The sequence below is a fragment of the Vidua macroura genome, chromosome 2 (genome assembly GCF_024509145.1).
Source record: "Vidua macroura isolate BioBank_ID:100142 chromosome 2, ASM2450914v1, whole genome shotgun sequence".
In the NCBI taxonomy this organism is placed as follows: Eukaryota; Metazoa; Chordata; class Aves; order Passeriformes; family Viduidae; genus Vidua; species Vidua macroura.
The window spans coordinates 5,069,400-5,187,284 of NC_071572.1; the positions used below are offsets into that span (position 1 = coordinate 5,069,400).

A 117,885-nucleotide genomic window follows, 5' to 3' on the forward strand; every position below is an offset into this window, starting at 1 on the left:
CCAAACCACAGATGCACTGGGGAAAAACTGATTGGAAAGGAAAACAACTTCTGGTTACAGAAATTCTGATCCAAATGTGCCCGAGGTGCCTCCTAGGAAAAGGCAAATGATAGCTGGGGTGCCTTATGAAAGAAGGGAGACTCAAATCCCAGTTTCAGTTCTGCCTGATGGGGAGCGGGAGCTTCCCTTGTGAAAATCTTCATCAGAGCCCTGGCTGTCGCTGGACACACTGCAGGGGGGGTTTGTCTCTGTGTGTAGGAAGGGTTTATAGGGTGGGAAGAAGGTAAAGAAGTAGCAGGGACAGCAGTGTTGTGTTCATAATTTGCTTTGAGACTCCTTTTGCCTCTTAAGTTCTACAAACCCACTCCGTGCACCAAGACTTAATCCTAGTGTTTTGCTAGTAAGGAAAATTCCAGAAGGGATTCTGCCATTCCTTTAAGGAGATTTTTGCATGTGCTTCTGGCATAACATCCTTAGAATAACAGTGGGAATCCTCCACATGTGCTGTGCCAATGCTCTGCTGCCTCAGACTCTGGCTGAACTCGTGTTTAGGCTCGGGTTCTTTGGTTGCTGCTGGAAGGTTTCTGCAGCAACTGATGCCTGGGGTGGTTTGTGCTGCTCAGGATTAGGCAGGTGCAAGATGGTGTAAATTAAATCAGAGGGTGTTTAGAGCTGTTGGATGCCAATGGATTTCGTACAGAATTAATTTGGGGAAGACTGATCACAATTCCATCAAATGACATGGCCCAGGATTGGCAATGGTGGCCTTCTCTGGTCTGAACTAAATTTATGGCCTGTGTATTATGTAAATGTTAGATTAGATTGTGTCATGGTTTGTCCCAACCTCTGACAGGATGTTCTGATTGCTGACCTACGCCTTTCTCACCTTGGAGCGAGGCTGGCTGGGTTTTGTTTTGCTCTCTGCTGAGCCAGCCAGGGGCTGGTGGGGACATGTCCTGCCCTGCTGTCACAGCCTGCAGGGCCTGGTGGGGACATGTCCTGCCCTGCTGTCACAGCCTGCAGGGCCTGGTGGGGACATGTCCTGCCCTGCTGTCACAGCCTGCAGGGACTACAGACACTCCTGGGGGTTGTGTCTGCTGCTCTGGGGACCTTGAACTGCATTTGCTGCCATGCTGAGTTAAAAATGTGGCTGTCATCCTTATGGCTGGGAGAGGGAAGAGGAGGGTTTAACTGCTCAGTGACCTTAAGTGCTGGGTTATGTCTCACTGCCCAAGAGGTTAATAAACTGGGTTGTTATAAAGTGTTAGTTGTTTCCTCCTTTGTCTCCCTTCTTTTGGTTATTTTCCAGTTTGGAATAAGGAGATAATTAGTTGATGCTTGGGGTGGTTGTTTGTTTGTTTGTTTGTTTGTTTGTTTTTTCCTCTGCAATTCCTTTATCTACCAGTTCCCCTTTGGCTGCAGTGAAACACTGACTGCTCTGTAAACTGGGAATACAAGAGCCAAACTTTCTTCAGCATATTTCAGGATCCTGTTCAACTCCTGCATCAGGAGATCAGCTACAAAAATGTGTGCCAAGTCTCTTGATGCTGTACTTAATGTTGAGGATTTTAAGGATGTTTTCTTCACCTCATGATGATACTGGAGTAGGATTTCTCTCCCTCCTTCTCTTACAAAGCAGCTGACAAATACCCACATTTCCACAATATTCCCTTTGGTCCAGTTGTTTGTTTCAGCAGAGGACACTAAACCAACTTCACAAGTGCTGCCATGTAGGAATGAACTTTGGAATGCTGTTACAAGGCTGGGGTTATTCTCAGTTTATCTGGTACCTAAACCCTGAACAGGTGGTCTGAATTTCATGGGTTATTCAAAACCAGCAGCTGCTTCCAGCCTTGGGGCCAGAACTGGAAGCAGCCGCCTGAGTTCGTATGTTGAAACAAAGTCATCAATAATGTCTCAGTTCTCCCCTTCTCCTCCCTGTGATGTGGAGGGTGGTTGGTGTGGGCAGCCCCTCACAGCTGAATGACACAGGCAAAACCTTTGGAAGGGGTGAGTTCCCTCTGAATCTTCCACCAACCACGCTGCTGTTATTTCTGCTGCCAGGACAGAGTATTATATTTGAGTCTGAGTCACCCGATTTCACCACAGGCCACACGAGGCTTCAGCTTAGTAAGTACAGCAGGTTCTGAATTTTATTCTTAAATTGCTCAAATCATCTGATTAGAAGCAGCTGAATGTTGTGTCCTTCTGTGGCAGAATCTGCAGGTTTAGTTTTATACCAAGAGGTGACAATGGGATTCAATTTAGTCATTGCTGTTAAAAGTCTTTATAAATCTTGCTCCCCCTCTCCCTCTAGCTGCAGCTTTTCAGTTACTTGAAAGAAAGACAGTGTGGTAAAAAAGAACAAAAGAGGTAAAAAAAAAAATCTCAAAAGCATACCCTTTCTTCCAAATTCTGCACACTTGCTTGGCACCAAGGGAGATCCACTCTCACAGCTGGTTTGTGTGTCTGCCTGTAAATCTGCGCAGTTGCTGAAAGCAGAGAAAAATAGAAACCTTTGGGTTTCCTTGCTCTGATTTTCACAGTGGCAGTTCTCAAAATAGATGTCCCCAGCCCAAGAAGGCAGAGCCAGGGTGACTGACAAATCTGGGGTGCAGGCAGAGAAGCCCAAGGATGTTTGGTTTAGGACAGATACCTGTGTTACAGCTAAATTAGATAGATTAAATTCCTATACCAATCTCTGTCAGGCATAGCATGAAGCTCTAAACTTACCCCAGGTGTCAGGAAATAATCTTCTGAGGAGGGTGAAATCCATCAGCAGCAAAGCACCTAGAAATGGAGCTGGAATGGATGAAATCCCGTGAACATCTGAAGCAGAACTAACACATTCATTTCTCAGAACAATTTTCACTGTCATTTGAGATGAGACCTCCTGGTAGCAAGGTTGCAGATGATGTAAGCCTTACAGTAACAGGGAAAACAAAGCTCCCCTGTTTGCCTGCTTGAAATCCTCTAATGAAATAATGCATCTGTCAAAGCAGCATCTAAATGTCATTCCTCTGTGTCATCAAAAGGGAAATGTTATTCCAAAATGCAGACTGGTTCCCATACACAGGGTTTTTTCAGGCTCCCCAGACCCATAAAAGCAGTCAAAAGGTATGATTAGCAGCTCTGGTACATTCACCTCATGCATCTCTGTAAACATCAGGAGCTGCCTTCTGCATTGTTTTTGCTGTCTCTGTTTTTCAAGCACAATTGGAATTGTCCACTTAAATGGGTTCTGCTTGGAACAGCAGCAAAAAACATCCCCATGAAAAACTGCCTTGCTGGTCTTATTTTTGAGGGGAAAAAAAAAAAAAAAAGGATGTAGTGCTGGGTGCCTTCCATGCAAGTTTAGTATTCTGTGGCGTAAGTCTGTTTTCAAGCAAGTTTTCCCAAGCAATTACTTTGTGAATTACAGTTTGATTCACCCAGAGTCAAATCCTGGGTTGTTTTGGAGCAGCCTTTGCTGGGCTCTGCCTGTGCAGATATCTGAGCTGCCTTGCAGCAGCTCCTGCTTGTGCTGGCGGCTGGACTGGGATGCTAAGGGTGAGATGCTTTCAGAAAATGGTCCTGACTGATGGGTTTTTTGTCTCGGCAGGATTTGATCGAGTTGAAACCTCCTCAGCTTTGGAGGGAGAGGCAGAGCTGGTTTCTGAAGCCAGTAGGCTCCCAAGGGATCATAAAGTGGATGCACCCAGGGAGCAGCAGAGGCAGCACTGGGGAGAAACTGGATCCCAAAGACATGAGGAGAGTGTGGGGCTCCTCTTGGGTAGCGCTGGGATATCTTGATCTCGTTGGAGGTTTGTGTATCCTTGCAGAGGACTCGGTAGGAATTCCTAAAATTAATATTCAGCAATGCTAATGGCGATGTTTGTTGCAAGGCGATCGTGTAACACGCTGGCAATATTTAATTAATGGAGCCACCACCAGGCTCAGTGTGTGTGTGTCTGTTTGAGGGGGAAGGAAGCCTGTTCATGGTGCAGGTTATGCCTTCAAGCTTTGCAGAGACTCTCCCAGCCATGGCTGTGCTCACAGACCAGCACACAACCCAGGCACTCCACTGAACAGCAGCTCCTCTTCTCCAAACACAACCCCAGCCTCAGCCACTCACCCTGGGAATGTGCTGTGCTCGGGTGGGGGGAGGGAAGAGCAGTGTGGAGAAATAAAACAGACCAAAAGCAGCATTTTAGTAAGAGAAACAAAGTGGTGTGTTGCCTTTGGCTTTCTCCCTAGCGCCAGCATCAGGCACACACTCCAAAGGAAGCAGGGCTTGGGTTCCTCTGCAGGAATCCTTCTTGGCTGCTGAGTGATTGATTCTGGCTCTGAGGCTTTGCTGCTGCCCCAGGGCACAATTCCTTGGGCAGAGGGAGGCAGAGAGCTGGTGGTTCTGCTGGCACAAGGGCTGGATGGCAAACTGAAGGGAGATTGCACCCCTTGGATGAAGTGGGGCAGGGGAAGAGCGTGGAGCCCCTTCCTCCCTGGCAGGTGAAGACAGCCAGGCAGAGAGTGGGGAGCAGAGCACTGCCCAGAGGAGATGATGGTGATGATGAAACAGCAGCAGTGGAAAACAAATGAGCAAAAGTGCAGGGAAAAGGTGTGGGGTTGGAGAAAAGAGCTGGGCACAATGCTGTGCCCCTTTTAGTGGAGGGCTCCTGGGTTTTCACTTTATTTCTGTGTGTTTATTTCTGTACGTCCTTGATCTCAGTTCCTTGATCTCAGTTTCTTGTTCCTGATCTCAGTTTCTTGTCTGAAAATCTCCTTCCTGCCTACTGGAATCTTCTAGGCAGGGGCTAAGGTCCAAGCAGAGGAAAGCCTTCACATCCAGTGTCCAGGTTGTGGGAAAGCAGCTGAAGGTGAAAGGATAGGATTTAGGGGAAAAGAAAATTAATTTGTGTGAATCCAGTCAAATCCATTCAAAGATGAAGGAAAAGGAGAAAGAAGATGATGAAGGACCAGGAAGGAGTCATGGCTTCAGCTGTGTTGTGACTGGAGAGGGTCCAGCCTCTAACAAAGCCCCTCTGAAAGAAGCTTCTCACTAAAAGGTTTGCCTGGGGCCACCTCTAAGAAAAGGAGGGTGCCTGAGGGAAGGGGAGGCATGGGCTGAAACCCAGCACTGGGTGAAAATCTGGGCTGTGTCCAGTTAAATGGAGGCTGGAGAAAGCGGAGCGAAAAGTAATCCAAAAATAAAATAGAATTCAAGTTCTGTATGAGGCACTCCTTCCCCCCAGAAGCTACTTCCCTTTCATTTTCTGCATTACTTCAGCGCTGCCCTCTCTCCTGACCACACCATTAATCCATGATGTTTACTGTTTCCTCAGGAAATTGGATTGTCTTATTGCATGAAAATCTCAGTTCAATTTCCCTCAGCGAGAGTTTCTGGCTCTCAAAATTCTAGAGGGAATTTTATGTACCTGACATGGATGAACAGTCAGGTTCAGTGAAGAGAAGACAACCAAAAAGAAGAGCCACAAGCGTGTTATTTGAAGGCAGACTAGTAATGATTTGTCATCCAAACTTTTGAGTTCCTTTGGTCATGACCTGTGATTTTTGGAGATGGTAGGAATGCTCTGGAGAGTTCTGTGGCTCCCAGGAAAAGCGACACTCAAGTACTCGTAATTTTGAGAACTTAGTTAAAAACATCCCCATTTCATGTTGGCTTCAAATGTTCTGGCAGAGCAGATCAGACAGTTTCAGTGCTACTGGAGGCTTTTGTCATCTTTTTCACATGGATTCTGTGACGGTTTTTTGGCCTCCCTCCCTGAAAGCTGAGAGACTCTTTCATCTCTTCTATTGAGAAAATGTTCTTCTGCCCGTTAATGGAAACAGCCCTGCACAAACAGAACGAAAATGAGAAAATGCCTACCTCACAGAAAAAAATGTCACATGTCTGAGAGATTATCTAGCTATTTATGAAGACTGGTCTATTGAAAATGTTAACATGGAAAGTCTAATTCTTAATGTACTGCAAAGAATTGTGCAAAGTCTGCTTGACCCTCCAGGAATTCCACATGACTGGCTCTGAAGTGATGCAGCTGAGGGACAATCTCCCACCCACTGAAAAGCAGTGAAACCCTTTGCAGACATTCCTGCTGCTGTGCTGATGTTGTTGGAGGGGGTGATCAGCAGACAAGGAGGCTCCCAGGGATGAGTCAGGCATGCAGCAATGATCACCTCGTGCTCTGCCCATGCCAGGTCTCTGGCCCAGACACCCCCTGTCCCCACCTCTGTGAACAGATTGCATCAGGCTGGCACCAGGATCAGCACCCCTCAGCCTTTGGGTTAATCTTTGGGTTGCCAAGACTTTAGGATGTCTGAGATCTGCTTGTCAGGGAGATGGAGGAGCTGATTTACAGTGAGTCACTGCACAGCTCCGAGCTGCTCACATGGCAGCCTCCCAAAACAGGCATCTGAAGTAACTTCACTCTCCTGCACCACATAAAATGCCAGGCAGCTTTCTTCAAGTCGAGCCATCTATCCCTTCCCTCCAGTCTGGGCTGCAGCCCCTGCTCAGACTTTGCTGCCAAGAGCTTGAGCCAACCTTGCCCAGTGGAAGAAATTGATTTTTCCACTTCTTGGCCATCATCCTTCTAAATGATCTACTGGGTGACTCCAGGCACACTTAATTTCATTTATATTTTTCTCATCAGCTCTTGAAAGTTCCACTTGGGTCTCTCAATTTCTTCCACAACCTTATGAAAACACAGCTCTGAGAGCTGGGCTTTCCCAGCAGCTCTGCTCCAGGGATGCAGCAGGGTCATTAGCAGCCAGCTGGGGCCCCTGTGTGTGTGTGTGTGTGTGCTTTGCCCTGCGAGCTCCACGTCCTGCAGAGCTGCCTGGGACAGGATTCTTGGCTCTCTCCTACTTTAAATGAAAGACTAGGTACAGACAGCTGGATTGAGGAGATGGCAGTGGGAAACAGAGGTAGGAAATGGAAAGCAGAGAGGGAAGGGAGGCTGAAAACCAAGCAGAGAGGTTGCAATGGAAAGGAGGGCAGCCAGGGCTCTCTGCAGGCACAGCATGGCACGGGGCATGGAAGTTCCTGGGGTCCTGTGGCTCCTGGAGGTGATGGAAAGTGGAATCAGGATGGAGGGTGGGCTGTGCCAAGGACCTGGTGCCTCTGCTGTAGTGAAAGGAAATGCTTGTGGAGAGTGAGCTCCTTCCACACCCAGCAGGGAAAGGCAGTGGGTCTGCACCACTGGGAGACCTTCAGGAAAGCAGCCTGGCACCTACCAGGTATCGCAAGTGTTGTAGAAAACAGATCATTGAAAAAACTGCTAACATAGAGCAGGAGAAAAGGGGTTTTTTTCCCTCAATAGACAAAAGAGAAAAGCCAAGAAATGCCAGATGTTGTGTTGGACAAGTGCTTTATAAAATGGAAGGATTGCCCATGGCTTGAGTCTGCTCTTCTCCAAGCCAGCACTGCACACACAGATATTTGTGAGGGATGGCTGTTCTCACTTCCACAAGATTTGACTCTGTTAAGTGTCTCTGAGTGTTGAGACACAGCAGGAATTACTGGTAGGCACCAGGATTTTCCCTACAGCTGTAAAGAGAATGAAGGCAGTATTATCACCGGGGTGGCCAACGCTGCTGGATTGAAGAGCAAAGCTGGTTCCCGGGTGAGTAATCCCACATCTCCCGCCCACAGAGCTCTGCTGCTGCACCCCAGTGCCCCAGACCAGCCACGTCAGATGTCACAGCTCCCTTCCAGCCCACGTTCCTGGGGGTTTGCCATGGAAACCAGGATGACGGCGAGTGTGGCTGTACTGCGTGGACTGGGGATGGGGCTGGGGTGAGCAACAGGACCCAAAAACGGGGCTGGAGCCAGGAGTGAGGTGGAGAGCTGTGCTGCTGACTGGGGAGAGGCCAAACACCACTTTCAGGATGTTCAGGGCCTGTGTGGACAAATCCTATAAAGGTCCCAATACTAATAATCAGTCATTCTCTAATTAACGTTCAATATGATCACTTCCAGGACTGGGCCTGTGGAAATCTGGCAGAGTGTAAAAGAAATGTGCAAAGAAGTGAGGTAAAATCTCCATGTGCAGCATGCCATGTTCTTTCCGTGGGTTTATGGAGAGGAGTGAGAGCTGGGCTGCAAAGGTCAGTGGTGCTCTGCATGGAGGAGCTCCCACTGCCACAGCCATCATTTGGCTGTTAACAGCATAAATCAGAAAGTTAATTCCTGCAGAAAGCCTGCATGACTTCAGGTCTGTGGGGAAAAAAAAAACACTGAGAAGCAAAAATGGCAAAACACCAAAGAGGGTGAAAAGAGAGAGAGAAGAGGGAGTGAAGTAGGGAGAAGAGGAGCTGTGGGAGCAATCTGGAATCTTGGCAGGTTGGAGCATGGAGAGGTAAAGCAGCAGATCAGGGCCCTGTGGGGGCATGGAGACAGACAGACACACACAAGGGACCTGCAGCAGAAGGGATTAACGGGCAAAGAAAGCACTTGAAGGCTTAGATATGGAACTGGTAAGGAAAAAAGCTGATTTCACAGAAATACTATTATCTGTTTTTAATTCTAGGCAAACCTTTTTCAAAGTACAAAATCTTTCACTGGAAGTTTTACATTTTCTGGCTCTTTTCCCCCCATTTCAATCCCTCGGAAGATCCCTGCTGTGCAGTCCCCAGGTCTGGATGTGCACACAGTGGGTTGCAAGGGGCACTGAATTTCTCGACTGCAGCAAGAAAACCAGGTTTGAGAGAGGCTGGGGGTTGTGTCAGCACAGCGACCTCTGGGCTAGAGAAAGACACAGATGGGAGGAGACAGGAATTGTGCCACCCCACCCCAGGCCTGCATGGAGAGTGACTTGAGCAGCCCCTTTTCATCCTTAAAGCTTCTCCCTCGCCCTCTGAGCAGGGTTTGCAGCAGGGGGAGATCTCAGCCCGTGCAAAGCCAGCCTGGCCGAGCTGTGCCTCGACAGCAGCGAGTCCCAGGGCAATATGGGATCTGAACATCTCTGGTTACTCCTTGGAAGCCCTAATAAAGCTGCCTCTGCACCCCCCACACAGAACTGACGCCAGGGCTGGAGACAGAAGTGCCTTTTTCACTCCTTGGGAGCACCCCTGGGGTAAGTGACACCTGGCTGGGGCACTGCCACATCCCTGGGCCCAAGGCTTGACCCTGCAGCTCTCCGAAAGGCACATTCCAGGGTTGGAGTGTACAGAGGGAAGAGTGATGGCCTCAGTAAACAACCATGGGGAGGCAAAGCAGAGCTGTGCAACACTTGATGTGGTCAGGGGCACAAGAGCCTGGTACTGCCCTGAGCTGGGCAAAACATTCCTCTAAGGCAAATGATGGAAAATCATTCTCTGGCACTGTACTGCTTGGATTTGAAGGATTTGATGAGCTAGGATAATGCTTCCCAATAATTTTTGCCCCACATTGCCCAGTGTGTACTGAAATGAGGAGACTCTGGAAGGTTAAACCAACTCAAGGCAGTGATCTGCTGGAGCTGCACACTCTCTTTGATGAATGTTATCTGTCCTCTCCTTTCAGGCATGGGCTTGAACTGAGCCTTCTTCGATCACATCAGGCTTTTGTTGTAATTTCTGAGTGCTCAGCTTTTCAAGATTCACTTCTACATGAAGTTCTTGAAAAGAGCAATAGTCAGCAGTTTTACAGCAAAGCAGTGTTTCCAACAAGTATTAATGTAATTAGGGAGAGGGGGATGTGTGCTGGAGCTTAACAAACACAATTTTAAATACACAGGGAGAGTAGATAGGACAAGGACAGTGGAGAGGCAGGACTAGGATCATCACCTGGATTTCAGAGCTTGTCCTTTTGCTGGCTGGAGAAGCTGGTCACTTTTTTTTTTTTTTTAAATATTGAAAAGTAGATTCTCACCAGTATGAGACTCTGATCATTAGACATCTCAGTGAGGTGTGATCAAATCCTGAAATGCACCAGTGATGTTGTCTGACCACTCCTGGAGTGGGCGATCACAGTGGGAGAGCTCAGTATCTTCCTCTACAATCCCAAATGTCCCATGTGCATCCCCCAGAGAGAGTGTTCTTGTTGTCTCTTTCCAAATGGCTGCATTTTTGTCATCGTGGCTATCTTCCTCAGGAACCTGCTGGGTCAATCAAGTCACTCAGCAAAACAGGATTAAGGCAGTGCTTAGCAGAGCAGGGTATGGAATGGTGGGTCACAGAGGTCCTGACTGGTGTACAGAAGCAGTGGGGCTGGTGTGGAAGGGCTGTTGAAGTGGAAGAAGCTGTAGCTCAGAAATAGCCATGGGGATCACCTGTGGAGTAATCTGAGGGATAGGCTCTGGGATAGTTTATGGGATAGTTTGTGGGACAGACTGCAATACAGCCTAGAGGATAGTGGAGTGGGCAGTGGGGTATGGGACAGGCTGTGGCACAGCTGAGGGGACAGCCCACAGGATAAAAGGATAACAGGACAGCCCTCAGGATACCCCTGCAGTGGCCAGGGCTCTCTCCTGAGAGACTCCCAGTGCCTGCTCCAAGCTGGCACAGGAAGGATGTGAAGCAAAGGCTTGCACTTCCCAAAAGAACCAACTGCCTTGCTGAGAGCTTTAGAAGCATCACTGGCTTCAGCCTGGAAGGTCGGCCCAGCTCTGACTCCCAGGTAGCTCTGGGACCCACTCAGCCCTCCGGCCCTACAAATCCCCTTTGCAGAGCAGCAGAGCCCTGTCTGCATTTCCAGGGGCAGCAAACCACAGCCAAGGACAAGCCACAGCCAAGGACAAGCCACAGCCAAGCCCCTTGGCCTCTGCTGAGGTCACTTTTGTCTCGCTCTGGCTGCAGAGAGGGGCTTGGGGTGGGCAGGGTGAGCAGCACCGACCGCGCTGCCCCAAGCCCTGCTCTCCCAGCCCGCACAGCACAAAAGAGGCCAGGAAAAGCTTTTGCAGCCCCTCCATCAAAAGCCCCAGAAAGCCCAGAGAGCTCATGCTGGCAGGACGGGCAGTGTGCTGGCAGGACGGGCAGTGTGCTGGCAGGACGGGCAGTGTGCTGGCTGTGCAGCCTCTCTGCTGCCTCCGAACTCGGTGCCCGCCGTGCCCGCGGCCGCTCCGGCTCCGCCCGCGGGCACCGCAGCGCGGCTCAGCCCGGGCACGGCAGATGGCATTCGGCATCTGCTCCGGGAACACCGCCGGGGCTGCGCTCCCTCCTGCCTTCCTCATGAGAGATGCCTTTGCCAGGAGACTTCACGTTCCCCTAAATAATAAATGCCTTCACTCCGGGGGTGGCACGGATGGCGGTGGGCGAGAGCACGGGGTTTGTGCTTTCTTTGTGCTGCTGGAGCTTACGGGGGGGGGGGGGGGGGGGAAGCTTCTGCTTTTTCCTTCTGTCCTTGTAAAGATAACGGGAGGGATGTGGAAATGGAGCTGCTGAGTTTGGATTGAGACGGTCCAAGCCCTGGCTGGCAGTGGGTGTCTGAAAGGACACTTCCAGCACAGGGCACTTCCAGACGGGAGCCTGTCACTGCAAGCAGCTCGCCAGGAGAGGCACCAACTAATAATTACGGTCCTATTTCAGCGTAAAATCAAATTATATCTCTCATCACCCTGACGGAGGGGGTTTTTCCTCCTCCGCAGCCCCTCCCGGGGGATAAATGCCACCTGATCTTGTGCATAACAGGAGCTGGTCAGTCCCAGGGTCAGAGCCCGAATGCGGATGCCCAGCAACTCTCAGCCTTAAAGCCACGAGGGGTTGTTGCTATGGGAATGGAGAGGGGGCTTGCAGGCAGCATCTGGAGCCCGTGTCTTTCCCTGTCCAAAGCAGCTGGATTCGGAGGGAAGCAAAACTAAAAGGAGGTGGCAGAGAGAGACAGAGGCACAGCAAAATGCATGCATGTTAGAGGAGGGACCTTCCCAGAATGAGAGTACAGTGGGATACAGAAGAGCGGGGACACCAAACTGTCAGGCAGCGGTGGCTCGGCTGGGTAGCATAAACCTGATTTTCTGCTCTGATTGACACTGGAAACAAGTCCGGTGAGAGCCCAGCTGTAGCAAGATGGGATCTGCCTCCTCCACTTACCGGCCCAAATGTATTTATTTGGACATTGATGGAAGAATTCAAAAGGTACTTTTGCTGTTTTTCACCAAGTGGCGTCTCCGGACGCGGCGGCGGCTGCGGGCGGTGTTTGCTGCACGGCCGATCCCAGGCGCGCACCCAGCGGGTTCCGAATCCCTTTTCGAGGGGAAGGGGGGGGGATGCTGCGTGCCTTCTGCTTTGTACACGGATGTTTATTTAAAGGGGAAGGGGAGGCTGGCACAGGGGAGGGCTGGGCGCTGCCAACACTAAGTCGCTGCCAGCTCTCCCTGCCGGCGTGGGGATCCTCGGTTTCGCAGCCGCCCTGGCTTCCGCTCCCGGAGCAGCGTCGCGCCGTGTTTACAAAGTTTAGCTTGGGGCGAGGTTTCCCCCCTCCAGGCACTGGGAGCAGGGAATACAGCGTGCCGAGCTCCTTGGAGACTGCCTGCCCGAGGGTTCTGCCCGCGGGCATCTCGCTCCGGCCGAGCCGAAGGTCAGGCAGGTGCCCGGCTCTTTGTGCGATGCCTGCGGGGGCTGCGGGGTCCCCGCCGCCTCTGCCAAAGTTGCTGGGAAATGCCGATAATTAAAACTTTCCCTGCTGCTCGCCTGCCTTGTTTGGTTAAGCACGGTTCACAGCGCAGGGAGAGCTGCGGGAGAAATGTGTCCTGGCTAAAAGGGAGAGCTCGCACGCTGTCGAGCTGACAGCCCACTGCTTTTAAACAGAAACCATGCCGGCGCCTTTCTGCAAGCTTTTTTTTTCCCCCTTCTCTTTGTCAGCAGTTCTTTGGCCGCAAACCAAGTGCCTTTTCTGTAACAGAGAGCTGCTGAGAGGCTCCAGAGCAAGCAAACTCTGATTTGCAAAATTCAGATCACTCTCGTCTTCCAGCTCTAAATTTTCGGTTCACCCAGTCTCGCCTTTTGTTTTTAATTTTGTAAAGAAACAGCCACGAAAAATGCCCTGTCCCTTCCTTTCCCTCTACTGTGTGAGTGAATGGAGAACTGGTACTCACAGTCCCATCCCACCACGCCTCCAGCCCCCTCCACCACCGCCCTGGAGACCCACGACGACCGCTCAAAGTCGCGTCCTCAGGAACGAGACCTTGGAGAATCCAGATCTGTGCCGGGTTCCCCAGAGAAAGCTGCTCCTCTTGATCCCTCTTAGACGTAGCTCGGTCGTAATGATGGTCCCTCTGCTGCCGTGAGATTCTCCCTGCCGGCTCTGCTGAGCTGAGGGCTCTGATTCTCTTTTCCCAGGGTTTAATAAACTGGTTGCCTGGTGGCCCCCCAAAGGATGGATGGAATGGAGCCTCCTGGTACCTGTACAGTTCAGTACAAAAAAATGTTTTGGCATTTTGAAAGGGTGGTGAGTGTTTCCATAGATGTCGGTAATGCACAGTGGTTGTCATCTATGTTGGATTAAAAAAAAAAAAAATACAGCATTTCTCCAGCCAGCCTCTGGAGAGTACTTTTAACACTAAAGGCACAGGAGAGGCACAGTCACATGAGCAAGCAAATGCAAACTCGGGCAGCAGCGTTAAGGGGGTTTAATCTCGGTGAATGTTAACCGTTTCTTTTGTCAGATGTAAAATCCCGCCCGTGTAATGTTTGCAAGGATTCCTGATGTAAAAATGCCGTGTAAATGGGGTTCACCCAGCGGTAAGCAGGGCACAGCTCAGATTCTCCTGCCTTCTCAGTAACATCATTAGAAAGAAGCAGAAGGGAGGGGGGGAAGCAGCAGCCCTTAATCTTCCAAGGAATGCAGCAGTGGAGGCTTCTAAAGGGAACTCATTAAGTCAATGCTAAGCTTCTTGTCAACCAATAACGAGGAACGAGCTTCATTATGACAGCACTTGTTGAGTTTGAAAGGGCTCAGCTCCAGCCGGCCCTGCTGGGCATCGTGAGCATCCTACCCCAGCACCGCTTGTGGTTGCACTTGTTCAGAGGCAATTCTTGTGCTTCCATGGCCTCATCCTGAATTTCCACCGGTGCTGCCGTAGGGTGTGCTGTTGACTTTGGGAGAAGCGGTTTTACCTCGGCGCCGGGCTAAAGGAAGGGACGAGGCCGGCCCAGGGAGCCGCACGCCGCCTCCCCCGGGACCCTGCGCCCTGCAAAGTGCTCTGCAGCAGGAGAGTGGAATTAAACTAAGTAGGTTTGTGTGTTGGCAGGTCCAGAGGGGCACAGCAGAGAGGGCAGAGGGACCTGGTGGTTACGAAAGAAGAGTTGGCTGGCTCTGAAATCCTTCCCAGGAGTTATTAAAAAAAATGAGGCACCATCAGCCCGCTTGAAAGCAGGACCACGCCGGTGCCAGCACGTCCCAGAGGAAGGGCTGAGTCCGTATCTGGCTCTCACAGTATCTTCTGGACAAAATGTCCAGAATGTCCAGCCAACAGCTGGATAACTGTGTGGAGTGGTGGATGAGCAACTGGCTCACAGGCACAAAGGCTGGTAGTGAAGGGGGTGACATCAGGCTGGTGTCTGGTCACTGGTGGGGTTCTGGAGGGCTCCTGTGCTTTTCAGCACCCTCATCAGCAACCTGGGCACAAGACTCTAATGAATACTAAATAAGTTTGGTGATCACACTAAATTGGGAGGAGCTGTTGGCTCCCTCAAGGCCAGGGAGGCCCTGCAGAGAGACCTTGACAAATTTGAGGGCTGAGCAATCACCAGCTGTGTGAAGTTCAACAAGGGAAAATGAAGGATTCTGCACCTGGGATGGGGTAACCCTGGCTGTGTGCAAAGACTGGAGAGTGAGATGCTGAAGACCAGCACCCAGGAATGGAACCTGGGAGTCCTGGTTGATAGAAATTTGAATATGAATCAGCAGTGCCTTGGCAGCCAGGAGGGACATCCCAGTCCTGGGGCCATCAGGCCCAGCATCACCAGCCTGGCAAGGGAAGGGATTGTCCTGCTCTGCTCTGGGCTGGGGCAGCCCCACCTCGAGTGCTGGGGACAGTTTTGGGCACCACAATGGAAAAAAATAATTAAACTATTAGAGAGTGTCCCAAGGAGGGCCATGAGGCTGGTCAAGGCCTTGAGGGAAAGCTGTATGAGGAGCAGCTGAGGCCACCTGGTCTATTCAGACTGGAGAAGAGGGGACTGAGGCAAACTGACCTTCCAGAGGCACAGCCAGCCACAGAATTGTCTTCACCAAAGATGACCACAGCGTTGGGCTCTTCTCCAGTGGGCAGAATTAATTGGCTGAACACCTCTCCAAGCTGGGCCAGCTTTAGGAGGGACCTGAGGTGGCCCAGCCCGGCAGAGTCCATCAGTGGGACCCCAGGCTGGCAGAGGTATGGTCATGCAGGGGCTGTGGGATGGGGAAGATCAAAGGCTGTGGGATTACAGCCGTGCTCCAGATCCAGGGCTCTGCACAAACCAGCTTCAAGGAGGTCACTTGTTCTTGGAGCTGAGGGAAAAATTAAATTCCAGTGTAACCCTCTTCCTATCCAGCACCCATGTCAAGGAACGCACACCTGGGGGAAACAAGTGCTGCTCGGTTTATTTATTTCTAAAGGATCTTCTCAGCCAGCAGTCCAGCACCCACTTGATTGGACACAGCCCTCCCTCTGCACTTCTCAGGAGCACCTGGGGCTGAGCACACAGGGAATCACCTCCGTGTGCCAGCCCTGCCACAGCTTGCTCTGCTGCCAGGCACAGGAGAAGACAGCAGGGCAAGGGGAAGCCCTGGCTGTGCTTCAGGTAGGAGGAGGTGATCTCGACAAACCATGGACTGGGATTTCTCCTGGCTCCTGGAGTGCCACTAGATGGGGTCAAGCACCCAAACCCCCAACATGAGTGGAGAAGTGCCAAATTTAAGCTAGATCTGGAGTCTTATTTTCCTTCACACTGTTATTAACCCTTTGGCTGCATTTTGAAGAAAAATTCCTATTGAATCTGCTTTTCATTAAAAACCCACCAGGAAAAAAAAAAACACCAAAAAAAACGTTCCCCAGCTCATGCCCAATCATTTTTTTTCCATGGAGAAACTACTGGGAACATTTTCTTTTGACCTTTGAAATTTAAATGGTAGCAGAGCAGAACCAGCCAGTGGCCTGATTCCCAGCAGGATGGCTTCATGGCTCTGCTTTTCAAATGTCACAGGGTAGTGGCTTTGCTTGCAGAGTTTTAAGGAATTCATCTGAGAAAAATGCTTGTTTCAAGAGGATTTCTGTTTCCAGTATCTTAATCGACATCATATTTGTAACATGTATGGAAAATCAGAGGGCTACAGAGCCTGAAGTAACTGGAAAAAAAGAAGAGGACTGTTGTCTTTGTCAAGGAATCTATGAAATCACTCAATGGTATTTTCCTCAGAAAACAAGTAAAGAATTTTGGAGCCATTTTGCTGGTTTATTGAGTCATTCTGGATGTTTACCAGAAAATTTGCCTCTTTTCTTCTTTTTTTTTTTTTCCCTCAAAGAAGTGCATTGAGTTCAAGTTTTCTGGGTGTCTACTGACCTGACTTGTGTTGCAGGACACTGAGCCATCCACAGCCATTGTTCCTCTTGGCCCAAGGTCCCCAAACAGCAGGACGAGGCTCAGACTGAGCTTTGGTGCCGTGGTTGTTCCATTGAAACATCAGCGCGCAGGAATCGCTTCTGTCACGTGAGCTCTTCTTTTCAATTACAGCAGCAGCATCTGTGGTATAAATGCCCAGATTCCAGCAAAGCCAACAGATTTTTCCAAGGCTCACCAGGCTATTTTTTAACCTGCAAAACTGGATTCAGATGAAAAACAAAACACAGCAGAAAAAATAATGGCGTGATGATTCCTTCGAGGCAATGAAGTATTTTTGCATCCCCATGACTCTTTCAACACAGCATGGCAAGCTCACGGACCCCATGCTGTGTCTGTTTGGACTGAGGATTTAGGGGGACACCCTTCCAGCTGCCAAACACCAAAGGAGTGCACAGGATGGGTGTTCATGGCAGTCAGGACATGGGCACCCCTGGGGGCTGCTCTGTGCCACATCCTGCTTTAGCACGGTGAGGCATAGGAATGTTTTTGAGGGATCAAGGCCATTTTCTTAATGCTGGCAGAGCTCTGTGGGTGTGGGAGGGAAAAGGTGGAACAGCTTGAGTCTGGCCAGGTCTTGGCTAAGCTTGGCTTTCTCTCTTTAGCTGGCCCTGGTGAATTCGAGGTGGCTGCTTGTTCTTGTTGTAAAGCAGCACGAAATGAGCAGCGGGTTCCTTGAACTCTGTCACATTGCGGCACATAAACATTTTAAGGAGTAGAAATGGCTTAAACCCATGCTTTTAAAAACATGAAAGATAATGTCACACATGGACCTCTCTCTCCCCTACTCCCCCTTCTCCTTCCTCCCCAGTGGGGGCTCCTCAGAACATTTAGGGGACCAAACCAGAATCCCAGCACAGCTCTGTAATTCCAGCACAGCTCCAGAATTCTTCCACATCCAACATCCAGCAAGGCTTGTTTTCTGCTGTTTACCTTTGTGAAGTCACACTCAATATATTGTATTCATTACAGTTTACGTTCACACTAGTCCAGACAAAGTGTAAGTTTAACACTCTCAGTCTAACACTTTTCTCATAGGTAACTCTGATGTTACCTATGGGTTCAGACCAGCCAAATATAGCTTATTCTCCTCATATACAACTATTCTGGTTCCTCACAAACAAGACAAAAATCATTCTGTTTCTAGAACTGATGCCTTAAGTTTTAACTTTCATATTTTCCAGGTTCTGTACTGCATTAGTGTATAACTCTGAACTTCATATAAAGTGTTAACAAGTTATCCTCACAGTTTAGTCAGACAAAACAATCCTTTTCCAGCCCAGAACCAGGGACACTGTTACAGCTTCAGGCCCAAAAAGTGCAAACAACAGCAAATTGAGGAGAGCAATCTGGGAGGATGGGACCTCATAAGCTGAAGCTGTAATTGGACAATTAACCCCAATATGGAAATGGACCAAAACTCATTGAAGTGTGAAAAGGTGTGACCCAGGAGCCCATCTTGGGTGTAGCTTTGGCCAGGCTCTTGTACTGCCCAAGGTGTATCCTTTGAAGGCCTTTTTAATAAATCCCTACTTTATTCCTTTAACATTGTCCAGCCTCTGTTCTAGGCAGTCTCTCAAGGCATCAGAGCCTTCCTCATGAATTTGCTTATATAAATTCAGGTCAGCCGTTTGCTGGTCTCTCCTCAAACCTGCTTTTCCTCACTCCATTAATTAACATTTTCCTTCTAACAGTCCTCTATTACCAAGCCAGTTCTAATGTCAGATTTTAGTTGTGTGAGCAGCTTGGAAACAACCAGCTTCACTCACAACTACTGAGAACATTTGGTGCTAAAGCATCCCTATTATCCAGTTTACAAAACATTTAAAGCCTCATGCATTTGTGTGCTGCAGGGTTAATTGCACTTAGTACTCCATTAGCAGCAAATGTGTGCCCTTCTTGCGTTAAGAAAAGCCAGAATATCGACATTTGTGTTGTTTGTTAAAGGTTGAAATACTTTTATGAAATGTTTTTATTTCTGCTACAGAAGATAGGAAACTTTCAGCCTCACAATCAGCCTTGCTGGTTCCTGGTTGTGTTCTGCCATTAATAATTAGTACTGACAGATGAAATATTTGCAATATGTCCCTTCGTATAGACAGTAGGCTGCACAAGTCTCTCTTGAATGTCATCTCCCTTTTTCTATGAGCCCTAATTGTCGCTATTGGACATGAAATGAGTACACAGAAGTTTGGTGAGTTCAAGAGGGAAAAAGAGCCAATTTTATTTCTGACCTCTCAATATATAGAATTCCAAAATTGACAGTGGATTGGAGGATGAAACTGCCACCTCTCCAACCACACTGGTCAAACCAACAGTCCATCAACTCTCTCCTCCCACAAAGAAGAATGCAAAACAATATTTACATGAACATGCATGAGAAATATGTAGATGTTATGAGAAGGCTAAAGAAGTTTTATGAGAACTTTAAAACTTTCAGAAGAACTATAAAAGAAAACTTAACACTTCTGAAAATCAGGGCAACATCCAATGACTCTAAAAATTACTGAGATCCTACTTTGCTCGTAGTGGAAGAGCCAACCTCTGTCATGCTGCCTGGGCTCACACACCTATGGGTGCGTCGTGGACGTTTTTCTTTCCTAAAAAGAGGAAAATCTCTTTTCCCACAGCTCTCTTTTCAGGGATGTTACAGGGGTGGGAATTGTGACTTACCACATGCCTCAGGATCCTGGCACGTCAGCTCTGTCTGGCAGCTCCTGTTTCTTCATTTAGGGCAACGTATAGGGAAACTAATGGGATTCACCCCAGTTAACCACAGGCATCCCAACGGGAGTGCTGGCTGCTCCTGGAGAGTCAGGCAGGTTCCCCTGTAGTCACTGGGGAGGGAGGTGGCATCTCCAGGGGATGATTCATCCCAGCCTAAAGGGGGTTTTGGAGACATGTGGGCTGATTTGGAGATTGTCCTCCTTATCTGCTGGCAGCTGAGGGCACCTGGCAGAGAGGCACTCGAGAGATGCTGAGCCTGTGGATGGTTAAAATTACATCAGGCAAACCCCACACGTACATTTCATGTTGAAATGAACATTCTTAAGCCACGTCCCTGCCCAAAACTGTGTGAATCAGCTGGACTACAGAGCTGTGGCTTTTGGGATAAAATATCTGCCACACTTCTCATCCTCTATCAGAGTCAGTGTTTGAAGAGCTCGGGGGAGTTTTCATTTTTCCTCAGACCCTCAGCTGAGGGCTCTCGTGTTTTCTCCCCCACACATGGACATGCACACATGCTCTGCTTTTCTGTTCTTCTCTTAGAGAAGCTCCCACTGTATCAAACAGATGGCAAATCTGGCAGGCTATTTTTAATGCTCCTAACATTCAAAGCTCAGATAAATGAATGGTTTTCTGAATATCAACTGTTAATTAGTGCCAGAAATAAAAGAGGAGACAGAGAGTTTGGGTATAGTTGGGCTGATGCTATGTTTGTATCTGAGTTTAAAGAATGAGAAAGATGGAATGTTTTTAAATATGGGATTTTAGGTAAAGCTTATTTTGGATATTGGGGACTTGACAGAGAGGACATTTATGGATATTTTTTGAGGAAGACCTATTTGCTTATGGGTCAAGAAATATGAATTACTTCCAGTGATTCCTACAGAGGGATACCTAAAATTTCTGGATCGTTCTTCATTTTGTTATGGACGACAAACACCTCTGGAAAGACAGGGAAAATCACAATGAAAAATTTCACATGAACCTTCTGCCTTAATAGTTCAGAAATCCTCCATGGAAGCTGCTCTTACAGAAGCAGCAGCAATTTTCACAGTCCATGCAAGATACATAACTGAGTTTTACTATAATCTTTTCTGACATAGTATCCTCCATTCTCATTAGTGAAAGATTGTAATTTAGATTGTTTAAAGCCTGCAATTTTAGCCCTCACTCTGAACATTGCTCACTGAGCTGAATGAAAGGCATGAGCAAGTGCTAAAGTATTGAAGACAGCAGGTTGAAACCAGAAGAAAAGAAGTGGAACTGGAAACTTGAGGGTACACTGGCTTCAAAAAATATTTTTACATTATTATTTAGTAATTTTACTAGGGTAAAATAAAAATAATCAAACAGAAGTTAAATTCTTGGAAGAATACCCAATTACAGACAGCAGATCAGAACAGGATAATGTTCTGGACATAGTTTGCTGTTTACAGAGAGGATTAGCTCTCCTGAGGATCAAATATAGAACAGAAATTGGATTTGTAAGCTGTGTTTTTACCTATCCTATCTGAAAGCAAAATATAATGTGATTAGCTGTGAACTGGTAGGCTGCAGAGTCTGTGCACAATGGTCCTTTAGTAAAATCCCTATCACAGTCCTTAATCTGAACTCCTCACCAAGTGGGAAAGCCAGCCCAGAGCACCAGGGCTCTTAATCCCTGCTTTTCCCAAGGGGGGGTTTGAATCCTTGTCCTAGACCAGAGGTGGATACTGTGGATTAAGAGACAATAGCTCCTTATTTCAGAAGAAAATGTTTTTAAAAAAACCAGCAGAACTCTTTCCAGGAAAGAAACCAGTCCCACAGAATTGAGGGCCAGGCCAGGAACCAGGCAACCCCATCAAACCACTGCTGTCCTACTTTGCAGTCCCTGCATGCCTCATCAAAATGTTATTTCCACTCCAAAAAGCCTCAGTTATTATTCATTCTGCTTTTCCCCCAGTTGCATCACGTTGCTTTCCAAGGCACACAGGATGTTGCCCACTTAAATTGCATGGCTGCTCCTTTGTCTTGATGGAAACTCCTTGGCACAAACAAGTTAAGCATTCAGAGAAGGCTGCTTTTCCTGTCATTTTTTTTTTTCCTACATGTGGTAGAATCATAGAATTGGGTTGGAAGGGACCCTTAAGGGTCTAGTTCAACCCTCTGCAATGAGCAGGGACATTTTCAGATTGATCAGGTTCCTCAGAGACCCATCCAACCTGGCCTTGAATGTTCCCAGGGATATCCACCATCTCAGAGGTTTTGATAACAACACCAAAGACAGAAATACAAAATCATGTTAACTCTCAGGGGAGGAAAAAAAACCTATTTGCAGATGCTGTATGACTTTTCAGGAATACAGCCTTTTCCTCCTGGCACAAATCCAAGGGAAATGCAGTTAACAGGGTTTATATGTGGCTGATTTTTTTCTTGGCAATTAGTCATCAATCTGCAAGCTGAAGCAGAGGCCTGTGTTTCCCTTCCCCACGTGGTTTGTCACTGCTGTGACTGCTCAGACATGATTTTGCTTCTGCCTTTGCTTTCAGAAGCTGAGTGTCTTGGGTGTTGACTGGTCTTTCATGCCACCAGGCAGTATCAGAGTCCCTGTCTCCTCTTTTTCTTCATCCCTGGAGGTTAATCCCTAGATTTTTTTGGGCTGACTTGCATGACTATGCACTTTTTAAATGTGTACTATGAGGAAACCTTGAATTTCATTACAGGAAACCCTATTCATGCATGATCTTAGCCCACTACCAGAGCTGGAGGAACTGCAGTGGTCTCCCAACTTTGGCCTCTGTTAAGCAAGATCTCAGTCTTCTCCTAAGCAAGGATATCTTCCCATTAATGCAGGGAATGAGGTGCTGTGAGATACATCTCAGCAGTGGCTTGTCACCCACAGGGACCTAAGCAAGATGTGGATCAGAAACAACTGAGACAGGTCTGAAGGGAGACAAAATTTGTGGATGACACCCCCAGACAATGCCAGAAATGTATGGTCATGGAGACTCAGGCTGAGCACCAAAGGTTTTGGGACACATGCCCAAGCAGGGACATCTCCACAGGCTGGGTGAGATGGAGATGTTCTGTCCTGCAGCCAGTGCCAGGGCTGCCTGTCCTCAAAGCTGCAGGTCACAGGACAACCCACGTGCCCCACATGGGTGCCACCAAAGTGTGGCCACCAGCCAAGTGTCCCCACATCACCTTCCTGCTGCTGATGTCCCCCCAGGGATAATGGACTCCAGGCACACAGGATTCCTATTGTGTGCTGGAGCCATCAATAGTACCCAGTGCTGTCCTCCCATCCTCTAAACCACATTCCACTTGTGTTCCATCTGTGCACAACTGGCATCGACTTTGCTGGGAGCACAGACCTGTGGGCAATGACAGGAACAACTGCACAACTTGCTACAGAGCATCTGAGGCTGGCTGCTGTGCTTTAGAGCAGAAGGGAGATGCTCAGAAAAGCTCAGCAGGCTGCAAAAGAAGGAAATTTTAATAGCATGTGCTTTTTGATTAAAAAAAAAAAAAAAAACCAACCAGCTGAGGACAAGCATCCTGAGATGAGTACGAAACTGCAGTGGGTGATTCACAAATCCAGTTTTAGCAAACCTAAGTAAAAATGCCAAGTATGGGAAACTGAAAGGCATGTATGGAGATAGCTCATGATCATCTAGTATCACAGCCTTTGTTTCGCTTCCCACTCTTTCACTACTGCATGGAGTAAAAGGAAACATTAAAATTCATCCTGAGTGTGGTGAAAGCTCCTGCTGAGTTCTGTGAGTCAGGCCAACTTTCTTACCTTTAATGTTCCCTAATATTTTTTTTATCTTGTCCTCTCTTGTCTGTCCTGGTCAATAATAATTGATTTCCAGAATAAGAAACCTCAATACGTGAAATAGCACTCCTGGCACATCACAAGCCTTTGGCCTCTGTTCAGCCACAATTAACATCATCTGCCCAGTTACTGCATGTACCAATTGTACTCCAATATTCTTCCAGCCAATTTTAGCAGCTATCAGTCTGTCAGGATGCTGGGTTCTGCTGGGAGCAGGATTTCAGCCCTATCTGAGCTCCACTGGCTATGTTTTATTGCTTTGATTGCTTCTGTGCTTTAATAGCCAAGGGTCAATCTTGACTTTCAAAACACACCCATTTCCCCAGCATCAGTTACTCCCTCAGCAATCAAGTGCCTGCAGGTTTTGTGAAGATCCCGCCTGGAGTGATTTCATCAGGGGCAGAACAGAGGGAAGATGGGTGTGAGTGTAGCTGTGGGTGACACCCACCTCTTGAAGTGACCACCATCGTCCTCCTCTCTGCCACAAAACCCCTGGTGCTTTGCTCAGGAGTAAGAAGGCTCCTCACCCCCAGTGAAAACTTAAAGCTGGAGCTTTACTGAAGTGTCTGTGCACCACCAGGGCAAAGCAGGCCTTGCTGTGCTGTCCAGACTGTCCTGGTACTCCACTCTGGCATCCCTGAGCTCTGAGCAGGCACCAGCAGCAGAGCACACCCTGGGATCTCCCATGGCTTCCCCATTTCCAGTGGCAGAGCTCTGGCTGGCACCGTGTGACACCTCCAGGTGAGGGACTTCCCCTGCAGTCTGAAAGGCACCTTGGAGGTGAAGAGGAGCCATGTCACACCAGTGCTGTGACAATTTAGGGATTAAAGCACTTGAAAGTCGAGGCTGACAAAGTGAAGCTGCAGGCTTAATTACCTCCTGGCACCTACACCTTTCAGAGGAGTCCTTAATTAGATGATGACTTGTTTTTCAAGTGGTCCTCACCTCACTGAACACACAGGGCCTGCTCCATCTGGGGAGGGTGGCTGCAGCCTCCCTGTCCTCCCAGCTGTCATCCCAGGTGACACATTCCTTCTTTCCTGGGTCCCCGGCCTCCAGGCTGATCTGTGGCCCCTCATGCCAGCGATGGGTGTCAACACAAACCTTGCCTGAGAACGTGGGGTGGTTGTGGGGGGTGGAAAATCACATTTCCAACACGCGCAAGGAGAGCAGAACTTTGATCTTGATGTCCCTGTTCATCTGCGAAATGCAAGTTTCTTGTTCCTCCTGAGTTTTGCCATTAGGTCAATCCCCACAAGTGCCTTTGAGCTGCTGCATCCTGAGCCCAGAGGCTCTGTGGCTCTTTCCTGTGGGACATGAGAGGAGAGGGCTGCAGTGCTGGGCAGGGAAGCTGCCCCTCCCCACACGACTGCTTCCCCCCCTGCCAGCCCCTGCAGCCATCCCATCAACACCAGCAGCCTCTGCTCAAACCATCCCCAGTGGACAAACCATCCCCAGTGGACAAACCATCCCCACTGGACAAACCACCCCCAGTGCTTGTTGCTGTTCCTGGCTTTAAGGAGAGGCTGGCTGCAATGAGGCACTTAATTTTTATGGCAGGTTCAAAGCCTCCACCATAGTCACTCAGAGGAGCTCAGAGTTGCTCTGAGGAAAGGGGCACAACACTGGCAGAAGCATTCAAACCCCATCCTTCATTCTCATGTCTACACTTTCTTTTTATTCCACCCACATTTGCTTTTTTTCACTGGCAGCAGAGATCCTTTTCAATGGCTGTTTTCCCCAATAAGTCCACTAGGAACAAGATTTTGATTTAGAACACTGGAAGATTCAATAGTGCAACCCAACAGAGGAGATGTGGGTTTGGATTGGAAGCAACCTCAGGGACCTGAGTCACAAGGACAGACATCCTATAAATACATATTTATTGAAATGGGACACTCCTCATGCAGAGTGCTGCTGTTGAATTCTTGAGTGTTTTTCTTTCAGAGGCAGTGTGCTGTCTCTGAATCCAACAAGACATCAAATTAGGACTCCTGGGTTCTGTTTCTGGCCTGCCACTCACCCATGATAAGATACAGGGCAAGTAATTTAACATAAACAAGCTTCAGATTTCAGAGTTTAAGTATTGCACAGGGGCATAGCGAGACTGATGGGAAGTGCTACAATGGTATTATTAAAGTGTTTTCTGACTGCAGAAGAAGCTGAGAGGACCATGACCTACAAGTTCTGATGGACACGGGAGTCTTGGGGAAAACTGGCATGGGATTGTGCCAAGATGTGCCACAAATTGTGCCACAGGAGTAGTGGGAATAGAAAATGGGATCAGGGGATGTGCTGCTCAGTCTTCCCTGCACTGGGGTTGCCTGCTGTGTGTGGAAGGGTGGGAGAGTGAAGAGGTGTCTGGGGAGATAGGAAAGTAACAGTGGCAAATTTTGCAATTCCAGGTCTGGCTTCGGACCTAACAACAGGAACATCTGTCAGTCAGTAGGAATTTTGGCACAAGCTCTGCTCACTTTCAACCTAGTATAAGCTGGTGTGGTCCAAAAAGCAGTGCCCTTTTATACCATCCCATGACCTGCTCAAATCTGGGCAGCTTTCTTCCTAAATCCAGTCTCTTTTACTCTTTAATTTACAGTTGTTATCATGCCACAGCAACACTGCATTTTGAGGAACCCCCTGCTCTCAGTTCACACATGTTATTGCTCCACTGCTGAACAGCACTTAGGTCTCCAGAGCTGGCTTCCTTTATCAATGAAGACACAGGTATTACACAGGAGAAGAGAAATATTCCAGCTCACAAATCAAATCAGATAACTGAAATCACAGACTGTGCCTTAAAATTAGCCCAGTGCATGCCTGAACAGGATTCATATCTCTCTGGGAACTAACCATCTTTTCTCCTTTTCTTCATTTCTTTTCCCTCTGCTGCTGTTTCCTTTGGAAGGTGATCTTCAGTAAATACTGCAATTCCAAAGATATTATGGACCTTTTCTGCATTGCAACAGGTTTACCGAGGTAGGTCTGTAATTTTTGACATTCATTTCACTTTTGTTTCTTTCCTTTGGGAACAATTCAAAGACAGGCCCCAAATGATTTATTTAGCTGCTATTCAGGCTTGTCTCTCGTTCCAGTCTGCTGGAAGAAGAAACTGGGGCAATCAAGAGCTGGAAAATGTGGAGGCAGGGAACTGAGCCACCTCAGTGTTGGCTGCACATGAGGGACAGAGTGGAATAGAATAGAACAGAGAAGAAATAATCTAAAATAAAAGCAAGTGAAGAAGCCCAGCCCTGAGTATACACAGGTTGGGCACACCTACCACTTATATCTCAGTACTACATTTTTGCCCATATCGAGTGAAATGCAGGCACATGTTTAGAACCTGTTTTTTAGGGAAAAAAAATGAGGGCAACAAGAAGCATTCCCACCAGGTAATAAGCTTTCTCTTTAGGTGTTTTAAAATCTAATCCCCGGTATGGGATAGTCAAACACAAAGCACCCCAGCTGAACAATTTTATAGAGCATAAATGTCTCCAAATCCATTGCCCAGGCCATGTATTTCCTAATTTATGTTGTCTCACAAAGTCCCTGTATCCCTCCTGCTGTAATTTTCCATTTGGGGAAAATCCAAATAGGATTTGTTCCCTTCAACCTCAAGAGCAGTATCCAGCTGAAACCTCAGTGTTGAGAGGGGTCCAAGGTCATGGGAGGGTGTGTGGGAGAACATCCATCCATCCATCCATCTATCATCCATCCATCCATCCATCCATCCATCCATCCATCCATCCATCATCCATCATCCATCCATCCATCCATCCATCCATCCATCCATCCTCCATCCATCCATCATCCATCATCCATCCATCCATCCATCCATCCATCCATCCATCCATCATCCATCATCCATCCATCCATGCATGCATCTATCCATCCATCCATCCATCCATCATCCATCCATCCATCCATCCATCCTCCATCCATCCATCCATCCATCCAGCCATCCAGCCATCATCCATCCATCCATCCATCCATCCATCCATCATCCATCCATCCATCCATCCATCCATCCATCTATCATCCATCCATCATCCATCCATCCATCATCCATCCATCATCCATCCATCATCCATCATCCATCCATCATCCATCATCCATCATTCATCCATCCATCCATCCATCCATGCATCATCCATCCATCATCCATCCATCCATCCATCATCCATCCATCCATCCATCCATCCATCCATCATCCATCCATCCATCCTCCATCCATCCATCATCCATCCATCCATCCATCCATCATCCATCATCCATCCATCATCCATCATCCATCATTCATCCATCCATCCATCCATCCATGCATCATCCATCCATCATCCATCCATCCATCATCCATCCATCCATCCTCCATCCATCCATCATCCATCCATCCATCCATCCATCCATCCATCCATCCATCCATCATCCATCCATCCATCCATCCTCCATCCATCCATCATCCATCCATCCATCCATCCATCCATCCATCCATCCATCATCCATCCGTCCATCCATCCATCCATCCTCCATCCATCCATCATCCATCATCCATCCATCATCCATCATCCATCCATCCATCCATCCATCCATCCATCCATCCATCCATCCATCCATCCATCATCCATCCATCCATCCATCCATCCATCCATCCATCCATCCACCTCTGCAACACCTCCAGGCAGTGGAGCAGGGGGAGGGAAGCCCCTAAATCATCTCTAGAACCCTAAATCACCTCTGGAAGGGGGAATCTGCTGTCTCCATAAGGACCTCATGCAGCACAGGCTGCATGCAATAAGGCAAAGTCTTTATCTCTGGACACACAACTTTACAATACAGGAAAAGTGCAGGAGAAAAATAAGCCAGTCTTTTAATCATGGTTTTATTGCATGACTCCAGCTCTGGGGATTGAAAGATAAAATTGAATTTGCATAAGCTGCTGGACAGAATTAATGCCCTTTGCTGTTTGCTCTATTTCTTCCCATTTGACATTAGAGAGGTTAATAACTCTCATTTTCCTATGATGTCAAAGACTTCCACTCCATCACCCAGGAAACTTTGTTCAGCAGTTTTAATCATTCACAGTCAGGGTGTTCACTGCATATTTGGCATTTTATTTTCATCAGAAGATTTTCAAAGGAAAATTGCATTTCAACCAGGATCCTGGAGCCAAAGTAAACCTTCAAGGTTTACATCTGAGTCTATGAGATCACCTTTAGCACAGTAATTAAAAAAGAAAAATACCCCATATTCAGAAAGATATTTGTTTTGTTTGTTTTGGTAAATGAGTAACTAAATAATTTCAAGACATTCATAGCACCAAAAGTCATTTGTATGGTATGAGTCAATACATAGCTGCTGAGTCAATGTATCACAAAATACACAAATTTTTAAACACAATTTATTATTCAGTGAGTGAAGAGAATAAAGGAATTAGCAAGGAGCAAGGTCTGCTCTGAGATCAAAAATTATCACACTTCACATTTTACATGGGTCAAGCATCAAGCCTACCCTGCCCTGGGCTTTGACTCTTTCTGCTCTGAGGTACCAGAGGTGCCAGGCCAGGAGCAAGGAGAAAAGATGCATCTGCAGGAGGGAAGAGGGCTCTGCATCACATGCAGCTGCTCAGAATTCCAGCTGGCATTTCTAGGTCAAATAACCCTCTTTGGAACTTGCTTTTCAGGAACACAACCATCTCCCTTTTGACAGCAGACAACTGCATGGTGTCCATTGATCCCACGATGCCTGCAAACACAGAGAGGTGAGCCCTGCTGCCACCTGCTCCTCCAGAACAGGCTCAGGCCCAAGGGCAAGGGAGGTGGTTGCCTGCAGAAGCCTTTTGTGTGCAGTGGGAGGTGAGCAGAGGGAGGGGGATGGCAGGGAGAAATGTGTGCTGGCCTGTAACACGAGTGCTGGTTTGGAAGATTTTTACTTGTTAAAGCAGGAGTAATTGTCTGAGAGGAAAACAAATACTGCTTTTAGGTGTTTAATGTACAACATCTGTTCCCATCTCTCCCTGTTTGCTGTCAAAGCTCTGTTGTTCCCCCATTCCTGATTGCTCTGCTAGGGCACAACCAGCAGATTACTTGAAAAGCCTGTGATGAGTTTAGGTCTCTTCATTGCTGGCTTTGGCCCATATTTCATTATGACATTTCAGTGCCATTGCTCTTATTGATACTGTGTGGTGCAATCCCAGCAGCTCCTGCACAGGACAGTGCACAAACACAGAGCAAAAAGAGGTTGTGGCTGCCCCATCCCTGGAAGTGTTCAAGGCCAGGGCTCTGTGCAGCCTGGGATGGTGGAAGGTGTCCCTTCCTATAGCAAGGGGCTGGAACTGGATGATTTTTAAAGTCCCTTCCAACCCAAACCATTCTACGGTTCTATGATTCTGCTTCTAAATCAGAAAATCTAATCATTCTGTTTCTAAATTCTCTGTTAATCAGAGGGTTGTGTGTTCAGAAAAAGTGCCCATTGCTTACTCACAGGTTTTAAGGAATCTTAGAATATCTTCAGATACTTCTTTGTACCTCTCAGGGAGTACAGATGTGAAATGCAAACTGCATTTTGAGTGTTGCTAACATCAACCCTCTGTGGCTCTTCCAGGTCTCCATACAAAGTGATACCAGTTATGACTGAGCAGCTCTCAGGTAAAATGACCTTTTTGAACTGAATCTACTAAAACTGAATTAAGTAAAGCTGAATTTGCAAACATTTGCATGTAGAAATTATGTGGCCATGACACAAAAACCCAAAGTTGTCGGTGTCATGGTTGTAGCTGCAGCAGAATAAGAAGTGTTTGATGACAGTGTTCTGCAGGAAAGCTTAAAAAATGTGCCTGAATTTCCATGAATTTGAGGATCGGGCGAATGTCCAAGTCCAGGGGACTTTCCCTGTGCCTGGCTCTGGTCTGACTCAGCACTCCTGATGCCCTGGGGAAAGCCTTGCATGGAGCAGTGAGGTTTCTTCAGGCAAGACAAATGACAGCCTGTCCTGCAGTGTTTTGTTAACCTGCCCATTCCTCTGCTGGAAAGCTGAGCACAACATTTGAGCCTCATGTTATTTCCAAATGGCTGAGGAGAGAACATCATTTCTGTTGTGGGCATGGTAGCTCTAAGTGTGATAAATATTTAAATTCACCTGACAAGATTAAAGAGGGCCTGGGTGAAAGAACACATCTGGAGCACATTCCCCAGCCACAGGCAGGGCTGGAGTGCCACTCCTCCCACTTCTCTTTGCTGTCAGTATCATGCCCTCAGACACTGGAGCAGAACATTGGCTTGGGGCAATTCCTGTGAGCATCTGGCTCATGGTTTCTCTCATCTGTGCAGCTGCAGAGTCTCCTGCCACTCATATCAGGGCAGCCTGAACACCCTGGAGCCACAGGGAGAGGCTGGCAGGGCTGCAGCAGGAGAGGAGACATCAGCTGGGGACACTCCTTGGAGCAGTCAAATGGGAAGATAGGAGAGACAAAGGGCAAGAGGTTATGATTGTCCTGGAAACACAGAGTGCACATGCAGAACAGGTGTGAGACAGAAAGCCTGGGGCTGGAAAAAGTGGTGTGCAGGAGCAGGTGAGTTTGTTGGGATAGGAGAGATGATGTTTTGGTGGTCCCACCCTCGTCTTCTGGCTTGGGGTCCTGAATGATGGATGGAAACAGAGTGTCTGACAGCACTGTGTCTTCTAGAAGGGGAAGCACAGGGAACTGAGGCTGTTCTCTGAGGCATCTGCCTTGGCAGAAACATCTGGAAAGGAGGATGTGGGGAACACAGAAAGGCAACAGCAGGGACATTGTGCATGCAGGGAGCAAAGGTGAACAAAGAGCAAAGAGAACACAGAGGGTAGGGAACAGGGAAGAACCCACCCACAGTGAGATTTGTAACAAGCCATAAGCAAATCCCATGTCAGTGATTGCCAGAAGGAGGTAGTCACAGCCAAGGGACACATGTGACTGCAAAGGGGAAGAAGCTGTCTTGCCAAACTATTTCCTTATTGTGGCAAACCCTGCTGCAGCAGCATCACTCTCCTGGTCTGGGGTTACTGTTTGCATTATCACACCAGAAAAGGTGGGGTGGGGCATGTGGCTCTGTGTCCCAGCTGCTGTGAGTAACCAGTCTCCAACTGCCCCATGACAGAGCAATGGGGCCAGCATGGCTCCAGCAGGGAATGCCACTGAGTTATACCAGCTGGGAAGCAGATTGAGGGGCTTTCTAGAAAATATACCCCTTTTTGAATGTATTTTTTTTATTCCCCTAACATGAAGCTAACAGTATATTTTTATAGGACCATGGATGACTTTTCACACTCTCCCAAGGCCCTCATTTTTCATCCCCAGCTGACAGCACATGGCTCTGCTTTGTGCAGAGCACAGCTCACTGTGTCAGCAAGATCTCTCTTCACTCCCTGCATTTCATAAAACAAGGATTTCCAAAGATCTGAGCTGAAAAGGGCAAGAAAAATTTGGGCCATAGATTGTCAAAACATAAGACAGAGTCTGCTATGGAAAGAGGAAGAAAGTTGAGCGGAGTGTGATGGAACTAATGTTCCTTGGTATCTTTTTCTCTTTCACATGGCTTGTCATTAATCTTAAGCATTCCTGACATTTTGCTGACAGTAGGAAGAATAAACAGAGTGAGAAATTGTTCCTTTTCATTAAAAGAAAAGAAAAAAAAAAAAAAACAAAACAGCTCTGTTCTATTCTTCACTTCTCACACAACTCTGCCTGCATCATTCTGCTTCCCAAAGCAGCTCATCCAAATAGGTGCCAAAAAGGAGGTCACCCCAATTTTCCCAGTGGTGGGAGGTAATGCACCTCTTTCAGCAGCCTCCCAGGCAGCTGCAGGAGAATGACACAGGGAACAGAGGCTGTAAAAGGTGGGACTGGGAAATATAATCCTTAGGGAGGAAAAACATAAGCAGTGGCTTCTATCCAGCAGAGGAGATATCCACTGGAGTCCTGCTGAGAAACAGTTCTTCATTTCCTGGCCATAGTCAGAGGACAGGGTTGTAAATAAATAAAAATTATTATTCCAGAGAGTGTTGGATGCAGCAGCCATCGATGTGTCAGAGGTCAGCTGACTGCAAGTGTTAGGATTAGGGTGAGGGTCAGGGTGAGGGTCAGGATCAGGGTCAGGGTTAGGGGAGGCCTGAGCTGGCTGGCTCTGAGCCTGTGAAGCTGCTGGATCACATCCTGTCCCTCCTCCTATGGCCCTGGACCAGAAGATTCGTGGCTATCCTTGCAGAGCATCAAAACCCCTGTGGCAAACTCTTTTGTCTGTGTTATTTTAATTTCCAAGCCCATTGAGTGAGCATCCTCGCCCTCCCACCAGCAGAAGGGCTCTGGTCTGTGTCCTCCTGGTGAAACTGGCTCACAGCTCACAAATTGGTGGCTGTGTTGTTGCTCTAATTAGTAGGGTTCAGGCACTTATCGATTTGACAGGGGTGACAATTAAATGAGCAAAGCCTATTAGCAGCACCCTCTTGAGGGATAAAATTGAAGTCTGTTGCGTTTCTGACAGTGCAGGGAAAGGAGCTGTTGTGGAGGTCAGAAGTGAGCCTGACCCACTGTGGTCCTGACAGGCCAGGGACTTTCCTACTGCTCCAAAGTTAGGGCAGCAAAGCCCAGCAGTGGCTGCACTAGAGATCTGCAGGGATGATTTTCCCCCTGGATGATTCAATACCCCAGTGTGGTTTGGCATTGGTAAAACAACAGAAGCTTGTCACTGTGTCTGAATCTTCTTATTCTGGCATCTCTCTCTTCTCCTTTCAGAGTCTTGTTCATGCTTTCAGCTCAGGCAAGACTGAGGAGGCAGAGACTGGGAGAGAAAAATCCTCCTCCCACTGCTGCTCCTTACGTGCATCCCACATGGATGCGTGCACTGGGATGTGGCCAACTCCTTCGGGATTGCTCACCTGATGGGGAATTTGCATGCCACAGCCTAAATTAACCTGAGCTGTGAATTACATGAATCTCCATATGACAGATTCATGCGTGTGGGCTTGGGCTTTAAATTCACCCCTTCCCGAGGCTTTTGTGGGTTTTTTTTAATTACTCTGACTGCCCTGATCCAAGCAAACCACACAAAGTGAAATGCAGACAGAAGCCTGAGCCAGAGGCAGAAGCATTTGTGAGGAACAGGGCAGGGATTCACCAGCCTGATGCTGGCAAGGAAAGGGAGATGCCCGTGCCCTCCCAGCCTTGCTTGGCCAAAGCAGAAAAGCCAGGGTGAAGCCAAGCCACCCCCCCAACCCCACAGACTCCCTGCCCACAGCCTGTTGAGGCTGGCAGGGTGGCAAAGGGAGCCACGAGAGTGGGAGGATGGAGGTGGCTCCCTGGCAGTGATCCCAGAGGGTGAGAGGGTACAGGAAGAGGTACAGCTGAGCAGGGTGGTGCGAGGCAGAGGGTGCCTGCCAGTGGGTGATAAACCATCTGTGCCAGGGCAGCTCACCTGAGCTGCTCAGCGTGCACCAGGTGCCAGTCTGGCAGGGAAGGTGTGCTCTCCCTGCCAGCCTCCCACCCGGCCGCGGCGGGAGTCACAGGAAAAAATGCTGCTGCCGTGTTCCCCCTGCACCTGCTTTCTTCCCAGAACATGCTGGAGACGAGGCAGAGCAGCTCCTTTCTCCACGGTGTGCTGGCCAAGCTCCCTGCTGAGCTTGGCAGAGGCCATAGGGCAAAGAGCAGGAGTGCCTGTGCCCGCAGCGAGCTGGGGAATGAGCCTTGGGGAGCCTGGGGAAGCCTGAGCTGGCCTGTCCCTGCCCAGCATTAACCATTGCAGCATCTTCTGGGGGGTTCTAATTGTCATTTGTCAAGCTGCAACACACTCAGAGTGTTGTGCAAAGCCCTGGCTTGCTGAACACCTGCATTTGTAAATGTTGCACATTTGCAGTGCCGGTCGGAGGTGAGGGGAGAAGAAAGGGGTTTTTTGGGGATGCTGCAACAGGACCCTCAGCATAGCACCCAGAACTGCTGCCAGTGCTGCTTGCAGCAGGGTTTCCTTTTCAGAGAGGGAATCACAGCAAATCAAAGGAAGCAATCCAAGGGAAAAGGTGTCTGTGTGCACCTGGGGCTTCAGCCCTGCCCAGAGGTGTAAAAAAAAAAGAAGGCAGAGGGTAATGAAGGGAGCAAAAGCACACTTAACCCTCCTGTTTTACAAAGGAGAGGACAAACAAGACTAAATTATGTCGGAGCAATGTCTCATTTTCTTGAGAAACCAGGGTTACCAGAGGTCTTCCCCTCGGAAAGGAACAGGGCAGAGAAATGGATCTTTGTCTCTTTAAGATGAGGCGAACTGCCACTCTTAGTCATATATCTTTACTGCACCCTAGGGTTATAAAAACATACATCTTCATTTGGAAAGTCTTTTATTACATCCATAAACATCAGATTGCAGCTGACTGTTCCCTGGATGGGAATTTCTTAGTACTCCGAGTGAGTTTTGACAGGGGGAGGGAGTGAAAGTAAGATTGTTGGGTTTCTATTTTTTTTTTTTTTTTTTTTTTTTACTGGAGCAGTGTTTATAGGGAACTTGTCAGTCTCTGGCACGCTCCAGCCACTGTCAGAGGGCTGAGCAGCATCGAAGGGAGAGGACACGGGTTTCTCTGCTTTCTCTGCTTATTTTCCCTGTTGGACTCTGTGCCATCCCAGGTGCTGCCCACGGTAAGTTTTCCTCCTCTCTTAAATAGGGCACAGCGTTTGCTTTGTTTCAGTGCTTGGGTTTTGTGAGAAAAAGCAATCTCTGTTTTCTCTGCTAGCCACTCTGCTGGGGGGAAAAAAAGGGAAAAAAAAAAAAGAGGGAATTAGATCTGAGACTTTCAGAGTGCTTGCCCCAGTTTTGAGACACAGGGGGTAACAGGCAAATTGTTTTGGCCAGTGATGTGAATGCTCTTGACAAGTATTGCCGAGGTCTCTAATACCCGAGGAATTGCAAATCCTTTCAACAGGTACAAGAGCTATTATTTAGAAATAATTGGTAAATGCTGGGCTGTATTTCTGTCTGATGTGTTCTGCCTGGGTGATTGCACTTGTGAGGCATCGTGTTCCCTCGGGGAAGGACAAGAAGTGTCTGCAGAAATGCCATGGGGTGTTTCTGTGTGGGGTATAAATAGGTGTTCTGCAATCTGCAGTGTGTTTATGAGTGCACTCAGTGCTTCCTTTCCTTGAGCAAATCCCCAGTGCAGGAATCACTGCAGCACTTCGGGGCAGTTTGCATTAGCTGCTGGTGGAAAGAGGGAACAATCCCCAAACAGCATCTCAGGGCTCAGCAAAGGGGATTTGTGCTTCCCCTCTCTGTGTGGACATGCTAAAAGATGGGAAAGCATTGCTGTCATACTTCTTCCTGCCTAAAGTGTGCTGTCCCTTGAAATCCAGGGTCCTGCTTTGAGGGATTGTTTGCTTTTCCTTGTGTTGGGAATTGCAATCCTGTGATTATCTTGGGAAGAGGCTGGGGCTTCATCAGGCTGAGTTTCCTGAGCCAGCAGAAGATCCTGAGAGCCCACGAGGGCTCCCAGTGTGGCCACTGCTGCAGGAACTGAGGGAACAATGGGATCTTGACAGGATCCCTGTGGCAGCTCCGTCCAAGCTGTGTTCTCAAGGGAAAAGGGGCTGGGAAACTTGTACCCTGCTGTGTCCATCCCACAAACCAGGAAGGGCAGACCTCGTTCTGCAGGGACAGCACTTTGTCATCTCGTGTTTGCCTGGAGTTTACGCAAGGCAGCACAATCCTTAGGCATTTGCACCAGAAAAAAAAAAAAAAATGGTCTCCAGGATAAAACTGCCAGGCAAGCTGGGTTTTATTTTGTGTTCATGAGCTGTGGTGTTGTCCATGGGCACTGTGTCACAGTGTAGAGGTGCTGACTGTGAGCAGGGACTTTCAAAAGCCAGTTGGGATTCTGGGTGTGCCACCCAAGGTCTGGGAAAGATCTCCTCTGCAGAAAGTGCTGCCTTCAAACAAGCCACCTCTCAGAGACCCAGCCTCCCAAAAAGAAAACTTCTGAGAAACCCTGGCTGTAATCTGCAGGAAGAGGAAGGCAGGTGAGACAAGGAGTCATTCCCAAACCCTGTCACTCTTCAAAGGACCTAAACTATTTTTTGGCCTCACCATCAGAGCTGGAAGCCTGGGGACGCCACTTTGCAGAAGGGCTGAGGGTGTCTTCTTTCTTTTTTTTTTTTTTTTTTCTATCATGTCTTCCTTCTATTTTTTTTTTTTTTCAGAGAAAGAAGAATTGTTCCAGAATTTACTGGGACAGATTGCTGAGCAGTTCTCGAGGTAAGAAACTGAACATCATTATTAATTTAAAATGCTATTTCTTTTATCAGCCTGAAGTGAAATTTTCACAGGAGGCAGAGGGGCATTTAAGACATCTTTCAAATCCCACTCTGCCTGCCAAATTTAGGTCTGGGACACATTATTTCCTGCTGACAGCAATACAGTAGCTCAAACCAAAAGCAATTTCAGTGATTAACTTTGATCTAAAAAGGAGATCAAGTAGTAAATGCTCCTTCCCTCTTAGGAAGCAAAAGAAATGCTTCTTTGTTGAGCAGTCAAATCGTCAGATTTGTTTCATTTTCCCCTTTATCACCCAAAAATGTCTCTCCTCAGAGAGGATTTCTCAACATCTGTGTAGCTGCTTATTTAATCCCAGCTGGTTTCAATAAGACAGATCAGTCCCACCACGGCCCAGCAAATCACCAGTGCAACTCGACAGGAGGGGAGGAGGTTTCAGAGTGTGCAGACACCAAGACGCTGCTCTTGGACAATTATGAATTATCAATTTAACAATTATCAATTTAACTTTGCTGCCCTGGGGGATACAGTAGCAAGTCACTGCTGAGAGAGGGGGAGGTGAAGTGTTGTAGAGCCGCAGGACATTCCCAGGGCCATAAAAAAAAAAAAAAATCTCCTGTTAATTTTTCTGAAAATTAAACCTGGGTGTATTTTCTGCCCCAATGTTAGCATTTCCATGGAAAATTTTCTTTTCCTTATGACAAACCTGGGCTGGACAGATCAATCATAGAGACACAAATATGGACAGAAGTTCTTAGCACCTAGGGTAGGGAGAGCATTAAATGTATAACATTAATACATGAGGGTTTTCTTTCCAGGGTTTTTAAAATCAATGAACTGAAAACGGAAGTAGCTAATCACTTGGCAATGCTGGAGAAAAAGGTTGAATGTGAGTGTCCCTTTATTCCTATCACAGTGGGAACGGGTGCCTTGTGACCTGTGACCTGTCCTGCTCCTCCACTTTCTCTAATCCCTTGTAATTTGGCCAACTTTGAGCCCCAGAGGCCACAGGTCAGCCCTTGGTGAGGCGTGGGGATGGTGGGAGCCTGTGGTGGCACTGGTGTGGGGACCAGGGTGGGCTGGCTGGTGCTGCCAGCATCCAGAGCTCCTCCTGTCCTCCCTTTGAGGGGCTGCTGAGCCCTCCACTGAGCTGTGGGGCTGGGGCCATGTCCTGCTGTTCCCATGCCTCTGTGGGAGAGGGTCTCCACCACCCACCTCTCCATCTGCACCTCCCAGCCCCTGGCCAGCCTTCCTGTGTCCCCCATGGCCCAGGTGTCTGTCACCCCCCTGCACCCAGCAGTGCATCCTTCTGCACTCCCTGACCCTCTAACACTGGGGAACCTGATCCCACCCTCACTGGGGCATTTGGTCTGTAATTCCAGGGGGTAACACCCTCCTTCTGCTGTCAGTGCCATCCCCCACAGAATCCCAGAATCACTGGGGTGGAAGAGACCTCCAAGATCATTGAGTCCAACCCAGCCCCAACACCTCAACTCAACCCTGGCACCCAGTGCCACATCCAGGCTTTTTTAAACACATCCAGGGATGGTGACTGCACCACCTCCCCGGGCAGCCATTCCAGAACTTTATCACTCTTTCTGTGAGGAACTTTTTCCTGATATCCAACCTGTATTTCCCTTGGTGCAGCTTGAGACTGTGACTTCTGGTTCTGTCAGTGCTGCCTGGAGAAAGAGCCCAAGCCTAGCTAGCCACAGGCACCTCTCAGGAGTTGTGGAGAGTGCTGAGGTCACCCCTGAGTCTCCTTTTCTCCAGGCTGAGCACCCCCAGCTCCCTCAGTTGTTTTTTGCACAGTAACACGACCACATTGTTACAGTGCAACAGCCAAATTCAATTCACCCGGTCAATGAGCTCCTTTTCTGGGTTTTTTTGGGTGGTTTTGTTTCCCCTTGTGCAGTTTCTGAGTTGTTTCAGTACATTAGGCAGAACACAGGTCCCAGAGAGGCAGGGAAGGGGTATGAATGAGGTGCTGCCACATCCTTGAGGATGCTCAGCGTTGAAGTCAGGAGCAGGGAGAGCCCTTCCCAGCACTACAGCTGCACAAAGAACTTTCCCACTAGGGCTGGCTGGGAAAAAAAAAAAAAAAAAGAGTCTCTGGTTCCTGAAACATCCCCTGACCAGAAGCTACCTTGACCCTGCAGCTGCTCAGGGAGACTGATCCCTTTGTCAGCTCTCTGCTGACAAAGAGGGGCTGGGGATTTCCCATTTCTCCATTTTCCCACGTTTCCCAATCCCATTTTCCTATTTCTCCCACTTTTCCCATTTTTCCAATCCCATTTTCCCATTTTTCCCATTTTCCCACCCAGGAATCCCGGTGGTCTCAGTGTTCCCAGTGGAACCCCCATCCCCAAGAGAAGCCACCACGCCGGTGTGCCTGATGGAGAACATCTCCCAGCCCAGTTTCCCATTCCCCTTTCTCAGTTTTTTTCCCATTTTTTCCCAATCCCATTACCAATTCCATTACCAATCCCATTCCCATGTGGAAAAATTAAGAGGAAGAAATGTCCTTATTTGAAAAGCAGCTGCAGGGAAGCCTCTCCCCAGCCTCAGCTCCTGGTGCTGAGGGGGCAACCTGCAGCTTGCCTACCCCCCAGAAAGGAGCCTAAGTATGATTTCCTCCCTGTCTGTTTGGCTGCTGCTTCTCCCAAGGCTCTGCTGGTTTATTCTTTGACCCCCCCCCAAAAAAAAAAAAAGAGAAAAGAAAAATGAGCTCAGTCACTCTGCATTTTCAGTGGAACTTCTGCCCAGCTCCACTCCTCAGGGCTAAATGCCATGGATTAGAGCAAATGAGGTAAGCTGTGGGTCTTTGTATCCCCTTGGCAGCCCAAGAAAGCAACTATCCCAGCCAGCTAGGGGCTGCTTTTGGCCTCTGGTGAGCCCCTGGGATCCCTGGCACACACTCTGCCTCTCAACACTGGCAGCTCATGGCACAGGAGGGAGATAACCAAGGCATTCATGCTTTTCCTGGCAGGAAAAGACTGAGCACCTGCCCATTCCAGGACTTTATTGCTGGTTTAGGGAAGGCAGCATGCCCAGAGCTGCTGGGCCATGCAGGAGGACTGAATTCCCTGCTCCCCAAAGGAGGGTTCTCTCCCTGAGTGGGTCCCACTGCTGGTGGAACCAGCAGCTGATGGAGCACTCTGTGGGAAGGAGCTCCCTGGGCTGCCTGTCGGCTCAAAGTCAGACTTCCAGAGTTTGCAACAGAGCCCAGTCTGCAGCATTCTGAAATAATTCCCCAGGCTGTCATGTCTTAAGAAGCAAAACCGTGGGAGAGAGGGAGTGTCCAACCTCCCTGCTTGAGCTGGGCTCCCAGAGGTTGCTCCAAGAGCCGTGTTTCACTGCTGGATTCAGCCCAAGGATTTCTTTAGACAGCACAGGGTCTTTTCAGAAGGTATTTCTTGCTGCAGAATAATGTAGTGGGCCCTTAATCAATGCACATGACATGGCCATTTATCATTTGCAAGCCAAATGTGGAAAGAATTGTGCTTTTATTTTGCCTTTTCTCCTGCCTCCTTCAGAGATCCCTTTTCCACCACTTTCACATGTGCTCTCCAGGATTTCTTCCCCAGAGGGGACATGTGTGTGGGGATAAGTGCTCATGACAGCACTACATCTGCACCTCACATGAAATGTTCTCAGCTTCCTTCCCATTCCTGCCCAGAGACTGCACCAGAGATGTGTTTTCAGGGAGCCAAATCTTTTAGCTGATTTTTAAATGCCAGCTAAAGCTTGTCACTTCCCCTTGGAAAATGAGCCCATGCAGAGCTAGCACTGGGAATGCTTTGTCCTGTGCCTTGACTTACTCTGCACAGCAGCCCTCACAAGAATAAGGAAGCTGGCAAAAAACCCTTTGCAATTTGTAAGCACTTCACATCTATCTTAAGAAAATAATTATGTAAATTCTCTGCTCCCCTAGAGAGATTTGGGATGAAAACCAAAGAGATGCAACACAAAAAAAAAAAGCTCAGGGCTGCCATTTTGCACCAGAACTCCTCTTCTCCCTGCAGTTGCCTGCCCCACTTCCCTGTCACTGATAACTCTGCTTGGCTCCCACTGCTTCAAATAGGCACTGGCCACCAATTAGGCATCTTGGCAAATGGAATTTCTCGCAGGTGAATGCACCAGTGTGGTACAGAGCAGCACAGGGCCTGCAGGTCAGCTACAGCTGACCATCAGCTGTTGAACAAAGCACCCAAAAAAGTGCAGGCAGGTATCCAGAACTAAGATATCCAATGAGCAGCACAGCAGCTTGCCTGCATCACCACATTGTGATCACCCAAAGAAATTGCCTGTAACAATGACAGACAAAAAAAATATAAATGCCTAAATGGGATTTTTAGGAGGAGGGCATCCCTGTAAGCAAACATAAACTAACCCCCTTTTCCCTTTCCTCTCCTAATATGTGGCATTCTGGGCTTAGTTCATACACATCTCTTTCCCTTTTCCCAGTTCCAGCTGCAATCTTTGTTGTTACTCTCATAAAGGTAAACAAAACTGAGCTCTCTGCTTATCTCCAGAGCTGTGCCCTTCAAGGCAGGGTTTTATCACTTGCTCTCAAGATAAGTGTGATCCAGACTGTGATTTTCTAAGAAAGTTGCTGAATACTGATTTTCCCGATGGCACGTTCCCCGATGGCACGTTCCCCGAGCCATGGCTCATCCATGCAAACAAGGAGTTCAGTAAACAAATGAGCTGTGAAATGATTGCATGTGAACGACATGGAGGTAATAAATGGTGCTGTGTCCTTGATCACACTGACAGTTCAGCGAGGGGGAAAGAAAAGGGAGAATTATTCTCACACTCTCACTGCGTTGGGCTCTCTCAGCTATGGGGAATAAAGTGCCCTGCTGCATAAAAAGGCAATCAAACTTTTTGCCTCGTGGCTCTCACAATTACATGCAGAAGGGAAATATAGGATTTTCTGTGCTGCATGTAGAAATAACCTTTGATTACAGAATTGATCGGCAAAAAGATGTGACAGGATTTCAATAGTTAAAAAAAAATACATCATTAGAGCCGAATTTTCAACATTTTTTCTCTCCCTCCTGCATTCTCACTTTGGTTTTTTCTGTATCCAGCAATGCCTCTCAGAGCTCCTTAATGCTCTGCATGAACTTCCGAATTAAAACCTTTTATCTTAATGGGAATTCTAATCCTACTGGGACGCGTTTGCATAGCCGCGCTTATCATCCCATCACGGGAGTGGGGCTTTTTCCTGCTCAGGATTTCCTCTGATTCCTGCTCTGAGCCGAGAAGTGAAGGCACCAGAAGAGCTGCCTGCTGCTGAGGAAAAGCCGAGATGTTGTAGCCGTGGAGTGAATTAAAGCGCTGGGGCTGTTATCTGCATTGGCAGCAGAGAATTCCCGTGGGTTTCCAAGATCGCGCCTGGCTTTGGCAGCAGCGGCACGTGGGAGAGCCCAGGCAGCCTGTGGGAGCTGGCTCCTCGCTGGACAACCCCACTGGCAGAGCTCGCTGAAATTTTGCATTTCGTTTTTGTGAAATGAGACCCTGCGACTTTTCGCCATGGTAACAGCCCTGTTGTTTCCCTTTGTTGACAGTGGAAGGCCTGAAAGTGGTGGAGATCGAGAAATGCAAGCGTGACATTAAAAAGATGAGGGAGGAAATGGCAGCAAGGAGCAGCAGGTAAGTTCTGCTTGGCACCTAACCACAGGAGTGTCTGGTTTCAAACCCTAATGCAACATTTCCACAGAATTATCTCCTGGGCTTAGAAGTAAAAGAGCAAGGAAACCAATAACCATCAAGGACAGTGGCTTTAATTTACCATTTGAAGATTTATAGCCATTCACCAGTTAAATTAGCTTGAGCCATGGGAATAGAGAAAAAGGTCTTGGGAGTTATTTGTCATCATACAGAATGGGAATTCTTCATCCAGATTTACTGGGAGAGAGAGAGAATGGGAAAAGAACTTCTGCACAGTGCAGCCTTTGGTTGGGAACCAGTTAGCACTCAAATCAGCTCCAGTATATTCTGGGAAATTACCAAATAAATATGTAGCAGCTCCTCTAATTATGATCTCATGCTATTATAAATCATCCATTCCAAATTCAATGAGAAACTGGGAATTTACATTCTAATGCAAGGGCTCGTTGTGATGGTGAAGTTCAGTTTTGCTGTAATTAAAACAGCAGCAGAAAAAACTGCATTTTGTACTGTGCGTGGTCTCAGCTGGAAAACACCCCCTGTGTCACTGAAGTGCCCCACTAGGACGAACAAATCCTCACTCTGAGATTGGGAATACTCCTGGGAAGGTTGCTGGAGAGGAACATACCATGCTGCTCAAAATGTGGGTGAAGGGGATTTTTCTCCACAAATGTAACTATGCTGTCTTGACAGTCTCGGGGTCAAATTGTCTGACCCTTAATCAAAACTGTTTCCTACTGAGGGTGATGGGAAATGTGCTAAAAGATTCAGGCTTTATAATCACTCGTTTTTATAAATGTTGCCATCCAGATATGTCAGGAGGCACAATGATAATTCATTCCCATGAAGTCCAAGGCCAAATTCAGCTGTCATATTAGCATAAACGCAGAATAACATTATTAACCTCAGATGTGTGCCTCAGATTTATCCCAGCAGGGTGGAATGCAGTCTGCCCTGTCACTTGGATCATTTCTTTTTGGGGTGTGTGGAGAAATCTCATTAGAAAAATCCAAGCCCATGTTGGCAGCAAATGCAAGAGCATGTGTGCTGATTTGTGCTGGGTGTGATGTGAGAAATGTGTGTGCCCATGTGTCTTTCCTTCAGCTATAGTAGGGAGCTGGCAGAGCTGAGCAGTGATGCACAGTGAGGATGATGAACAGTGATGCTCAGGTGGACAGGGAATTAGGTCCCAAAAAAGAAGTTATAGCAAGTTTGTGTTCACTCATTTGCCACCACACCACGTCAGGAAGTACGAGACTGTCCCAGCAGCCATGACTAACTCCCATCCCAGTTCCTGTCACCTTCCAATCTATATTTTGTGGTCTAAACAACAACCTGTTAACAAGACAAGCTGGAATGGGGGGTGTTCCATCTGCTCAGTGCAGGCAGCTCCAGCTGGGGTGTCACCTTCACCGAGGGCTGGTGCTGAGATGTGACAGGCTCCAACAGCCAGAGATCAGCACGGGGTGTGAGGCTGGAAAGCTGTGGTAACGATGGGAGTGGGCTCAGCTGGGCACAGACACCCACCCTGGCTTGCTCTGAGCTCACACTCACAGCTGCTCCCGCTCTGCTCAGCATCACTTTGGTGCTGTGTCCACGTGGCTCTGTCACAGCTCCTCTTGGTTACCCTGAGCTGCATCTCCCTCCTCTCAGCTGCTCAAAGGCTCCTCCAGCTTGCACAGAATTCTGCCCATGATTATCTGCACCCTGGGTGTGGGAGCCAAAGCAGCAGCTAGATGTGGATGCAAGACTGGGGAGATGATGCTCCTTGGCTGCTCCCATCAGGAGCTGATGAGGAATGAGATGATGTTCCTTATTCCCAAGCCACCACAGCCCCACAGCAGCCAGGTCATCAGCCTGTGGTGACCCCAGCCTAGGGATGCTTCACCCCAGGGTGGCTGAGCAAACCCTCTCCTGCTGGCATGAGATATGTGTGGGAACAGAGGCATCCCAGGGAAGTGGAAATGTATTTGGTGTCATTTAGACCTGTCATCCCTTGTGCAGGGTCATTTGCTAGATAATGCACTGTGGTTGCAATTAGGGATCCCATCTAAATTGAATTAATGTACATAAATATTTGTGAGTGCCTGTATTCCTTCAATAAGATCACAGTGTACACAGCTGTATGGGTGTTTACCTATTCTTGTATTTGCTGTTACATTACCAAATGAGAGAGTAGGGCTGAGTAGCCAGGTTTATAAAAGCACAGTGAATTGTACATCTCTCTGTTCAGAAGAGCAAACCAGCTCCATTTGCATCCTCCTCAAATTGCTTTTTTTTTTTTTTTTTTTTGCTTGTCTGCTTTTTGCACTCACCACTGGCAGATGCTAATAGCATCATGGTGTCATTTAAAATCATGATCATTTACAGATCCAGTTCTACATTTGTGAAGGTCTGATGCATCCTGGCTCTGGTGTGTTCCCCAGTGTGCTGAGATGAAGGCTTCAATATCGTCCTACAGCTGGGAATTAGAGATAGCTGGCTGACCCTCAGCTAACCCTGGCAGTCAGCTCCAATTAGGGCAAGGAATGCCCCAATCTCACTATTTTTATCCTACTAATACCCCACACAGTGGAGTTTTGAGGAAACAGCTTTAGAAACTATTAAGACAGCTTTTCATCAAGTGAGAATCTCCTTAAACAGGGCAGGAAAAGGCAGCTGGTTGAAGTCAGCTGACCACCATGAGCTGTAAAATTACATAACTTTCACAGGATTCAGACACTGCCACCAGAAATGACAGCAGACATCAATGTTAAGAGGAGAAAAGAGACCTGGACTAATTCCCAACAGAGAAAAGAATCACTCAAAAGAGATACAATGCAAAATATAATAATCAAAAATGCAAAAACCGAGTTAATGGAATGCTTTGCTTGGCTTCTTTTGGGAGGTTTATTTTTGCTTCCTTTGGCAGAGGGCTTGAAAACTGAGAGGATAATCCAAATGTTAGGACTCCAGGGATAAATCCCTGGAAGTGCTGAAGGCCAGATTGGATGGGGCCCTGAGCAGCCTGACCTAGTGAGCAGCACCTCTGCCCACGGCAGGGTGGGTGGAGCTGAATGATTTTTAAGGTCCCTTCCAACCCAAACCATTCCATTACTCTATAAATGCAAAATGCAAGAAGATCAGCCTCACACAAGAATTAATAAAGTCCATGTGGACAACGACCTGGGAAAAGCCCTGCAAGGCCATTGAGTCCAAGCTGTGCCTGATCCCCACCTTGTCACCCAGCCCAGAGCTCTGAGTGCCACATCCTTCCTTGGACGCCTCCAGGGATAGGGACTCCAAACCTCCCTGGACAGCCTCTTCCAATGCTTGACCACCTTTTCAGTGAAGGAATTCTCCCTGATGTCCAGCCTGTCCCTCCCCTGGCACAGTTTGAGGTCATTTGGGAGAAGAGGCCAACTCTCACCTGGCTACAACCTCATCAGGGAATTGTAGAGAGTGATGAGGTCCCTCCTGGGCCTCTGCTCAGATGGGAAAGCATCAGCTTGGCTTTTCCATATGCAGAGATAACTGGCAGTGTTAATAACCAGGCAAGTGTTAATTACCTGTAATTGCTGGCAGTGGCTCCCTTTCTCCAGGATCAGGGAGCCAAGCAGAGGTGTCTGCCAAGTCCATGCCTCTCTGCTGTTGTCCCACACGAGGGGCAGCAGCCAAGGAGGTCACACCATCAAAGTGGAAGTTCTCTTGGGCTGCAGCAAGGCTCAGTGGGTGCCCCCAGCAGTGAATCAGCACAGGTGTGCCCGTGCCCATGGCCAGCACGGTCCCTGGCAGCCCTGGAGAAGGATGCTTGCCATGGACAGCAAGCTGAAGTTACTTGGTTTAAGGAGAAGTGGTTGGGTATCCATGGATACATGCTTGAATTCAGATGCTTCTCTCTTGAAATGCAAATAGACCAAGAAAGGGCAACAGGGGTGTTGCACAAGGGGAGAAAATCCTACCGAGGATCACACTTTCAAAGGATTTTGAGCAAGACTGCATTAGAAAGGGAGAGGCTGTGGTGTGGGGTGGTTCTCTGCGGGGTGGCTACTGGGAGACCAGAGCACTTGTGGCACTTTTTGAGGCACTGTGCTTCTGTTCCCTCAATGTTAAGAGATGAATATTTCATTTCAGGACTAACTGTCCCTGCAAGTACAGCTTTTTGGATGAAAACAAGAGGCCAGCTCCCCGGCGGGATGTACCATCCTACCCAAAGGTACCACAAAATCCTTGCTCTTCCCATATTCCTGCTGCATGGCTGCCACCCTGACAAGTGCTGCTTTACAATGTGTGACTCCTTAGCCATTCATTCCCTGTTATTCTAAATCCAAGGTCTGATCCAAAACTCCTGCGAGCCAATGGAAAAAGCCATCAGTTGCCTGTGTTGACTTAAAGTTCAATTCTCAGTAGTCTTTAATACTTGAAAGCTCATTAGTGTTTGAAATGTTAATGAACATTGTGCATTCATCAACATTTAATGCTCTGTTGTCTAGTTATATTTGTTTATTCTCCACGCTCATAGCAACAATCAAAAACACCCTGTAATGCTGTGTTCTGATTGAAAGTAGTGCTGCAGCCTGTTTTCTCCTAATAGATTATTTTTTAATTTAAAAAGTAATTTATGGGGATGCTTCACCTAGGGAAACAAAGAGAAAATGCGACATTGGATTCTCTCCAAAATGATTCATTGTCCCTGTGAAAATGAGTTAGTGTATTTGCTAGAGAAAACAGTAATGCTGGAAGAAAAATGTCTCCTGGGCAAGTACAAGTACAAATCCACAGTGATGAATGAGGCTGAAACCATGAAGAGCACGGGGTCTTGAATCCCAGAACCAGCAGTCTTTGCCCACAAGAATTGTTAAAAGCTGCCTGGTTATGCCTGCCCAGTGCCCAGCTCAGACCTTGACAAAACACCAGCTCACACATCTGCAAATCGTGGTTTAACCATGAGCATCTCCTCACACACACCAAAGCTGGCTCAGCCACCCTGAATCCTCACAGTCCTGTGTGATGCAGATCTGTGCCGTGGACGTGGCTCTGTGCACATTTGTCTTCAGAGCCCAGCAGAGCAGTAAATTCTGCTGTTTGTTCTGCTCTGCCTCGCTAAAGTGACCTCCACTGAAGCAGAGACTCTGGGACTTCTATTTCTTTTAGTTAACTTTTGCCCAGGAGGCTTGTGCTCCTGACACTAACACATGATTTCACAGAACACATCAGTTCTAAGCCAGTTTTTTTTCCCTTGATAAGTATATATGTCAGATTAAACTTTGATGGACTGCTGCAATAGGATCTTGAATTAAGGATAAAGGCTACGAAGAGTTGCACTGACCCACTGCAGTATTTCTGCATTATTCCTAGACCAAAACTCATGGGAGTTTTGCAAATTTTGGACATTTGCAAAATTTTTTTATCAGTTGTCAGGTGCTGGATTTGTCCAATGTCAGTGAGGCTGAAGGAAGATGTCATTGCAACACAAAATCTGTACTGCTAATTTGCAGTTTCCTTGAAGAAAGTCACACTAAATGTTCATTGTGTGTGCAAATGCAAAACTCTTTGCCTTTTGAAGAAGAAAAAATAATCTTCTGTGTTGTTCCTCCTTGGATTAAGTATCAATTTGATGGCTCAGAAATTGTCATTCACCTGCTCAGGAGAGTAAACCCAAAGTAGAGACAGCCACGGTAAATGGGCCAATTGAAGCCACAAGGGTTTTGAGTCACAAAACTCATATTCATCTATTCTGATGAATATAATCCTGAAAAGATTAATCTATAGAGTCCTGATATCCCCATGTCTTTTAACCCTGCACATTCCTTTTCTTTTCATTTCCTATACAACCATAACTGGTGAATGAGCTTGATTTTGTTTTAGGCTTCTGAGCGTAATGATAAAAAATCACTTGAATCTTGCAGGCTGACAACCAATTTGAAACTGTGGGCACTCTTGAAAAAACACTTGAAATGAGAGCATAAATCATCTGAAAATAAACATATCATCCCCACCAGCTAATTTAGCACTGTAAGCAGAGACACTTCACACCACCCCTCCCTAACTGGCAGCTTCGAGTGCAGCTGATGCTCTGCAGGCAGCAGAACCATTGCAGCCAGGGATGGGTCTGTGTCCTGTGCCTTTGATTTTCTGTGCTGGATTTAGCCATGACCTCCTCCTTAACACCTCCACTCTCCCATTTCTCCCAAGTTCTGCCCCACAAGGTTTTGCCCCAGTGAGCAGCTGCCAGCTGGCAGGAAGGGTGAGGAGGGTTGGCTGGCCAAAGGGAGAGATCATTTGCTATCTCCTTGGGAAATGTGGCTAAATCCCTCGTGCATGGAGCCCTGGGAGCCCCAAGGACATGCCAACAGCATTCCCATGGCAGGGACACCCTTGTTTACACCTCCTGCCTTTCTGTCTGCAGTACATGCTGTCCCAGGAGACCATCGAGGCTCTGCGGAAACCAACTTTTGACGTCTGGCTTTGGGAGCCCAACGAGGTGAGGATGCCACGTTGGCTGGGTTGGCACTTTCTGAGAGCCAGTAGGGCCAGAAGAGCCCTTTGAGACAGTTTGCAGGGTTTTCCCCCTTTTCTGCAGTTTACTCTGTATTTTTTTTTATTTCCGTACCACACCAGAACTGCAGTGCTTCTTCCTAGCAGATGCCAGGTAGATTATGCTGCTTATCATATCCTGGCTCCTCTTTATTTGCTCTTTAATCTCTTCCCAGTCAAGTCCCTCAACTGGTGCACTGTCATTACTGCCACATGAGTTCTCCCATACCATTTTATCTGAACAAATCAATCCCCAGTGAAGTGTGTGCTTAAGCACATCATCAATAACTCCACTCAAATCAATAAAGCAGCAGGCAGAGGTGCAGGCATTGATTCACACCCCTTCAGCTGAGGGTTTTTGCCTGCAGCTTGTTCTGAAGAGGTTGCAAGGCTGCATTCAAAGCCAATTAGTATCTCCTTACTGCTTACTTTTCTTCCTTTTTTTACTGCTATTAGTGTTATTCATGGTTCATCTGTAGAAGGTTCTGGAAAGTCCTCTAGAAGCGTGAAGGAGAAGGATGTTAGGAGTGGATAGCTTGTAATATAATGTAAAACCAGATTTAGCAAGTACCAGCAAATCTCACTCAAGAAAAACATAATGGAGGACAGGACTAAGCCAGGGGTTTAGTACTGTTTTTTTTTTTCCCCAGGGGAAGGCTTGGGTAGTTCTGGCAGCACCCCCAGCAGCAATCACCCAAGTCACCTTCTCAGAGTGATTCTGGCTCAGCATGACAAGGAAAAACACCCCATACCCCATCCTCAGGAACAGCACATTCCCTTCAGGATATTTCCTGTGTCTGGAAGAACAACAGAAGGGCTCTCTGGTGGCTTTAGGTCCATCTCCCACTCACTGAGAGCTTCCCTTGTGTGGACAGAGGTGCTCTGCAGGCACTGCTCCCTCTCTGTACCGTGGCCATAAATGCCTGTCAGGTCTTTGCAGCAAGAGGGAATTACAGTCTGACAGGTGCACCATAACACTGCTGGATTATTGTTGTTCTGACTATTAAGAAGGAATGAGGAGAGACAAAACCCATTATCCACGGTTTCCTGTGGGCTGGGGGACAGTGCTTTAGCAGAGTAACTCGTCCAGAGGGCTAGGAAACATTATCAGGTGGCAAGAAGAAGGCAAACAGGAGGGTGTGGAGATTCAACTTGCCCTGCAAGGAGGAGTCTGCTCAGAAATGAGATTCCCCACAAGCTGTGGTGAGCTGAGCACCATATGGCTTTATCTCACCCTCTTAGCTCTGCTTTATGTTTACAGAGAATATTTCAGTTCTGTCAGTGCTTGTTTAGCAGTGAGTGTTTGCCCACGTGCTCAGAGTGGGGCAGGCAGGTCGTAAACCTCGGTCAGCTGTAAGCAAATGAATAATGTGCTCTGCTGCATCTCAGTAAACACAGCTTTGCAGCAAGCCTGGGTCCTCCTTCTCAAATGCCCTCTCACTTTTCAAGCCTTACAGCAGTCCCATATTCAAGATTTTGCTGCTGACCAAGAGGGATAAACATGAAAACCGAGATTCTCCTGTGTTCAGGGGCAGGAGTTTTGGGACTGAGAGTTGCCTCCTCACTCACCCAAAGCTCTTTTGGCAACAGCTGCCTTTCTAAGGGCAATTCAGCACTTCTGGATAAAGTTTCTTGTCTTGGAAAGTCTTTTATGGAACTGTTGCAAAACATATATTCTACGAGGACAAGGGGATTTTCAGCAAAATGCTGTCCATGTGATCTGAGCAGAATTCAGCTCATGGCATGGTCCCTCAGGTCTTGCAGGAAAGTCCCTTCCTGTTTGGATTACTCGAAGTCAGCCCTGTTGTTACTCCATGATTTATATTTGTATTTCCCTGGATAAATATAAAGTTTCATTTGATTGAATCGTTTTTTCTGCTGAGTTTCTAAGAGCCTAAATAACAGAAAACTAATTAGAAATGCCTCCAGGGCTGTATTTGTGACATTATACTCATCATGTTGAGACCCCTGGTTCGCTTTACAGCCTAAAAACTGCATTTTCTAACACAATGGCCACATTCCATCCCCTGCAGATTTGGCCTTCAGAAATGGGAATGCACGTACACATAAACTCCTGAACTCCAGGAAACCTGTTCATTTCTGACTGGTGGAAGCTGTTAAGCACCCAAACACTTGAGATTATCAATATCTTTTGTTTTCAGTTCTTTGGGATGATCAATATCTTTTGTTTTCAATTCTCTCAAGCCCAGATGATTAAATATGAGGGGTGGTGCTAAATTACCTGAATCCTCCTTGCTACTGCAGAGCAGATGTTGTCTCAAAAGAGCTGCCTGTGCTTGCAGTTCAGCTATTGGGATTCATAGTTACAGTCTCCATGAGGGGATAATCACAAAACTGCTGCAATTTTGTAGGGTTATAATGGGAAATATTTTAAACAAGAAATGTGAGGTAAGGTAGTGGAGTTAGGAGCTCATAAAGAAAGAAGGCATTGACAAATGTCTGAAATAAAGGTTTCTTCAGGGATCTCTTATTTTCTGCTGTCATTTTCTATTCAGCTAGAGCCTGATCCATTTCTGTACGGCCAGGGAAAAGCTCCCACTGGTTTCACTGAGCAATAGGACACATCCCAGCTGAACTAGAGAAATGGCAGTGCTTTTTTTGTGAGCAGGAATTGCTGTGATACACACAAATCACAATTACTGGAGAGTGCTGGTGTGATATTCAAAGCCCTGCACAAAACCTGTGAAGTCAACAGCAGCGTGTCTGCTTCAAAAAGCTTTCAGACCCTCTGTGTCTCCCCTCTTGCACTGTCTTTAATCATGCAAACTTTGAACATCTTTCTTTCATCTAAAGAGGGCTCTGCAATTATTTGATGCTTGCAAGGGGGAAATTCACTTCACAGGGTGTCCTCAAGGGATATTTACAGAGCCAGCAATAACCTGCTTGTTCCTGGCTGCAGATGCTGAGCTGTTTGGAGCACATGTACCACGACCTTGGGCTGGTAAAAGACTTCAACATCAATCCTATCACGTTGAAGAGGTGGTTGGTGAGTATTTCAAGTTACTGATGTTTGCAATTTTTCACATTCAAAAATCAATAAACAAGGCATTTAGTCATGGAACTAACATGACTGGCATGAGTAATCCCAGTGAAAGCAGTCAGTCTATACAAATTCTTAAAATTCAAGTACTTCAGAAAATTTTTGCATTCTTGTGGTCACAGATGACTCTTTTTTTTAACTGTTTTGCATTCATTTGCTGAGGTTTCTGTTACTGAAAGGAGTTCATTTCATTTCTGCTGAATGCTCTTGATACCTACTGTAAATGGAGGCAAGATAAGTGCCTTCAGATATAGCTAAAAAGTGCCAATAAGTGCAATAATCATTCAGTGTACTAAATCACAGAGAGCAGAGGAAAGAGAAAGTCAGGAAGGAAAAGGAATTGCTGAGAAAGTAACTTTCTTTGCTTCAGTCTTTGATGTGAGAATGTTGCAGAGATGCAAAATGTGAGAAAGATGAGATCATACCAAAAGTGAGACGGCTGAGGGAGAAACACTGGAATATTTAAAAAGCAATGAGTTTTCAGGTCCACGGGAGAGCAAAAGAAAGTGTTTGCTAAAAAGCTGAAGAATATATTGGCTTTCTTAGAAAAAAACCCATCATGTTCCTAGAGAGCTGTAGAACAGTAAATATTTTAACCATTGTTTAAAAAGCATCCAGGGATAGCCTGAGGAATTATAACTAGTGAAAACTTACCTCTGTGTCTCACAAATTGATTGAGACAATAATTAAAAACATCATGGTGTGAATTCATCACACAGATATTTCACAGGATTCCCATACTAAAGACTTACACCTCATTAATCTCTTCTGATTCCCTGAGGAGCTTGCAGAGAGTAGAGGGCACTGTTTCAGATGGATGTAGACTCCTAAAAAATTCACAAAATCGGGAGGTAGCTGGAAAAGACAAAGAAAAGACTGGGTCCATCACGTGTTCCAGCACAGCAATGGCAGGAGGCACATGGGGCTGTCACTGCTGGGTGTCGTGCTGCAGGAGGGACACAACGAGGCACAAGGCTGAGCAGAGCCTGGAATAAGGGATAAAATATCACCACAGAAGGCAGGAGGCTCACCTGAAATTTATTTCCAGCACTGGTGAAGCTTTTTTAGAAAAATGATATGGCTGCATTAAAGGAGATGCCAAAAATGCTCAAAATCTGGTAAATCTCTCTCTCTGAGGAAGGCAAATGAAAAGCTGGGTGATGTTGACCCTATAAAGCAGCTTAAGACAAGGGGTGGGATGAAACCCAACACAAACAAGGGTAACACAGAGTAGATAAACCAGAAGATCTCCTCCTCCTGTTTCACAGCCCAAAAACATGGGAAGCAAGGTGATATGTCAACACACACCAACAGCCCACCCACACACACTGCTGCAGGCAGCTTCCCCTAGCTCGTGTCTCCAAGCAATTTGTCACCACTAACATTTAAGACAGCCTCACTCTGAGCAACAAAAGGGGAGTTTGTGGAGTATTTTCTACAATGGGACGGCAGGGTGAGGTCTCCTATCTTCTCAAAGAAATAAATTATTTTTAAAAGCCTCAAGGGCTCTGCTCCAAAGTGGGATACTTCCCCAGGCACAGTATGGGCATCACTTTGAACTCAAGTGGGAGAGAAAAAGCCACCTCATGCTTATCCCACATCCACTGGCTACAGAAATCTTCCAGAAAGAGGAGGAAAGAGTGATTAATGCAACCCAGTCACTCCATCCCTCCTGAGTCAGGAGTCCCCTGGGATGCTCTGGGCTCCAGTGCTGGATGTGTGCATTACATCCATGCAGTTTTGTGCAGTGCCACGGGTGTCCATGTGTAGGCTGTGAGATACCACCTGTGAGCCTGGCTGGCAACCATATCATGCCATTCCTGAGTCATTTTAAAATAATGAAATGTGTTTCTAAAGTCCTTGCTGCAGAATTATCTGTGCAGCTTTTGCAATGAAACCCACAAATACTGAATAAGCACTGAAATACCACACTTCTCTTGACCTCATCTGGAGCTTTGAGGTTCCCTAGAAGTCAGGTGATGAGTTAAAGTGTTTGATCCTGATGGGGTGTGAGTACTCCTGAAGTAAATTCCTGATTTAGCTGGAGAAGGGGACGGGAATTCTGTCCATGTCATTAATTCAGGCTCAGTAACTGAAGCATGAGGGGTCTCTGGGGTCCAGGCTTTGGAGGAGGATTCAGCAGAGGGGCCCAGCAGTGCTGCTGACTCTTGGCTGCTTTGTGAGGGACAGGAAACCAGAGGAGCATTGGAATAATGACCATGGCATGTGTCAGCCCAGCTGTGCCAGCCTCCCTCTGCCAGCCTGGCTGGCACTAGCCAGGACACAGGGACAGACAGGCTTTATCCTGCCTGGGGAATGAGGGCAAGCAAGCCAGGATCTGCAGAAAGTTAATCCACACAACAATGGCTCCTGTGAGCCCAGAACAGCTCAATCTCTCCCAGGCTGACTGGAGTAGAAAACCCACCCAGGTGTGCTGCAGCCTGGTGTGCATTCACATCTTCCCTTTGCCAAGCAACACATCCCAAAGTGCTGCCTCTGAGCACTGGCAAATGAAATGACAGCCACATTTCAGCCCTCAAGGTATCAGAGCTGCAGTTTGTATTCAGCAGGAGAGGGGACCAGGGGTGGGCTCTGAGCCCTTTACAGTCCCCCATTTAGCCACTGCAAGGTTTGAAATACAAATTCAGGATGAGAGCAGAGTGTCCTCTCTTAAGGACTGAGATGCAGCTGTGCTGGGCTGTTTGCCCACTGCTGGCTGGTATGAGAGGGGATTTTCTGTGAGCTTTACCTGCTGGTGAATTCTTGGAACACACATATGTGAAAAATGCGTTCGCTCTCCTGTGAAAATTTAGAAGTTTAATAAAGGACAATAGGAGACAAGGACCACAGAACAAAGGTTGTTACAGCTGCCTCTTGGCACTCAGCCAAGAGCACACTGTTATCTTCGGGGACACCCCTTGAATACCTTTTCCCTTACATCAGCCTGTTGCATATTCATAGACCCTTATGAATAGTAAACTTTCCCCAAACCAGTTTACATGTTCCAAGAACTGTTTAGCATATCTGCTCCTTGGGTTCTCCTTTTTAGAGCATGCAGATTTCTTGGCTGTGGCTTTAGTCCATTTTTATCATAACCTTCAGTTTTGGGCCTTGCTCCACTGTCTTCAGACAGTGAGTGCTGATGGTTGGCAGATCTGTAGCAGGGTCCTCATCCTGTGTTCACTGGATGTTATCCCATCCAAGCAGGCATTTGAACACAAACATACTTATATCAGCTATTTCACTGCTATGTCTAAACTTAATTAACAACAGAAATAAAAACTATATCTTTATAACAAAGTTACTTTAACACCAGGCGTATAGAATCCATTTTAATATTTGTGAAAAGCCAATATTAGAATATGTATCTATAACACAAATCTCACCCAGGAAGGCAGAAAGTGTCCGAGGCCCTGTGCTGTCACTCTGTCCTAGCAGAGAATGATCCTGGGCCCCGCAGGACTCCTTTAAGGCTTTACAGTGCTTGGTAAACAGCTGTGCCACCTGTGACAGCTCCATTCCCTCTCTCTGCAGCTGTGCATCCACGACAATTACAGGAACAACCCCTTCCACAATTTCCGGCACTGCTTCTGCGTCACCCAGATGATGTACAGCATGATCTCGCTCTGCAGCCTCCAGGTACAGCCCCACCTCGGTGGCACCACTCCACTTCCACCCTGAAACCTGAGCCACTTCTCTTGCAAAATGGGCCACCAGCCTGCTGGCAAGTGGTGGCCTTTGAGGAGGCTGCACTCGCTCAGTCCCCAGGTGTGAGAAATGGATTTGTAGAGAGTTCTCAGAGCTTGGCAGAAGGCTCACACAGTGAGCACCTCTGTGCAAACCATCTCTGTGCAAACCTTGAGATAAGAAATGCTGACTTAGAAATGCCATGGAATAGGACAGACATTGGTGAGAGAGAAATGGAACTAGAAACAAGTTTCAAAGGATGGCCTCTGGATATTTTAGAGAAATAGAACTATGAAAGGTGCATTGCATTAAGACCCACAAAGAGTAATTTTAGATGATTGGCTTTAAGACATTTGCAGTATTGATTACAGTATTATTTAAGGTATAGCATAGTAAAGACTAATAGGCCAAGGAATACTAATAGTGTATTATAACTAAGAAATAACTGACTTCTGATTGTGATGGTGTAAATTATAACATCTGTATTGTCTCACCCTTCATATGAAACTGAAAATGGAATAAAAGTTTTTAAAATGCCTCTCAGTTACCCCATGTCTAGATCAGAAAAAAAAAACTTAATCTGACACCCGGGCACACAAGGAGAGGTGTTGCATTTCCACCTCAGCCATCCCATTCCTGACCCCCAGCACCTGCACAGCTTTCTGAGGCTGCTGGGGAGGTAACTTCACCTCCTGGATGTCCACAGTTTGTACTGGAGTGAAACATTTAGGAATGACAGCCAAACCCCTACTGAATTATGGTCAGTTCTTTGTTTGGGACACAAAATGTTCCCAGAAGCAGTTTTCTCCAAATGTGTGCTTTTACCTGTGCTTGTCCTGTAGCCTGGCATGTATTGTATGCAGGACACACATTTGACCTTTATTTTGTCCAAAACTATAGGCATCAATTAATTTCACTGTCTGGATAACCTGCACTCATATATTCATTTCATTTCTTTACAAAACTGCTTTTTTTTTTCACTTTAAAAAACCCCTTCTTTATCCATAGTCACACATATCAGTTACTGGCCTAATTCTGTTTTCTTGCCAGTAGCAGTATGAAGAAAAATTTGCTTTAATGTAAGCCCATGCTATTCAAAAGCTGTGGGAACACAACATTTAATTTTTCTTGCTCTTTTCCTAACTTCATTTAAAGCAGAATCCAGTGGCAACAGAGCCATCTTCCAGCCCTCCCTTTACCTAATCAGGGTGCTCAAATGACTTGTAAGAGACTGTACTAATGTCTCAGTGATTTTATATCATCTCTGCAGTAATAGCAAGTTTCAAGGAAATTGCCTCCTCTGAGATGCTGTTATTTAATGCAACAAAGGCAAATCTGAGTCATTTTTACTGGAAGGGAAGGCAGATTTCTCTTTCTTGACTGAAGTAAATTCATCTAAGGAAAAATGCTTCATTTTGCACAGATTTGCACTTCTCTAAAAAGTAAATATATCTATTTTCTTTATTTCTTTTAATTTACAGGGAATGGGGAAGTAGAAATCATAATGCTACATTCATGTTTTGTATTTTACAGGAGAAATTTTCCCAAATTGACATTTTGATTCTCATGACTGCAGCAGTGTGCCATGACTTGGACCATCCAGGCTATAACAATACGTGAGTCTGTCCTCCTGCTTTCTCTTCCCTTAAAATCTGTTGGGAAGGTAACACTGGTTGGCATTTTTTGGCAGATCAGGTTTTCCTTTTCTGACCTTTTCCCAAGGCCCTGCTGGTCACTCACGTGGGCCAAAGCAGAGCTCAGGTCTGGGCTGGCGTTTGCCAACCAGTCCTTGGTTCTGTAAGGAAAATGGTTTTTTTCAGATTTCTATTCAAACACTTTCCCCCCTAACTCCTGAAAAAACAAGGTGAAATACTTTACAGCTGGTAACAGAGCTATAAATTATTATAATGGAATAATTACACTAAGATTCAAAGGGGGATTTAGCTTACACTTTATTTCATAATTATAAATCATGAAGTGTACTTTACTCTGTTTATTTTCATGTGAGGAAATTATTGCTGTTGACCCACAGACACTTTTGTGTGCATGTGAAAGAGAGAGAATCTGATTTATTTGTAACCACTCATTAAATAAGGGCAGAACCCAGTTCTGACTGGGATCAGTGAGAATCTCTGCTTTTGCCATTAGTAGGGTTTGAACTAAACCCAAACAGTTCCTTCTGGCTTTGTCCTACATCATTTTAAACTAGAAATGTGGTAAAATTTAGAGAAGGAAAAAAAAACCTTTTGGGTGAATGCTCACCCACTGAGGGGAATCAACGCCTGAGATTACATTAAATATCTATTTTCTGTGAAAATCCGATTTAATACCAACAACCAAAAAAAAAGCCCCAAAGCTGCAGCTAACTGAATAAGCATTGAAAAGAAGGCAAGCAGGAGGAAGCAGCGTGGTTTGGAGCAGCTGGTGGGTGTCTGAGGAGCTTTTTCCTCACGGCTTTCCTCAGCTACCAGATCAACGCGCGGACGGAGCTGGCCGTGCGCTACAACGACATCTCCCCGCTGGAGAACCACCACTGCGCCGTGGCCTTCCAGATCATCTCCCAGCCTGAATTCAACATCTTCTCCAACGTGGACCAGGACCAGTTCAAGCAGATAAGACAGGTAGGAGTGCTGCTCCCGCACACGCCGTTCCTGAGGTTATAAACGCGCGCGGACTTCCCTGCTCCACGATGAGAGTGACTCATCCTCCCTGGAGGGCAGGGCTGAAAAAGCCCCTTGAATTGGGAGGATCCAAGAGGGATTCTTGGAAAATTTCCACAGCAGCACTCCCTGGAATGCGTTGCTGAGGAATAATGAGTACATCCTGGCTATTAAAGCCTATGACATTTTGGGGGTAGATGTTTATATTGTTGGAGGAGACAATTAGCACTGACTGGGGAAGGATTAAGCTCTCAGGGCAGAAGTTTGTGCTGTACAGGAACACTGTATTAATTTTAAGAGGGGCTTCAAAAGGGGAAAAGAATTTGCAACAGCAGAGCACTTGTACTGTTGGAAGAAGCCCTGGTACACTGGGAGTCGTCACAGTTATCTCTGAGGCACTGAACAATGTTACAAATCCCATCAGGGCTCTAAGGGCCAAAATTCAGTCTTAATTTCCACATTACACCTTCCTTACACACCGAGTGAAGAAGCAGTATAAGGGCTGGTGTGAGTTCCTGATTCTGCCAGTGTGTGGGAAAATGGCACGGGCCCAAAAGGGACTGTTCTGCATGAAAACCCACAACTTTAAATTAACCACATGTTTTCCCATCATAAACTCTGCACAGCAGGAGGATACAGAGCTCCCTGTCCACATCCAAGTGTTTCAAAGCCCTTAATCCAAAGAGGGTGGGCACAACTGGCATCCACACCATGATTTTTGTCTCAGGGCCACTAAGAGTCAGCAGCAAAACTCACAGTGCCTTCCAAGGAGAGGAAAGTGGATTTTGGCAGCCAGAGTGTGGCTTTTAACATCCTATTGTACAGTTTGCTTTTCTACAATTAGTCAATGAGAAAGGAAAAACCTCAGTGTCTCTGGAATGTCACATAAAACCATGATCCTCATGTACCACGAACTCTTTATAACCCTCTTCCCATTTCCTTGGCAGTTCCAAGTCAGGAACTTCCCCTTCCAGCATGAGCAATTCAGTGCATCTGAGGCATTTCGTGTGCAAGACAGACCCTACTTGGCTTTGCAATAGCAGACCTTGTAAGGAATGTCAAGTTAATATGTGAACATGTTTTCTTTGCTAGGGGATAATTACGTTAATACTGGCTACAGACATGGCGAGACATGCAGAAATACTGGACTCTTTCAAGGAAAAAATGGAAAATTTTGATTACACAAATGAAGAACACATGACCTGTGTAAGGAGGTTTTGTGGATTGTTATTTTTCTGTGCATGGAGTGAAAGCTTGTAGATTAACTTTTGTTTGTTGAAAAACCAAGATTCAATATATGTTATCAAAAAATAATCCCTCCTACATTTTCTGCCCCACCAAAAATAATTACAATTTGGAAGTGTTCTATATTAAATAGATTTTTCCAGCTTTAGAAATCCTGGAGTCCCATCAAGAAAATAAAAAAAAAAATTTACTCTACTAGGCCACAAATTCTTATCATCCTTTACTATGGGGCAAGAAAAATCCGTAAGAGTAAAACCTCTTGTCTCCTCTATTCCCCAGTGCAATTGTGTTTGATTTCCAGGGAAATCTTTTCCCAGCTGCAAAAAAATGTAATGGTCACTTGTGACTGAATCTCTTCATGCAGCAGATAAGTGCACATCCCACTGTGACACATCCCAGAGCTGCAGAGGGGGGAAGCAAGGCAGAGAGGGGATAAGTGATTTACACAGTGCAGCTGAGAGAGGGAAAAAGGATCCAGATCATTTAAGACCTCTGGTTAAATCCTGAAATCGTCCTTTCTGGTTGAAAGCATTGCTGGGACAGGGGTTATGGAAAGGGGGAAAAGGGCTGGCTTTAGGACTGCAGGGTTGAAGTGTGATCCTCTTTCAGCTGAAGATGGTGCTGATAAAATGCTGTGACATCTCCAATGAAGTCCGCCCGATGGAGGTAGCGGAGCCCTGGGTAGATTGCTTACTGGAGGAGTATTTTATGCAGGTAAGAGTGAGGGAGAGATGCAATTGCACAATTTCACTATTTTCTGCTATTTCCAAATCCCACAGGTGCTTCACTGTCTGACAGCCCAGGCTGGTTCTAGCTCAAACTACCAGGTTTAGTGGCAGTTACCCTGCCCATGGCAGGGGGTTGGAACTGGATGATCTTTAAGGTCCTTTCCAACCCAAACCATTCTATGATTCCATGGAAAGCTTCTTTTACAAAAAGTCAGAGAAGGATGCCAGCAAAAGAACCTGCCCAGTGAGCAAGTGGATGCAACTGATTTTCTCTTTTAATCACTAGTAAAGAATGAGATATAATTTCTGTTTGAATACCTGAAAATAATCACTCTCTGGAGAACAAATTCCTTCTCTTTCAGAGCAGCAAGGGCCATTACCAGCTTTCTAGATACTCTGAAATACTTCACCTCACAAGTCCACTGGGTTTGCAAAGGGAGTCAGCCACCCTGCAAGGCTGGAGGTGAACACTTTGATGCTGGTGCTGAGCAGAAATAACTGAACAGAATTCTCTTTATTCAGATGTTGCTCTCCACAAGGCAGAGACATTGGCCTGAGGGAAGCACATCACTATTCTGTGCTATCTACAGCCACCTCTGTGATCTGCATCTGAGGGCTGCTCACCTGCTTGGTGCATCACTCTCCCCGCAGCCTCCTAGACAGGATTAATATTTGTTATCTCTGGCTTTGTTATCTCTGGGTTGTTTCTCTGGCTGTTCCAGAGTGACCGAGAAAAATCCGAGGGGCTCCCGGTGGCGCCGTTCATGGACCGCGACAAAGTGACCAAACCGACGGCACAGATCGGATTCCTCAAGTTCGTCCTCATCCCCATGTTTGAAACAGTGACAAAGGTAAAGTCACCCAGGGGCAGAAACCAGCGAGGGGGAGAGCAGAGCTTCCCTCTGGTGTTTGCCCCATCCAGGGAAATGGGGATGTACCTTCCTGTGGTATTCACATTGAACAGAGAGACTCCTGAGAGATTTCTCCTGAGAGAAGCTGTGAGAGAGGCAGAGAAAAGAGAATCAAAACAATTCTTGTCTCATTCACTGCTCCCTGTTTGTGCCCATGTGGAATGTGTTCTGGAGATCGTTTACCCAAGGCGATTGCTTGACTGGATTCTGGTGATGGTGTTTTGGAGTCATTGACCAGTTGGATCCACAGCTGTGTTGGGACTCTCAGGAGAATCACGGGTCTGCTGGTTAGTTAGTTAGTGATATAGTATAATATAGTTTAATAAAGTAATTAATTAGCCTTCTGAAATCATTGGAGTTCAGGCATCATTCTTCCCACATTGGGGAACCCAGCACTGATACCTTCCACACCCCGTTTTCCGCATGTACAGCCAAATAATGGAGCAAGTTGAGGAATGCAAAAGGAAATGCTGATAGTCTTTGTCTTGTTTCCACCTAGCTGTTCCCAGAAGTGGAGGAGGTGATGCTCCAGCCTCTGTGGGAATCCAGGGACCACTACGAGGGGTTAAAACAGATAGATGATGCTATGAAAGAGGTAAACTCCAATTATCTCCTTGATACAGCAAACATTATAATTTAATAAGCCAAACATAATAATTAAGCAGCAGGTTAATTCTGAAACAGTGGGAATGCTTGTGGCACAACCATTATCCTGAGAAACTCATTCATTAGACCTGTCTGGAGAGAGGTGTGTGCCACAAGCAGTAAAAACATGTCCTTGCAGAGTCCTCCAGGAACCACACAAGTATGGGCATGAGACAGGAGCTGCTTGCAAGGCACAGACCCCAGGAATAACCCCCTGAAGGGAGCACACCTCCCCCTGGAGAGATCTGCCCTCCCTTGGGAAGGAGTTTGCCTGGGTTACACGGCAGCAAAACATTCTGGGGTTGGGCAGTTCAAGGCTCTGCAGCACCAGTGCATGAGTTTATTTTCTGAGAAGGAATTTCCAGTCACCTGTGTGTCATCAAGATGTGCTTGGGATTTTATGGGGAATCACTCTGTCATGCAAAGTACCCAGGAGGATTAAACACACAACCAGTGAAACCCTTTAATTGCCCATTGGGGACTTTAATGTACAGAGCATCTCTCATTTTATCAGGCTCAGGGCAGGTGGGGATTCCAGGTAACCACATTTGCTGTCTCTCAGCAGATCTGCATTGCCTCAGGAGCCTGGCAGGGCAGGGACCAGTGCCCAGGGCAGCAGTCAGAGTGCTGGTCCAGCTCCCTGCAGCCTGTGACAATGGCCCTGCACTCCTTTCTTGCACACCTCTTCCAGTGCCTCTTTTCCCTGCCAAGATCCACGACAAAACCTGCCCTAATGGCATTACAGAGTAAGGAGTTTCTGACATGAAAAAATTCATCATGTAGCCAGGGTGCTATCAGCCACTCCATCATTAAAATAAGTTGGGAAGTGCCCTGGAGCACGAGTTGTGCTGATACTGTTTGATGTGTGGGCAATGAAGGTTCCTCCACTTGATCATCCATGAGTGGAACAGTAGCTTTGCTGTAGCTCCCATCTCCTCCCAAGTGCTTTGGAGACTCCCTCAGCAGTTGAAGTACTGAGGCTTGTTGATCAAAGAGCACAGGCTCTGGGGGCACTAAATTTTAAAGGAGAACAAAGCCTTTTAGGCATTTTTCCATTTAGACAGGAGCATTTGTCAAACGAGGGCAAAAGAACTCAAATACAACTGCCAGACTTTCTGAGTTCTATTCATCTTTCCAGTTGAGCTGAGATTTTACTTCTGGTTTACAGAAGCTGTCAAAACAGCATTTTTATACAAACTGATGGAGCTTTAATTACAGTGTATTGGCACAAGAGGTCTTAAAAAAATAGGAGCTGCTTGAATTCAGAAATATTCTGAAACAAGAGGACTTAATTAATAATCTGAGAGCCTAGTACAATAGCTGATGAGAAAGACTGAGTTCTGTTTACCCAGGACGTTCATCCAGAGCTGTTTGGATGAAACAATGCCTGTGATATTCCAAGCTGCTGCCTATTATTTCCCAGGAAATGTTGCACATGCCTTGTGGAGAGCTGAGCATGGGACTCACAGCAGCACTGTGTGTGTGAGTCAGGGGGGATTAATCCTGCTCTGCTCTTCATTCCAGCTGCAGAAACAGAAGAGTGAAGGTTTGACCACCGGCAGTACCGAAAAGTGAGAGGAAACAGCCTTTGAACAAATAAACCACGAGCCTCGAGGCTACTCTGGTTTGAGAAATGCTGTATTAGCCAAGCAGAGGTGGTGGCTACGTCACAATCCAAGTGGGACCATACAGGGAGAGATGGATCCACAGCCTGCAGCCTCCTCACAGAGGTGCTGCTGCCGTCGGACACCGCGGGCTCCCCAGACTCTGGCATTCCCACCACAGCCTCCTGGCAGGATTCCCCAGGCTCCAGCATTCCCACCACAGCCTCCTGGCAGGATTCCCCAGGCTCCAGCATTCCCACCACAGCCTCCTGGCAGGATTCCCCAGGCTCCAGCATTCCCACCACAGCCTCCTGGCAGGATTCCCCAGGCTCCAGCATTCCCACCACAGCCTCCTGGCAGGATTCTCCCTGCGGATACTGCTCAGGCTGCAGCACAGCTCCAACCCTCAGCAGATCTGCCTTTTGGGTGACCCAGCTGCCTGCAGTCTGTAGAGACAAATCAGAGTTTAGCTAAGGGAGCCTTTTTCTGGGGAATGATCCCCTGGCACCAGGGGTTGTTTTAGTCAGGACACTCTCTATATGTGTACAGCAGTATGCTAATTACAGCAGAGCTCACCAGATGCTTATACACTGACCAGGGTCCAGGCATACATTTTTGTTTGCCTGGTAGGCCCTAATGACACATTTCTCCTCATTATTCTCTGAATTTTATAGTGTTCACAGTACATTCAGAAGCCCAGCATAGTGGATGCAATTTTCTTTTTTTTTTTTTTTTTTTTCTACACTAGAAGAAATCAGAAGAATCCTTAGTGAGTTTGCAGGGTCGCTTTGTGGCCTGGTACAGCTGGACACCATGGGATCCTTCAGCATGAGCAAAGAAGGGAACACAAAGCTGAAAAAACATGGTGCAAACACATTTTTATCCTTGTTGATGCAAAAAAAAACCCAACAAGAGACACCTTCAAAGATGTACAGATTTTTTTTTTTTTTTACTTTTAAACCGATCTGCTAAATAATATATTCTTCTACAGAAATGGGTGTTATTGTTTCATTTTGTGTATGTGTTCACATGAGAACAGTCCATGTTCCTAAAGACCAATGCTCCCATGATGAACAGGGGAAGGGGCTGTACAGGAGGGGAGAGGGATGGTTTTCCTTGGAGGAGAAGCCTTAGAATTATTCCTGTGGGACGTCATGGAAAGCTGCAGTTCCATGGATGGTTTTGTGATGGTTGGGAGCCAAGCTCTGCCCGGGGGTTGCAGCTGTGTGAACAGACAGTGCTGGGATTGATTCCTGTGCACCAGCTCCCCAAAGGGAAGGCTGCAATAAATCCCCCACGAGAATGAAGCCACAGCCATGCTGCTCACCTGGTTTCTCCCAGCTGGGAAAGGCTGTCCTCGCTGAGGGTTTCAGACCCTACTGTGGTGTGGCTGTTGGGAGCAGGGATTCCCTGCACCCTGGCGTGCTGGCATCTCCCACATTGGCAGTCACAGGCATGGACATGGCTCAGGTTCCCCTTGGCTCCCCAGCTCTGCAGAGCCCAGAGCTGCAGCTGGTTTGTCAGAGGGATGAGCAGGAGGGGACAGCCTTTCCCCCCATGGCCCAGGAGACACTTCAGCCTCTCTGGCAGGTCTCTGGAACCAGCCCTGAACAGCAAATCTTGCCTTCTGCTCTGGAAATTCAGATTGTTCTCCTGTTGTTTCTGCACATTAATCCTGAGTTTAACTCTCCTTTCTCCCCCAGTGCCATTTCCTGTGTTTGGTCTCTTTCATTAGAACACAAACTGTGTTATTTCAGTTACTCTCCAATCTCTCAGGGAGATCCAAATTACCCCAAAAACTCCATCCCTCATCTCTGTTCCTACCTGGAAGTTTCCAGAGACCCAGGACAGACTCACAGCTAGTTCTGTCTGCTGGTGCCTCCTCCTTTAAACAGCTTTTTGAGTGTGGTTTTGGGCTTTCTGCTGCAAACTGGAAAGGGCTCTGATCCCTGGATTTGAACAGATCCTAAGGGAAATGAAAAGATCCAAGCACAGGGTCAGCTCTGACTCACACAGACATCTTCATGAATGGATGAACTACACCCTAGTTTTGATTAACCTCAAACTTCTGATGCTTGAAGGTCAAACCTGAATTATGTGGTTTGTGCCCTTTTTCCTTCCTAAATCTTATAATCCAAAGTACGTTCCCAGGTTGTTCCTCTGTGGAATTCTTCACTACTTTTGCACAAGTAAATCGAATTTACCGTCTCCATTCAAGCGGATTTCCGTCACAAATCAGCTCCCAGGGCAGATGAGCTGTGCAGGAGCCATGAACAATTGCTTAGGCCTTGCCAGCTCCTGCACTGAGCCACTCACACCAGATGAGAAAAACTGCTGTGCAAACTTGACTGCCCCCTCCTGCCACTAAAACTTCCTAAGAGTTAGATGCTGATAGGAAGTTTCATTTCAGCTGGAAGGATTTTCTCTAACCACAAAGCCAAATCCAGCAAGTATTTATCCATGTGCTTGGCTCCCACCAGCCTAGCCATGGACCCTGGCACAAAGGAGCTTCTTGCACAGTGCAGGCTCCTTGGCTTTCTCTGACTGAAAGATTTTTGGGGATTGATGGTTTGTTTTGGCCTCCACCGTTTTTAGGAGCAATCAAAAAAAACTGTTTACTGCAGAGAGATGGACAAAAGGCATCGATGAAATCCTGCTGAATATTTTGGAGCTGCATCAGAAACATGGAAAAAGGGAATGCAACTCATTCTCAGGGCTGTAGTAGTGACTGTGGTGATGCTGTAATGTGCTGTGAGGGTTATTGAAAGAATAGGCAACACCCAGGCTGCTTTCATAGACAGATGTAAAATTAAAAAAAAAAAAAAATGCAATCACAACCAGTTGATGGTATAAATGGGAATACCATACTATTTTTTTAATCTCATTTGTCTTTGTTATATTATATTTCTATGAGACAGTCCTCCCAAGATATGTTTAACCAAAGGAAATGCATGGCATTCTCTTATAATTCTAGTTTCTTATGCTTTTCCCACAATATTGAACATTGTGATTCATATGCTAATTAAAGGATTTGAGAATCTCAGGCAATCAGCCCATTAAAATGTCACACATTTTCAAGGTGACATTTTAAAACTAGACTTAGCATGAGAATGAAGTTTTTTGAGGCAGGGAGACAGATGTCTCCAGTGTGATTTAATCTTTTCTCCCCCATTCCAATGACTAAGAGTGGGTATTGTGTCTCAGTGCTGTTTCTGTTTGCAGTAGGTGTCTTACAGAGAATTTTCTACGACCTGTTGCAGCTTTCAGCATCATGACAATGCCAGGTGCACCCCAGCCTTGCACTGCTGTCCTGGACTTGTGATCAAAGCTGAACATGAAATGGGTTATAACAATTCCACACCATTTAGCCTGGGAAATTAACAATGAGCTCTGGGATTTTACTTCCTTTTTTTTAAGCTGTGAGATCCCACAGCCCATTACTCTGTGTTTTAGTACGTTTTGATAATCAGATCAAATGAGGCTGCATGTCTTGGGAGGGAAACAGCTTTTTAAAAATGTGAGTGCCCCCACACCGGCCAATTTACAGGGGAAGTTTAGTGTCTGTTAATACAGGAGTCATGTAATGCCACAGGAGTATCTGTGCATGGAAATTGTTCATCTCAGAGCTGCCTCTGAGCAGAATAACAACAGCATCTGCCCCATGTGGGAGTTTGAGCCTGTCAGGAGAAGCCCTGTCATGCACTGTTCAATTTTCCCATTTTAAACAGCAGGTTTTTGCTGCAAACTACCCCTTCTCTTCAAAAACATCTGAAGGGCAAGTTTTCCTTCATGCCTGGTCTGTGGGATTAAGAGCACATACACTGCTTTTATTGTCCTGTCATACTGTAAAAATTTCTGTGAGGAAGCAAACAGAGTGGGCAAATCATCTGCCCCACTAACACAAAATCTCTCCAATTTGCCTGTTTCCCATCTCCTTGATTTACCTGTGGCTATAAAACAAAGGAACAAGCCTGTCATGGATGAGGAGCACTCAACCCCCAGCCCACAGGAAGAGTTGATAGGAAAGGAGCCTCATGTAGGGCCATCCAGCTGCTGCTCTGACTCCCAACTCAAAGAAATTACTGCCCAAGAGGTGGTTCTGGGGCCTCCTGAGCCACCCTTCTGTATGCACCACCCTCCTCCACACAGCACCCTTGTCAATAGGATTGTTTAGTACCAGAAACACATAGCAAATACTTTCTGAAGTGTGGTTAAAATCAAAGAGCTTGGATGCTCCTTTTCTAGGCAAGAAGGCAGAGCAGCAGGTGATCTCTCCTTTCTCTCAGCTCTCCAGGGCAGTGCCTAGGCAGAGATGTTGTTTGCACTCTGAAAAAATGGGATGCTGGAGGTCTGTGTGTGAATGCTGTGATGGCACAAAAACCCAGTAAGTCATAATAATAAACTTAATAATCTGCCACTGGCTTCAAATCCCTTCTAGAGCAAGTCAGCGAGCCAGGGCTTCCCTCTCCTTTCAAACAGGGAGACCCACATTTGTAAAGCACTTTGTGGTTTTTTGGATGCAAAAACCAACAGTTCCCATTATCAGAAAATAAAAACTTCTGGCCAAACCCACTTTTTGGATGTGCTCACAAAGGAAGGAGCTGTAACCAACAGGTCAGACATGGTGGTGTAGCAAATCTGGCCCTTGGCTAGTGAGAAGTCAAACTCACACACACAAAAAAAAGCTTTCTGGCTACTTTGGCAGGTAGTCAGGAATCACAGGTGTACTCAGGCACAAGCACACACATAAAGCAGCTATCTGTAGACATTTTTGTAACACCACTCTTGGCTCTGTTGCAAGACAAACTTAGAACCAGGAGGGTTTGGAAAGTGCAAACCGGTGTTGTCGCAGCCAACGTTTGCTATAAAGCCTCTGAGGCAAAATCTGTTTTCCAAACTGTGTGGAAGCACAGTTACAGCCTGGCTGGCAGACCCAGCAGATCCTCTGCCCTAGAGCTCCAAATTGATAGGGACTTGGAGCAACTCTGTCATTTTATTAAAAAAAAAAGCTTTTTCTCAGCCCACTGATGGTGTTCAGAGCTCAGGACAGCTGGGACACGCTCCAGGCTGGAAAATGGCATGAGAAAATCAACACAAAAATACATAAATCCTCCTCAAATTTGTGTGCCCAAGCCATGCCTTCTGGAATGCCCTGCTAGCAGCTGCCCTGGGTAAGCCCTGGAAGCCAATTTGTCTCTCAGCGCTGCTGAGACCACTTCAGGGCTGGCCAAAATTACAGCTTGTTATTCAGGGCATTGACAAAACACAGCTTAAACACCAACAGGCTTGGGGCACTAATCACCTCGCTAGGAAGGTGGAAAGATTTCCCTTTTGATGAGCAAATTCCCCACCAAAAAACCCCAAGAGCCCAAAAACCAGTACAAACTTGAAAGCTCGAAATTTCATTTTCTTTACTGAGCAAGCCCCAGCTAAATGAAATGAGCATTCAGAGCAGTGCTTATGTGTTTGAGTTATTATTTCCCTTAAAAAAAAAAATTCATTTCAGGCAGAGTTATATTAAAAAACAAACCCCTACCATGCCTGTTAGAAGTGTTTTCCACCACTTTTCCTTGCCAGGCTTTGGAACAGCCATGGAAACTCATGGTTGTGGTTGGGATCCCTGCTGCCCTTGGGCCCTGTGGAGAGTGGTGGGCAGCAAAGACATGGATGAGGCACAGGGAGCTGTGCAGGCAGCAGGTTAAGCACCCACCAAACCCTGCTCACAGTGGGAATTTGGTGCTTCCCCGGTGGCAGCTGCCCTCCCACCACTCCCCAGTGCTGCCTGGGGCAACTGGAACCACCGGTGCCTCCAGGACTGGCTGCAGGGAGGTGATTTCTTATGGTGGGGAAGAGCTGAAGAAATTTGTTCCTAAAGTTTATGGAGTCACAAGTCTAAAAAAAAATATGTTCCTAAATGTTCTGGGGTCACAGGTCTAAAACACCGTGTCCTCCTGACAGTTCACCGGGGCAGCGTGTGTGTCATAAAGGACGATTTCATTTCTTCATTTCTTTTCTTCTTCATTTTTCTCCCCCTCACCCAGGACTTTGATCCTCCTCCTCCTCCTCTTGCCTGCTGTGTGTGTTGCCAAGGGCAGCTCTCCAGGGGCAGTGACTCTTCCCAGCTCCTTTGCCTGCAGAGGAAACATCACCCATTTTAGGGCTCTTGAGCCAAGGCTGCGTCATCCAGAGCCAGGGAGATCCTGGCTTGTAATGGACAAAAAGCACAGGAATCTGCCCTTTATTTACAGTCTTTAATTTTATCCTCCCAGCTGTGTCATTTCTCCACCCTGCACGGTGATTTACTCCTTGACCTGTGCTTCAAGCTGCCTTTTCCACCCGTGCAGGAAGCAGCAGGTGGTGCCTGATGGCTGCACCTTCATAAAACACTGAGCTGGGACAGATCATCCAGCTTCATCCACTGGCAACTGCATGCAAAAGGCAGGGAAAAAAAGGCATTTCTAAGCCTACATTTTTATTTATGTATTTATCTAACTGTTTCTACTGAGGAGAAAATTGTGAGCACTCAGCAGCTCCCACAGCCTTGAACTGCACTGAATTGTAGACATTCACATGGCTTCACGTAGGTGTTCTACAGATCCAGGCATCCTTTGCATGAAAATACCTAAAATTAAATTGAAAAGGTTACAGGCTGATTAGTATTAAAAGCGTGTACCAATTAGTATGGTACAGCTCTTTCTTTCAAACATGAACTATGCAGGCTAACTCAGAGTGCTTAATACTTTCAATGCTGAGATTAAGTCCATTATTTCCAGTGCAACAACCTTGTAACACCTCTGAAATTATCTCCAGATCGAAGGTCTTTTCTCATCCCAGTCGTTAACATTTAACTGGGGAGACAATAATCACTCTGAAAGACACATTGTACATGGAGAGGGGTTCGATGTCGTGACTTGCAGGAGGAACTCAGAGTTTGCAGAGTGAGAATGGTGTTTGCAGACTGTAAAAGTGAATAACAACCCCTGGGACATTCTTTCGAAAAAGAACTGAGTCCTTTGCTTTGCTTCATGGATGGATTTATTACTCCACACTGTGGGGTCAAAATCAAAGCCTGTTTGCCAGATCAGGTTTTTAAATTTTATTTTTGAGCCCTGTCTTTTTCAGAGCTCAGCAAAAGGTTGATTTCACCACCCTGAGTCATATCAGAATGTGCCCTCTGAATGTGCATTTACCCAGGGCAGTCTTCCTGAAGCTGCAGGCTGGTGCCTCCAAGGAACTGCCCGGGAAATGAGCTTCTCTGTAAACACACCAGGGCAGATGGAAGTGCCTGGGTGAGCTCTGGGTATGTGGCACATGCTGCCCTTGCTGCCCTGTCCCAGCTGCTGCTATTCCTCTACTGCCTGGGACACAGCCATGGATGCTCTGTGCTGTGGGGCTCCTTTCCTTCCTTTCTTTTCCTCCCTCCCTCCCCAGAGGAGGAATCACTGCAGGCATTAAGGAGCATCTGCAGCCAAATCCTTTTGCCATTTCCCTCGGTGCACAGCAGGAGAATTTTGATCTGCAGGACAGGGAGCTCATGCTCCAATTTGCACTCCCAGCAAGGCCAGTCCCTTTACAGAGCGACAGGACAAGGGGAAGTGGCTTCAAACCAGAAGACAGTAGGGTTAGATTAGATATTAGTAATAAATTGTCCCCTGTGAGGATGGGCAGGCCCTGGCACAGGGTGCCCAGAGCAGCTGGGGCTGCCCCTGGATCCCTGGCAGTGCCCAAGGCCAGGTTGGACACTGGGGCTTGGAGCAGCCTGGGGTACTAGAAGGTGTCCCTGCCCATGGCAGGGGAGTGGAACAAGATGATCTTGAAGGTCCTCTCCAACCCAAACCATTCTTGGATTCTGTTTTAGGCTCAGGAAGGGCACTGGGGTCCCTCCTGCTGCAGGGGTTCTGTGCAAGGTGCAGCCCCCAGGGCAGCAGAGGCAGGAGCTGAGCCAGAGGGACACAGGACACTGACACCTCTCACCTGGACCTGGTGCAAAGAATAAAACTGAGGGCTGGGCTGGCTTTAGCCAGGAGCAAAGTGCCAGGCACTGCTGCCAAGCACCAGAATAAGGTCACATGGACACCAGTTAAATGTCTCCATGCTGCTGGTGTGTCTCTCAAGTCGCAATACCACCTTTAGCAAAGTAGGTTTGGCAGTTCCATTTGCACACAAATTTGCAGACCAGGCTCATTAGGCAAAATTCCAGTGAGAGATTCATGGATGGAAGAGGCCTAACAGGTGGATTCCTGCCATGTGATGGCTGCAGTGTCTACATCAGGCATGATTTTACCTCCTTCTGCCCAAATACAGGTTCATCAGCTGGCATCAGCTCCAGCCACGTTCCACACTGCCCAAAGCTGAAATCTTTTATCTTCTCCACTATCTCATTTTTTCAGCATTATAGTATTAGCTACTCCAGTCCATTAAGAGCCTCTTTTTAGCCCATCTAAATGTATTCTCATGTAAGGAAAAGCAGCACAGTAACAAGGACATGTATAAGAGCCTGACATTTCTTTTCATGCTGGTAAATACTGTTCACAATGTCCCAGAAGAGCATTAATGTCTGTCTTTACACAGGTGAAGGGGACTAATAATTTGAAAGGACTCCCCATCTTTGAGGGCTGTTTCATTATCCCTTCACAAAACACATTGAAATCCTTCACATGACACCCACATCAGTCTCCCCACTCCCAGCTGCACAACCACTGTTCTAAAGAATTGCCAAGGGAGGATCAAAGAAGAAAATTGCACAAAATTTTTAGATTGTTTTTTTTTATCCTCAGGGAGTTAGCGGGGTGGAGAGGATAATAGCCACTTTTCTCAGTGATTACGTGGTGCTGGCAGTAAATTTTGCAACTATTAAAAGCTACTGATCACTTCCAACACCTCTGCCAGGAATATGAATCCATAAGAAATGTACATCAGCCACCCAGCCCTGAGTGGTCCCACAGGCAGAGCCACCAGAAAGACAAACAAGCCCCTAAAACCACAACAGCTGAGTGGAGCCACAGCTACCCTCTCAACACTGAGTTTACCATGAAGTTTTCCCAGTATTTCCTTTCTCCATATCAAGCTGAGATTTACCACTTAGCAATTTTACAATGATCACAGATGCTAGTGAGTGTCTCTGATGTGAATCATCCCAAGTGGGTTTGGCTCAAGCTGCAACTTTGACCTCAAATCTGAGGCTTAACCTCTCAAATCTAAACACTGCTTCTTCAGGCTAGCTCTAACACTTCCACAGTGCTTATCCACATGGGTCCATAAAACTGCCACATTGCACTGGGAGCTTCTCAGTTTAAAATTCATCCATCTTTCTCCAGGGACAGCCACGTCCCAGCAGGAGACAGATATCTGCCAGGATAAGATGGGAATGGGTGTCTCCTTTTCCTAGGAGAAGTTAGAGCAGATGCCATTTATTGTAAACGCAGGCAAACCTGGTGGGAAGAAATGCTGATGTCTGACTCCAGAAGGCTGAATTATTTCTTTATTATAACTATATTATAATACATTAATATACTATTTAAAGGAGATACTAAAGCTACAAACCTACTTGCTCTAACTACCTTATCTAACTCACAACTCATGACCCTGTTCTCGAGAGTCCAGACACAGGTGGATTGGATTGGCCATCAGGCTCAAACAATCCTCACCAGAATCCAACCAAGCAATCACCCCAGGTAAACAATTCTCCAAACACATTCCACATGAGAAAAATCAGGAGCAGAAATAGAAATTTTCTCTTTCTTCCTCTGTGCTCCTCTATGAAAATCCTGAAAGAAAGAAGAACGTCCCAGCGACAGCCATTCATTTCCTTTCCACTTCTAATCCTGCATGTTACTTTCTCTGGAAGAAGGCCTCATACCATGGTAGCCCCAAACTGCTGGGCAGTCTGCAGGTGTGAAGTGAAGCACAGTTTCTGCCTCAAGGAGCTGACCACATAACCCAAAATGGGACATGAATGAATTCCAGGGATGCACTGCATGCCCTAGGGCAGGTCAGCAGATGATGGCAGTGCTGGTGCTGAACGTTCTGCAGGGACAGCAAACTCCTCCTCCCACCTCAATCCTTTTGCAGGCCCTGCTCTGAACCTCTGTGTGAACACAGTGCTGATCATCTGAGAGAAAAGTCAGGAAAGTCATCAGCATGCAGAACCCAATCAGTAAAACACTAATTACATTCCTCCAGAAAGAAGTTGCCAGTGCAAAGCCCTTTGCACTTTTTTTTTTTTTTTTTGGCTGAAGTTTCTTGCTTGGCTTGTGGCAGGGGTAGTGATGGCCACAGCTTGTTTCTCCTGTTGTAGCTCAGGAATGATTTGCTGATTGCACAACTCATGCCCATGGCAGGGTGTGCAAGGACTGATACAGCTCTTCCACAGACAGAATCCTGCTTGGAAACTGTACAGAGGGGATGTGCTCACTTGCCAGAGGAGTTTGGCTGAAACCTTGGCTCCAGGAAGACTTTCCCTTCCTGCCCTAGATCCCTGTGTTCCCCTGAGCATTCAGCTCCTCTGATGAATTTAAACCAGCATAATTTAGATATGATTTCCTCATGAATTAGTCATTTTATTGTAAGTGGATGAGCTGAGTTGGGAACACCGTGCTCAGCCCAGCTGAGTGCAAAGAGCCCATTGAACTCACGGGCACAAAGCAAAGAACACTGGGGCAAGACCAGGCAGCCTCTGCCATCCCAGGAAAGGCTTTTCCTTTACACGGGGTGTACTTTACTCACCACACCGTGATTTCTCTGCAAATCGGTGCCCAGTGCTGCCTGGGGAGCAGGGCAGAATGTCACCACAGGTCACTCTCACTTTACCCCCTCCCGGGTGGGTAAGGGCTGGGTAAAGCAGTGCCCACCACAGGGGTGGTGCAGCCCTGTCTGCTCCAGGAGGAGCTGGCTTTCCTCTGTCAAGGGTAAACATGAGCAGCTGGTGCTCAGTGGGGCTAAATTCCCTTTGTTTGGAGGCCTAGAAGGACTGACTCGGGCAGAGCAGACGGGGCTGTGTGTGTGTGATGTGCTGCAGGTGGACTTGAGCTTTCCCTGTCCGGCACGGAGCCCACCCGCAGTGAGGAGGGTGTGGGCAGTGGCTGGGCAGGTTCTGGCAGCCGAGTGCTGCAAACCAGGTGTTCCCCAGCTCTGGAGCAAAGCCTGAGGGCAGCCTGGCTTCTCTGGCATCTGCTTCTGCAAATGTCCTCCATGGCTTAGAGCTGGCCAGGTGGGATCAGCTCCCAGCCTCAGTGACACCACCTGTCCCCCTGCCTCCTGCCCAGGGGCAGGAAAACATCACCGAATCGCAGAACAGTTTGAGTTGGAAAGGATCTTAAAACTCATTTTAAAAATCCCTGCCATGGACAGGGGCACTTTCCACTATCCCAGGTTGCTCAGAGCCCCATCCAACCTGGCTTTGAACACTTCCAGGGATGGGGCAACCACAGCTGCTCTGGGCAACCTGTGGCAGGGCCTCACCACCTCACAGTGCCTCACAGGAAAGAATTTCTTCCTAAAATCTAATCTAACCCCTCCCTCTTTCACTTTAAACCCACTATCCATTGCCCAATCACTATATTCCCGTTTAAAAAGTCCTGTAAAAATATGGCTACAGTGAGCTAGGGACACAGCCACACTCCCTCCAGCGTGTCCTCGGGCACAGCCAGCTCCCCAGCCTGCCAGCTCTCCCATCTCTTTGTCCTTGCCAGGCTCCCTCCACAGACCTGCTGTTCCCAAGAAAAGCTGATGAGCAGTGGGAAGGGAGCTCTCTCACTGCCAGCCCGCTCCCCAGGGCAGCAGAAAGGACTGAATGTCCAAGTGGTGAAATACCTTCTCATCCTTGATGTCTCCCAGTCAGGAATAAAGGCAGGCACTCTTGCAGAGCTCTTTGCTTACCAGGTAGTGCCATTTCCTGACCCTTTCTTTATCTCTTGCCACTTTGATGTGATCTGTATTAAAAAAAGAATCCCAGTTGGTTTGGGTTGGAAGGGACCTTAAAGATCATCTCTTCCCACCCCCTGCCAAAAGCAGGGACACCTTCCATTACCCCAGGTAGCTCCAAGCCCTATCCAGACTGGTTTTGGACACTTCCAGGGTTGAGGCATCCATAAATTGTCTGGGCAACCTGTTCCAGTGCCTCAGCACCCTCACAGGGAGGAGTCTCCTCCCTCTATCTGCTCATGCACACAGGGCTCATGGACCTGCCTGTGCCTGCAGAACAAAGAGGTGGCATCTCCCAGGGAGTGATGAAGGATGAGTGTGGGAAAGAGGAGGCAGCTGTAGCTCCTGGAGGGCCCTGTCAGGACAGCAGCTTCTCCTTCCTCATCACTGAACCTTTTGGTGCAGCCATGCCAGTGACACCTGGAAGCAGGGAGAGCCTGGCACTTGTCACTTGTGTCAGTGTGACACAAGGTGTCAGAAGCCAGGCTGAGGCACAGAGCACAGGTGGGACAGTGAGGGGAGCTGGGCAGAGAGGACACGTCAAAGCACAGGGCAGAGCTGGGTGTAGGGCTCTGATGGCTCACACATCCCTCCCTCAGCAGGCACTGGAGCCTCCTCTCCACACCCAGCCAGTGAAGACAGCAGCTCTTGCTGTGCCTTGTCTCCCCAAAAAGGGGTGCAGCACAAACCCCAGCCACAGAGAGCATCCCTCAACCTCTGTGGGACAATCCAGATGTCAGGGCAGGGAAGGAGTGAGACAGGACATGAGAGGCCACAGGGCAAGAAGTGTCCTGGGAACCTCCTAAGAGTCCCAGAAGCTGTGATTTTTTCACACATGGATTTATTTCCCTTCTGCTACCTCCACAACGCTGCTGGGTTTCCCAGCAAGCACAACAAACAGCTGACAGGGTGAAAAGAACCTCTTGCTTTTTGATTTAATCAACTTGTTTCCAGTGCCTCCCTGAATATACCCACTGCTTATTTACAGGAAATGAAAATGCAGCAGCAGCTTTTCCATGCCTGACACATCCAAACAGAGCTGCTACACCTGAGTGCTCTGAGTGTTCAGGGCTCTGCAGCTGCAAAGGTGAAACAGGAGCATTTCCCTCTTTTTATTTTTTTCTTTTTATTGTAGATCGTGCCTGGGCTGAAACAAAACAAGGAGTGGCTGAAACTTCCTCCTGGCTGCACCATGGAGAGGAGAGAAGGGACAGGGCTTGATTTCATATTATTACTTCTGAGCAAAAATTTGAAATCTTATTTAGGTGGCTTTGCACTGAGCAGAGGGATCACTGGGGTCTTTTGTTCTAATTTGCCATGAGGGTTTTGTTTGGTCACTTTGGGGTTTTGGAGAGCTTTTTTGGCTTTTAATGAAGGCAGTGGCAAGAGAGGGAAAAGGCTTAAAATTCAATTTTATGATGAAATAACCAAAGTCCCTGGGCCTCTGTATTAAAACAAGCAGGTAAAAGCTGCTCTTCTCCCTAAAGCAACTCTCAGAGATTCCAGAGAAGCTGAGGAGTACCAGTTGATTTATATTGCTCTTACTAGAAGTTGCATGACACAGAACAGTTCTGCCTTGTTTACAAAACAGAATTTCCCAGTAAAGTATTCCAGAAATGCAGTACATGCAAATCTTAGAGACAGTGACTAAATACTACTATCATTATTTCCTTGAAGATAAGAAGCTTTCACTTTCAAGTTGTTGGTTTATTTGCTGAATACTGTTGGCTTTAGAGGAAATGATGAGTTATTACTTCAGGTAAAACTAAATGCACATAGATAATAATATTAATTCTTCCACAGGCCAGGAAACAGGGAAAAAAAAAGAGTAATATTGCTTTTAATTTGATATAGCTGCTGTGTCACATTCTGCCCTTCTTGAGCTTTGAAACATTAGAAAGCAAAGGAAGCACTGCTATGTGAAATATTGCAGTGATAAAGGGGAAATGTCAATGGAGACAGCCAAGACATCCAGCATGCAAAAAACTAACCAGAATTTATATGGAATGCTGCCATCTTGACATCATGCTGATGAGAAAATACAGTAACACAGCTCTTATTTAAAAGCACAAAACGCTGGTGGGTTGCAGCACAGCTGGAAAGGCAGTGAATCAAGCTGCAAGCCTGAAAACCTGCACAGATGGAATGCCAAAAATGGAATGCTTTACTTGTGTTTTCATGTTGAGTATTGTGTTTCATAACTGCCCCCCCCCCTCCTGCAGTCACTTCAGAAAGGATTAACAGCACAGCTACTTGTTTATACTGTGTTTTCTTTAACACAAGGCGTGGAAAACTCCAAAGTGCCAACCTGTGCTGCTCCCTGGACATTTCACAGGACTGAGGTTGTCTCTTCCTCCCACGGAGGCTGAGGAAGTGAGGGCCACGTGCAGTATGCAGTGTAATTCCTTTCCCAAGAACAAATGAAGCTTAAGCCAAAGGGTGATAACAGCAACATACAGCACATGGTGAGGATCTCCCTATTTTGTGTTAGAAAGAAGTTTGGGCCCATAAATAGTTGGGAGTTTTTTGTTTGGTGGGGGGTTTCTTACATATATATATATATATATATATATATACACACCCATATGTATTTATAGGTTTTTATCAATATACCCATATAGATATATATTTATCCATATACATGTACATTTATCCACATATATTTTATAAATATATATGTATAATATTTATATTATATATGTATATATTTTGTGTATATTGTATATAATGATATATTATATATAAACATATATATATATATATATATATGCACATGTGTATTTTTATATATATATATATATATATATATATATATATATATAAAAGTAGTCTGACAGTCCAAAATCAGAATTTCCATGCCAGATAAGATTATTAAATTCTCATTTTTCCCCATGGGCAACATGCAGAAATACTACGTCCTGCCTGCAGGTGTAAATCTGATAAATCTCAGACAGGTGAGTAACTGTACAAAGCTTTCCATGGAGATCTTGAGCCTTGCTGTTGACAGAACCATGGCTGAGTTAAATTTGCTTCTACCTGTATTTGCTTGATGCTGATTCTCTGGAGTTACTGCCTCCACCCAGCTATAAAGAGTTGTTTGAATTCAATGTTGAATTAAGCAACCAACAGCACCCAACTCCCATTTGCAATGCACTGACTCTAATAAATTTTCCAAAAGCTGTTCAAAGTCAGGGCTGTAAGTGCTGCTTAGGAGATGAGGGGCAGCCACTCCTCTGGATGTTCAGGTCATGCCCATGGGCACGTCTGCCTGTGCAAACACATCCATTACCTCTATTAATAGAAAAGGAGAGGGGGAAAATAGAATATTGAAAGAAGTATTGTGTGCAGCAGCGGGGGATAACCCGTGCAAATACATTCAAAATCAACATTTAATTCTCTTTCCAGCCTCTGCATCCACAGCTATTGACAAATCACATTGTGCTTTCCCTCACCACACTCCAAGTCACCCTTGTGGTCTGCTTTCACACCACGTCACCTGGACTGATGGCAGCAGGGACAACCAGTAAGAGTTAAACCCACAGGGTGTTTCCTCCTCAGATCAAAGCACTCCACACAGAATAGTTCAGCAAAGAAAGCTGAGGCAGATTTTGGAGTGCACTGAAATTGGCAGCAACTTTTTATTAGCCTGGAGATAAAGCAACTGTATTGTATTGGGGTTTTTCTTTTTGAAGGAACAGCTTTGCTTACAGATATTTTTGTTTATAGAACAAGCTTGTTTTCAAAGTTTTCTTAAAAATGTAAGGACTGTTCCAAAGCATAGTTCTGGGCTGCATTTGATTAGGGTCCCTTCCTGCTATGACAGATACAAGGTCACTGTTCAACTTCATGCTGCTGAAGGGGGTTTTGGTGAAATCCCAGCAAGAGGAGTAGGAAGGTTATGGTTTGGTTTGAAATACTGAGGAAAAGAAACACCTTTTCCCCTACCTGCATTTTTAAAAGCTCCTTGGATTGCCAGCGCTCTGGAGAGAGGCAGGGGAGTTGCACAATTGCCACAAAAAGCTCCAGTGCAGTGTGGGGTGAACTTATGTGGCCTAGAAATATTCTTGGAATGGTTTGAGGGTTTCCAGTCCTGCTATAAAACTACACCCTCACTTACCCAACTCCCTTTTGCCAGGCACACAGACAGGCCTTGGTTCAAGTTCAGAAAATAAACACAAGCGACATCAGGTTTAACCACTGGAAATAGATAGTTCAAATACCAGGGAGAGGAGTGTTGTCTTCCTCTCTGCAGCAGTGGTATCCACTCCCTTTTAATGATTTGTGTTTTCCAGTTAGACAAGGCAGATGGAAAACATCTAAAAGAAGGATTTAGACCTTCCAGCAAAGCCTCCTTTCTCTGATCACTTTGCACAGAGCCCTTTAAAGCAATGCACAGGCACATGTGGTCGCACAACTGAAGCTCAGGAGCTGCTGTGTGCAGAAAAGGAAACATGAAATGGAATAGGAAAGGAGAACTTGCAGGAAGAAGAACAAAAAGACCCGAGCCATCTGCCAGGTATCACATCTCATGTCACTCCCACACACCGCAATCTGTCATGAGTTCAAGTGTTGGAAGAAAACTTGGGTTTCTTCCAGGAGAGCAGCAGGGTGAGGATCACAGGAGTGCCTGCAGCCAGTGGAGATCACTGTCAAGGTCTATCCTGTGCTGAGGAAAAATATCCCTCAGGAACTGGATTTGCCATGGCAGCCTCTGATCCTTTAGAAGTTTAATATTGACATACAGGATCTGCAACCAACCACTGGAGGCAGTTAGACCTGTGTCCTCCTCAGATTTCCCTCCAGTGAGAAAATGGGTTGGAAGTGACCCAGTACAGGCTCCTGCTGCAGATTCAAATTGGTTCAAAAATGTTGAAGTTTGCATGGTGTCTGCAAGCTTCATCTTGAGATCATTTCTTTTTCACAGCTAGCAAAAGATCTAGTCAGAACCTTTTCCTCCTGTCCTGTCTGGTTCACAGGCAGTGTGAACACAATCCTGTTTCTGGTGGTATTTCACAGAATCTGCACACTAGCAAACTCTACTCTTAAATAAAAGCTACACTCTTGAGGCTCAGCTTCCTTAAGTGCTTCCCCAACTGCTTTCCCTGGAGCCTCTCTTCAATTAAATGAACACAAGAACTACCAAGTTTTAAAAGCCAAGCCACCACTCCTACCCAATATCAAAGCACTTCACATGGCAGCTTCTCACCCTTTCCTGAGACCCAAAAAAAATCGTCATCACCAGTGCTGGCTGTTCCAGGTACAGCCCAGCAGGTTTTCTCCCCACACCTTCCTTCAGAAGACTGAAATTACAGGGTTTTCATCCCAGCTTCATCCCACCATGGCATTTAGGTGAACTACCAAGAAATTTGCCTACCTGTTGCTGAGCTCTATTACTGACATTTCAGCATCTTCCATGGGAGAAAGGGAGAAGCTGTCAGCAAACCAAGCAGCTGGGCCCCACATCTGTATTTGAATGCAAAAATTCTACGTGTCCAGACACTCCAGAGAGAGCCACGCACAGTGCACAGGTTAATTCTGAGTACTTTTAATGGACTGTACAGATTTCCACAGCTGGTTTTGTGAAGGACATTATATTCCACATGAACATGATACCATCTGGCAGATGAACACATCTTCTGCCCCCTGATGAAGCAAGTGGCTCCATAAGGCTCTTACTGATAATTTCTCAAGAAGATGTATCTCTTGGATAATGAAAACAGAAAAGTTCTCGATGAAAAAAGCAGGATGCACTCCAAATTTTGCTCCCAGGCCTCTGGAATGATTTTCACACACACCAGTAGGATCATATTGCAATGGAAGGAGCTTCCAATAAGACACCACTGACTGACATGTTTTACTTTGCAGCATACAAAATTAATTTTTGCACTTCTTCCTACAGAGATATTCCACAAGTAGGAAGTAATGGATTAGAAGCTAGGCAAAATCCCAACCATATGAACCAAAGTTAAAGGATAAAAACAGAGAAGGTAAAGTCTCAGCTAAAACCTCTCATAGCCAGCAAGAATTTTTTCTACACTCCCTTTCCCACACCCAGGTACACCAAGTTAGTTACATTAACTAACAGACTTTAAAAAAAAAAACTTAAAAAAAAAAACCAAAAACAACCCAAACCAAAAGTAATAAAAACAAAGTTGCATCCACTTTAATCAGCGTGTCTCCACTTGAAAAAGAAAGCCTGAACACAGTAGGCAAAAAGAACATCCTGTTTCAAGGAAAAGACCATCTCCAATATTCATACAATGTGCATCAGAGATTCACAGGACTGAGCCACTAACACTGTATTCTGCTAGAAAGTTTAGGTGTGTTGTAAATGCATTACTTGCTGCAAACAGGATATTGTCATATCAGCCTGCCTGAAAACCTGAATAAAATTTTAAACCAGTCCTTTTGCATAATTCACTTTTTATATAAAAACAGTCCACAGTTGGATCACTTCCTTTCCTCAAGGCAAAGGTCACAAGCTCACAGCAGTCATAGTGATGGCTCTTCAGTCTTCATCTTTTTTTTAGCCTGTCCACTGGAAGCATGCTGCAGATCCTGCCTCTTCTTCTTCTGCTGCTGTAACCTTCCCTCCTTCCTCTGCAGGTACTCGTCCATGTTATCAAAGGAGGCCTTGTAGAGGTGGCTGTAGTAGCTCTCTGCACCAACAAAACCTGTAGTTGGGCAAAGCAAGAACACAGGTGTTAATTCCCTCAGCGGTCTCATCAATGGCTTCCTGGACTTTAATTTTAGATAGTGTCATTCCCATTCATTTACTGTGCTCCTCTCCACTGTATCAGCCTTCCAATACCTCAAGGGGCTTCAGGAGAGCTGGAGAAGGATTTTCACAAAGGCATGTAGTGACAGGACAAGGGGGAATGGCCTTAAGCTGAAGGTGGGCAGATTTAGACTAAATATTGGGAAGAAATTCTTGACTGTGAGGGTGGTGAGGCCCTGGCACAGGTTGCCCAGACAAGTTATGGCTGCCTCAACCCTGGAAGTCTCCAAGGCCAGGCTGGACAGGGCTTGGAGCAACCTGGGATAGTGGAAGGTGTCCCTGCCCATGGCAGGGGGATGGAATGAGATCATCTCTAATGTCCCTTCCAACCCAAACCACTCTGTGATTAAATATCAACATTTACACTGTGTAAGCCTGATTTGTGTTGGCAAGCACCTGTTCAGCATTCACCAGCCAGGCACAGCCTCCACTTCCAAGCTAAAAAATTCATACAGAGTCAAGCAGCTCACAGTGAAGCAAAGAGAGGCCACAGCTCTCCTCAAACTGGACACTTGCAAACTTCAGGGCTTCTGTTTTTCAGCTGCTGAAGTTGTTCCCTGAGACCCAAGCACTACAAAGGGAGTTGCCACCTAACTGTGCTTAGCTGGATTTTCTCCTAGAGTATGAACTTAAAAGAAGGACAAAGGAGCAGACTTCAAACAGTCGTGTTCTATAGCACATAAATTCCCAAGCATTTGTTCCAATGGCTTTGTTACACCTTCTGTGAATTCAGGGTAATACTCCTCACTGCATCTCCAAGACTGTAGGTTTAGCTGAGTTTAGCAGGGAACTAACTGCTATCCAAAAATCCCTCATCAGATTGTTTCTGTAGAAAACACAGAATGAGACCAGCTGGCTCAGTCTGTATTTCTAAAAAATTGTTGGAATGGCACTTGACAAAACCAGTTATCTCCAGTTCTCATATTTTCCCACTTACCAAAATTATCTTTAAAGGACAAATGAAGAGAAATCCAGTTCCTGCTAAGGTTTGCTCCTGAAGCTAAGTGTGCTACTCCACAGAAACCCACATACAGCATCCCCCTGTTTCTGGGCAGACAAACAAAGCAAGTTTCCCTTGTGGTACTCAACAAAGCTCACGCTTTCACTTTCAGGGGTGTTGCACTTGTACAGGCTTCATTGGCCTTTGGCCCTGGGAAAAATTGCATGCTGCCAGTTTGAATAGCCATGCTGCTCTCCACTTGATCAGTCTGCATTAAATCCTTTTCTGGGATCAGTCATAGCACAATGCCAAACTGTTTAATGCGTACAAGGGGGAATGGCTTCAAACTGAGAGTGGGTTTGGATTCAGTATTAGGAAGAAATTCTCCCCTGTGAGGGTGGTGAGGCACTTTGAACAGTTTGCCCAGAGAGGCTGTGGATGCCCCATCCCTGGAAGTGTTGAAGGCCAGGCTGGATGAGGCTCTGACCAGCCTGGACTAGTGGAAGGTGTCCCTGCCCACAGCATTCAACTGGGTTGTCTTTAAGGTTCCTTTCAACCCAAACCATCCTAGGATTCTGTGATACTTCCAGACTGACATTGCATCTTAAATCCTACAGAAACCTCAGACAGGTGAGAAAAGTTTATAAAAGGACAACATGCAGGGACTGGGACTGAATTCCAACAATAACCATCACTTGTTTCAGAAGATATAACTACCTTTAAAGCACTAATTATGCATTGAAATAAGCGCTCATCAAGTGAGCCTCCCCTTAGTAATTAACAATAATGAACCCTCTCATGTGAGCCCTGCTCCTTTCCCAGCTGCAGATGAGATGGTGACTGCCATTTCACACTTGTTTGTTCCACGGGCTAATTATGCCCAAAACCTCTTCCCCTGCCTGCTCTCTCTACTTCTCTGTGCTCATTTCCACTCAGACCTCATGCTCCTAATTATCTGCCTGGCTGTAACTATCAAGTCTGCAACATCTCCATGCAAACATCTCCCTTCCAATGGAACACCTGACTTACAAAGACTGCATCACCTTAATTACAATTTAATGACCAACTTAATGACAGCTACATGCTAAACCATCCAGTACCAGATATTAAGGAGACTTTACACCAGACTGAACATTTCTGCAGCTCTTCCATCTTTACATATGGCCACCATGAACAGACCATAAGACTGGTGGGAACTGTACCATGTTTTTTAAGGAAAATTCCAGTCTCCCAGCAAAGTATTCTATGAATGAAGATTCAATACATAATTGAGATTTTAGCACATGCCACAGCCCTTCTCTACCCTGCAGCCACAACCACTGCTATAGTTTGAGCTGGGTGTTTTTTTACAATACAAAAAATCCTGGAAACATAGGGTGCTTCTGAATGAGGAAACCAGGCATTATTTTTCTGACAGAGACTGGGAGTGGGGCAGGAAGCAAGAAGAAAATGAGCCAGCCAGACACTAAGCAATGTCATAGATTGTCCCATCCAGGGTCACACCTTCCAGTCACAGCATGCTCCACATCCTGCCCTGCCAAGGTGGACCCAACAGCCCATCTTTACAGCAGAGCTGTTCCATCCTGTCTCCACTGCACCTGTGATAAAGTCTCACACCCAGGCAGGAGACAAGACAACAAACACCAGTGTTTGATACCACAGCAGTAAGACAGACTCCAGCAGCTCTGCCAGAGGCTGTTTGGATGCATCCCTGTGATAAGGTGTCTATGGAAAAGGTATAAGGCTGCAATTCAGCTCTAAATACCTACATGGTTCTGTGATAACAGAGCCCTCAACAGACTTCATAATCTGCACTGACTTCCACACCAGACAGAGTGTGATGGAACTGAGGAAAGACTGACTTCAAGAGCCAGCTGAACTGACCTGAACTCCAATCTTGTTCTAAATCTTATGCTTCAGTTGTAAAAACTGTACTCCCTAAACCTTTAGGCCAAATTTCTTACCTTCAAACACTGTCCAGTTGTCTTGAATGTATTTTGACATCTTCTGTAATCCCTTGTCATCAGTTACAGCCTGGGAAAAGAAGGAAGGAAGGCTGCATGCTATTTTGGGATTAAGAGACAATTTCATGTTCCATAGCATGCTGAAAAATGCAACAGCTCGCAGAAGTGTGTAGTGAAACAGAGCAAGTGTAAAACCTCCATGATCTCTTCCAGGCTCCTTTTTTCTAGGACTGGTATTGAAACCAGGCCTGAGATCTCAAGTTCTCCTAGGAAAGCTTTGCCACTTGAACAAAGAAATTGATTCCCACTTACTAATCTGTGAGGAAAATAAATATCCCAGGGAACACATTAGGGTCAAAGAACACACTCAAAAGTTTCATTAAAACCTCTTCACAACCAGATCATAATTAGCTGGGGACTTACAAGGATAACAAATGAGTTTCCAGTTTTTTAATAGGCAATAAAAGAGAACTTGATAGCACATACCCCAAATCTGATTCCCTGTTTTCATTGAAAATAAAAGTAATTCCCTTACTGCTCCCAGGATGCCTTGTCCTGCAAAGGATCCCTCAGAGGCAGGCACAAGGAAAGCTGTGTGGGAAGAATTCCTGAGCAAATCCAAAGGGATTTTGTTGGTTTGTGTTTTTTTTTTTTTTTTTTTTTTTTTTTGTTTAATCATCAAGTGTAGCCCACAGAAATCTCAGGCAATGGTTTAAAGTAGTGAGTGCTGATGAGCACTCTGATCCTGCTGTGCCAGATGGCAGCTTTAGCTGAGAACACACATTGGTGTTCACAACAAGCTCTTGACACCTTTGCATCGTACACAGGTGAGAAAAAAAATGAGATGTGTATCTATGGCTTTTACTCCATCTCAAGACAGAGAGAAAGGTGCCTTTTTAGCTTTTATGGAACAGCAAACTCCACTTCTGTTGTGGCCTCAAGACATCACTAAACACTCAGGATTTTCAGCATTAAAAAAGTACCTTCCACTGTTCATCACATGCTCTGTACAAAAGAAGAGGAGCTTCCTTGTCTTCCTGCAAAATCCACAGGTCTCCCATTTCCTCAAATGCAATGTCCCAGCCTTTGTGTTTCAGAGAGATTTGCTGTTTGTAAACCAGCTGCTGGGCAGTGGCATCGAGCTGAAAGATGTAGACTGTGGGAATACTTTTGAGAGGAAAAACTTAATTACCATTATTACCAAATCCACCTACAGGCATCACTTGTACAGCAAACTACAGACGCCCACTCCCAAACAGAGCCAAAGCCAAGTGGTTAGAATGAGCACTTCAAATGCTGTTTGCTTACATGATCTGAGTCAGAAGCTGTAAATACCCAAAGTGTCAAACAGCTTTTCAAGTGTTATGTGAAAGAAAAAGCAGCCAGTGCTGCCTCCTCTTTAAAGGAAAGGGTAGTAAAGGGAATTTCATAAGGATTACTAAGGACTTTTATGAGGAGTGCTGCATTGTGACACACTGGCCTATAGGGCTGCACTTGAAGGTAAATATGCAGCTGAGCACCAGCCAAAATAAAACATCCCCTAGCTCTTGTACATCCCATCCTCATATTTCCTCCACTGAGGGAAAGGCATCACAAACTCTACAAAAATTAACTAAGCCAGGTAACCCTTGCACTCCCCTCTGCAGTCAGAGCAAGTCCAGGACAAAAAGGCTCCCTGGGAGGCCACAGGCATTCCTGGACACCTGGAGATCCACAGTACCAAGAACTCTAGGCTCAGAGAAAGCCAGGACAGCCAACAGGAAAAGCTGCTCATGCCTTTGCAGTAGTTGTGATGATTTTAGGCATTATTCCATCTATTCTTACCTGTCACACAGAATGGCAACATAACCACTTTGGCAGCAGTAGGTTATTCTTGACACCGTGTATTTCTATTAGGAATAGAAAAAAAAAACATCCTTGTAAGTTGAGGCCATTTATGGGCAGAAAATTCACATTCCATTTCACTATGAGCCTTTAAAATGTAGTAGCACATATCTTAATTTACAGCAAGTTAAGCAACTTAATTACCTTCTAACTGCAGTCAAGGTTATTTTTGTACCAGTGTTTGCTGTTTTATGAAGTTTTCCACAATTCTCCCTTCCACACTGCCCAGAGATCAAATGTAAAGGTTTGAGTGAACCTACTCTTAGCAGACAAACCAACAGATGAAGGAAAATACACCACCTTCAAACATTCTCTCCTGCAATGCTAATGACAAAAACATTGACATTAAGCCTGCTCAGGCAGAGTATCACTCCAGCAGCCCAGACATTACAAACACGAGCTATTAGCTGCTGTTCTGTTTGTTAAAAAACTAACATAGTGATGCATAGCTAATATCCCTTATATCCCTCCTGTGCTGCCCCTGTTCTAACCTGAGTCTGGTGAAGCCATCCTGCTCCACAGAAAATGTGCTCTGAACAACAAGGAAGGCCTGCCTGAGGCCATTTTCCTCATTAAAAAAAAAAAAAAAAACCTAACAAAAAAAACAACACAACAAAAAAATCCCACATCACACTCCTAATTTAGAAGTTATACAGTTTTATCTAGGAGAGAAGCAGCACCTTTGCTGCACAAACCATTCTACTTGAAATACAAAACAACTGATTTGAGGCTCCTGGAGTGGGAAGAACTTGGGAGGAGTAGAAAAACTGCAAAATTATGTCCTGGGGTGCTTTTTCAAAACTATTATATAATGTGAACAGCAAAACTGCAACAGCAAAAGGCTGGTTCTCTAGTGTATTTTATAAGCAGTGACAACACCAACACTGCTGATGACTAAAACCTTCCATGTAGAGAAGCAGAGAGTTATTTCCTTTAGGGCAGGGAAAATACATCTTTTTGACACTCTGCTGGCAGAATTCTGATGTACCCTCAAATATTCATTTTTTTAACCTCCACCTCTTTCCCTAACACATCACTGGTGACTGGACAGAACCTCTGGTTCACTAAGTTAGGGTAAATTTGGGAGTTACCTCAGGATTTTACCCTTGCAGCTACCAGCTGATGCATAGGCATTGTCAGGGTGCTTGTTTCACAGTTTTGCAATCCATGTAGGAAAGCAAAACAAGCTGTACAGCTTCCAAAAATTCAAGTCAGCAAGTTTAACACCAGAAGCTAACTATTTTGTCAACAGCACATGATGCAACCACTAAGAGATAAACCAACTGTGGGAAAGAAAATTAATTCATGGTGTAACAGAGCTGAAAACAATTTTTTTTTTTTCTCCAGCACATAAGAAAAATTGTGTGATACGGTTTCATAGGGGGAAGCAAGAACAGCATGCACATACTTTTCACTCATCCCAACCACCTGTTTGGACAGAAGAGGAGCACTTAATAAAAGATATTATCAAAAGGACTGATCCTTTCAGAGCTCCTGGGAACAGATGGAACTGATCTCCTGCTACGCTGAAGAAATATGAAGTTATTAGTCCATATTTAGCACTGGGACCCAGGACCCCTGTTTCACCAAAGATGGTTCCAAGTACCAGGTAGGATGAGTGGGCTGAACCAGAAAGGCTCTGTGTAGCTAATGTGGCTAAATGCTGTTTCTGCAGGATGGAGAAACTTACAACACAGCTTTAGAGTAGAACTGACAGCTCCTATTTACTGTAAGCCATGAGTGGGTTCCTCAGACACTTAAAGGAACAAGCTAAAATAGATATATATGTATATAAAAGCTGAAACCTGTGCTATTTATTTCTAATAACAAAGCTCTGCCTCTCTGCCTGTTGCTTGACAAACATGCAGGGAAGTGCCCACCTACACAGCCAAGTGCTTTGTTTGAGAGACAAAGGCCTCTGTGAACTTAAATTAGGCAGCAGCTCTCTCCCAATCCCACTGGAGGAGGGAGGAGGAGGCTGTTTTGATTTAAACCAGGTTTTATTCACAGCTGGAAAGAGACAAGAAAATGCATCTTCTTTCCAAGTTCTTTCCATGTGTGGGTAAGTTAAAAAATCAGCAAAATGAATGCAAGACCCACAGCAGTATCATGGTCAAGGACAGGGCTATGAAATCAGTTGAGGAAGGGCTACAAGAACATTCTGTGACAAACAGATGTTCACTTGATGCTCTCTGAACTCAAGACAGTATTTATATGACACTGTTATCAGCCTGCCAACACCTTAAAATTAACTTTTGATGTCATCTGTGAAAAGAGGTGACCCTATAAAAAATTAATGTACTGGTGCATTGGGGTAGAGTTGTGCAATTCATGTTCTGGACTTTAAACAAGCTTCTGCTGTCAAGAGGATCAGATGAGGTGAAAGCTGTGAAGCAGAAAAATATTTATATAGCACTATGGAATTAAGAGAATTACTCCCATTCTAGTGGGAAAATGAACTGAGGATCTGTAAGCCATCAGCTGAAACCAATGCTACACTGCTCAAAACACTCCTACATTCCCCAAACAGACACATATTCATCATCTGCCAAGCAAAATAAGCCCACATTTCTGTGCTCACATGACCCACCATTACTGATGATTCCATCCTCATTGAGCTTCAAGCTGTGTTTAAAGCTCCAGTGCATTCACACTGGCTGTCAATGGTAAAAATGAAATGTAACAATACAAAAAAAGAAAAAAAAAAGAAAAAGCACTTCTATCCCCATCTGATCCCTGGCTGCAGAGTCCTTTGCAGACACTGTGCTTGTTACAAGCTGCAAAGTGCTGGCTCGAGAGATTGTGTCCTTAAATTCAGACCATGAACGTCACTCTACATTGTGGAGATGATCTGTGACATACCTGGATGCACAGCATGACTAAACACTGTCACCAGATGTCACCTCTGGCATTTCTAGCACTATGATGCCAGCAGAACACAAGTCTTTTCACTGCAGAACACCTGTGAGAGTGAGCAGTGTCCAGGATTTCACAGGACAAGTCACAGGCCACCATGTGGCTTCCAACAGCACCACCACACGTGGCAGTGGATGGAAAAACTGCAAGGCACTGCAGGAATAAGGTTTATTACTTAATTACTGTGTTCTATTTATTAACCCACAGTTTATGGGCTTTCCCCTTCTGTCTTTGATTACTCACACTGGTGCAAAGAAGCTAAATGGAAACTCCTCAAGCAAAGGGCACCTCCAATTTCTCCTGAGGCTACATCAGCATGAAGAATATCTCATGGAAGGGATTTTATTAGGGGGCAAGGCAAGTATTACTAACCTACATTTAAAAACATTCTAAGAGAGTTGGAATGGTTTTTTAGATCAGTTCCTACCTGCAGCAACACGTTTCTTGACATTTGTTTACCCAATGCTACATTCCAAGTTTACTATATAGTTCAATATTTATTATTTTTTGATTAACTTGTTTGGAATCAGTGGAATTAGGGTTCAATGTCAGATCTAGCACTGCTAATTTACTCACAAGCCATCTTAATAATGCCAAGCCAGTCTATGCAACAAATAGTATTTTTAAAATTAATCAAAGAATTCCCCACTTCAGTTAGTTGCTTACTTGTCCTCAGTGATTCCATAAATCTAGAAGGCAAACTGTTTTAAAATAAACCCATTATTCCCTCTAAAACAAATGCTCAAATCCTGCTGCATCCAGAGTATCAGTGGATACCAGTTAGATGGGCTTGTCACCCAGTCTGTACCTTTTTCACTTTTCAAAAACCCCAAGAACAGCTTTCTCAAAGATTTCAAGCACTGGCATCCAGCTGAAATGAGGCAGAGACCCTGTGAATGTGTGTGAGAGGTGTGTGGCTCAGGTGTGTTTTCAAGAAGACTCCCAAGTCCAAGGAGCAGGTTAAATTGTCCATATGGGTATCACCCTGAATTTCTGCTAACAGGAACCCAAGAGCCCAACCCTTGGCCAAACCCAAGATTTCCAGTATGTAAATGGGACAGCTGTGATGAAAGTGGCTCCCCAGCTGCTGGGAGGTGAAGCACAACACACTTCCACCACCAAAACCACAACACGAAGGAGGGAAGGCAGAATTTGCAATTCAATTTCTGCCTGGATATGGATTCCGCAGTGGATTTGCCTCAAGAGCCCTACATGACTTCCCAGTCACCTGACAAGTGGGAGGCAGCTGAGGTCTGCAGGGAAAGAAGTGCTTTTAGAGATTCACATGAAAAATCACACACAGCAGGATGGGTGGTGAGGTGAACTCAAATAACCCAGCAGATGAGTAGGTGGTTTAATTCCATGCATGCAGCAGGGACAAGGACAATGCTATTTCACTGCTAATTGGTCTTATGCCACATTAAATTACAAGAAAAAAAAAAAACAAAACTACATTTCAAGCATTACCAGAATAACTGCTCACATCAAGTGAGCATCTCAAATCCCAGCAGCACCCCAAACTTGTGTGTGTAAGACTGCTGATGTACAGGCTGGAAGCTCAGGAGAGCTCCTGGGGTGCTCAGTTTTTGTGTAGGACTCACACATTTAAATTTTGGACACTGTCCAGCTGCAAGAGAACCTAAAATAACAAGCCCAGCATTTTGACTCCACAAGGCACTACTGCAGGTCACTGGTTAAAAATATTACAAAGCTTCTTTTTGCTCAGGAAAATTGCAACTTTAACACTTGGAATTCTAAGCATTTAAAAAAAAATGGGTGAATGTTTAGATCTTCACAGTATCACAGGATGCTTTCTGCTTAGGAGACTACAACACCTGTGGTTTTGGAAAAAAAACTTCAAGTGAAGGTTTTGTTCACTGTGCAGAACATAAATTTGGGAAGAATTAGAAGCAGCTTCTTTTGGTCACTGCTTGGCACATTTTAGAAATTTACACAAATCACAGGAATGGATATCAGGGACCGTCTTCCCAAAATCTCAGACTACTGTAACATTTTTTGTAAGTTCTAAACCCAGTGACAGAAGGGAAGCACTTCTAACAAAACGCAACCAACACATTTGGCAGTGCCAAGGATCAGGAGCACAGCAAAAGCACTGGCACACATGGACATACCTGGTCTGGTTTGGTTGCCTGAGGCCCACAGATGGTACTCAGCTGACAGCAGTGCACTTCTTCTCCACTTTTATACTCCCAAAGTCTCAGAGTGGAGTCCTGGACAGATGGAAGTGGACACAAGTCTATTACTACCAGCACTCAGGCAAAGAGAGGCCACTCCTGGCCTTCACCTAAACCCTGTTTCCCTGAATAGCTCCTCAGAGGAGCTGCTAAATAGTCACTTAGTTAAGACCTCAAATTGCAAATAAAGCATTTTAATTAACGTAATTTCCCCTTGCATTCTAAATTATTCAATCATGCTAATTTTAATTTTCCTTTTGAAGTGGAAATTGGGTAGCTGGAGGAGGGCATTTCAAGCCTGTCTCAGACAGCACAGTCATGCATGTGCTCAGCATTTTAATGACAATTCTTCCAGGCTGCCCTTCTCTGCCCCAACCAAATTCTCATTTGATTTAGCAACCTCCTGAAGAGAGACTAAACACCTCTCTGGAAAAACAAAGCCAAGAGCATTTACTAAGAGTGAAATACAGCCATGTGCAGCACTAGCATTAGAGCTGCTTCAATAATTAAGAGGGACAAGAGCCTTAGGGAAGTCAGAACAGCAGCTGAAATGAAATGCCAGGAGTTACTGTGATCTTTACATCTTCAGAGGAAACATTATTTATTTCCTGTGCAGTTTTGGTAGTCTGGAGAACAAAGAATATTGTCTCCCTTCTTTTAGGCCAGCTCCATCTCTGTAGAGATGTGGCATGGCAGCAGGATGCCATCAGTTCAGGAACAGGGCTGGAGAGGGAAGGGAGGGAACATTCATTTCTACAGTTCTCATCCAAGAAGACAATGTCTGTGCTCCAGAGCAAGAGTTAATGGTAATTTCACCATCCCAAAGATGCCTTTTACTATAAACACAGTAAAAGGTTCTTATGTGATCCAGAATGGCTGAACACAAACAGAACCAGGAAAAAGGGGGCAGGAGGAGGAAGGAGGCCATGCTGCAAACCATGAGAGATTATTCCAAGTATCTCAAGGAATTTGGCCAAAACACAAGTATAAATAATAATAATAATAAACCCAAACATACATACAAACAAACAAACCCAATGCTTCCAACACTTTTTGGAAGAAATTGCAATACATACCCCAGAAGCTGACAACAGCAGGTCAGGACAGTTGGGTATTACAAGTATTTTGCTTACAAACCTAAAGGAAAAGCAACCAAAAATTGAACTCTCTTGCTTGACGCCCCGGTCTTTAAACACACACAGCAAGAGAAAACAGCAGTTTTGAAGAGAACCTTACAATAAACAAACAGATTTTCCACATCAAGATAATTAGGAGGAAGAAGTAAATGTCACCAGTACTTAGTAAATATGCACTACACAAACTACTGACTTTCTGCTTAATAAAGAACTACGTTTCCCCATTTGCACTCAGGGGATTCTACTGAGCTCCTCCTAGCTAAGAACACTGTCATTTAGATCAAAAAATGCCAATGGAGACAGATTTACTCAGGCAGCACATTCCCCTTTCTCAGTTCATGATGCACATTAAAAACATGAATCAACAGATCCTTTAAAACACAACCAAGAAGGCTCAGCCTCCAGAGTGCCACATCTCTCCAGACACAGTTGGGAGATCACTTAAAAGCAATCTTTAGAGAATTTTAATGTGGCAGTGCCTACATTCAGCCAGAAGTTCTGTTTTCCAGAAGTTGGTGATCCTGTTTTGTCTTTGGTGAGCAGTGATGACCTGAACTTCTGGGGATCATTATTATCTCAGAGCTCACCAACCTCAAAAACAGTGACCTGAGCAGAACACGACCTGAATGGGACAGTCTTGCCTTTGAAAACAGGCATAGCTTTAAAGCCATACAGTGAAAAAATAAAAGGAAGAGATTTGGTCACTGTAATACAAACTTCCAGGACAAAGCAGGCACAACAGATCCAGCAAGAATCACCATGAGCCCCACTGAGAGAAGAAAATACAGGACTGTGAAACGAGACAATTATTGCTTTATGTAACCCTTTTTTATTAATTTCTAATTAAATTATTGAAATTTTGAATCCATTTCAATCAATTTACACTGCTTTTTATTCTGCAACCACTAATGAACACCTTGGACACTTCCAGGCGTGGGGCATCCACAACCTCCCTGGGCAACCTGTGCCAGTGCCTCACCACCTTTACAGTAAACAATTTTTTCCTTGTATCTAATCTAAACCTACTCTCTGTAAGTTCAAAGCCATTCCCCCTTGTCCTGTCACTCCAAGCTCTTACAGCTCTCTCCATCTTCCTTGCAGGCTCCCTTACTTGAACATATTTCATACTGCAGTCTCCAGCAGGCTGCAGTCTGGTGTCCAGGCAGGCATGCTCTATCCACCCTGGTGACACAGCCAAGTTTTTTTGTTTTGCCACAGAACCTAGCAAGTCTGAGTTCTGCACTGAGATGACACTAATTTAATTAGCAGATGTTCAAACCTCAAAAGACAGTTCCTAAGACTTCCCTTCCTAAGACTAAGATAGGCTCCATCCTGAGCTAACCATTTTTGCAGCCTCTTTTAAGCAGCATGTAGAGGGAGATGATTCTGCTCCTCTGCTCTGCTGAGGCCCCAGAGGATGTTGTGTCCAGCTCTGGTGTCCTGGCTACAAGAAGGACATGGACCTGTTGGAGCAGGTCAGAGGAGGCCACAAAAACAAGCAGAGGGCAGGAGCACCTCTGCTGTTAGGAAAGGCTGAGAGAACTGGGGGTTGTTCAGCCTGGAGAAAAGAAGGCTCTGGGTCTGCAGCCTCCCAGTTCCTAAAGGGGTCTTATAAAAGAGATGGGGACAGACATTTTTAGAAGTGCCTGCTGCAATAGGAGGAGGGATAAGGCTTTAAACTCACTGAGACTCAGACTAGATATAAGGAAGAACATTTTCTCAATGAGGTTGGTGAAACACAGATTGTCCAGAGAGGTGGTAGAGCCCAATCCCTGGAAACATTTGAGGCCAGCTGGGACAGAGCTCTGAGCAACCTGATCTTGCTGAACATGTCGCTGCTCATGGCAGGGGGTTGGACTGGATTACTTTAAATATCTCTTTCCACCCCAGGCTATTCCATGATCCTACCACAGACCAAGCTGTTGTTTAATGTGATTTGAGGAGAAAATTTCACCCACAGAGAGTGGATGAAGGTGCTGTGCAGGGAATGGCTGCACACACACAGGGGCTCTGGCACACAAGGCACTCACTCTCTGTGTCCCATGCAGTAGGACACAATACTGTAGGGAGCCTTTGTCAAGCTGACTCTGATCTTCTCATCTCTGTCTGCAGTTAGGATATACCGGTCGTCAGCACTCAGAGCCTGTTGGCAAAGGGAGAGCTTTAGTGCCCAGCAGTTGAAATTTTCCTTAACTAAGAAAAAAAAAAATCTCCTCACCCCAAAAGGCACGTACAAACATGAAGCCACTTTTTCCACCAACAATGGAAGCGTAAATCTTTGTGACAGTAACGTTCTCACTAAGACAAGCAACACTGACTTCCAGGTCCAGTGAAAGCCACTGAGCCCCAACAGCACAGCTGCAAGACCCCTTCCATCTTAAAAAGAAACTTATCACACCAAAGAGCTCAGCTGACATGGCAGAGTGGATGAACTCCCATAGGCACTCCGTCACCAAGACTTCTGTGACTGTAACATAAAGATTTTTTCAACACTCATAAGCTTTTTTCCTTACCAAACTCTGCCAACACAAACTCAGTAGGAAGAAATCTGGACCACATTTCATTTACATAATTAAAAAAAAAAATAAAAAGCAAACCACAGATCTGGGATGAGAGCAACAATGAGAGACTCAAGCACAAGCAGGAATGCAGGTTTGTAAATACACACACTTACCACATCCAATAGCAGAGAGACATGACCCAGCTCAAGTTTTCCATCTGCTTGAGGTTCTGTTATTGAGTAAGAATAGACATCACCAGACTTATCTGCAACAAAAATCTTATCCTCTGCAGCTGTGATAACCAGGGATGTGCATCTCCTGTTCACAAACCTGAAAGACAAATGGCACAGCTTGAACAGCTCTGGATGGCAGCTTCAGCAAGTCTGAAGTTAAACAGACCAAGAGGCTGGGCAAAAAGTTCTCAGATGCAACATTACTGAAATGGCAGCAATGAGAGGAACACTATGGGGCTGAAATAGCACTTTTGAGTCTAGTAAATGAGTGACTTATGTAATAGCAAACACCTGGGGTGGGGAGAGGACCAGGAGACCATTAAAAGCTGCATGACTGCATTTTGCTTTGGTATTTTCTCAACTGAGCACCTCACCCAGGCAGCATGCCAGGATTCTAATGAAGGCTGGTAGACTTCCTTGCACTCTACATCATAAAAACGTGAGTTAAACACGTAGAAAAGACAAGGAAGGATTTGTCCTATTAGGAGTCCTTTGCAGCAACACTTTTAAAAACTGTGTAGGAACTACTCCAGTTGCCACTCTGTACTGCAAAGGGTAGCCCTTGATGGAGAGCCTTGGAACTCTTTTCTGCTCATATCCCAAGTCACAGAGCCACAGACTCCATGCTCCTTGTCCAGACAAAGCTCTGAACTTGAACTCTGAGTTTCCCTCAGCATCTGCCATCATCTCATAGCTCCAGCTGCCAGTGTAGCAGGTAACAGCTTTCTTACATCTACTCAGATAAACGTAAGGACCACAGATGCCAGAAAGCACATCCTGTGGGTTAGCACAGGACTGTGGGCACCAAGGATCATAGGAAATGGATATTTATTTTCACCTACTCTGAAATTCAGTGGCCATGTGGAGGCAAGAGGACAATACACTATGCTTCAGGTAGGAAGAGAGAAATTCCCACGACTTTTTAGTGGCTGTTTGAAGGAACACCACAACAACAGGATCACAGGCAACATAGTTCCAAAAAAGGTTATTTTGCCAACCAGAAAGTCCTGCTCCAAGTTCACTGTGATCTTGAGCACAAAGATTCAAAAGTTCCCCTTTGTCTGACACAGGCTGACTACAAAGGCCAGCACTGTGTGACACCTTTACACAGCTTGCCACAAAACACGAACACAAGTCACATAGCTCAAACTTTGGCATTGTTATCCATGCAGAAAGCCTTTTGTCTGTATTCCCAGTTTCCCAGTATGAGGTAATGACATTCCCAAAAAAATCCAGCTGTGGTCCTAGTTAAACTTTCAGCAGAAACTAAAACACCAAACAATTATCCAGTGGTATGTTACAGGCAAGGCACACAAGGCAGGACAGCAGGGAAGGCAGGACACAGAATGAACAGAATTGGGCATTTCTGCTTTTATCACAGAACATCCTGAGTTGGAAGGGACCCACAAGGATCATTGAGTCCAACTCCTGGCCCAGCACAGGACACCCCAACAATCCCACCATGTGCTTGAGAGCATTGTCCAAACCCTTCCTGAGCTGTGTAAGCCTTGGGGCTGTGACCACTTCTCTGGGGAGCTGTTCCAGTGCTCAACCACTCTGGGTGAAAAACCTTTTCCTAATATCCAACCTAAACCTGCCCTGGCACAGCTTCATGCCATGACAGCTTCCTCACTACAGCAGTGTTTAACCCCAAGGGTCCATCCTGTATTCAACACACAGCTACAGAGACTTGATTTTTTTTTTTTTTTTTTTTGCAACCAGGGTCTCACATTTGTCAGAGACCAACAGAAACAGAGATGTCACATGCTCAGGTACTTTCTCAGGAAGCCCTTCACAATCCTGGTTTTTCCTACAGAGAATTGTCACAAGCAGCAGCAGAAAACTTGGAACTGGAGGACCTCTGGTGGACAGCTACAGGCTGTTTCCTCAAGAGGAATGTACTGAAGAAAAGCAGCTGCAGCATCTCTAAAGATGGGCTTTTTGAAATGATCATAACTTTTTTGAAAGTTCACAAACTTCCCAAAACTCCTCAAAATCAGAAGGAACAGAGAATGCACTCACTGAACTGCTCAGCATCAGTCTTACAGGCCCAACCCCAGTGCACCAACAGTGAACAGAGTTTTAGTTCTTAAAGATAAAAAAACACTGGGTTTGGAATAAGGAAAGAGAGTATCCTTCCTTGGACAGTGATATTAAACATCTGCACTCCCATTCTCGGTGAGGGGAAGACCACACATCAATCCTTGACAAATACTCTGAATTCCCAAAAACATTGAATTTGTTTGAGCAAGAGAATTAAAAAAAAAAAAAAAAGGAAGCTAAGTATTAACAAATATCAACATCCCAAATACTCCCATTTTAGAACTCAAAATCCATCAGCCATAACTCCACACCAGCATGCACCATCCTGCTTCCTTACCTGACACTAACACATTCCCAGGAAGGCTTTGTACGGAACAGAATCAGGCGTTTGTTGTCATCTGTCAAGGCAAAATAACCTCCTGATGGGGAGAAGGCAAAAGCCAGGATGTCATCACTTCCTTTATCTGTCCCTTTTCCATCCTGCCTAATAGAGAGAAGGGGACCAACAGTTCACAGCCTGATAGCTACTAAATTCCCTCAGGGAGCTGTTCCCAAACCACCAGGAGCGTGAGGAACAAAGTAAAACTTTAAACACTTTTATTTCTGCTTAAAATGTTGAGCCAACACGGACACTGATGCAAAGAAATAAGCCAAGACAAAGGAAATTGACAGATCTGAGCCTGTTTAGAAAACAAAAGTTTGTGCTGGCACATCTTGATATAAATTATAAGGTACAAATATATATACAAGGAATAAATATATACATAAATTATAAATTATTTCTCTATGAGGAAACCAGTAAAATGTTTCCTGTTTGGCTACAAGTAAAACAATGTCCAGTGGTTGAATCTAAGCTAAGAAAAATACTTTTTATTGTGTGTGTGCTTTGAATTCTTATGACTTACAGAACAGATCTGGAGAACTTTGTGGATTTTTTGGGTCTTAGATGTCTAACAAAAAATGCAGGACTTTTCCACAAATGTCTTGACTGACAAGAGACAGAATTATTGATTTTGATACTGTTGGGTTTTTTTAGAAAAAAAGAGAAAAAAGGTGCACAAAAGTGGAATGAAACTCTGGATGAAACAGAAACAAAAAATAGATCCATATATATCCACCAGGGTTAGCAAAACCAACCCTTCACCTGCTCAAGGAGTCATCCTGTGGCTTCCTTTTACTGCCTTCACAGCCACACAAGCTCAGAGATGCACCCTCCAGGAAAAGAGCAGATTTTCTCACCCTTTCTCTCCTAAGGGCTGCTTCTCTGCACTGCTGCAATCGTACACAAAGAGACTGTCATCCCTGCAAGGGAAAAACAAACCTAAAATTACTGGCACTGAACAACCAGGAGCTTAACTATGGAGAATAGCAACTGTTTTGTATGATTCTCTTCTTTCAGTTATTGGGCACAACTGCCCCCCATCTCGAGAACCACCTCTGCCCAAGTGGGCTCCCAGAGTGCTACAGATGTGGCAGAAGCTTAAAATTTTGGAGTGTGTGCACATGTCAAAAAGGAAATCCTCCCCTGCTGGTGAAGTAACCCTGTATTTTGCATAAGTTTTATTTCTGTCAGACTCAGCACATCTGTCAGTAGCATTTACCCAGTCACAGAATCACAGGACTGGTGAGATTGGACGGGACCACTGTGGGTCATCTGGTCCAACCTCCCTGCTCAAGGAGGGTCACCCCAGAGCACAGGATTGTGTCCAGACAGTTCTGGAATATCTCTAGAGAGGGAGACTCCACAGCCTCTCTGCACAATCAGATCCAGTGCTCGGTCACTGCACAATTAAAATGTTCTTCCTCATGCTCACGTGGGACTTCCAGGGCATCAGTTCTGCCCCTTGCCTCTTGTCCAGTGCTGGGCACCACAGAGCAGAGCCTGGCCCATGCTCTGACACCTCCCTTGAACACCACACAGAACCTCAGAATCACTCGGGTTGGAGAGGACCTCTGCAAATCACCCAGTGCAGCCCCCTGCCCAGGCAAGGTCACCTGCACAGTGACACAGGAACGTGTCCAGATGGCTCTGGAATGTCTCCAGGGAGGGACACTCCACACCCTCCCTGGGCAGCTGTTCCAGAGCTCTGCCACCTCCATGGAAAGAAATTCATCCTTGTGTTGAGGTGGAACTTCTTGTGGTTTATTTTATGGCCATTGCTCCTCATCCTGTCACTGGGCAACAGGAGACGGAAAGAGTCTGGCACCATCCTTTTGGCACCCACCTTGGAGATATTTGTATGCACCTTCCTTATGGACATAAAATAGACCGTTATTACATATATGTATATATGTGTGTGTGTATATATATAAAAAATAATATTCTATACATTCTAGGCATTTCTAGTTTTATGCATAATGTCAGACATATACATGTAACATATATACACTACATATACATATGTTTTCCATAAGTTATGTACACATATACACTGTTATATATAAAACATATGTATATATAACATATGTGTATATAGATAACATATATATATGTGTGCCTACATAAATATGTAGTGTGTATATATATATATATATATATATATATATATATAGTGTGTCTATATATAGTGTGTGTATGTATAAATATATAGTGTGTATATATCGGTATATATTCTCTATGCTATATATAGTCCAAATGGGGGAGCACAACCGTGACAGAAAAACCGCCAAGGCTAGAAAGTTTCAAAGTGGGATTTCTGTATCAGAAAACGCTGACAGGGAGCTCGGAAAGGCACCAACCTCAGCAGGGCCGGCGGCTCCCGCACTGCCGCAGCACCTCCCCTCACCCCACACGGGCCCCTGCGAGCCCCCTCAGGGGGGCACCGGGCGGCCTCCGCCGCTCCGGCCCGCCAGGCCCCCGCGCGCCCCGCGGTGCCCCGGCCCCGCACGCCCCGCACTGACCCGCTGTGCCCGGGCCGCGCCGCCAGCAGCCGCCCCCCGCCGCTCGCCACCGCCACGGCCCCGCGCAGCGCCAGCGCCGGGCGGGCCCCGGGGCTGCGCCCGCCGCCATCGCCGCCCGCCATGCGCCCGCGCCGCCACGTGCGCGATGGCGTCACCGCGCCCCGCGCTGACGTCACCCCGCGTCGGCCCCGCCCACCGTGAGGCCTCGGGGGCGCCGTGAGGGCTCCGGGCAAGATGGCGGCGGCCGCGGCGCTGAGGGGCGGCGGGAGGGCGGTGACGCGCGAGGTAAAGGGGCTCCTCCGGGAGATTTCCTGCACCCACACCCCCTCAGCTGTCGGGGTTTCCTCCCGCTCTGTTAACTCTTTTTGTGTTGTACTGTGCAGGTGTTGCAGCTGGAGGCGCGGGGGCTTTGCACGAAGCCGGTGGGCACCGGGACGGCGCCGCCGCCGCTAAAGAGTAAGAGTGCGGTTTGGTTGTGAGAGGTATCGGGGAGTCAATAAAAGGAATGGGAGAGGAGAGATGGGGAAGGGTCACGCCTCGGAAGAGGCGCTGCATAAGCTGGGGAAAACAAGGACTGAAAGGTCATCGCCATGTAAACGAGGGTTTCTGATAAAATCGTGTAGTAATAAAAGTAAAAGTAAAGGTCTGGCTGTGTGGAATATATTTATAGGTCATATATATACACGTATATACGTATATAGTTTTATATTTATGAGCTTGTCACTTCTTTCCTGTGTACTTTGACGGTACAGGCTGGATAGTGCAGTGTTAGACTGTTCAACGTGTACGAGGGCCAATGGCTTCAAACTGAAAGAAATTAGGGTTAGATCAGATATCAGGACAAAAATGTTTACTGCGAGGGTGGTGAAGCCCTGCCACAGGTTGCCCAGAGCTGTGGATGTCCCATCCCTGTGTTATAGGTAAAAATTGACCCAGCCAATTAAAAAAAAAAAAAAATATTATAAAGATCAAATTCTATCTGAGCCAGCCACAAAGCAAAGGACAGAGCCCAGCCCGGGATCGGCGCTGGGTGAGACACAGGTTCAACCACTCTAGCAGAGTCTCTCCTGTGCTCCACACCACCCGTCCTGCCCGAGCAGTTTTTATACAGTTTTTATTTTGCTTGAGGCCGGGATTTCGGTGATCAGCCTTTTCTTTCCATTCAAAGTCCCACATATTCATAAAGTCCCTTTTCTGTGCGCCGGGTTGAACAATCCGAGGTCCGGGAAGCGATGTACGTGGATGATGGAGTTACGGGAAGCCGGCACTGAGATGCATCCCCCGGAGATTCCAGCGATTCCAATCCCGGGGACTTGCTGGGACGATCATCGCTTGTTCCTAGATTATCTCAAGAAACGGCCCCTCTCCGAGCGAGCCACTTGTATTCACTTGTAAATGAAGCCTTGTCTACAATGGTTTCCACATAAGAGACAGCCTCCCCCCGCTTTGCCCTGGCTCGCTTGCTTTGTGTCTATATTTAATCATATAAAACTCCTATCCATATATCACTCTATAGGCGCGAATTATGCCTATTACACATAACACCTGGAAATGTTTTTAATGACGTGCAAAATCTAGCTTTTAACTTCAGATGTTTACCCTTGTCCTTTGAAATGTTTGTGTTATCAGGATTAAAAAATAGAAGGGCTTAGAGAAGGACTTCCAAAATCCCACATAGCAGCTCCAGGCAGCAGTGTAAGAAGCTGCCATGGCCCTGTGTGTTAAATTTGGTTATAATGCTTCTTGCCCCATAGATCTGCAAACCTTGGTTTGGATGCTGCCCTGCAGCCCGCATTGAGGAGCATTTGAACCCCTTTTATCCCTGACCAAAGTCAATGCAAATTTCAGAGGCTGATGTCTTGTTTGTATAAATGGAGGCTCAGTGGTTCAGTGAGGTTTCCTGTCCCAAATTAGAGATCCAGGTGCTGAAACAGGAAAGCTCCATGGAACCATATGAAGAAGCCATCAGACTTGTTGACTGCTGTTGAAAAGATCGCTGAAAGAGCAGTTGAAGGCAGACTTCTGCCACCTTCTTAAGTGCCAAAGCAAATAAAAGCCTGGCTGTTCCATTGAGAAAGCCTTCACTGCATAGATTGATTGAACAGCAAGTTGCTTTTTATTATGATTTTTTTTTTTTTGCATTAAGTGTGTTTGAGATGCACTTCAGTATCAGTTTCTGGGTTCACTGTCCTGCAGCTCTGATTTGTGTCAGGAGCCCTCTTAGGCCAGCTGCTTCCCCTGCAAACACTCCAGGTTAATTCAGATCTGTAGGGTGCAGCTGCCTTTGCCAGATTTTGGCTGGAACAGGATGTGAAGTTTTCCTTGTTTTGATAAAATGGTCGTGTTTACATACAGAGCCAATGATGGGAAATAGACCTGTAATTTCTGCCTGTCACCTCTCTGAGTGTGATCAGCCTTTAAATACATGCTGGGAATTATGCTGATGTTCCAAGCATCAGGAAGAACATCTGGGAATGGTGTTTCTGTGACTGATTTGGAGGTGTTGTTCTTTTGGCAAAGTGATGCATGTACAGATTAGCTGGTGCAAAGTTTGAAATACTCTAATTAAAGTGGATCAGTTGTATTGGATGTTCCAGCTTTTAATCATAAAATCTATCTTTTCCACTTATCCAAACTTAACTGTTTAAAGTGTTATTCCAGTAACTAATGGTCATGTTGAATTTTCCCTGCCTTCTTGGTTTCTTAGGATGTTTTAACATTAATACTTCTTCAGGTTTTGCTCAGCTTTCCCTTGTCTATGCTCCCTTTGGCCATTCTTGTGTTAGTTTAACCTCTTCTGTGCCTCTCTGAAGAACTCTTCCATCCTGAGTGACGCTTCCTCACGTGTTAGTTTCTCCAGGCTGCTGTTTGGCTGGGTCAGTCTGTGCAGGGAGTCAGACCTCTTCCAAAGGTGGCTGCCCATCCTCCTGCCTCCCCCTGACATTCCTTCCCATCCTGCACCTTCCATCTGGCAGAGAGAAGTATGTGCTTGAAATTATTCAAAATACTACCTGTAAAATGGATACCTTTTTTTCATTGTATTTTGTTGTGATAAAAACTCTGTGTTTCTTTCTTAAATACTTTGCTTTTATTTTCGTGTGCTTGTCTCTTCTGTGATGTTTTCATTTAGACATTGCTAAAGACTTGCTTCTGTTCAGAACTAATGGTAATAACTCCTTAAATCATACAGGGTATTACCATAAAATACCAGTGAGGGGAAAGCTGCATTTAGTTTATGGGCATATAAAGTAGATCTGGATTTCCAAACGCTGCAGAAAAATCTGCATAATGGAAATCTATTGAATTCTGCTGCTGGTTGGAAGTGGTGCAACTCGTAATGGAGTTGGCTTTGCTATAGCCAATTTCAGCCATGGTGAATCTTCTTAGTGCGCTCCCAGTCCTTCTTGACATCCTGTTTTCCATAACCACAACAGTATTTGCTGTTGCTCAGCCTCCTGAGGATGATAATAAGCATCCAAGGGATATTATATATTCCCTGAAAGGACCTGAAAATTGCTGCCTTCTCCTTCAACTGTTGGTTCCTTGTCTGGAGAGTTTAGCTTAATGCAGGTGTCCACGAGGGAGAAGAAACTGAGAAACAAACGTGAAGCATCAGGAGATCTTCTAAGACCTCTTTAACAAAGAGGTCTCAAATCAGCAATAGGAAATGAAGCCTGGAGGAGATGAGGTCTTGGGGAAATAGTGTTGAGCTCTGGAGGCACACCTCAGCTGGCAGCTCACGTGGGCAGTGAACAAGTAATACTTGGATGGCCTCAAGTATCTCTTACTCTGCTGCTTTTCCTTTTGGGAGTCATCCCTCCCTTCTGCTTCCAGGATAACTCTTGCAAGCAGCTGTGGCTGTGTCTCTTTACTGTGTCTCTGCTTCTGCTTGTTCACAGACCAGCGTTGTCTCTGCAGCAGCGCTTGAAGAGCTTGGCTGACAAGCCATCCTGATGCTCACCTGAGACAGGGAAGTGTCTGCAGCTTTCCAGTGCTGCAGAGTTGAAGCACAGGGAAAACGAGCTCTTGGAGGGGTCTGGCAAAGTGAGGAACCTAAGGGTTTATCTCTTGAGATTCGGCATCGCAGCAGCAAAAACTGTTACATGCTAGTAGAACTCCAGCTCCTTTAACTTAAAAAGTCTAAAAAACTTTCTGCTTTGCAATGCCTGTATTTAGCATTATAATTACTTTCAGTTTATTTTTGTACCAGATTACCTTTTAAAGTTAAAACTGTGTGACTAAGATCAGTAATAGTGATGTCAGATACAATGATGATAATCCTCTTTATGCCGTTTCCTAGATGTAGCGGCACCACAGGGAAGCACCAAGCTGCTTGCCATGAAGGCACCAGTTGAATTTCGTAAAATGTTGTCTTCTAGCTCTCTCCTGCTGTCTGCAGACAAAGGTGAGAGCATTTCTAGTACCACCCTCAAGGAAGCTGCAAAACCTGCTGAAGACACGAGGATGCCCATGTCAAGAAAAACTGAGGTTGCATTTCCTCAGTGAGGAGGAGTTGCTTCCTCCCATGAGGAGGAAAACCTCACCACACCTGCAACAGGAGGAGGCCTGAGGAAAGAGTTAGCTGAGGAACAGACTTCGTCTTCATCCAGCTCAGAGTCAGATTCTAGCTCAGATTCAGAGGATGAAAATGTTGATGATTCACAAGTTGCCATTAAAACTAAAGTTGAGTTTCCCAGACGAGGTGCCATCTTTTCTGAGAACATAGCAGTAAAGGCATCAATGCTGGCAAGAGAGAAATTGTCCCAGAAATCCCTCAAAGAATACGGAATTAAGAAGCTGCCACGCAAACCAGAAATTAACGTGTCTCCTGTAAAGCAGGTCAAATTGTCTAAAACATCAGTTAGCCAGGAAACATCAAAATCCAAAGCAAGAGACCCCAAAGTAAAATCCCCTCCAAAAGAACAGAAGTTGGTCTTAGAACCACACGTGGTGAAAAGTCTGGACCTGACCGATGTCACTCATAAATTTGATCATGTGGAGGAAAAGTCCTTTGGAACCCAGGTAGCAGCTATTCAGCTGAAAGCCTCAGCAATGACGCAGGAAGACAAAAAGCAAGATCTGCTATCCAGAGGAGAGAAGGAAAAGATGAAGGAGGCACAAGAGTTGGAAGCAAAAGAAGTAACTGCTCCTAAAGTGGAAGAGACTTCTGGAAGCAAAACGTTGGTGATGGGCACCACAGCAAAGGAGGAGACCACGCAGGAAGCAGGAGTCCAGGCTGGAGAAAGCAGCACAATTGAGGGTACAGCTTTAAATTGTTTGAACTGTATTGATTCATCTGGGCTAGGGTTTGACATTTTTAAAGGGTTTCCACATCTTCTCTGATCTTTGTACTGAAGCTGGCAGAGTGGCAGTGACTTTCTGGAAGATAAATTGTTCATTGCTAATTGTTATAAGCTGTCAGTAATACTCAGTCTCCAGCTATGCTGTGAAAGGAAGTGGTTTCATTTCTCTGTATTTACAGTTTCATAAAACAGTTACTTATAAAATGGAAACAAGATTGTTTCCACTGTGAGCAAAATCATGGGTTTTATATGACAACACTTGTTTTCATCTCTTTTCTTGGAAGGATTTGGTAGCTGCCATTCTCATGAGTCAAATTTGGTGCCATCTCATTGTTGCTTAAACCCTGCCATCTTTCTGGTTTTGTTTTGGGGTTTTTTGGGGTTTTGTTTTGATGGGGTTTTTTTTCAAGTTGTCAATGTTTCAGATTTCAGAAGACTTCGAGAAATCATAGTGTAATGCCAGAAAAAGGCATTGTTGATTCTGAGACTGGAAGGTTGCAACTCATGTGGAAGTAGTGAGTCAGTTTTGTAGAGAGCTGGGGAGGAGACAGTGGTGTGTTTCCAGGAAAGACCACTGTGCATCACGTAATCATCTCCTCAGCTGTGCTTCCCTATCTGACCTACCTTTCTTAGTTACTGCCATCCTGTTAATTGATGGTCCTGCTGATCTCATTTTGTGTATCTCAGTAGCAGATGTCTCTCTGTCTTGATCTGTCGAGATTCTGCTTTTCATCTTAGGCAGTATAAATCTGCCATTCTTGAGACCCCTCTTCTCATTGCTGCTATGAATTAAAGAATTTGCCTGCTTGGAAGTAAAAGCAGCATTAATTGTAAGGTTGCAGGAAAGGCCCTGGGGGCCAAGGGAACAGCAAATTGAATGTGAGCCAGCAACTTGCCCTTGCTGCAAAGGCCACCAAGGGTGACCTGGGAGGAGCAGGCTGAGGGAGCTGCAGCTCCTTCCCTGGTGAGGTGCACTGGGGGTGCAGTGTTCAGTTTGGGGCTCCCCAGTGCAAGGGAGATGTGGGGCTGCTGCACAGAGAGCACCAAAGTGCCACTGAAATGATGGAGGGACTGGAGTATCTCTCCTGTGAAGAAAGGCTGAGAGCTGGGACTGTCCAGCCCAGAAAAGAGAGGGTTTAGACAGAACAGCATCAATGTGTGGAAATAACAGGAGGCTTTTCAGTGGTGCACAGTGATGGGACAAGAAGCAGTGGGTACAAACTGAAACACAGGGTTTTGCCTGAACATCAGTAAATACTTTTTTTACTGTGAGTGATAGAGCACTGCACAAGTTGCACAGAGAGGTGGTGGGGTCTCCATCCTTGGAGACACTCAAAAGCTGTCTGGATGGGGCCCTGGGCCTCCTGCTGTAGCTGACCCTGCCTGAGCATTTGGGGTTGCACCAGCTGACCTACAGAGGTGTCTTCCAACCTCAGCCATTCTGTGACTCTGAAGGGCCTGACCAGGTTAAGGGACAAAATAATTGCATTTGTATGTCAGCTTCCAGGAGATGGTGCTGAGTAAAAGTCCTGCCTTCTCTTTGAGGGGTCAGTTGGCTCATAATTTCCTCTGTTTCCTTACCTTCTTCCTTGATGGCAGCTCAGATGACTGCAAGTGGCACTCTGTGCTGGACTCGATCTTGGAGGTCTTTTCCAACCTAAATAATTCTGCAGTTTAAAAACCAAAATGCAGAACTGTTTGCAAATGATAATTTGATTTGCAGTCAACAGCATAAGCTTTCTTTTAAAAATAACAAAAATTTGGTAAGGGCTCTTTGTTTTTATCTACAGGTGATGCTTTTCTCACCATTCATCCACAGTGGAGTTCTAGATGCTCAAACATTATTTTTTTCTGTTGTCTCCAGATGTATCTTGTTCTCTCTTCCTTCTTTTAGAACAGCCACTGCTTTTCCTTGTTCAACATTCACAGCTGACTGTACCACCTGTAATTCCTACTTCTGTCCTGCCCCTGTGCCCTTAAGTCTGCAAACTCTGTGGCAGCCACACAAAAGATGTGAAAAGAATTTTTCTCAATGCAAACCTGGATGTTCAGGTGATGTCATCCCTTTGTAGAGCAGTCAGCAAAAACTGCTGCCTTGAACTGCTGAGTGAGGAGCAAAGTTGTAGCTGGGAACTCAGAAATAGGCCTGTGATTCATTTCAGAAGAGCATCCCAAGAAGTGCTTGCTTTTTAAGAAATAAAGCAGAGATGAAGGATGAAGTGTGGGGAGGATGAACTCGGGAATCAATTTTTCCTTTGAGAAGCCAAGTGCAGTGTATTTGGGCAGGAAGAACAAGGCTCCATCTGCTTCCCTTCCTGCACATCTGTCTCTGAATTTGGAACAACTGGCTCTTGCAGGTTGAGCAACTCTTGCCTCCCCTTGCCTGTTCTTGGGGCTCTTTGCAGCAAAGAGCATCCTCTGCCTTTTCTCTCTGGATCTCATCTCCTGTGAGCTGTGTCAGGAGAACTGAGCAGTAGGCACAGGGATATTTCCTGTCATGTTTTGCTGAAACCATGACTTAATACCTTGAGTTTTACAAGCAAGCCTTGCTAAATGCTGCGGATATTTCTCTTCATCTGATAGCTTCACGCTGCAGTAATTATGTCATAATTAAAGGGAAGTCCTGGTGTTCAGTTTCTTGTGTTTTTATTGTAGATGGACCTGTTAAAATAAGGGCTTAATACAGTCTAACCTGAACCACCACATACAAATTTCTATGACAAAGCTTTTCACTACACTTTGTGTCTTCTTCTGTCATTAAAACTCTGGGTATACAAGAATAAATTAATATTAGGAGTAAAGTTTTATTTCTTGCAATTTGCTTGGTTGTAAAATCAGCCTGTAACAGGAACCTTTTATGTAAATGATACTGCCTAGATTTGCATAATATTCTAAAAGCATAAGAATTAATGTTGGCTTTAACAGGAAGGAAGGAGTTCTAAATAACTTTATTGGGTTATTCTTTTTTGAAGGAGAGCTAATACAAAGGTTAGAAGATTATATTTACAAGAAAAGAAATTTACATCAAAGGCTCTTGATAGATTACTGTTTGGTATAACCACATTTGAAATTAAATGGTGGAGATCTTGCTAATTCCATTGCTTCTCCCCATGGCAAAAATTCAATCTGTAGAGCAGTTCTGAGAGCTGTATCTCGTGGTCTGACTGGATGATACATCATTTGTGCTGCTCCTTTGCCCCTCCTGCTTTGCTAAGAATGTCACCTACTGTTCTGGCTGGAATGAAAACCAAGGCAATATGAGAAAGCCAGGAAATGCAGACATATGCCTTCCAGAGATAAATGGAATGTTCTGCCCTGTCCACCCCCAGCATTAGGTGGTGGTTTGGGTTTAAAACCTGTGCTGTACGAGATGCCTTGTGCTGATCCTTGTTCCCCACTGCATGTGCTGCCAGACAAGGCACCAGCTGGACTTCTCCTTTTGTTAAAGTTGCTGACTTTTTTTTTTCTTTCAAATGTTGAGTGGATGAGGGATCTGACAATTTATGAAGGCTCACTCAGTGCTTAAAAACATTGTCCTGTGGTGTGGCATCCTCATAGTCACCAGCTGCTGTTTGTTTTCACAGAGACAGCTCAGCCTGCTCCAGAGGAGTTTGATAATTCCACCTACAAGAACCTGCAGCACCACGAGTATCACACTTTCACCTTTCACGATTATATCGCTGTCCTCGCAAAGTACAGGCAGCCTCAGCCATCCTCTGGAAGGCCATCACCAAGGCACTGAGAGAGCCACACTTACAACAAACACCCAAGCAGGATGGTGAATTGTTCTCTTTAGCACTGTTGCTTCATCTGTGTAATTGAAATCAGATAATAAACAATAAAGGCATAATAACTTGGGCTTTTGAACAGTTCTTCCTGGCTGTTGGAGTCCCTCACTTCTTGACTTTTATGAGTGAACTGCAAATGAATCATCACTGAATAAAAATATCTTTTCTACCTCTCCATATATATTATTTGGTGATAATGTAAAAAAGTCCTGACTTTTCGGTGTCTCCAAACTTTAGATACTGACCATTCTTACAGGACTATGTCAAAGAATCCCGTGGGATCCAACTCCTGTGGAGTTGAATTTGGTGGTGGTGTCACTGCACTGCAGTGGGCTGTGCTCCTTGCACACAAATGTGTTCCCAGCTCTGAAGAGGTAATGTTTACTCTGGATTTGGGAGTTAAAATCATTGGCTGGGAGCAGCACAAGAAGTGTTTGTCTCCTGTGGCAATAGTGAATGTTTTGTGTTACTGGAGGAATGCAAGTTTATGTAATGTGATTGAAACATCTCAAAACCTCTGCTCTTGTAAAGGGAGAACAGAATACACAACTTTATTTAGTCATCTGTTGGGACCTCCAAAATTCAGGTTCTGCAGTAATTGAAATAATTTTAAATGTAAGAGAATCTCAGTGGGCAGCTCCTAATAGACTTTTACTGTGTTGATTAAACTTTGAGGAAAAAACCTATTTCTATGGATAGAAACACCTGAACGAATATTTTCAAATGTGATGAAAATACCATAAGGGTGAAAACAGCTCCTGGTACTAATTGTTGGGAGTATGTTTAATTTCCCACTTCTTTTTTTTCCCCCCACTAAAAGATAAAATTGCTGTCCAGCCTCAGTCTTGCTCTGCAGAAAATGTGAGCCATGAGGCACTTCTCAATACACGTTATCAGCAGTTACAGTTGGTCTCAGTAAATTTTGTATTTCCATCCTATTAGTAACAGTCTTCTGCCTTCTGGGAAAATTGCCTTGATGGCCGCCAGCTGTTGTGGGTTTAGTTCCATTTTGGCTTCTTGTTCATTTTGGGCTTTTTTGGAGTTAATTGGCCTTTAAGCAGTTCTTGCAATAACTCCAGCATTTTCCATCACCTGTCTGTATTCTTTCAAGCAACAGACCAGGCAAGATCAAAGGGAAAACAGAGTCAGCTTTAGGAGTCTATCTGGATATTGGATGTGAATCCCTGGGTGCAATTAGCAGAGCAGATATTTTATACTGTAACTTGGCAAAAATGTGGTAAGAAGGATCAAGAGGCCTACATCAATTTGCTGTGTAGAATTTTAAGTCAGAAACCCCTGGCAAGCAATTTTATTGTGCTGTAAAAAATAAAGAGCATGTTAGTGACTCCAACTGAAATTTAGAAATCTGTTAATGTATAAATCCACGTGCTGAGGAATAAAGAGCAGAAAGTCACTTGGAGACACCAATGGTCCCATGTACTCTGTACTTGTAAAAGGGAGAGAAATTTGCTGCTAACATTAAAAACATGAAAGAATCAGGGTCTTCCTTTGTGAAGGGCCCACAGGAGGCCCCAGTAATGCTGCTGTGATTTGTTATTACCTGAGACTCTACGTGGTAACCTGAGCCCCAGAGCTCAGAGCTGCACTGGTGCTGAACTGTGCTCTGAGCTGCTCTGGGATTGCAGAAGGAGGCTGCAAATTGTCAGACTCTACACAGTAAAAGTGAAATGTGTGTTTACTCAGCCTGCCCACAGTAGCTGTCACTGTTGGCTGTTGGGAGTCAGACTTGCTCACCTCGTGCCCTTTTTTATTTCTCAGGAGGGTTGGTGTTCTAAACAGGGACTGGATCAGCCCAGGAGGAGTGGGTTGAGGTACAAATGGATCTTGCTTTCAGTCAACTCCCACCCTCTGCTCAGCTACATTTCTAACTAAGGCGATTCTAATCTGGTTTTGGGACGGGCAGCTTGCTACCCTTGTTTCATGATCACAGCAAAAATTAATGGTGGGTGCCTTTTCTATCCATGTAACCCTGCCTTGGTGTCTTCTGGTGATCTTTCTGCACCTCTGAAATGAAGCTGGAAGTCAAAAAACCTCATAACTCTTGTGGTGCATGTCTTAGGTTTGCCCTGCTCAGTGAACCACTCTGCCCTGGGAAGGCAGATTATGCAAGGAAGGCACCAAGAATTTTTTCCCATTGTTGTGTTTTCTGGATTTCAATGAAAAAGGCTTCATGTTTTTGTCCTTGGCTATTATCAGATGTTGCTGTGCTTGAGTCATATGCTAGCATTTAAATTTCAAGCAGGATGTGACACAATATGCTCAAATTCTGTAACATTAGTAATTTTGTCTTGCTGTGCTAGGCACTTGTCAGATAAGTCAGGGATCTTGTTTGGAAGAATGTATAATCCAGGATGCTAACATAATTCCTGGAAAACCTCAAATGTGAAAGAAATTAAGTCTCAGTTACTGTGAAAACCAGCTGTTCAAGCCCAGCACAGACTTCAGAAGTGTGAGAGTACAAGAAAATCTGGAAATTGGAATTGACTTTCCTCTCATTGAAAAGACAAAGCAACCATTTTCCTTGTCAAAGGGGATGACTTTTAAACTTTTTTGTTTTTTTTAAGCGCAGCAAACTGCTAACTAAATTACTTTTCATCATTTTCTCACACTCTGGATCTTTCAAAGTAACTGGGAAGCCAGCAGGTTCTGGACAGCCATTGGAAACCCACTAATCTAAGGTCCAGCAGTAGTACTACAAACACAGCCTGTGGTATTACAGCTTTAGGTATTACAAGTTCAAGAGGTTTTTGCTCCTTCTGGGGCATCCTGTGTCTTCCAGTCATGATGAGAACTGAAAGCTCTAAGGATCTCTTAAAGTATTCTTTCAGATTGGGAAATGAGTTTTTTCACTGGGTGCACTGACAGATCTTCCACAGTACATCCCCAGTGTTCAACAACCAGAACACATCCACTGAGCCCTAAAAACCTGCCCCAGGTCTTTTCTCTCACCACAAGAGATGCCACTGCTTGTCTGTTCCAAACAGTTTGAATTCCTGGTGGGTCCAGTCAGTGGCTGATGTGCAGTGAGTAAGCAGAAAACACACTCACAGTATCCTGTGTAGCGTCATAACATCAGGATTGTGCAAACTGAGCTTGGAAATCCTGAGATGATCGGTTCTCTGCTCTGCAGCAGCTGCAATTAGATCAGCTTCTCCTGGACCTTGTCCAGCTGAGTTCTGAATACACTCAAGGATGGAGATCCTGCAGGCTCTCTGGCATTTGGACACTCCTGGGATTTAAAAGACAAACAAAAAGCCTTTACCTGTTGTCTAATTGGATTTTTTTTTTTGTCTCCTGATGCTGATCCTTACTCCACATTTCTGACAAGCCTGGCTTTGTCTTTTCTGCACCCTCCAAGGAGGTGATTAAAGGCAGGAATCCCCTTTATTGTCCCTTCAGACCAGGTTACTTCTGTAACACCTGAGTGATTGACTCCATAACCAGAGATCCTCTCAGCTCTGAGTAACATCAATTAAACTCTTAGGATTTTAAATAAAATATCCCACCAAGTTTCCAGATCATCCTTCTCCTCTCATGTGGCTCTTTTTAATGGAATTGTAAATACTTTTTTCTATGATTCCACAGTTTCAGTGCTTAGATACTAGCCTCAGTGTTCAGTTCTGGATCACTCCTAATACAATCTACAAATATTTTTGAGCTCCTTTTTTTTTTTTTTTTTTTTTTGCCTACACGCATTCAACTACACTTGGAAATTCATACCCATCTCTGGAAGTCTTGGATATGTGGCAGTTTTGCAGTAGAATGTATCAATGCGTAGTTAGAGACATAAGTTTAAGTACATGTATTTATAATGAAATATCCCAAAAACTTTGGCTCAGTGTGTGGAGTCAGTTTCAAAATTTGTTTTGGTCTCTCCTGGCCCCTTTACAAAGTTTTACTGCGAAATAGATTGACAGGAACATGTTTCTGTAAATCCCTTGCATCACAGAATACAGTCTATATGCATTTTAACTTCTACCACTCACAGAGCCCAGGCCACATGTCTTTGTTAAAATCAACACCTAAAATTCTCAGTAGGCTTGTTTTTGTTACTCCAGTCTGAAATGTGGTTCAAATGGCAGCACCCTTTCCCAAACAGACACTTCCTAAAGCAGTAATGTAAAAAATGAGCTAATGTAGATTATTTATGCTTGCTGTTTGGTTATCATTGGTTATTTTGCTTTGTTTTTTGTTTCTGTCTCATGTCTGTCCATGATAATGAGGTGCTCTTGCTATTCCACTTGGCCATGGGGGTACAACTGGTTTCTAAAATATGTGACAGCATCTCTCTGGCAGGGGAGAGGGAACGTGCAAGCCATGAGACACCTTGTGCTACACAAATGTTTATGTTGTGCCTCAAAGAAGGGAGCAAGAGTTACTCTTCCCTGGAGACTTGGAAGTGGACTGGAGAGCACCAACCCTCCATGCTTCCACTGCTCATTTCCAGGTGCTCCTTTTCCAAAAGGCATTTTCCATGCTTTTTTAATTTAGCTTAAAATCATGCCAGACAAGGCCATTCTGAACTGCATGGATGTTTCCCAAACTCTCCTAGGGTATTCCTAAAAGTGAGCTGTATCCTATAGTTTGAGGACTGGGAGAAATGTGAGGGGAGCTGGAAAGAAACTCAAAATACAGAAGGAAAATGCAGGAACTGAGAGCAAGGAATGGTCCTTATGACTCAGGTGTTGGACTGGATCATTTGTGAGACCGCTGGCTGCCTGGCAAGTTGCATAATTCCTTAGGTTCTCATCCTTATTTTATAGATGAGGAGTTAGTGGTCCCAGCTTTCTCTTTGTATATCACATCTATTTAGTGAGCAACCCAGAATAAAAACGAGTAAAACATGGGAAACATTTTTTCCTTACAACTTCTGTCTTGGGGGCGCACATCGTTTAAGAGCTCTGAGCTAGCTGAGGTTCTCCCAGGAGATGCAGTGCTTATTAACAGCGTGACAAAAATACACTTCAGATAGGCTGGGCAGAAATGCCAGAGATTTTGAAACTGCATTCAGGCAATGGCAAGGCCGTTGAGATACAAAAAAAAGCTTTACAACTGTTCCAAATACTTACTAGTGGAAGACTGTTAACAGACAGGAAAAAATGGGGAGGTGTCCAAAACCAGCAATCCACCCTGGTGAGAAATCCAGCTGCTGGGAAGTGGAATGGTGCTGGAATTCATACCAGGTTGTTGTCTCTGGACACCAGTCAATGGACTCCATCTTTTATATCACCCTCCCATTAGCCGTAAGAAATCGGTGTTTTTCAACTCCTTCTCTCTTGGCAGCTGGATGTGGAGAAGGAGCTTTTTCTCTCAAGTCCTTGCTGAAGAACCATTTCAAAGCTGTTGAATTTTGGAGTTCAGGGAAAGAACTTACTCTGCCCCACTTCTCCCTCTTGAAGGTCACCATTGGACTGAGAAAAATCGACCAGTCTACCCTTCCTGCAGCCACTCAGCTCCTGCTGCTTGTGTTTTACTGCTGGGCCCAGAGCTGCTTATCTTCAGTCTTCCTCCCCTCTGAATAACTTCAGTATTTATCTCTAGAATCAATGGCTGCTTTCTTCTGCACAGTCTTGGAAAACCAGCGTCTTTAAAGATCTCCAAAAGGACACCCCATTCCTCCCCCCTCTGCTTCCATCGCTGCAAATTTGAGATGACTATAAAAAAAGAGAACCAAAGAAAGAAATAATTGGGGGTTCTTTTCCTTGGTGTTGGCTGCACTTTTACGATTGTGTTTTTTGAGATTTTCCACGTAGCCTCAAGGAATGGGGAAGCTGTTTATTTGGATGTTAGGATTCCAGGTAACAGCTACAAGATTCCAGCTGCTGCTCGGGCCTGAGGCTCCGCGATCCTCACCGATTTATGTGCGCTGATGTTTAGAGATTTGGCAGCACTTCAAGCGAGCGGGTGAAAACAACGTGTTTATTCTAAGCTTTGCTCTTGCCCTTTGACTTGACAGCGGCTGTGCAAGTGGCCTGGCTGCTCCAGCCCCGCTCCTCCGGAGCATGGGAAAAGCAGGAGCAGCAGCAGGGAGACAGCTGGCTGGCTGCTGACTTAGAAAGGCATCATTGCGTCACCTCACGCTGGGTAAGTTATCTTTGCCATCAGAAGGGCCAGGATTTTCCCTTTTTTTTTGCCTTTTTTAAAAATTTTGTGGGAGGTAGGTGTTCCGCAAATTGATGGCAGGGATTTGGTCACATTGAGTAAAGTGTCCCATCCGTCAGAGGCAAAGTGGGTTTTCAGCCTCAAAATGTAATGCTTTTCTAACCCTTAAAAAAAAAGAACTTTTCTGGACTCCCTTTGAATCCACTTTAAATTAATGGTTTGTAAACTTATTAGGATTTTAGGATATTAGGACCTTTCTCATATTTAATGTGCGGATTGTCTGAATGGAAACATTAAAGCCAACACAAGCAATAAAGATGGATTGCCAGTAAAATAAACAGTTTGGCCTCTGACTGCACAGAGGAAGCAGATCAAGTCAAGAAAACATTTCCTAAAAGTCACTTTTCTAACTGTAAGGCAATTCTAATGGCTGATTCTTACTTAAACCTACACTGTTCTCCAGTTTATGAATCCACACATTTAACTTGGTGTGAAAGTGGAAGTTAATTGACATTCTGCTTCCAAAGCAATCCTGGTGTTATGATAGGCACCAAACTGCCACTTGAAATACAGATTAAAAGTGAATGGGAAGCAGTAGGGGTGCATTTCTGAGAATCCAAAGAGTTTGCAAATGATACAAATGAACAAACATGAAATCACATAGACATGCATATGGATTGCTAGGAAAATTCTGGTTCTGGATGAACCTCATGGAGAATTTATGGTAACTTTTGTCATGCCAGACTTTTGTCTTGTCTCTTTAAAACTCTTATGGTGAAACTCAGGGAGAGGTAAGTCTTGCCCAGTTTGCTTTTAGTGCTGTAAAGTGTACAGATGTAGAGGACTCAGTGGTAGGGAATCACATATGGGGCTCCATTCCTGAGGTCACCCTGCCGGTGAGTGTATTTTACACCTTTTTGTGTGGAGCAGGCTCAGCAGGTTGCACGAGGAATGTGGTGTCCTGGAGGGCTGACTTCATAATTTGTGGCTGTGGATATATTTCCTTCATGAAACCACATTTATGTTTCTTTATTGTCGTCATTATTTTAAAGGATTTTAACTACTTGCAACTCCAGCTTCTTTTTCCATAAGCCTTGCTCCTCTGTCTTTGCTATTCTGATTTTTTAGATTTCAAATGGCTTGGCTGCGGTGTTGAGGATCAGGTTGCTGGCTGGAGACATCTGGATGGGTCTGAGATCTGTGCATATCATAATCAGATCTCTTCACTACACATTTTGAGTCCATGTTCTCATTCTTCCTCTGCATTTCTCATTGTTTTGTATCCTCTCCGTTTGTATGCGGTCTCATGCAATTACATAAAAATGGTTTCCTTATGCATGGTATGAGTTTTTATAGCTTTGCATTCACTTTCTTTCTTTCTTTCCATCATTTCATGGTTAAATAGGTAGAAAAGTTAGGTAATATGTGCACAGGGACTGCTCCACCAGACTGGAGCTCTGAGTATCTCTGTTACCAAGTGCTGCAGCCAAAGAAGTTTACAGCATGCAGAGGGAAAAGGTTATTGTTAGTGTAACTGAATAAGTATTAGGGTTAATATATAATGTATAGGTCTATGTAATGGATAGTTTTTATTCATCATAAAATGTTCAAATGACTTGCAGATGTCTGACTGCTGCAGCTGTTGCAGACCTTGTAATGGCATTAGGCTCTGACTCAGAGAGCCGCTCCTTTGCCAAGAGATTCTGGCAGTGGCTGCAGCTGTGATATTCCCATTGAAAAAAGGACTGTCAGCAGTGGAGGTGATGATACAAAACGGAACGGGAGGATGAGAAAGGGGCAAGGCTGGCTCTAGGTATGACAGCAAAATGGAGCTTCCATTTTTCCATGTTTAACTGCCTTGGTAGCGTCCTACCACTGCACTGACCAGGAAGCAGCTGGAATTTATAGTCACCACAGATTCTGGCTACATGCAGCTTGTGTTACACTAACTGGGGGGAAAAAACCACAAAACACCAAACCATTGATAATGTAAAACTTTGTTCCCAAGTTTTCAAAAAGAAAGAATGTCCCTAAAAGCAGACAGGATTGAATCTCACTGTGCAAAGGCAGTCTGTTGCACAAAGTGTGCAGCACGGGAGCTCAGCTGCTTGCTGCCTGTGGAGACTGTGGAGTCAGGGAATGTCTTCCTTGGCAGCCAAAGGAATGCCAGCATCCTGAAAAAGCATTGA

The 117,885-nt window shown here is 45.7% G+C and overlaps 3 protein-coding genes across 5 annotated transcripts; 2 read left to right on the forward strand and 1 right to left on the reverse strand.

Annotated features, from left to right (window-relative positions):
* Positions 1–11,961: 11,961 nt before the first annotated feature.
* PDE9A (phosphodiesterase 9A) lies at positions 11,962–64,063 on the forward strand. Of its 3 annotated transcripts, XM_053971613.1 has the most exons (18): positions 11,962–12,051; positions 25,965–26,035; positions 28,737–28,814; positions 29,657–29,700; positions 36,261–36,315; positions 37,152–37,222; positions 41,910–41,994; positions 46,126–46,207; positions 48,401–48,475; positions 51,449–51,535; positions 55,124–55,228; positions 56,810–56,892; positions 57,741–57,897; positions 59,029–59,142; positions 59,791–59,895; positions 60,632–60,760; positions 61,320–61,415; positions 62,990–64,063. In XM_053971613.1, the coding sequence occupies exons 1-18, from the start codon at positions 11,983–11,985 to the stop codon at positions 63,038–63,040; spliced, it is 1,557 nt and encodes a 518-aa protein (XP_053827588.1). In that variant the 5' UTR covers positions 11,962–11,982; the 3' UTR covers positions 63,041–64,063. The 3 variants fall into 3 exon arrangements, with proteins under 3 accessions (XP_053827588.1, XP_053827590.1, XP_053827589.1); XM_053971615.1 differs by lacking the exons at positions 11,962–12,051; positions 25,965–26,035; positions 28,737–28,814; positions 29,657–29,700 and adding an exon at positions 34,613–34,706; XM_053971614.1 differs by lacking the exons at positions 11,962–12,051; positions 25,965–26,035; positions 28,737–28,814; positions 29,657–29,700 and adding an exon at positions 36,006–36,080.
* Positions 64,064–80,520: 16,457 nt separating this feature from the next.
* Positions 80,521–100,604, reverse strand: WDR4 (WD repeat domain 4). The gene is made up of 11 exons (XM_053971302.1): positions 100,483–100,604; positions 98,821–98,883; positions 97,919–98,065; positions 95,479–95,635; positions 94,835–94,947; positions 92,745–92,805; positions 91,606–91,704; positions 86,498–86,562; positions 85,657–85,840; positions 84,674–84,743; positions 80,521–81,665 (listed from the first exon to the last, which is right to left on the reverse strand). The coding sequence occupies exons 1-11, from the start codon at positions 100,602–100,604 to the stop codon at positions 81,484–81,486; spliced, it is 1,263 nt and encodes a 420-aa protein (XP_053827277.1). The 3' UTR covers positions 80,521–81,483.
* Positions 100,605–100,652: 48 nt separating this feature from the next.
* NDUFV3 (NADH:ubiquinone oxidoreductase subunit V3) lies at positions 100,653–109,657 on the forward strand. The gene is given in 4 exon segments (XM_053970758.1): positions 100,653–100,767; positions 100,866–100,938; positions 104,783–105,742; positions 109,370–109,657. Coding segments are annotated over 4 exon segments (1,242 nt in total). The 5' UTR covers positions 100,653–100,716; the 3' UTR covers positions 109,528–109,657.
* The last annotated feature ends 8,228 nt before the right edge of the window (positions 109,658–117,885 follow it).

Excerpts from the sequence above, each read along its gene's own strand:
- WDR4 (XM_053971302.1), bottom strand. The coding sequence starts at position 100,604 with ATGGCGGGCGGCGATGGCGGCGGGCGCAGCCCCGGGGCCCGCCCGGCG. Across the intron at positions 98,066-98,820 it reads CAGCCCTTAGGAGAGAAAGG|GCAGGATGGAAAAGGGACAG; the intron begins GTGAGAAAATCT and ends TCTCTCTATTAG. Across the intron at positions 81,666-84,673 it reads CAACTGGACAGTGTTTGAAG|GTTTTGTTGGTGCAGAGAGC; the intron begins GTAAGAAATTTG and ends GCCCAACTACAG.
- PDE9A (XM_053971613.1), top strand. The coding sequence starts at position 11,983 with ATGGGATCTGCCTCCTCCACTTACCGGCCCAAATGTATTTATTTGGAC. Across the intron at positions 12,052-25,964 it reads TTGATGGAAGAATTCAAAAG|GTGATCTTCAGTAAATACTG; the intron begins GTACTTTTGCTG and ends TTCCTTTGGAAG. Across the intron at positions 61,416-62,989 it reads TAGATGATGCTATGAAAGAG|CTGCAGAAACAGAAGAGTGA; the intron begins GTAAACTCCAAT and ends TCTTCATTCCAG.